Source organism: Tinamus guttatus, unplaced genomic scaffold (assembly GCF_059628265.1).
Source record: "Tinamus guttatus ecotype Peru unplaced genomic scaffold, ASM5962826v1 Tinamus_guttatus_pri_ptg000246l, whole genome shotgun sequence".
NCBI classification, from domain to species: Eukaryota; Metazoa; Chordata; class Aves; order Tinamiformes; family Tinamidae; genus Tinamus; species Tinamus guttatus.
In genome coordinates, this window is record NW_028288780.1 from 8,888,624 (window position 1) to 9,003,271 (window position 114,648).

A 114,648-nucleotide genomic window follows, 5' to 3' on the forward strand; every position below is an offset into this window, starting at 1 on the left:
GACAAATCTTTGGGGATTGAAATTACTGTGAGCGTCCGGGCCCCCTCCCCTTCCTGCAATTACGTCTTCCTGAAATGCATCCTGTGCAGGGGTGAGGATCAGCAAGAGGCAACGCTCCCAGGCAGAGCAGGGGAAACCCAGACGGTGTCTGCCTTGGAGTCGAGGTCGCTCTTGCAGCCTGTAAACCCTATAGTCTTGTAGTCTGTACTCAATAGTTTTAAAAAATGCATCAAGTTAAGCACCTCTTCATACAGCTGTGAGGTGTAAATGACAGAAATGCAAGACTCCATTTTCCTTCCGAACATTGTGCTGTTCTGGAGAAAGCATTGCTGAGGGTTGCAGAGCTTGTTTGGTCTTCGTGGCCTGGTGGGTTAGTGACCCTGTCCTTGCTGTGCCAGGACGGGGTTGGTGGCACTCGCTCTGAAAACAGTCTTTGAGACCTCTACTCTTTTGTGCTCTCTTCGCAGCCCTGTGGCCCTCGGGCTTTCCAGCCTGTGTTGGCATGTCTGAAACCTTTGTGGGATCTGCTTGAGAAATTGCATCTTCCATTGCAGTCACGACCTTTTACAGTGACTGTCACCCAGTTCAGCTGTGAAACTGCTGACAAAGTTGGGGAAGTGGCTGGAAAGCTCCTGGGTGCAGATGTCAGGGTTTTCATAATGAGCAGAAGAGGATGGGGGAACTCGTGACCAGATGCAAAGAAAGATGACCCTATTTGTACTGACATTAGCATCTAATCTAACACATCTTAAATTTAGCTTTACTACAACAAAATACTCTATCTTTAAAAAAAAAAACTTTAAGAGAAACCTTGAAATCTAGCTTTATTTCAGTGTCATGGGGGAAAAGAGAGAAAATGTTGCATGTAAAGTACAGGAAGGGGTTGCATACTGCTCTGAAATTTCTTCTGGGAATGTAAGGAGACTTCTCAGGCATTTTTTTATGCTCTGTGGCAAGGCTTGGCTGAGAAATATGAGAATAAAATGAGGAGAGAAAAGATTTTTGGGTAGTACTGATCTGAGCCTGGTTAGGAGGTATGGCATTGGCGCAAAGGCTTTTTTATCCTGTCATTGTCACCCAGCACCTTCTTTAACAGCAGCGAAGAAATGACACATGAAAATTCTTAGAAATGTTTGCTAATTATTGTTATTTTTGGAAATGGCAAACTCTGGGAACCAGTAGGTGACAGCAGCAGATGAGGCTCTTCCCTCGTCGCGGTTGCTCGGCTGTGGTGCCGCTCGGCGAGGAGCGAGTCCTGCAGTGCATCTTTTCGGTTTGGCAGACTTCCCGCCCAAGGTCAGCGTTCCCATTACCCTGGTAGCGTAACAGCATCGGGCTTTAAGTGTAGGAGCCGCACAAAGTTATGAGTGATCGCTGATTTTTGAATGCTGCAATACTTAAGTATTCAGCTTGAGGCCGTTTATTAAAGGAGCCTCGTTACCACAGAGCAAGTGCCAAGTGCTGTAAAAATTCTGTGCCCATTTAATGTAGCTCATATTGGGCATAGATAATCACTACTGAGGCTTGAAACCTTTGGCATATGGTGCATCTGGGAGCCCTGAGCCATGGGCAGAGGAATCCCCCTTTCCTTTCCTTTTCCAAAAGGCCCTTTCTTGACACTCAGGTCCAATTGCTGCTATTTCTTGAGCAGTGTGCAGAGCCCAGCACTATGCGGGCAGCTAACTAATGCAAAGTGCTCTACTGTCTAGTGCTTCACTGTTCTCTCTGCCCGAGGCTTTGCAGCCTTTTTTTTTTTTTTTTCTTAAAATCTTTAAACAATGGATTGTCTGTTTTCAAGGCTTTAGTGGGTTTGAAATAGCAGTTACCCTTAGGCATTTGGCTCAAGATTACAGCAGTAAGTACATTCATCAGAGCCCCCAGCCCTTCCAAAAGCCCAGCAGTCATAAGGTTACCTTTACTGGGTTTTTCTACTTCTAAGTCCAGTGAAGTGAATCAACTTAACAGTTCAAGATGGTCCAGGTTCCTTTTGACCATCCACACAGGTCTGTGAAAAAAGGGAATATGTGGGGAGGACTGCGGGCGCCTGCGTCGGGGACCCTTGTTCTCCCTCTGGCATTGGCTTCTACCCCAAAACCGCATCTGGATTTTTCAGGGGAAAGCTAACTTTGCTTTTTTTCTAAAGCCCAGTGCTTCTGAAAATGTCATATTGCTTTAACATTTTCCAACTGGAATGTAATTTTAATGAATATTGACATTTCTGAGCTTCGTGTGCCAGCTGCTATTTTTCTGGAAGATGGTGCTGGGGCTACGAGGCCCCATCCCAGAGATCACAGACCAGGTGCCACCAGTTGCGGATCTGACGTGGCAATTTGTGTAAGAGCGTTTCTTGATTGCTTTATTTAAACAGGGAACATAATGTTTTTCCTCTGTTACTATGAGAGCTAAAGTAGTTTACAGATATTAGATGTTTTAGTGCACTGCTTGGGAGAAGGATGTCAGCTGTCAGCAGGAGACCCAAAAGCCAGTCCTAATAAAAAGCTACATTTTCTAATGCGGTTTGTTTCTGTACAGAAGAGCTGTTTATCCCGTGGCTTTGCATGCTCTGTGCTTCTGCACTGGGAGTGAGTTTCCTCCGAAGCGCCACTGTATTGGGGAAGATCATTGCCCCGGGATATCCGTGCTGCCGCGGATCCGAGCTCCTGCGGAGACTTCCACCTCGAGCAGGTTGAAGGGACTGGCAGCAAGCGCCGCATCCTGCCCTCCGAGCCGCTCTGATCAAACCCCATCGTGCTGCTCGCCACCATTAAATAGCACGTGCTGGTTTGCCTCGGGTTTCATCTAAAGACCCTCCCAACACATGGGCGCAGATTGGAAAAGCAGGAATTCTGTCCTCTGTGAAAGGGTTTTGTACTCTGCTCCCTCTCTTCTTTTCTTTTTCCTTTGCTTCCGAACAGAAAGCAAAGATAAGCATTTCCTAAAGCACTGTGTGTGTTCTCAAAGCATGCGATATGCAGGACTTTTGCCTGCAAAACTTTGGGCTTACTTTTCAGCAAGAGATGCAAGTATTTGCAGTATTTATTGTTAGACTGGAGGTGGAATTTATAGGTAGCCTCAGCACTGTGTCACAATTGTTTTAATCAGAAGATGGTGACAGCATTGAGGGTATTTTGGGCTGGTGCTTACCATGATGGCATTTTCTACTGTGGTTTTACCCTTTGCTCCTCACCGCAATGAGTGTTGGCACCGTTCGTTTTGGCAAGCAGGTTTGTGCCTGCCACAGAGAATCGTGGCATCAAGGCTGGAGCTTTTCTCACTGATGCGGATGGGCGGGATATGGAAATGAATATGAATTGTGATGAAAATAGGTATCAATTATTTTGGGTTTTTTATGGCTATCAAGAAGAATATAAGTGTATATGCATATATATATATAAAATATGTGGCTGTTGATACTGCATCACAGCCAGAGTACTTTTTTTTTTTTTTTCCCCATCCCATGAAAGTTCATTCAGACATTCGATGCCAAGGGAAAAAACATAGCTTTTGCAGGGTTAAGATGTTGTGGAGCCTAATGCTTAGAAACTCTGAAGATCCCAGCCAGTATGAGCCTACCCGAGCCTGGGAGCGAGCTGGGCTTTCCCATGAATTGCACATCTCTGCTCTCTGGGTATGGTCAGCGCTGGAGCTGTCACCGGGGCTGCGCTGCTCCTGCAGTTTGTGCTCTGCAGCCTTCATATGGCAGGAGAGAAGGCAGATTCCATCTCCACTTGCATTTATTTTAAGTGCTGTAAAGAAGAAAGCATGCTAAAGGTTTGGTTTGTTTGTTTGTTTGTTTGTTTTTTTGCATCTGCTGATGTTTGAGTTTTTGGAACCCCGCAATGGGATCTAAGCAAGAATTTTGTATATATTCTCATTGAGAACATGCAGTGTTACGTGCAAATTAACTTGAAGCCTTGAAACATTTAACACTTAGAAGCTCAGCTTGCCGTGTTTGCTAGGATACTTTTTTCCCTGGCTTTGGGGAATGGGTTGCAAAACTTCATACCTTGAGTTACTTCCTGCATTTTGTCCGTTGGTCTTCGCTGTGTGACAGTAGCATTAGTTTGTTGTCTTAAATGTTAGCTAAGTTTTGCTAGAATACAAGGAGGAAAAAACAGAAGAGTTAATTGCTTTTAAGAAAAGAGGAAATGGGAAGGTTGAGGGTGGGATGTCCTGTGACATTAATGGTGAAACAACTTAATATATAATTAAAGAGTCAGTAATTCCCTCTTTCCTTTGGCAGCCTTCTCTCCAGAGGAGATATTTTCTTTTTCCTTCTCAAGCCAGCTTCTTTTCCCTGCTGCTTTTAGGGAAGAACGGCAGGAAAAAGACACAGTGGCACAGACATTACAGAAAGAGTGAGGAAACAGGCAGGATACTGATAGCAGAGCAGCAGATCCCGCAGATCACAGGATAAACCATGGTCAAACCCCTCCCGTAATCCATGTGCTGCGCATCCACACAGCCCAGAACTTTGATCGCTTCCAGTTTGTCTCACGTGTGAGGAAGGCTGCATCTCTAGAGCGTTTTCTGAAATAATAGCTGTCATGGCTAAGTCTTTGGCAAAGCAAGGCACTGAGCAATTTTGAATAAAGTATTTTAGTTTCAGGACGGAGTCTATAGCTTGGAGAGGTTTGATTCTCTCACAGCAGCGTGTTACCACCGGATCTTTTCAGTCATAATACCTGTTCAGGTTCCTTTTTTATTACAAAGAAAAGGGAGCAATTAGTCTCTATTGCTGTTTTCTGCATCAAGAATATCAGAATATCTTTTGTTTTTGGAGGATGGCTGCTGGGCTTGTAGGGTTTAAAACTGAGGGCTCCTGGTAGACTTGCTGTGTTCTCCATAGACCGGGGTGTCTGTTGTTGCAGTAGCCTATACGTGTTAATGCTGCGGATGTGGCTCGGCCGTCGTGCGCGCTGGGATTTCAGTTTTAATCAGTCCTGAACAAAGATCATCTGTGCAAACAGCAGTTCACTGGGGACTATAATTAAAGCAGACTATTTCTTTCCATATTGCCTAATGCAAATCCAGGTCTTGGTACTGAAGAGATCAGTGAGTTTATCTACTCAGTTGACCACTCATTCTGTGCTAAAAACAAACCAACTGTGTTTCACCCCTGTTTTGCTGCAAAGCTGCTGTCTTCTAAAATTGCCATTGGCAACCTGCATGCGAAGTTGGGGCTATGTGCCTTTCTCGTAATGTAAAAATTCACTGCAGAGGGGCAAAGGAAAGGCTGGGTGAGATGGCTGTGGGACGTGGCTTCGGATGTGCTGCAGCACAGAGCTGGGATGGGAGACAACGCAGATTTTGCTAGTGAATAAAAATAAAAATAAAAAGGAAGTGAGTCATGTTCCACTGCATCAGTTAGCAACACTGAAAGGGAAAAATGGTGGATACATGGTTTCCATGTTAAAGAAAGAACACAATGGTTAGGAAAAGGTTCAGGCTTAGAAGAGAGAAACCATACCAAGAGGAAAAATCGAAGTGAACAAGTGCTCTTTGAATGGCTTTAAAGGGAACTTGAGATGTTGGGTTCTAGTTGAGCTCTTCACTGGGGGCCAGTGTTAAATTCAACCATTTTAAATCTCTGGTAGTTCATCTGTACTAGGAGTTGGGTTTTTTTTTTTTTGGATCAAATGGGAGAATTATATTTGCTTGAGGCTTTTTGGTAGAGTGGTCGGCCTTTTATCTCATCTAAATAACGTGCATCAGTGGAAGGTTCCTGCCGTGTCTACTTCTCACCCTTTGGCTTCCTAATTAACAAGTAACTGTTTTCATTTATTTTCCAGTCTCAGAAATATTAAAAACAGGTGAGTTGAGTAGAATGCAGATTAGTCTTTGTGATAGTTAAATTGAATCCCTCAGCAACAGGAGAGAAATAGGAAAGTAGTAGCTTATGCCCAAGGTAGGTCTTTGTCCTATCTTCATGTCAGTGGGTTTCCACTGTTTTCCATAGGACCTATCAAACTGGTGTTTCCCGGGTAGATGTCTCTTTGGACTGCCAGGCTGACCTAGTGGCTTTACGGCAGTATTTGCACCTCTGCTACTGAAGAGAGCAAATGAGAGAGTGGGACCTTCATTTGCAGCGTGTTATGACAAGGAGAAGCTCAACAACTGCTCATATTTAACGTCTCAATGTTAGACAAGCATGTCAAAACCCATAAAAATAGCAACTGCTTCACTTGTCTTCAAGCATATGACAAATCTGAATGTCTTTGGCTCATCCACGTTGAGCGTGCTTGGTCATACCCTCTCCCTGAGGTGTCAGAAAGCAAAATGTTGTCACTGGTTTTTGGTTACTCGGCATTGCATGAGCTTCTGTCATTTCAGAAATAGTGCTGATATCATCAGGCATATCGGAGACATCCTGTTGATCACCCAGAATGGATCCCTCCAAGGTGCTGTTCCTGGGCTGTGCTCCTGGAGCTGCGAGGGCTGCCGGGGGCTGCTCCAGCCCTGCTCCTTGCCCAGCACAGAGCAGTGCTGGGGGTGCCCCGAGCACCGCGAAGCAGCAGAACCGCTCCCGGGTGCCGATGTCGCTGCACCGCCAGTAACATTCCTACAGATTACAGTATGTCCAAGACTTGCAATCATTGCAGAGTTATTTTTATTTATGAAATAGTTTCCCTGTAAAGGAGTTATTGACAGTTCCTCATTTTGAGGAGTGATTCAGGAGCACGTGGCTTGCCATTGGCAGAAGGGGAGGCTGTCAGTGATATTGGAAAGTAACAAATTCAGTTCTGCAAAAAGGAAATATATTTCAGTCAGTGCACAATTAGTTTGTGGAATTCATTGCTACAGTGCATCACTGGTGCTAAAATTTATTGGAGTTCAGACGTAATATTTCTGTGTTATGAGAGTAGTAATTGTCATATAGACAAATCCTGGAAATGAAAAATAAAAACCTTCTAAAGCCTTTTGGATAGGACAGACACCTTCCTTGATCTTAAGGTAATCTTGAAGTGTAGGGACTAAGAAGGACTACTTATTTCCTGAGGATTTTTCTGCAAATTTGTCCTCAAGGCAGTCTGCTGCTGCTGTTGGAAATATTTGAGACTAGGCAAGGTAGACATTAGGTAGGATACTGATGTATATGGGTTTCAGGCTAAATTCAGAATGATATTTTTGTGCTTTAAATAGTTTATAATTCTTACCAGACCATAAAACAGCTATGAAGGTGCCATTCAAAACAAGGTGTTATTTTCAGGTGATCACACTGAGGATAAAACATTAGGTAGAAACATATTCTGTAATTTAGGCAGGGTACTTGAAATAAATACAAGTTTTTGCTGAGATTGAGGAGTAATGGAGAATTTTTTTGAGGTTATCTTCAAGTGCATCTAGTTGTACTCCTACATGCCAGAGCCACGTACAAATAACATCTTCAACCTCCAAACCATATTCCGTTTAAACCCAGTGTTATCTCATCTGGGACTGATGTGTGTGAGATGTTCTGTTTGTCTCAACCTTTGTCCTCGCTCGGAACCCGGAGCGGCCGCCGCAGTTGTCAGTGCTCAGCCCTGGCTCCGGGCGCAGGGAGCTGCCTGGGTCCTGCTGGCCGGGTCGGGGCAGGTTGAGCGGCGCTGATGGGGCTGCCCTGGGCGCCTGTTGCTGTTGCCTTGTCCCTGGCACCTCTAGGAAGGCCTTGTGGTGGCCGGTCCTGCTCTGTCACGCCTGCAGTTTGGGGCTAGCCCGGTACGACACAGCCCTGGCTCAGGCTTTGTGTGCGTGCTACTGGTGGGTTATGGTCACAAATGCAAAAGTAATCGTTATTTCTCTCCTCCCAAGTGATGAGGCTTCTTTGCTTGGTGTCCAAAAAGACAAAAAGATAATCTTTAGATCTTATTTTCCTTTGTTAGTCCCAGCGTTTTTTTTATTTTGTTTTGTTTTTAAATCATGTCTTTGGTGCATTTGGAATTTGCATTTCATGAGCAAAAAGACAAGTCAACAAACCTGCTTGCTTGCAGGTTAAAATACTGCAGTCTATTAAGTCTGTTGGCTAGCCAGCCAAACATAAAATGCCAATAAATTAATTAGTGATGTCAGTGTGCCACTATTTAATGTTTTCTTTTGGTTATGTGAAAACTGAGGAAGACTTGTCCGCAATAACGTGCGTTGGAAAGAAACGGAGCATCACAACCTTGGCGTTGGCACGTTTGGCTTCTGCGTTTGCCTTTTCACCTGCACGTTAGAGCTCCTCTGGGCTGAGCTCCGGGCTCTCTCCTATTGCAGTGTGAGAGGTACCGACCGCTGCGAGAGGTGTCGCTGACCCGGTTGCTGTCGGGCTTGTAAATAGCAGTGGGAAAAGCGGGGCAGGCTCCTCGCTCGGCTGCCGGGCCGGAGCTGCGCTGCGCTGGGAGCTGCCAGGATCCCAGGGCTACCGGAGCCGGGGTTGCCCTGGACTGGCTCCGTGCCCTTGCCCTGCAGAGCAGGGAACGGGGAAGCGCACAAGGAGGAATTTAGCACAGCTTAGACTAACACTAAACATGGTGCCTTCTGTTTTTTTCGTTTTTTTTTCTCATTAAGAACTTTGCTTGCTATACATTAATTAGGTAAAATTTCCTGCTATCTCCTTGGTTTGTGTCATCTCAGTCTCCATGATATGATGTGAACCATGTAAGATAAAGATTTTCCTTATGTGCTGTTGGGAGAAAAATGAGAGGAGAAAAGCCTTCTCATCTCCATTCCTGACAGAATGCATTCAGAAGCCAAAGGCAATTTTACATAGCATTTGTTTATTAAGAATGATTATTTATTTTGTATTGTGCTGCAGTGAAATTAATGCTGCTAAAGAGTGCATTTTTTGTGTGGATATGTAACATTCTTATAACTATCCTATTCTAGCATATGGCTGTTGTGCGCAGGATTCTATTGCCATTTATGTGTTCCTCTTCCTCCATTTTCCTTCATATCCTGTTCTTTGTCCTCAAAAATGAAATTAAAATTTTAGCTTTGGTCACAGATTCTGTTTTTGGTGTCTTGGAGAATAAATTTGTATTCAGAATTGTTCTCATCCAACCTGCAGCATTAGCTGCTCTCCTGTGATTCCTTGTGTGCTGGGGAGGTATTGATACTGGCCACGCATTAGTGCGTGTGTGGCTGGAAAGGATGAGTACAAGTGAGAGGCAGAAGTTGGCATTTTCTTTCTGATTTTTAAGACAGAAACTAAATATAGTGAGTGTTAAGCAGATGGGTATGCTGTCGCATAATAAATATTTGAAGAAAATTAAATTATATCCTGCCTGTTTGCTGACGACAGTCTCAGCCCCCATAGTAACAGCAGTGGTAATAATAGGACCAAGGGTTCGCAGTGCACTTATTTTCTCGTCTTCGAAGCGAGGTGCCCCAGGAAGGTCGAGCAAGGAGCCTTTTGTGAGGGAAGGGGCAAGAGACCCGTGAAGGGTCACCCAGCGCGGCAGCCCCCTGCCCCTCTGCTTTCTGAGAACACCTCTCCTTCTCAAACCACGCGGGCTTGGAAACGCTTATTGGAGCACTTCCTTCAGACTATAGTCTGATGGCTTTTTTATTTTCCTTTTTTTAGTTCCAACCTAATTGTTTATAAATGGTAATTTGCCAAGAGTAGAAGATAAAAACAGCCGCCCATCGCTGGCCAGTGTACTTGAGCACCAGGCTTGCTATGAAAAACCGATGTCAAAGGCCCTCCTGGGAGTTCTGCTGCGAGGAGAAGGCTAAGGGATGCCAGAGAAATCATGAAGGCTCAGCTGATATGAGGGATTTTATTTGTATAGCTGGTCTTCATCTAGTTGTATTAATGGAGAGCAAGCCCTTATTTTAGATAAAGAGGATGGATTCTGTATTCAATCAATGTTAGTTTTCTCCTCTTTCTCTTTCTGGCATGAGCCAGAAAGTCCTGTTGGCACAAAGCTGTTCACGTACATTAGCTTATCTTTACTGGGAGGACTCCTTTATTTTCTTCTGTAAATCATTTGGTACTGCTGTGTGTGAGAGATGCAGAAGGAGTAGAGCTGTAACGGCACTCGAGGGTGAGCAGGGTGGAGAGCAGATCGGGCGCGCAGCAGCAGCAGGGCCCATGGTGCACCCTCTTTTTGCAGGGCTCTGCAGATGCGGTGGAGCTTATGAATTGCCTCAGTTAGCCCTTTCTGGCCAATTTTTACTGATATTTTGTTGCCTTCTGACTGGAAGTACTTGTATCGCCAATAAAAATGGAGTTGGCTGTAAACACATGGCACATGGTGGGAGTAGTTTACTTGCTTTATTACAGTAGAAAGCATAATCTGTAACGTGACTGGCATATTTCTTGTTTGGGGGTGAGAGAACAAGACCTGGGGTTTTTCAGTACCTCTGTACAAATTTGTCATATGCCTCAGCTTAAAGATATGTGAGGAGCAACCTGATCTCTTACATGCATGGTTGGTGCTTCTGCTAACCTGAAGTGGTTAGAAACCTGTCATTCATATAAAATGGACAAAAAATGTCCCAAAAGTACCTGGTTACATACTTACGCTTTTTGCCTCCATGCACAACTTTGTTCTTTTGTTTGCTTGTTGCAGGTTGGATTTTGCTGTAATCCTGTATTAGGCTTTTTACTAAACTGTGTCGGTGTAACGTTCATGTTCTTTTCCGATGCTTTCGTCTCTACGGAGGCTTCCTGTTCTTTGAAATGAATCCACAGCAGTTCTTCTCCCGTCGTCTGTAACCTTCCCTAATGTGTAGCCTTGTGTGTGTCTTTGATCAAACGCTTTCTTGCCTTTGCCCCCCCTTTCAGTGCGCGGTCGTCTTTGGTTTCCGTGCGCTGCGTTGCTCTGCGCTAAGCACATAACCACCGTGTTGCCTAAAGGAGGGCTAAACATCTCGACATCTTGCTTTTTAACATCCCACTAGTGTCTTATAATGGATTTGTTTGGACTCTGGAGGGATGTCGTTTTCTAACCTAGTTTCTGGTTCACTTCTTCTCTTTTCCATCATTTCCTACGGTGTTTCTGATTTTCTTCATGAAAATATATGCTCACTTTTGATGCTTTATTCAAGACGCAAGGGTCTATGCTGGTTTGATGCTGGTTTCTTCAGTTAATCCTGTTTCTTAAGCTTTGTCGACATGTAGAAGCGCTGTACTTTAACTCGAGGTGTGATTATTAGCAGTTGTTATGATCTGTTCTAGTAGCATTCACCGGCGTGGGCCGGCGGCGGTGCCGGTGCCGCGGGGGAGCGAGCGCCCGGTGCGGGCACCGCGTGTCACTGGTGTCACCGCTGGCTGGTGGCCGCGGGGAAGGGCGAGCGGGGGCGGCCTGGGGTTTATTTGCTGCGGCTGGAGGCAGACAGTCTGCATTAGCTCCCTTGCTCTGCTGTTCGTGTGAACTTGGGCAGTTTGTTTGCATTGATGCCTCACTTCTGTTTTGGTCAAATCAGGATTATAGATCCCTTCTAACAGCTGTCTGTTCTCCCTGTCTCGTTTGAAAAGTATGTGGGATCTGGACTGTCTTTTATTAGACATACAAAAGCACACAAATACATCTGTTTACATAATCATTGTTTCTGTATGTGTTTGGCTAGATACATAATATATGGCAATCCAAATTGTGGCTAAAGTGTCTTGGTGTGTGCTGGAATGTAAATAGTGACGAGCGTATAGCTGAAACAAAAATGCTATGATGCTTTCTCAGTGATTTGGTCACAAACACAGCTTCGTGTTCTAACTGAAGGTGGTATTTTTGGGGTCTGGGCACAACTGCTGCCCGGCAGCTTTGAGAACTCATAGGTAGATGCATTAAATTATATGAGAAAAAAATCCCTCTGTCATTTCTTTCATGCTTTATTTCTTAATATTATAAAAGCCAGTCATCTTTTTTGGCCTTTGAGCCATAAAATGCACATATGAGAAGAAACAAAAGGAGATAAAAATGCCATGTCCAATCACAAGAGTGTTCTATGTATCACTGATATTCTGTTTCCAGTAATACCTGATGACCAGATGTTTTGGAGGAAGTGATAAAATCCACATAGTGGACAATTATGTAATTGTGAGTGACAGCTTCAAAAGCAGTTAAGAGATCCCACACATCCCACTGAATGCAGTGGAAGCAATGGGATCAGACAAGAATGGCGTTTATCCTTCGAAAAGCAGAAAACAATCTCCTTTGTGTTTATAGTAACTAAAGATGACTTTTATTTTATATGTATACTAGTTCTTACTAAAACATTGCTCTGAAAATGGATTTAATGAATTGCATGCTTATATTTCACAATATTGCATTGCTCTTCTCCCCTGTATTTTCCTCTCTGCTTCATGTATAAAAGAGAGAAATTAAAAGTCGAGTGGTTGTCACTTAAAGTAGGCAACTTGCTTCGGCAAGTAGCAGGCTCGTGGCGAAGCAGCAGGGCTCGGAGTGGATCACAAGCTGAACATGAGTCAACAATGTGAACAATTCCTGTGAAGGATCCCGGCCCGTGACGCACGCGGGGAACTCTTTCCCGCTGCTGCGTGCTGGAAAGATGTCAGCTGGAACGCGGCCGCCTGCGTGCCGGGCTCTGGGAAGGAGGAGACCAGCGGGAGAGGTCGGCAGAAAGCACCGGCAACGTGAATAGATACGTGACCTGCTAGGGAGGAACCACAGCCAGGGTCATTCCGTCTGGAGAGCATTTAAATAAATCAATGTATGTAAAAATATATATAACGATACATATAATTATATACTTAGTGTGCTGTAAAAAGAAAAAGAATAATCTGTCCTCCATGTTAATGCAGCGTAAGACTAAAAGTAAAGGGCTTAAAATAATTTTTAATTGTAAAAGATTAAAGTAATGCAGAAATGGCATTAGGGCAAACTTTGGAATAGCAGGAGTAGTTAGGTGGTAGGCTGGATTTCCGAGGATGCTGATGGAAGCTCTGTCATGGAAGATTTTAGCAAAGATAACAGCAAGCATGTCAGGAATGCCTTAGGTGTCATTGATGCTATCTGAAGAAAGTGCCTTCCGAGCCTGTTCTCCGTGATTGCAAGGCTACTGAGCTTACTGTGTGGAGCTTCTCTCCACTTTATGCATGTGCTTTGCCCTGATAATTTTCATCACATTTCCATGAGCATTTTTCTTTCTGCTCTATGCTGTTTCAGTCAAGGTCGACAGAAAGAATTCAGGGTGAAAGTATAATGGTAATATATATAATGTCAGTTTTATTTTGTCCTAACTGTCTTATTGACTTTTTAATCACTGTTTAATACTACTAATCCAGTGGCACTGACACACGACATATATTCTTACAGAGTTGCCGCAGGGAATGTGTAGCTCATAATTAAAGACCTCTTTCTGTTTCTTGTTTCCTTGTCGTTTTCTTTGTTGCTCTGGCCCTAATCTGTCCAAGGCCTGTCTCTGGTACAGTCTCTTAGGGTAATCCACCATCTCCTGTATACTTAATCGACCTCACTTAAAGTTGTATGCAGTTGACTTTTTTCACCGTTTGCTTTCTCTTGCAAATATTTAATAACAGCCTGAAAGAAGATAGATGCTAATCTTTGAGAGCTCCACAAATACCCTTCTTCCACGCTCAGAACTGATTGGAGTTCCTGCTTTGTTTCTTTTTGCCGGTTTCCTACTTGTGACAGAACTTTGTCCTTCCCAGTGGCTTGAGTAGCCCTTTGTGAAGGGTTTCACCAAAGCTTTTGGCAAAGTTCAAATAAACAATGCATTCTTGTGTTCCTTTAGCCCCTGGTTATTTTTAATCCTTGAAAGAATTTAGCTCCTTAGCAGATCTACCTTGTGTTCAATTCATCTTGTCCCCTTAGCTATGCAGAGATCTTCAGTGTGCATGTGCTCAAGATGATTCTCCTTCCTTCTGCTCCCGAGAAGACTCGGAGTTTTTGCAGCCTTTCCAGTTCACAGGAATTCGGGTTTACTTTCCTATGCTGAGGTAGTACTTGCAACTGCAAAACCAGTATCTACTGGTTGTTTTTCAGTGGCATAAATTCTCCTGCATTCCCACTCTTCTTTTGTCCCTGCGTAGCATTGTACATGGTACTGTGTGCATCTTTGAATTAAAACAAAAAAAGTTGGCTCCCCACAGTATATGCTGTGATGGAGCAGAAGTGTCCTGACAAAGTGAATGTGCAGCTGGGTGAGATGTGGGAGGGAGATAAATATTTTCTTTTGATGGTGCTGTTGTCAGCTTCACAGTGTATCATGCTTAGCTTAAGCTGTGTCAGGTTGTCTGTTGTGATCTTGTCCTTTTACATTAGGTAATTTAGGCTGAGAGGAGGAAATTTGTAACAGAAAGTTAGAGCTGTGAACCCATTCACAGCAGTGCACAACATTTTTTAGCCGTGTGGGGACCTTGTGTCAATGTATCTTGCTGAGAAATGTTGTGTATTTCTTATCATGTTTATTACACCTGGGTTTTTTTTTAAGTAAACAAATAAGAGATGCTGAGTGGTGGTGGTGAGTGAAATGTAGATGAGGACACTGCAACACAGAGGAACTAGGGATACTAGAAACAGGAGGAGAGTGTCAGAACTGGGTGCTTCTGTCTTGCAGGGAGGCCATGGAGAGGATGCAGACTAGCACAGTCAGGAGAGAGGTTGACGTGGAGTTCGTGTGTGTGTCAGGTTGAGAGTGAAGCTGGAAAAGCACTAGGACTGACAGGGAGCCCTGGGGGTGGCTGTGCAGCAGATTAATGGGTTTGCAGATGCATCCTGGCAGCAAGAAACAAATTAATATGACTTTCGGCTATCCACATGATAGGGAAGTTCCTTCTTAAACAACTGTGAGAGTCAGCTTGCCAAGCGTGCAGGCCCCAACATCTCGTTTCCAGAGAGATGTAACCACCTGAAGAGCTGAGGGGCGAATGAGGGATGAGTGCAGCCCGGCGGGGCCGCTGGGCAAACGTCCCGGCCTTGGCGGCGCGGCGGCCCCAGGCCTGGCTGGGAGAGGCGAGGGCAGCCGGCGAGCGCCGAGAGGAGCGCTTGGGAGAGGGAGGCTATCGAATTCAGTGAGGTACAAAGGGGCATAGCTAGAAGCCCGGGAACGAGACTGCGAAATACTTTAAAGTATGGGATAGCCTGCCCAGCAGAAGGGACAGAAGAAAAATCGGTATAAACTGGTAGAAAGGTTCAGGAAATAGTCTTACATCAAAGAGCCAGCTTCCAGATGAAAATGATGGAAGAATTTAATAAGTCTCTGTCACCCTTTTAATTTATGTTTGCTTTTGAGGTATTAAGGCAGGTTGGCAGCCTCTCCTCACTCCTTAATTTTGCCTCCCTCGTGCTTCCTGCTGCTGTGAACCTGCCTGGTTGCAAACAGGTCAGGATGGTTAAGTGCAGTTGGGTAGCAGAAGTAGAGAGGAAGGGGGAGAGTGTTTAGATGCTAATCCTAGACTCTTTCTTTAGAAGATATATTTAAAAGAGGAGCATTAAGGTGAACTGTGTAAATAGGTGCAAGGGGAAGAGATGGGGAAAGAGGCTTTGGGGTGGCTTTTGGGAGCGCAGCGTGGCTCCATACTGCCCGGAAGCTGTAGCAGCAAATCCGGGGAGCGGGGCTGATGCCGAGAGGCTCTGGTGGCAGCTGTTTTATTTCTGTTCGGACTTGGGCAGAGGCAGGTGCGGGAGCTGCGAGGCTGAGCGGCTGTGCGAGGCCGCGCCACGGTGCAAACCCGCGTCTAGGGCAGGGGGGCTGGTCTGTCCGGCTCGCGCCGTGGCGGGAAGGGTGAAGCGTGTTCCGCTCCCCTGCTAGTGCCCGCTGCGTCTTCTGTGGTGCCTGTGAGGTGTGGGAGGGAGGAAGCACCGCACGGAGCCGCTGCCGGAGTCCCCGGCTTGTGAAGGGAAGCGCAGGCCGTGCTTGGCACTGTTGTTGGCTCAAAGGCAGCCCTGAGATTGATTTGGGGAGATTATGCAAAGAATTTGGGAAATGTGCGAGTTGTGGGGGCGGATTCCTTTGTAAAACATGCAAACCGAACCTCACTTTTCAGACTGCACAAAGAGAAAGAGAACTTATGTTTCTTAACATACACAGCACTTCTATGCGTGTTCTCTATGTGAAAACTCTACAAGGGTTTAAACTTCTGCCTGAGCTCCAGTATAGAGGACTTAAAAATATTAGTTGTTGGGCTCTTGACAGGGCACAGTAGTGTGTGTGCTGTCTTGTTGAATAGTTCATGTTTAGAATAAAAGTGCTCGTGTGCTCAATCTGGGTGCAATGATCTCCATACATGAAATAAAGTCCCCTTTGATCTTTTTTTTTTCCTGTCTTTCTAATCCAGACCCATTTTATTCTTCTTTTTTCCCTCCTCCCCCAGCTGCAGGGAGCGACTGTGGGCCAGGCACCGTTGGCTTTCGCTCTGCGTCTTGGCTGCCGAACAAAGGTGCCGCTGAAAAGGTAAGTGCTTAACTTCCATCCTCTTTGATGTAGATTTACATTCCCAGGGACTGATAAATTTAGACCTGCCATAACTGTCACAGCAAACCGTATCCAGGTTTGAAATGGGGAGATTGTAATTTATCAGCTCATAAAATTGTGAGAGTCGGCATCAAAGCACAGTTAAGTTTCTGGCTTAGCGTAGGTGGCATTGCGCTCCACAGCACGGCGGCCCAAGGCACCCGAAAGGTTAAGTGTGTTTCACTCCTTGAGCACAGGAGCAGGGATCTGAATTTAGGGCAATGGAAATCTCAGAGACCCGGAAAATCAACAGTAATAAAGATATGGTATTTACCCAGCGACCACCAATGGAGGGGATGGCTGAGAGGACTGCTTGACTGCACGTTTCCAAAACACTTGTGGGGGTTTCTTTAAAAATCAGATGTGTGACACATCAGGTATCTTCTGAAAGTAGCAGAGGTACCTGGGCGTTAGCTGAAAGAAAAAGAAAACATGTTTTTGTCAACTGGATGAGGCTGTCTGTGGGACTGGGGGCAGAGGGGTAAATTTAACCCCGTTGCTGTGCTGCACGAAGGTGCTGTTGGTGCTTGAGTGAGGAGTCCTTAGAAGCTTTCCCTTTGGTCTGGGAAGTTCTGTGTGCCAGACCAAAGTGCCTGTGCGTTGGGGGGTGTCATCTTGCAAGTGTTTCTGACTTGTCTTGAGAGGTTTGAAGCAGCAGAGCATTAGCACAGAAGAGAACGTTTAAAGACATCACAGTCCTTTATGGTTGTGAAATAGAGTTTGTGTTTTGTCTGCATGCAAACAAAACTTTGTGTTTAAGGGAGTGCTCGTGCCTTAGGGAAGGGCAGATGAAAGTAAATATGTGATACCATAAAGTTGTTATTGCTTTGTGTTTCGTATGACTGCATTAAGTATCGCAAATCGGGATGTCAAGCATCAGGTTTGTTAGGAGCATCTGTAAAATCTTTATGTCCTCAGATGTTCTGTGTATATTGGTCTTTTGCAGAGAGTCTGTTTTATACATGTTCTGTATTTAAAAATATTCATGCTTTCTACCTGTGCCTGTAAAAATACTACATTAGAGTCATTAGCTTAATATTTTAGGGTCTGGAGAGAGTCACAGATTAAAATGTTCTAGAAACTCCCAAGTAGGAGTTCAATAGGCTTTTTTATACACTGTAAAATATTTAAAATAAATATCTTGACTTTATAAGGAAAAATATCTTTAAATCATCCAGATTAGAAGCAAATATTGTATATTCTGTTAGAAGGTTGGACTCCTGTTCCCACTTAATGAAACACATACTTCTAGTCTCTCAGGACGTTGAAACAGTTGAATTTAAATCATATCTGCTACAGTTACTGTTTGCTTATTTTTTCCTGTAGTAAGGATTTTAATAGAAATACCACCATACTATACTGTTTCAGAGGATTGTGATTTTTTTCTATAATATTTTTAATATGTTTTTAAATTATCTAAAATAACAGTTTAAATATTGTTTTGTAAGAAGCTGTGAAACACTTCTAGGGGAGTTACAGGTATTCATTAAAAAGAAAGAGGTCAGAAGAGTACACTGTAATTAAAAATTCTTACTACAGTTTGGCTTTCTTGTTTGTTGTTTTTGAATATACTTGTAAAAATTAAAATGCTTTCACCACACTGTTTGCCTCTGATCTGATCTGCAACCTCTTCATCTCCAGTTTGTGAATTTCTGTCAAAAGTCCATATTGATGTGCAGGTGTTATATCCCAACTGTTTTAGAGTTTATAGGAGTATTTTGCTGAATTTAGTGTAAACAGTGTTATATTTTTTTTAAACTTTTGTCATTTCAGATGTATCTTACAAGCTTCATGGTATCCTTTTGCAATCATTCAAGGCAAGCACAAGATATAGAAAGATTCCCTTACTGTTTTCCTGCGTAGATAGCTATGTCTAGTAGAGCAAGATCTTCCATTGTTTTGTGCTGCTTGTGCTTTACAACTTCTACCAAAAAAAGCCTTCCTGACTAGGAACACGTAAGGATACTAAAATAAATAGTATACTGGATGTGGATGCAACTCATAACTGTGCCCTTGACTGATACTTGTCACAGCAATATGAATTGAGTTAGTTTCTGGTTGTGCTTGGCATGTTTCCCCTGCCAAAGCAATCATGAGGAATATAATGTACAGAAGGATTTGCAAGCAAGCAAGAAGTTAGCTTAATAGTCTGCCAGAGGTGGCAGGTAGATGTAGGGATATGGCCTGGAAGAAGTCATAGTTATGAGGCTTTAATTTTATTAAATAATCATGAAGAATAATTCTTTGTGCCTGGGGGATTGTAGAGAAGAATAATTTCCAATAAAGTCTACTTGAGCTATTCCCATGGTTCACTAGAGGCTGAGCATCTTTGGTCTTTTTACCCTGAGCAGTCAAGTCATACGAGACTCAGTGGTACAGCAGGATTGGTGGCATCATTGCTTTTTTTATTTTTTTAATTATTTATTTTTCCTCCTCTCCACTGAAACTTGCTATTGCAGACAAGACCCTAAAAGCAAGCAAACCTCATATTGAAAAGAGTCTGCGGAGTTAACGACTATATCTGTGTTTCTGTGGTTGTCTTCTACAAGGTATGGATTAAGAAATATAGTTTTGTTTTATAGCTATTTTAAATGTTTGTGTATGCATAATTACATGTGTGTGTATGTATACACACTCAGGTGCAGTGCAAAGGTTCAGACCTCTCTTTCAGAAACGATGTGTTTGAACACAAAGTGCCTTCCTGCTGAGGAGCTTTAGGGACACGGCGTTGAAGCGCCAGCAGCTTCCTGAAGCAGGCTCTTCCTGTGCAGGGATTTCTTCAGGCAGACTCATCTTCCTCTCCCATAAGCAGCAGCATCCTTGTGATTCCTTTCAGATTTGCTGGCTTTTGTGGAATGGAGTAGAAGGGGGTGGATGCTGCCTTGAATTTGGTGCCTCTCCAAGGCTGGTAGGATTGTTCCCAGCTGTCAGTGACTCACAGTAGCCGAGCTGCTGTCTCAGAGTTCGTGTTAGTGGAATTTGCTGTTCAGTTTCCCTTGAATTGTCTGGCGGAGGTGGAATTTCCCATGAACTAGGAAAGGCAGGAGAAATTCCGCAAAGTAGAAGGTTTGAATGTGCGTTGTGTCTGAAAAATTGCTGAGGAGTGCAGCCTTTCCTCATGTGCGAGTAGCCTCTTGCCAACAGTCGTGAAGAATTGGACTTACCAGCATTTATTTTCTGTTCTCTGTGAATTCTTACATTGTTCTTACAACTCTGAACAGTTTCCAGAAGTGCAAAAAACTGTGATAAATGTGTGTCATGCGACTGTTGTCATGTCCTTCCATGCATGGCAAACTTCATCAGGGTTTAGAGGTTCTAGCTAGTCAGTGGGTAGTTACTTATGCCAAAGAAAAGGGTCACAAGTGTCATCAATGCAATTTATGTACAGAATTCGTGCATTTACTGAACAGTAGCTTAAATCTTGCCCTATCTTCTTGGCTACTTGCTCACTTTTTTCTAAGGCAGGCTGTTTTACCGCTTGTGTTTAAGTGAAGGGGCATTTGAAGTAGCTGGGATATACTGTGAGTGATGAGGACCCGTGTCCAAAGTTAAATTTGATTGCTGCTGTTCCGCTGGCGTGCGGCTCTCCCTGAGAGCCTGCTGGGCTCTGATGGAGTGTAAGTGTTGGCTCTTGAGCAGCACAGAATCAGCAGGATGCTTTGGATATCATTTATTTTCTTTCAAGAACACTGTGCGACTGAGAATCACTGTCATTTGCCAAAAGAAATAAAACCTTTGAAGAATATCTGCCTTATTGGTGCTGTGTTTTAGAGTATCAGAATGTCTGGAGCAAATTGAGTCCGTTGCAGGGATGGAGCTGGTACCTCACTAGCCCACAGCATGACTGGATTCTACTGCCTACAGGAGCTTGTTCCCTCCTTTCTCTCTGTGGTTTGTACCCGTGAGCTTTGTGTATGCGTATGAAAAAGTTTCTTCTGGTTTCGAATGCCATGTGAAAACATGGAAGGCAAATAAAATAGCAAGTTTTCTATCCTATACTGCTGCTTTTCTATATTGCTATTAATCTATTTGCACAAAATTCAAGAACCTGAAATGAGAAAATAGCATTTAGTTCACAAATCAGATAAGCAAAGAGGGAAGAGGTAATGGATACAATTTTATTTTCTGGTTATACTGAGCAAGAACTACCTGAAAAGACTAAATGTGTATCTGTTTCAGATCCTAGGTACATTTTTTTCTTTAGACAGGGCTACACCACTGAAAGATGAGTAATGAACCCATGCTTCTCTCTAGTCTTGTTTTTGATTCCTGTATATGCACTTTTATTTGCAAGACCCAGAAATCTCTTATGCTTCCTTTGACTGAATCGCAGATCATGAAACTCCTCTCTTCCCAGACAAGTGCAGGATTGGCATGTTGGTAATTGCTAATGAAACTGCTAGGTTCTCTGGTACTAGTCATTGTCCCACAGAGGTCAGAGAGATGCTTGGTTTCATCAACCTTTAATGTCTATTGGTCAGCTTGTGCAACCAAGAAAGTGATGTAAAATATTTTTGGTTAAATGTGCAAATATTGTGTTAGATGATGAACTGTAGGTGTACGAATGACCCGAACAAGTCCGTGTTTCTGAGCTTTTGCTTGCTTTATGCACCAAGCTTCAGGGACTCTGTTCAGGGACTTCGTCTATCCTGCCCTAAATACTTCTGTTGAGACAGGACAGTGATAACGTTAACCTTGTCTCCATTTGTCCAGTTCTTCCTTCCATAAATTTGACTAGTTTAGTGTTTTGTTTTTTTTCTAAGGTCCTTCCTGTTAAGAGGATCATTGAAAGCTGTATCCAAGTAGTGAAGCTGACAGTCATCAGTCTCAAGGCTATAGGGAATGGCATTTGTAGCGACGTAATGACCTTTCTGGGGCTTTTTCGTGCGTTGATATGATTTACTCAGAGTCTGGTAAATCTACTTTCACTTTGCGATATATCCACAATCACAAGAAAATGCTTCCCCTTGAAATGGTCCTTCTGCCGTGTGTTATTTTTGAGGGGAGGCTGCTGAGGAGGAGAAGAGATTGCCATGGTGAAAGCTGAAGACTTATGAATGCATTGAAAAAAAAAAAAGACTAAATGTTGAAAGTTATGTGGTCCAAAGGCAGTAAACTGTGATGCTTTAAACCATGGTGTGTAGTTTTATTCAGAAATAAATTAGCCTTAATTTGCTGTTCTGTGTATTTTCTGAATGTCTCCTATATAAAGGAGTTTTGCTGTGATCTCCCCAGCTTATCTGAATAGCACAATGAATCCAGTGGAAGTCATCTTGTAAATGCAGGTGTTTATAACACATGTTACTCAGGTTTTTCCTCACATGGGTGCTGTGACACAGATGCTGGTGGCTCTTTGGAGACCTGGAGCTGCCAGTGTAACTAGCGTTGGCCTGAGCAGAGCAGCCTGGTGTAACCGGGGCCTCGCGCTTGTGCTGCCTTGCACCATGATCTTGCCTGGACTGCAAAATGCAGGTCTGCAGTCCCTTTGAAGGCAGTAAAATAAAGCAGTAGAAACAGATGGATACCTGCACAAGTGAGAAGCAGCACAGTAAAATATGATTTTAAGTTTGGAAGTTTGAAACTGTTTTTGAAAAATGTAACAAATAAGAAATAACATATCCTGGAAACAGTGAATCCCTTTAGCATAGTTAAATTAAAAACTCTTTTTTTCTACATTTCTTTATCTCTGCAAGAACAAAGAGGTTTTCAACAGAGCTGAGCAGAAGCAAATGTAAGCCACTAACTGCGGTGCTTTTTATTACGTCCAAATTTCTCTGTGGAGCTCAGTGTCACGCTGTGTCTGTTGCTAATGCTGAGGTATAAATGGGAATCAGTGGGACCAGGTATTTATGATTGATGGAAAGAAAAAAGGAGAAAGAGGCTATAAATTTGTGCAGTACAATGTGAATTGCATTCAAATTTCCACAAAGTCTGGAATTTCTTTTAAAGAAAAGCTCTTTAAAAAGGTGAGGTTTCTTCTTTCAAACTGTGCAATATCTGAGCACAATGACCTCCTGCTCTGTATCAGTATCTTTCATACTAACACTAAATTTCCTGATATTGGGAGCTAAAGTCATCATTAACTACCAGGGAAACTGTATTGAAATTTACCCTGTGTATCTGGAAGATAGATGGGGCTGAAAGCAGGCTCCCACAGAAGGCTGCTGTTAATTCCTGGCCTACTTTTCCTCTCAGTCCTGTAACATATAATTTCTTTTGTTCTTCCTTACCAAGTTGATAATGCAGAGTACAAATCCCTCAGTCATTTTCTCCTTGCAGTTCCCTTCTAAATTTCTCCAGTGTGACTCCTGCAGCCTAATAGGGGAAATCTCTGCCAAAGCATGTAATCTTGTATTTTAGAAATGGAGAATCAAAAGTGTGTGTGTCAGAGGACAGAAGGAGTATCTCCATCGTAGAGTACCTGAGCTCCTGCCAAGATGTTCTGTCCTGCGGCAGAAAGAAAAAATTCTGATAAATTTTCAACTTCTCGTATAATATCCAGTAAAAAAAAATCACTTTCAGGTGCAGAGTCCTGCAGAGGGTTTCCTCCCGCGAGCCGCAGGCAGCGGATGGGCCGGAGCATCGGCCACGGCTGAAGGCCGCAGGCAGCGATGTGCCTGTCTGCCCCTCTGAAATCCCACCTGGAGCTTTCCACTTGCCCTCGTTCTTGTTAAGGAGGATGCATTTGACTCTGTAGATAACAAATAGACCTCATTTTAAGCCCCGCACCCAGCTGCATCACAGTCTCTGTTCTTTTGTAGCACTCTGAGGTCCTCACTGGCATTTTAGCTGTTCCTTCCCGTTTTCTCTTGAGCCAACATGTTCCACCTTCCTCTCACTTTCTCTATCTTAACCTCAGCAATGGAGTTTGAGGTCTGAAAGTGGCTCACTATCTGAGCTGGTATCAGCAAGGAACAGCACTACCATGCAGAGGGTTCATCCCAGTGCTGTAGTTAGGGAAGAGAAAGAGAGAGTAATGGGGTGATGAAAGGCAAAACATTCGGTGAAATGAGTTTCTAAAGCAGCACACAAAGAATGTGTGTGGCGAGGAGGGAGTTGTCTGAAAAATCTGTGTTTGTTCCCTGGAGGTTCCCGGCGCGGTAATTGAGTCAGCATGTCAAAGTGAAGGATGCGGCGAGCTCTGGAGTGGGGGAGAGCTGCCCCTGCTGCACACGGAGGGCTGGAGGAGCCTGCACGGACAACGATAATAAGCACCCTGCCTTTGCTTCGCTGACGCCGCAGCGCTCTAGCTGTCCAGCCAAGCTCTGGTTGATGTTTTCCTAAGATTTTTTTTTTTAAGTCATTGTTTGCTCAGGAAGCTTAAGAATAATTGCCTCTGATTTGGCTTCTGATGTAGAAATGAAAGAAGATGCTGAGCAGAAAGAAGGGAAGATCACTAAACGTATTGTGATATAGGCAGTGCAACCTGTAATGGCCTTCCTTAATTTAACAGTTTTTAAATGTCCAAAAAAAAAAACAAAGACGTTTTCTCTACCTCTTGCAGTATTACCTCGTATTGGTGTAATGTTTTGGGGACATCTGGGATATGCTGTCGTAGTTCTCTGTAGTGCCTGTGTTTATGCGTTTGAAGTGCCAAAGGGGTGATTTAAAGGCTTTGCTCTGGCAGATCGTTGCGGCTTTCGGCTGTGTGACTCGATGCGTGATGCTGCTCTGGCAGCTCTCTCCTTGGCCTCGGCTGGCTGCGGCGGTGCCCTTGGAATCTGTGCGAGCTGAAAAGCCTTTAAACCCACTGTTTCCATGCTAACGGGCTAATTTTGTCTTGATTGGGTTTTTTTTTTGTGCAGAGTCTTTACCTTTGGTGCTTTCGTATTTTATAAATCGTGCCTAGTGACATATTTGATGCTCTGATTGTTTCCATAGTGACAGCAATGGCAGAAACCTGCAAAGGAAGGTGACAGGACTCTATTTGCAAGATTAACTGTTTTACAGAGGATTGGCTTGAGCGGGTGGGAATATAGTAGGTTTTTTCCAAGCAGTCGCAGAATATTTGGGAGAGAAAAGGTGTCACAGAAGAAAGCATCTGATATTTTTGACATTTGCTTGTGTGGGGAGGCGATGAGCGCAAGGTCAGCCTGGAAAATACGAGACTTTCAGCAACATGTCTCCTTTACTGCTGCTTCGAAAGATTGTGAAGTTTTGAAGTTGACGTGCCTGTGAAACAATACACATAACATACCTTTTGTTTTGTAATTCCCTTTCCCAGTTCATAATCTAAGCGCAGGAAGCTTTTTAGCATTAGAAATCAGACACCTACAAAAGCCATTAGTGGGAGCTTTGACTTCTCTAATTTTTTTCCCTGGTAAAATCAGCTATCTGGTTTTGTTTTCTGGGAACCAAGGCTTTATCCCTGTTGACTACCCGTCACTTTACCTGCATTTGTCATTGAGATACCTTGTGCAAATGCAAGCGTTTGATCCAAATCCTCTCCGCAACAGAGCGGGATGGTTAGAGCGTTTTCACTGAAGTGTTTGGTACCGTCTGAAACGCAGTTTTGCTCCCTGCTGCAGTTACTGCAGAGCTGAAGGGCTGCAGCCAGATTCGGGTCCGTGCCCGGGCAGGGCCAAGGCTGCCCCATCCGGCCGTGGGGGACACGAAGCCAAGGCACAGGTGCCACGCTCCAATTTAACACGTTGCTAAATCACATCTCTCATGCCTCCTAGCCAAAATATGGCATCACACTGCAAGCAGAATTCATGTTACAACTTATTACGCTGGGGAGGAGGAGCGGCCAGCTGGGAACTTAGGCTGCCTTGCAAGTTGCTGAAGTTTATCCGTTCGATGCCTGAGGCCTCTAGGTCGCCTCTGTATCGGAGCCTCAGCTGCTGCTTCCATTACTTGGATATCTTGGGAGTGGGGCTGAGAGAAAAAAAAATGTAATTTGTGCTTCTTCCTTATGTTGCTACCTTGATGTCTTAGGAATCGTGGTGAGGGCAATTTGTTGGTCAGAAAAAGTTTGATTGAGTTTTCTCCTTTGCGCACTGGAGAGGAAGCTCCAGTGTTGTTACCAGCTGGAATCGCATATAAAACCAGAAAGCAGCACAGAGAAGGTGGGAGCAGCTAGTTTTAGCAGAAAGGTGGAAGCCTATTGTGCCACTTGCTCAAAATTCTTCTTGTTTGCAGAATGATGCAGAAATAAATGGAACAGTTTCTTTAGAGAGAAGTTGGTTAAGCTGGGTGAGGTGGTAGAGGAAAATAAGAAGAGCAGTTTAAGAGGTTTCCACCACTTCCCCCCACCCCAAAATGGCTGTTGCTTTTGCATCGTTTACAGGAGTACAGACCTTGCCTTAAGTACTGTCTTGTGTCCTGGGCTGTGTTGGGAATCGCTTATATGTCACTTTGCTATGAAATTTAGACATAAAAAGATAATTACATATGCTTCCTTTGTGTGACTCCTGTATTAACTTGTTTATCTTGCAAGACAAAATCATTTCTTACATCGAGCAACCTTAACTTGGCTGATCTCTCTTGAAATCAAGTGATGCTTTTTGGTTTTTTTGTTTGTTTTGTTTTTTGTTTTTGTTTCTTTTGCACTGTTGTTGTTAATAGAAGTTATTGTTGTTAATAGAAGCTGTTTACCGTGGAGATTCGGACATGGTTTTATTCATTTCTTGAAGCAATGCTTTTTCTTAAATCATGGAAAAACATCTGCACAGAAAAAAAAAATATTTTACATCTGTTGCTGCTGGTTCCACTTACAGGCAGCTGTCTGGTTTATGCTCAGTGAAAACAACAAATTGTGGCCGCCTTGTAAACTTTTTCCATTTAGAGGAATGTGTGTATTTACTTGTGTGGAAATTGAAATTTTGCTTGTGCAGTAAAGGTATGAGTTCAAAATGTATCAAGCCTCAGTATTTCGCTAAAAGCTTTTCCTTCCCTGGAGTTGAACTGACAGCTTTCACCTCCTCGTGTGACATTGATATTTAGTGCTCCTGTAAGTGTCCTGGCTTGGTGTGTGGTCGTACAGGCAGCATTAGCTAAACCTCATGTTAGGATTCTTGTAGTCATCTCCTCCCCATTTCTTGTGAACAGTATGATGCTGAGTATTTTTTTTCTAAAGTAATGGAAAGATTATCTAATGAGTGATATCAAATATGAGCTCCTAATTTATGAAAAGTTTTTAAAACAGTTTGACTAATTAAAAAGAAAATTATTTACCCAAAGTGATTCAAAATTTCAATCCTGTAAGGTTCAGACAAGCCCTTCTGGAAGAGCTGGTAAACAGTATTAAACACATTAGTGGCTTTTTTGCTTTGTTTTAGGGAAGAGATTTTCATTAAACACTGTTTTGTTGAATTTTATGGCACACTTTAGAGTAGCAAGTTACGTATTTAGTATCATTTGGCTTGTTATTGGCAGAATATGCCTTGATGGAACTGCATACATGCAGTTCATCCCTCCCTTTTGGGATGGGATGTGTAAAGAGGGAAGTGGCTGCCAGTTTAATGGCACAGTGTGTTCCTCTGTTGAGGATATAGATGTTGTGTAACCAGGGCAAGCCAGCGTGCGCGCTCTGGCCACGTTCGTTCTTCCTCGAAATGACTTCTGTTGAAAAGAGCCCAGAGATATTTGAGCCATGTTTGTCAGGACTAAATCAAGATGCTTTGGATTTCCAGAAGCCTGGAAACTTCTCAATTTTTTGAGATGTAGATTTCTTGGATTCTTCTTTTTGTGCTTTCTAATGATGTTTTTAATGCATGCTTTGAAAGAACCACGTGCAGTCATTTTTATTCTTTTGTTCTCTGAATCTCTGTAGTCAAGTATCTATCTTTTTTGCTTGTTCTTTCTCACTTCTGCATTTCAACCAGTAAAATCTGGGTTGTATTTCATAGTGCTTATGGTGATAGCAGGCAAATGTGTTATTTAATCCCAGAAGTACAAAAAATAAAATAAAAACAAACAAAACCCCACAGAATTGGACTTCTAGTGTTAGACATGCTGAAGCTTACAAAAGTTTCCTTTTTGGCCCCTGCTGTTCTTTGGGTGGAGATTCCCAAACTTGTGAATCTTACTGACTTGGTAAATGTCATTTTTCCTTCTGTACTGGCATGTGTTCTGCGACTTGTTCTGGTTTATACAAAATACGAGGGCACTTAGGACCAGCATGTATGAGCCAGTGACCCCCGTGGCTATGGGCGACGGCTGCTCCGCCGGTGCCTCCGCCGTGCTGGCACTGAGCTACCTTTTCTCCTGCTGTGTTGATTTATTGCACTGTGTCACCCTCTGTGAGTGCCTTGGACACGGCATACCTGATCAACGGAGCTCTTCCTTGTCCTCAAGCCCCTGAGCAGGAGGGGATTTGATTTCCACTGTTTTAACATGTCAGGTGAGTCAGTCTGGGGCTAGGATATTTCCCCAGTGTATTAAAACATCTCTCAAGACTTCTCTTGAGTGCTCTAAATTCTGTGTCAACCTCTATGTTGGTGGGGTGGGTGGGTACTTAGCTCAAAAGTAGGCACAAGTTTTTGTATGTTTTTTTTTTGTATGTTTGACTGCCAATCTCCCAGTTTCACCGGGACTGCGGGGAATAGTTGCAGTAAAATATTCTGCTGCTGAATCATAGTACTGCTAGAGCGTAGTCACTTCATTTGGTTAATTTTCTTGGCAGGCATGACAAGGTTTTCAGAGTGGATTTTTAATTGAGAGAGAAAAGAAAGGCCGGGGGGGCGGATTTAGCCGCGGCAACCGCGGTCCCGTTTGCTTGCCGAGCAGGTGCAGCGCCGCTCGCCGTGAGGCGCCGCGGTCAGCGCTGTCCCACCAGGGCACGTCGCCATCGGGGCCCGTCTCCGACAGCCGCCGCCAGCGGAGCTGGGAGCTGCTGGGACGTGGGGAGCGCGCGGAGGCCCGCGGAGGCGATCAGCAGCGGCCAGCCCAAGGCTCCTGCTGCGCTCGGGCTTTCGTAGCCGTGCGGCAGGCCCGCGGGGTGGGCAGCCCTTCGAGCGCTGGCTCCGCTCTGCGGCTTGTTCCGCTTTGGGGAGCTGCGTGAGACCCAGCTCCGTGTGGGCGCGCACCTCCCCTCGCCCCAGCACCTCCCCGCGGGGCGCCTTTGTGGTGCCGGCCTTAGCCTATTCAGCGCACATTCCTTCCCAAACGCAGCTGTCTCGGGGTGAGACATCGCCGTTCCGCTCCCGCTGGCTGTAGGAAGCAGCGCAGTGGGCCGATAGGGCTGGCATGGCTCCATGCTCTCGGAATGCTTTCTGGCATATTGCTGGATATCGGAACTGTTGGTAGTATCGTCCCCTTGCCTGAAGCGTGCTGCTGGAAAGGATTTGGGAGAGCTCTCCTACTCCGTTGGTGTAGCTCTTGGATCCCAGCGCGACAATTGGATGATATTAGTAGGTGGCAAGTCTTTGAAGTACATTAGAATCAACTTCAGAGAGAAAGAAAATCCCTTCCTTTAAGCTACAGATAAACAATAATGCTTTCAAACCTTCAAGAGGATCAAGGTGAAACTCAGGGAACGGCAAGTACAGAGAAGATGATCCTGTTTTGTGATGAGAAGTGGCAAAAATATCTCCTTTCGTTTTTTGTGCTGCCATAACAAAGCAAAATAACAAAGTACTGAGATTTTTTTTTCTATTTAAAAAAGGTTTTTATTTTAAATAGACTCATCTTAATGCACATGTTTGAATATATTTTAAAATAAGGATGGAAACATCTCCTTAGAATTCTGAAGTAGCTTCAAGAGTAAGGGAAAACAATTGAATCCATCTGATGGTGTGGATATATTTCACAGCATTTATTTGCTTATTTAGTTTTGTAGGAGAGTGACATCTTTTGGGTGCTCTTTGTCACTCCCAATTCAGCTGTCTGGCTATGACTGGGAGAGGGAGAATTGGACAATCTCATTTCATTGTTCCAAGATCCCGAGTCTTGGAAGACAAGGCAGAAAACTGAACATATTTTCTTGGAATTGGTGAGAATTTTGAGCATTCGGCTTTCAGATTCTTGTATAAGTTTTTATTTACTAGTCATGTCGTCAGAACGTCTGTGGCATGCTAATAAATGTCCTTGGCTGCTGGGCCTCAGAGTTTTATCCACCAACCATTTCAAAGGTGTACAAAATCACAGAAGGTGCTTTTGCAGCAGATAACACATGAGTTGGGATGTCATGACTGGCAAATAAAAACTTAGATAAGAATCTGAGAGCTAAATGTTGGATATTCAAATAGGAACAATGAAGAAAAAGGAAAATCTGTAGTTAAAATGAGAAATAATCTTTTAAATATGCTTGTGACACATGCAGACTATTGGGAGAACTGCAAACAGCTCTGCAGGTCACCTTTAAGAACGAGCTCCCTGGATGGCCAGGGCCATGGAGAAGCTCATGGCAACAGCCTGTCCCATACAGACAAATATGAGATAAAAAGGAGAACAACCGAGGGCTTGAAAGGTGGTGCACTTGGATGGGGAGGGAGGTTGAAATGTGTCCCTCAGGAAAGACTCACTGCAAAGGACTCGAGAAGAAGCAAGATGCAGTGGCTGTGGCGGGGCCTTGCAGCGCTTTTCACCCTCTGTTTGGATGTCTTGGTAAGTGCTTGAGCTCCAGGTGCCTTCAGGAGCTGCGTGGGGCCGACTCGAGCACGAACATGCGTGAATCCCAATGTAAGTTCCCTATTGTGCATGTCCTGGTGGTGACAGCTCAAGTTATGAATGTAAAATAGCATTAACAAAAATGTTTAGAAGATGGCCAGGCCTGAAACGTTAATAGGTGTTGAAGTACCCGGGGCTCCCCTGAGCCTGGCAAAGGTGCTGCCGAGTTTTCAGTAGCTGCTTCTGTGCTTCATCTCAGTGCTGCCCAGAGGAGAGGCCGCAGCCCGTACCTGTCCGCAGTGCCTTGGTGCAGCAGAGGTGGCACGGGGCCGGCCGAGGGGGCTCCCGCCGATCCTCTGCCGCCGACGCGGGTCAGGGCCGGCCGCAGGCGGAGTCGGCACAGAGGCGTCCGGGGAACGGCTGCGTCCTTTCCCTTTAATGCAGTGCTGTTTACCGAGAGGCGGTTTCCCATAATCTGCAGCTTTCCCGGTTTCCCTGTGTTTGGGAGGCATTTGTCTTTCCTCTTTTCCTCTCGGGAGGACTCGCAGAATAGGGGTTTTCCCGCCCTCGTCACCACACTGCTTGCAGAAAGGGCCCCTCGTCACGAGTGCGAAGCAGCTGGACTCACAGCCTGTGCGAGCAGGGAAGGGGCTTTGCCCTCTTCTACAAGCAACTTTCAAAGCAAAGAGCAGTTGCAAAGTTTACAGCTCTGCCTGCATCCTCAGCATCCCCTTTCCAGGGTTTGCCCTCTCCCTCTCTCTTTTTCCATCCTCCTTCCATCTCTTGTTACCATGGAGAATGAAATGCCAGTCCCATTCAAGTTGTCGGCTGAATAGGTTTTGAGGTTGATGGATGGTGAGAATCTCTTATCCCTCCTTCTCCAAATACCGCCCCTGCCTGGTTCTTGACATTTCACTTGCCGGAGACTGGCAGTCAGAGCGAGGCGCCTGAAAAGGAGGCTGGCAGTGTCCTGCTGCGATGCTCTTTCAGTTCCCTGGATGAAATCAGCAGCCGTGAGAAGGTCTTTGGGGCTTTGCAGAGCCTCGTCCTCACGCTGGCGAGGCAGGAATGCTCACTTGGGTGCGTGCGCTGCTTCCCCGCGGAAGGGGATCCGTGCACAGCCCTGCTCACCGCTGCGTTTCCAGGGGTGGCGTAGCCCTGCGCCGAGAGGGGAAGGTAAGGGCCGAGCGGGTGCCCTCCGTGATCTCGGCCAAGGCCTTTCTCCTGTACATGCTGCTTTTAGGCTTCATCTTAGTGCCACATCACATGGAAAATGGAATTTGTTGCAGGGGTCTGGCTTGCCAGGTTTCCTCACTGCAGTGCTGAAGGGAGCAGGGAAGTCTGTTTTCAGTGTGACTGTAGCAGTCCCAATTAGCACTGGTTACTTATTGCGGCGTTACTGGCATGGTGTCAAATAGGCTTCTGAATAAGGTATCTTTTAATAACAGATTTGTGGAGCTGAGGATCTCACTGAACAGGCCCAAGATCGAAATGTGATGCTGGGGGAATGCCTGCAAGAGAAGTACAAAGCAGAAAGAACAAACTGTAAAAATCATTATAAAATTGTACAGAAAATACTTATTTTGTTGTGGTGTAGTGCTGTTGATGCAGGATAACCATAAATTTGCAAGGAATCGGGAGAATTTTCAGTTAATGCTGAAAGGCCTAAGCTTGTCTTTTGCACTGTAGGGGCTGTTTTGATTGATGACCGCTGTCCTAGGGCTCAGAAGATGCCTGTACCTGGTATTGCTTTCGAGGTGTGAAGCTTACTGCTGGAAGTAAGGGCTAGTGAAGTTTATGGCTTTGGAGCTTAAGTTCAGATTTTTTCCAATTAGAACATTCCATAAACATGTATTTGTAGGGAGAGAAAAATATTTTGGGAGTTTCTTTGCTAATGCCCTTATACCATGCCCTTATACCACTGCTTCAGCTACTTGCTGTTTTCACAGAATTCCTGCTTTTTTTTTTCTGATTTTTGTCAGCTAAATATTAGACAGCCACATGGTTCATAAATTTTTTTCAAAAGGAAATTCATTTTTTATGTATCATCATTTATAGATTACAGATGTTGTTTCTTTCTTTTTTTTCCTTTTCCTCCTCCGTGGGGGAAAAAGGAAGTCAGCAGTTTCTCCAGTCTCATGAACCGAAGCTGCAGGTTGCCCCCTTTTGCCGTGCTGTGGTTGGGAGCGGCGCTCCTAGAAGCGCTCCGGCAGGAGCAGGCAGGCGTGGGAATGGCACTGGCGGTGCTTCTGCAGGTGGTGTTCCGATTTGTTTAAGGTCACATGTGGAAATCTGTTTCGGGTGCTTTGGAACAGCTGTGTTTTGCTTGAGGAGTGATTGCAGAGTCTTTCTTCCAGTACATCTTTGCAAAACATTGGACTGAAATATTTCCACTCTGAGATATTAATAGCCTTCTATTTGTTCCTGAACTTATGAAATAAATGCATCTTTCCATGCTGCCACCAGCGGCTTTTGCATGTGTCTTAACCTCTTAAGAATTCAGTTTTCATTGATGCTGCATGTCCTGTTAGTTGTTGACTTCTTGTCTCCCTGCTGGAGCTTTCCTGCTGGGAGGCTGCCGAGTGCCAGCCATGGCCACATCTGATACAATCACAGTTCAGCCCTGCGCTGCTAGCAGGGAAGTCTGCAACTAGTGCATCAGAATGGGGTGTGTGTGTATAAATGCGTGTAAAATATTTATATTAGACATATATGAGGATAGCATCCTGGTTCTTTAGTTGTAAAGGTCGTACCATTTCTGTATCGAAATCTCCGTGGAGATTCCCTAAGGGGATGCACACATTGTGGGTCCCTTATTACTTGGGATTTTTAGTGATACGACATAGTACGTAAGACGTGAAGTTTTGCTTTTTTTTTTTTTGGTTTGAAACCGTTTGACTCTGGAAATGGGGAAATAAAAAAAAAAAAAGTTTTCAAAAATAGTCAGAGCAGCTTCTTTTCACACTAACTGTATCACCCATGTCAGATGAATTGAGAGAAAGTGCCGTGGTAAAGAAGAAAGGGAGATGTCCGTTGGGACACAGAAGGATACCGTAGTTTGGGATTAGCTTCCTAATAGCCGCTCGGCTTCGCGTTCCCCATCCCTAAGGGATGGGGCCAGGGTGAGCATCTGTCTTGACGTGGGGATTTCAAGGTTGCTGAAGCAGCATCAGCATCAAGGCCTGGGCTGTGCAGCTCCTCTATTATCCTGCTCTTCTGTTGATTTGGGTGTTGCCCTCCGTATGGAAAGGAAAACACTCCTACCTACTTGTGAGTTTGCAGAATGAAATCCCCAGTCCTTCTCCCTCATCCTGGGAGGTTTGTGGTGCTAATTTCAGAGACCTTCAAGAGTTTTGTCAGGTATTGCTGACAGGTTTTAACTCCTGAAAAAAAAAGATCTTCCAGGTTTCAACACGGATAGATTTAGACTGAATTTGTTCACTGAAATACTTCCTTGTTTTCCTCTCTACCAAGACTGACCTTTTCTATTTTCCTTTTCCCTGTTGAGAATTGGGACTTTTTTTTTCCCCTTTTAGTAGTAATATTAGTATAGGCTGCACACTTCTGGCAGCTTCTCAGCTTCCCTCCATCTGCTCTTTGGTTTAATTATTAATGGAAAAAAAATTAATGCCCATCTCACTTTAGATTCAGAGCTCCTCTGCAGACTGTCACCTAGGCTTCTTGTGGGTTCCCAGATCTGTCCGAACATACTGTGGTTAGTGCTGTTAATCTCCAAGGAAGGCTTTTTTCTCTGTCATACCCAGAAATACCTCATGATTTCAGAAGCTGGCACTAGGCTGGTGGCTGCTCTAAGCCAGGGGTCCTACCTGCTGCATGTTGTTCTTTTGCAGTGCTTCTCTGCTGTTCTGTAGGTTGACTCCTGCTGACACGAATGACTAGTTTACTACTGCTTAGATGTTTCTAAAGCGTAAAAATGCCACAAACATGATAGAAATCCTGGAGAGTTGCCTTTAGGCCTAAGTTTTGATTAAGTAGTCTGGTTCTCATATTCTCTTTGTATGAATGACAGATGGTGATTAATTCTGTAAAATCCAAAACACTGTAGAGGTCAACTTATCCTGTATATTATATAAAATACAAATGTTAGAAACCAAATGTAAGCACCCAACTTTGTTCAACTATTTGTTTGAACCTAAGCTTTCCGAATCTCTGTTCTTTCTGAAAAGAGTCTTAAAGACATGAGTCTTAATATGCCAGATTTGAATCCAGCAAAATGAAAGAAAACCAAACCAACAGTAGTGCTTTCTTCCACTGGAGTCGGCCAGCGCTTCCCTATCTGTGAATCTGTTCAACTCTTTCACGGTGCCTTCTGCAGTAAAGCATCGTGGATCCTGAGGGGTTTGTAACGTAGCACTGGGAACCTTGGATATGGGCAGTGCTTCACACTCGCCTCTGCAGCATCTCTGAGTCTAGGAATTAGTGTCTCACACATGTTTGCGCACAAAAAGTTGCAGTATGAGGAACACCAGCAGATGATGAGACTCTATCCAGCAGCCAGGGAGGCTGAAGACCATGTTACTGACATGCCTGCTGTGCTTGACAGGAACAGAGTAATTCTGCATTACAGAATTCTGCATTAAACCCTTGTAACCAATTGCCAGTTAACTCTTTAATATGTTTAAATAGCATCCCAATTAACACTTGAGCTAGTTTGAACAAAAGTAAAATAAATTTGTCAAATGTATTATTCTGCCTTTCTTGGTATCTGTCAAATAATATATTTGACAAATAGTACTCAATCACTTAGAGGACTTGAGAATTTTGTAGAAAAATATTGATCAAATGATTCATTATGCTAACACGAGAATTTTCTGGATAATTTGACTGCACTTCATATAGCTATTCTTTTTATTTCCCTGGTTTGTTTTCTTCTATTTCCCTTTCAGTCCATTTGTCTCGAAGGAAAGTTAGAGTATGCACCCTTTATTTTCAGTATCTTCCCAGGATTATCTGGGACTTGTATCTGTCTCCCCCTTTCCTTCTACCACTTACCTCTCCCTGATGTCTGTTGGCTTTTCCCTTCAATCTTTCCCTGCTGTGCTTGTCTTTTGCTGCCATCATCTTTTCCTGTTCCTTTCTCATCCAAGCAGTAGCCCAAAAACGAGCTGCCCAGTCACCTCTGCCCAAACCTGTGCTCAGAATTGTCCTCCCCTGCCCCGAAGCCTCCTGGCTGCTGTTCACGTGTAGGGGCTGGAGGAAGATGCGGCTCTGAACTTCCTTGGCTTGGCTCGATGTGTGTGTTTCATTTCACCTCCTGCTCAGTGAATAGTGTCTGTGTGTCTGTGCAGCGCTTTCCCAGGCAGGGTACCCCGGACCTGACCTCATTTGCTTCGGTCCCGCGCCTGCTGCCGCCTCGTCGCTGTGCCGGAGCCGCGAGGAAGGACGAGGTTTTGTCCAGGCCCCGGCAGCGCGCGGGGAACGACTGAGAGCTGAGCAGGAGCCTGGAGCTGCCTGACCGCGGATTCGGGAAAATGGCTCTCCACTGACTTGTACTTTGCAAGTTATCTTTATAACCTTAGCATCCGGGAAATTAATTTTATTTTAGCTTTTCCTACCTGTCCTGGACTCTCTGCAAAGAAGGAGCATTATACTCTCCGGCTGCTCATACTCTTATCTCAAGTGTCATTTACCAGAATCTCTCTATCCTTTGCATACTGTAAAATATAAACTGAATTACAGGTATATAATAAAATCAAGGCACTGAGTGTGTGAGCAGTGAGAGGCCGTATCTATAGTTAGAATATTAAAAATTATGATTTAATGTGTCTAAGCACTTGCCTAGAGTATTGAGAACTGTGGTTGTGAAAGAACAATTTCCAACCGAGACAGCAGCGTTTCTGTGCTAGGTCGGTGCTGCAGGAGCTCATGCACCGCACCTGGCAGAGCTGCTGCCCTAAAACCCTGGGGCTGCTAGTCCCGAGACCCAGACGTGCTCTGTCGCTGCTCCTCGGGATGTTACTGACCTGTGAATGCTTGTGAGTGAGTGCAAAAAGTGCTCAAGTCTGGGTTATTGGCTTGGCAATCTCAGGTGCTCCACGTTTGCTTTTGTATGTAAGCCCTGTCACGGTTGCTTCGTTGCATCTGACGTTTCATACTTAAAATTGCCATGGGGGTGTCTGAGACGTTTTCTGCATGAATTTTTGTGCCAGACCTCATGCATATAGTATTGGTGTGTGCATTGTCTGTGGATGTAGAGCACAGGATTCTCAGACTGGAGGCTGTTTATCAATTTATTTTACATTATGCATAGCAACTGAAGTTGCTGCAGGCTTGCCATAACCCAAATCTAGAACACAAAATCAAAATGAGAAACTGCAAAACAAAATACAGCACAGGAAGCCTGACAAGAAGTGGAATTAATCTCTTTAACGTAATTAGCTTTCCCTTTAGCCTTGTATTCCCAAGTAGGTGTTTGATGTCAACCTACCATGAAGGCTAGGAGCAGCGGGACAGAGTCAAATTTGGGTGCAACTTGAGGGATGCTCCTTGTAATCACATAGAGCTGTGCAGTGTATGCCTCAAGGGCAGCTGCTGGCTAGCTCAGATTTGTCACTGTGAAATCCTCTCCTTTAGTCTCGTTCCAGAGCTGTAGCAGTCGATACCAAGACCTCCCCCTGCTTTGCTCCCCCTCTCCAATCCATTTATCATTTCTTGGCTCTATATTGCTCTCTTTCAGCTGCAATACTTGGTTTTTATTCCATGCGAAGAAGGATAAGAGAGTAGTGAAAGGGGTGTTTGAAAGCAGAATTTGCTTCTATTTTAAATAAAGCTTAACCTTTCTTGGTAGCAGAGGGACACTGCAATAGAGGCAGGGAAGCTAACTAGAGAGAGCTTTTGAAAATATTGCTTGTGTTTTGCTCAGGTTCAGGGTTTTCACTCCTAAAATGAAATCGAAGTTTGTTAGCATTTTGCAGTTAAAAAGTCTAGAAGGAAGTAACCAGTAACTCCAGGAGAACAGTGATTCTTTAGCTTTAAGATATCACCGGCCCTTAGATAACGTACACACGCAATGTTCATAGTGACTGATGGTTGATTAACTGCATGTCCAAACCCAGAATTTTCTCAAAAAACAGGTAGCTTCAGGAGGGCATGATCTAATGAGACGTTCTATCTGTAGCCAGCCTCTGTCTCCTGCCTTCACCTTTAGACTGTGCAATGAAGACGGTGCTTTGTGAAAGGTGATCTCAGCCCATGCATCTCCTGGCAAGGTCAGCGCTGCCTTCACCTGCCCCAGCGGTGGCATTTCTGCCTTGCTTCCTTCTGCAGCCGGGCAGCTTGCAGGGTAAGCTGCATCAGCTCATAAATCTGAGTGACTGATCATTACTTTTGGGTGTACTAGGTCTTACTTGGATCAGTGTGCTGTGAACAGCCAAGGGTACAGGAGCATATTTTTTGGTGGTAGCTGTTAATTCTGACTTACGCTGGTTGTGAAATTGTACCCTGATGCTCTCAGCGCATGTCTGTAATGCACTTTTTTGTCTAGTTCCTTCTACGACAGGTGTCTCCGTGCAGTTCAATAACTGTCCCTGCAAGCTGTGAACATCTTCTTGCGCTGGGGGGTCGGGCCCGGCTGGGCGTCAGGCACAGCAACGATGCTGTCTCCTGGCCAAGCCAGCGCAGGCAGACACGCACGTCAGTCCCATGCTCTTTCATGCAAAGCTCTATCCTCGGACCTTGAATTTATTTTTGCAGCTCTGCATTACGCCCCCGCAGGCACTGTGCGATGTTGATTGCAAACACTCAAACCCTGCTCCCCTGCCTCATCCCCCTTGCTCCAGAGCAGCGTCAGCGCCCAGAAGCTGCTTTTGTGCAGCGCAGAGCGGAGGCGTGAACGGCCTGGCCGGAGGTGCCCGCCCCAGCCCCTGCGTGAGGGCCGGCACGGAGCTGGTGGGAGCTGCCACCACGGACTGACTTGGAGGTGGTTCCTTTTTGAAAATCCTTATCTTGGCAGATGTTACTCAGAGAGAGCGGGGATCTTTTATTACCTTCACCTTAACGAGTTCTTTCTTTACTTACGGAGGGAGTGTTTCATGTACCAAAGGAGGTGGTTTCTAGTCCCATCTTTGCATTTCCATATTTTATCTAGTAGTTGTTTAGAGTGTATGGATTTGTTATGCTGGATCATGGATATAAATAGATGCCAGTGGCAGGAGGCCTTATCAGCTGTGAGCAGCTGCATCTGCCTGTTCGTTTTAAGTCCAGGCACCTAAAGTGCTGATGAACAGCAAAGCTTGGTTTTCTAACAGGTAATATAAATGAAATTCCCTGGAATTTGTTGAAAGCTGTTGCCTCTACGTTCAATGTGAACTAGCATTAGCCTTTTTGGGGAGGTACGTGTCACCTACTTCACTGGAGTTCAGAATTATGGTTCAGGTGATCTGTAATGCTTTGCATTTTTGCAATATCTGTATGGGCAATCTTGCTTAACTAAGTAGGTATATTATTTGTCTGCGTCAGCATATAGAATCAAATGTGGCTTCCTTCCAAATGTCATCTTTATACTCTTGGCAGTAGTGGTTCTTGGGGAAGGCTTAGGGATGGTGGAAGAGAAGAGAAGAATCCTTTCTAAGGAGAGGATTTCAGATCCTGTATGGGGACTGTTGCAGATGACCTTCAGAATCAAAATAAGTTAATTTTTGACCTCTGAACTAGTTTGTAGGTGCCAAAATTGGCCTTTCTGCCACTTAATTGTTACAGCTGACACTTTATTTTCCACGGTCAGATTATTCAGATTGCAAGTTACTCACGCAGGCACCTTGGGCTCAGACTGGAAGCAGTGCATGCGGTTTTGCACGGCTCAGACCCGAGCCGATAGACGCAGCAGCTTTCTTCAGAGCTGCCGTTGGCAGCCCTGTGTCGTGCGCCCAGAACAGGGTCCCTGGAAGCCCAGCTTGGAGGCTTTCCCGAGCCCGCCAGCATCTGCAGCTGGGAGGCTTGGGCAGGAGCTCTGCTTCTGCAAAACGTGGAGCTGCTGATTGCAATTTTCCAGCAGAGATAAGTGGGTCGGCAGTAACAGGTTATAGCACTATCCCTTCTGCTTTCAGAGATTAGTGGGCTGGGGCTTTCTGCGGGGCTAGCCCCGTCCTGGCTCTGTAGTCCAGCTCAGTCCTCCGTCGCTTTTCCTGTTATCTGGGCGCTGCCATCCCCGCTCTACTGGCTAATGGAGAGCTGACTTAATTTGTGAGTGCTTGATTGAGGGCCGTATCAAGCGGTGTCTGACCAAGCTAAGAATAAAGTGATTAGTTCAGATGTTTTCTCCTGAGACACTCCTTATTCACAGCATTTATGGAAAAGATTGAGAGGGTAGATAATCTTGTACTAGGCTCAGCTGCAAAATTCATCTACCCTTGAATAATGGTTTTCTTCTCAAAAGCAAACTCTTCTGGTTGGAGGCAGCTCTTCTGTCTGTACAAGTGTATTCCTGTAGTATGAACAGCAAAGGGACATTTTTTATTTCCCATTTCTAGGGAAGTCTGTAGGACTGTGTGGTTTGCAGGTACTAGGTAGTTGGACAACAGAGGTATTTTGTGGAAAATACAAACGAATTGTATGCCAGCTAAAAAGCGTAAGGATTTTTTTTCACCTCGTGTCTTGTGATAAGCTGTTGTGGAGGAGCAGAAGGAGGCACAAAAGGAGGCACGTGTACCTGGAAGCAGGACTCACCTGTGGGGTAGCCTCCCTGGGGGAGCAATGCCAATATTTGCTGTGATGACTTCTGAGGGGTAGGAGAGTATTGCTGTGTCCTTGGGCTGTGGTAGTTGAGAGGGAAGAAATTAAACGTGTTTGCTAGTTGTAAAATCTGATGTCTTTTTACCAAGGATTTTTTGTTTTTTTTTTCGACAGTCAGATTTATTATGCCAGGTTCTAAAAGGTAGCATGTCCCCCGTCTTGTGCAAAACACATCTTGGTCACTTTGGAGAAGAGCTCACTGTTCACTGGTTTTCTTCGTTCAGTTGGCATCGTCTTCCCAGTCCTAGATCCAACTTTTCTAACATCACAATAATGCCTAACGGAGCGAGCAGCGGTAGATGATGGAGGCTCTTTTCCTCTAACCTTGTGATCAGAGGCTCGTCGACGTGACAATAATTCTTATTATCACAAAGTCAAAGAAGGAAAGCAAATTAATGTCCCCCCCCAAAAAAAAAAAAAAATCTTTGTGCCTAGCTCCTAGTTTCTTTTTAATGCTTTTCTTTTTTTTGTAACTTTGGGTAGTTTTTAGTCGTGCTGTTGCTTGTGTTACTGGCTGGCAGAACGGGGAAGGGCCGGTGCCGTCCCCTGGGGCTCTCGCAGGTGGGCAGCTGTGTCCTGGAGTCAGGGAACTGGGAGCAGAGCCAGTTTGCTTTCATTTCCTGAATGAAATCTGCAGTGCTTCAGGTACTGAATCACAAGTGGATCAGACACCACTATCAGCACATGTTTCCAATCTGGAGTATTTTGGTGCCTTACGCAGTCAGATATATGTATTTATACAGTCTTCTTCCTTCTCCTCAGGTTCCTGGTGTTCTTAACTGAATTTGCATCTGGTACAAGAGAGGTCTTTTTCAGACTGCACTTACGTGTTTTGAGGTAAGAAGGAAATTGATATAAATGATATTTTTGGCCTCTGGGTAGCATGATAGGCAAGGATGGCAGGAGAAAAATCCTGTTTCCTGAGGTCTTGGTTTGAAATGTTGGTGAAAGGTATAAAAAGAAGAGATCTTTTGTGACTGAGTAATCTATTTCTGTATTATTAGACTTTAATGCTCTTTGCTTCCTCAATCTTGCTACTTATGAAATGCCATAAAGTACAAGTTATTGGGTAAAGCTGAGTAGTGATGAATTTTCAGACTTTTATGCCTTTATTCTGCTTCACATGATTTTTTTTCTCGGTATTTATTTTCTCAACCTGTTGTTGGCTTGGGGCTAGTCAGTGCTGGAAGGCAATGTTGTCTTGTTAACGCTGCGTCTCCTGAGACAGACGTGGTAGCGCTCGCTGTGTTTCAGCTACCGCGAGCTTAAACAGGACAGGAGTATCTGTGTTCAAGTTCGAAGTTTTATGTTAAGCACTGCGACATCTGGGCTTTGGTGCTCCACCATCTCCAGAGGAGTCGTGGATGCCTCTGAGCTCCAGTGTGCTCCGGCTTGCAAGGAGCAAAGGGAAGTTGGGAGTCCCCAGAGCCTTAGCTTGGGCCAGGTGGGCACAGGCGGCTGAAGGGATGGAATCACAGCTTTAGGAAACGGGTAGGGAATGGATATTCCCCTCCTGAGCGGGTTTGGGGGAGTCTCCACCTCGACCTCCCCACAGAATTGCTGTGCTGAGAGGGGAGGTAGGTTTCCCCTTCACTATCTCCTTTGTTTCTGTAGTTCTTCCTTTTTGTTCATAATTGTTCTTCAAAGAAATAACACAATCCGCCTCCCTGACAAATTTTCATAATTTTAATAAAACAAAAAGGAAGTGCCCAGGAGCCTCATTCATCACCTTTTGTCTCCAGACTTGATCTGACATCTGAGACTAGAGAGAAACTTTGGCAAGTGCAATGATTTCCCGTGTGGGGGTAATAAGAGAGAAAAAAAACTGTCATTTGAAAACAGCAGGAGCTGCATTAGCAAATATAAATTAAACAGATGGCTAAGATACTGCAGCTGTCGCTTAGAAGCTCGAGGAAGATCTTTAGCTTAGAGCTGCAGGAGGCCATTTGAAAAGGGAAGATGCAAACAACAGCAAGGCAAACTTCAGCACGACCAAGGAGACAATAAAGGCAGTCAAGTGATGAGATGAAATTCACCAGCACGGATTTTTTTTTTCTTCACATCTTCAAATCTTTGGACTCCCAATGAATTCAGAACAGCTATTATAAGATCACGTTACAGATTTCCATACAGTGGGGTTGTCTGCTGGCCTGGAGGTCCCGTTCCTGCTTTCTCTGAAAGATGCCATCCCTGACCCATGCGTGGGAGCGAGGGGAGCAGCGTGTCTGCTCTCATCCACTGGCATCTCCTACTGTTGCTTGAACAGTCTACAGCTGCTTCCAGGAAGACTTCTTAGGGATTTCTGTGGAGGACATACCTTCATTTAAAATGTCTTGCATTTTCAGTCCTAGGTAACATTTCCAGACCCATTTTCTGCTCAAAAGTGGGTTTGGGGTTTTTTTTCCCCCTTTATGTGAGGAGTAATAAAAAATATAACCAAGTATATTGTTTTTAGCATCTGAGGGTAAACTGGAGTTTCAGTGGTGCTTTTTGGAGACCAAAAAGAAATTTATGCTCAAAACAGTATATCTATAATATATTTTCTTCAGTGAGAGCTAGTGAGTTGTCTTAGATACCTTGTGCGTAAGCAGACTGATATGCTGCCTGGGTATATGTTTGAAGATGTGAATTGTGAGATAGGTGCTGCGTTTGAAGCCTGTGCTTCACATTCAAAGCACTAGTGCGCGCAAATTCCTAGACTTGCTGATTGATTTCTGTTTCAGAGTTTTGCCTTTTTCTATTTGTTTTTCTTTACACTGCAGGTTTTCTTTTTGCGTGCCTGCAGTTGACTTGTTAAATGCTATTTAAAATGCAAGAAATTCTGTATTTTGGTAATACTGCAGCCCAGCTTCAGCCCTCCCGCCCGTGCAGGGCTGCCTGCGCTGGCACGATGAGCAGGGGTGACTTCTCGTAATTTCATGGTGCCTTTCTCCTATGCTGGCAGTTCCATGCTCCAGCGTAGGCCAGAGCAGCTGATAGCACCACGTAACTGTCACTTCTGCCCTGCAAATTGCATTTCTGCCTTGCAGAAGCATTGGAGCAGTAATGTAACTTCGTAAAGCTAAGAGGAAGAAAGCCCCAACCAGCGTCTATGCCTTTGCTCCCAAGGAAAAATGGAAGAAAGCAAGTAGGCCTTGAAGTGTACTTGAACCTGAGAATGATAAATGTGGGATAACTTCGGCAGTGACGGAGGGACATTCCAGAGTAGGTGACCTTCCCCAGGAAGCCTGGCCACCTCCTCCTCCTCCTCCGCACGCGGGGTCTGAGGCCCCTGCTCCCAGTGCTCGAGCCAACGCTCAGGGCCTGCTCGGGAAGGGGGCGGTGGAGGCAGGGCACGCAGCGAGGCCGCGGGATGCAGCCCGCGCGTCCGCGGCACGGCTGTCTGGGAAGGAATTGAGGGAGGAACAGAGGCGAAAAAGAAGGTGTTAATTAATTGAGAGGGGACAAAGAGGAAGAAAAGAAAAAAGAAAAGAAGTGACTGAAACAGGAATAAATACAGGGTAGTATAGCCTGGCCAAAGCTTGTTTTTTCCTGCTGAGTAGCCAAAAGGCCAGAAGGAGCTTTTCCATCTAGACATGTCTAGTGGCCGTGTTCCGTCCTCGCTCTTCACGCGGACGTTCCGGTGAGGCCGGTGGCAGCACGGCTGTGGGGGACGGTGCGTGGCTCATAAGCTACATACACACAGCAAACTGGTTGTACGCAGGTCTGTAGCAGAGATATAGTGCATATAGTGGCATAAATTTGCACATGGTATAATGTGTTAATACCTAATTCATTGATTAGGAGCTGCTGCTTACATACAGAATGCATGCTAGTGGGAAAAGGAAACCCGATCCAGCCCTGTTTAATGCTGTCACGAAAAGAAAGTGCTTCTTAACTGGCTGCAAGAATGCTTAGCCTTTTAGTGCTTCAGTATTGGTCTGTGGCTTAGCTAATGTGGAAAATATTTCATGTATTTTAGCCCTCATTTGAACCCTGTTCTTTTAACCCTAGCCCAGCATTGACAAGTCTGTTTTAGGCCGGTGCCACTCTTCGTGCTGTATGGAGTGGCTCGCAGTGATTAAGCAGAGGTTGCTGACAATGTAGAAGGATTATAAATTAGTACATGGCTTTTTTTTGCGTATTGTTTGAGATGTCACAGGAATCATTTTTAGCTGTAACAAAACAGTGTATAGCATAGTGCTGACACGCGGGCTCTGGAATCTGCAGCCATACTTTGGTAAATATTACCTTACTGATTGATTTAGTTAGTCTTTCCAATTTGCCTCATAACAGAGAAGATGTGGTTTCATGGTTATTTCACTTCAAAACAGATTAACTTTACCTTTCAGCCGAAAGCAACAGAATAGGTGTGCTTGAATTGTGGTAATGAAACCTCCTTTCATGTGGAAAACGTACTGTGAATCTTGCTAAATGACTTATTTCCCTATCTCTGGCAACTTCTGTCTTTGGATTTTGACCTGTAGTCCAGATTCAAGCGTGCCTGACCTGAATCAGTTTGTGGAAAAGTGTTCGGCTAATTTGTGACCTGCCACAAGTTTGAAATATGGTTCTGTCGTAGGACTTGCATTGCATTTCATAGGTTTGGTGCTGTGAGTGTTAGAAAACTCTGTGATACAATAGGTGGTACGGAGAGACTCCCTTCTAAACAAAATACAGATCTCTCTTTGAAGAAAAGCTTTCCAGAGGTCTGAGGCAGATGCTCTTCCTTTCCCTCTGTAAACAAGCCCTTAGCTGGTAAGATTTGGAGCAGAATTCTAGAAGAATGCAGAAAACTGAAGGGCAAAACACAGACGCTCTGTTGCTGGTACCTGCAGACGGCCTTGGGAAGCGCAGAATCAGGCTAAACGCGTCCAGAGAAAAGGCAAATAGTCCTCTGGGAACCTGATGTGATGGCACCGCTACACCTTTGTTAGGAGATAAATAGCAACAGGGTACCTGATATTTTAAAAATTTGAGTGAGAAAATTGGAAGTTTCAATAGAAAATAGTAGTACAGGTAAAAAATTACTCTTCCTCTTTCTATCACATGAAATGGTTTCTTGTACCATAGTCCATGTTCTTTACAGTAGTATCCATCATATCTAATGCCATTAACACTGTGCCCTTTTCTGTTTGGGAGAATATGCTTGACCAAGGCTTTATTTGAGTTCTTGTTGTTCCTTTACAAAACAAGGAGTAAAAGAAACAACAAAAAAAATCTTTAAAAAATAAAAAAGTAAAATATCCTTGCTGCTAACATAATCTCTCTTTTCAGAGGACCCTTACTTCAGGCTAATTCACATAAATAAATGAATGCAGAAACTCGGTATTGTGGAAGCAGTAAATGTATGGCTTTCATCTGCAGCCTCCAGAATACGTAGGCCTGCGCTCCCCTTCCAGGCTGGGTTTTGTTAGGATTCTGCAGAAAGCTCCCTCCGTCGACATGCAATGCCCATATGCTAGATGCAGTTAGACACCACCAAAAATGTGCTCCTGCCAGCAGAGCTTTTCTTTTACCGGCAACTGGTACTAGCTGTTCTGGCAAAAGAACTTTTCTCCCCTGTGGAAACCACATCTCTGCTGGGCAGATTTGCTAATATAGCTATTTTAGCAAAGCCTTTCTACTGTAGAAAAGACCTTATTGATAATACTGTGAGGTTCCCACAGCAGATGAAAGGCGCGATACAAAGGGCTTTACAAACATGAACTAAGCTTCACAACACCCTTGTAAAATAAGTAATTCTTCCAGCTTGCCAGTGGCTACTTTCTTTTAATATGAGACATTTTGTGGAGATGAGAGAGAAGAGTGGAAGATTGAGAGTTGGCGGAATGGGTAGTTAAACTAATTCCTGAGGTGCTGAAATTCCCTGACATCTCCATCTTATGTCTAAAATGTCCTGTCAAAATCAGTATTAGAGCATCACATAGTTGCTGGATTCATCTGATTTTTGGTAGCAGGAGGAACTCTATAATGTTTCCTCGTTGGCACTTGGTAACCATTTTTTCCTGACAGTCCTGAAGCCTGTGTTTTGTACATGATGTTCTCTTTACAGCTGCTTTTAACCAGTGTCCTCTGACGTGGTTGTGTTAGACTCCTGCATCAGCTCTTGTAGTTTATGCAGTTCAGGATTATGAATAGGTTACACAGTTCAGGGACCTCGAAAGGAATGGAGAAAAGCAAAACTATGGATTTAGGTACAAAAAAATATTTTAAAGTCACTCAAAAGCTAGAACAGTCTGATATTGAGGTTGCCTCTTGGTCTTAGTTCAGCCATTGCTGTGTGTTAATTATCATGCAGGTTTTAATGATAAGTTTATATTCTGTTTAGTCCCCTACATCCATTAGGAAATAAGGAACCTACAACCTGGCAGGATACAGGTTAATTTTCCCCTTTACCATTCCCCAGCATCACTTTGGAATATAGTCAGCAAACTCTTGGTTCCCTCTTAAGCTCTGCGTCCAGGACTCTGGACCAGGAATTTCAGCAAGCTCGGCAATTCCTCGTCCCAGCTCAAGGCCTTCAGGGGTGGTAACTGTTCTCGCCAGCAAGACCCCTTTTCTCACGGAGTGCACAGAGGGCTGGACTTGCTTTTGAAAAGCTGACCCAGATCCAGTGGAATCTGGGAAGTGATGAAGACATCTGGGCTGCCCGTGCCTGTCCCAGCCCCTCTCGCTCGCCAGAGGCAGTTCCAGTGACTGCTCTGCAACCTGCTCGAGCCGCCGAGAGCGCCTGGGTCTATTAGCAGGATTTTTGTGCTCTGTTTCCACAGCAACAGCACACACTTTCTTTCCCCCTCTCTCAAGGCGGCTGTTGCTTTGAGAATTGCTCTGTGGAATAAGCTTGGCCTTCTTGTCCCCTATCGAGATTTCAGCTTGCAGAGGTCAACAGTGAGAGGAGTAGGATGGGAGAGTGTGACTCCTGGTAGAGGCAATGTGATTATGAAGTGACAGTGGAAGAAACTAGTCCTATTTAGTTGCATTTTTGAGTGTTAAAAAATGTTGTGTTGAAAATCTTTGCTCTTCCAAAGCTGTGTCTGCAAGTGAATGGCCTGGGACTGGTGTTAGCAACTATCTTCTTAGCTCTTTGCACGTGCTCTCGTAATCATGTAGGACCCAGGTCCTTTTTTGTGCATGTGTTCATGCACAGTGTGAAACCAGATGTACATTTTTTATTCTTCTGCTCATAGACAACTCTGTGTGTGTTGAACATCACTTTACACAACTTAATCTTCTGTCACAACATTCACCCTGGTATTGTAGGAAGGGAAATGTTTTATATTTCGTTGCTTCACTGAAATAAATAGATGTGTGCCTATACAGCTGTGTTAAGCCATGACACCACTTGTGGATAGCAAGGCACTCGTCTCCGCACTGAAGTACATGCAGCAGTCTTAATATGCTACCTGGAGGACTAAGAAGCTTTCAATTATTACAGCATTGCAATAGATCAGTAACTTGCCCTTTTTAGAGATGGGTGAGAATAAAAACATATGGTTTGATGTTGATATCTTGCCTGGGATGGCCTTTTATGGTGCATAGCTAAAAAGGTGTCTCCTTAAGCGGATCCTTAGTGCAAGGCTGACTTGCAACTATTTGATTTTGCTTCTTCCCTAGTCTCCTGGCCTTAAAAACCAAACTGCTATGTCTTCCTGCAAAGCAAATCATTTGCAGTACTGAGCTCTGTGATGCCTTTTATATTCTTTCCTGCTCTTTCCTTTCTTAGGAACCTACAGCTTTATGTTGAAGCTAGGGAACTTGGAAGTAAATGCTTTTAACAGATTCGCTGTGTTGTGGAATAATGTAAAATGCTGGTTTTTTCATTTGGATAAGTCAATTACTAATACTGGTTTCTGAAATCTCCCTTTCTTTACGAGTCAATAGCTAAAGCAGCGTCTGTGACTGGGTTACACCTTTGCAGGAGAAGCTTCTGCTTGGTGACAGTGTGTGATAGCTCTGACCATCAGTGTTCCCGTTTCTGGTAGTTTTGAGCTGGATGCTCGCAGTACTACATTTCTCTCTAACTGAACAATAAAGCAGGCAAAACTAGTGGCTAATGAATGAAATCACATAGCCTGGTTGTCAGGGAAAGGCATAACATCTACTGCCCTCTCGAATTGCAAAGTACAGGAATTTACTGATCCTTACCTGTAAAAAATGTAAAAAGCTGATCAGGGTCAAGCAACCAAGTCAGAAATGTCATGTGTGCCCAAAAGGTGGAAATTAATAAAGATATCTTTTATAAATTTCTAATTTTAGAAGTACAACCAGATGTGTTTGTATTAGAGATTTCATATTTTGTTTCCTTACTTCAAAAGTGAAGAGCGTTCCAATAGTAAAGCTCGCTAAGGTTGAAAATAAAATCAATGATTTTAAGTCTTGCATCACTTGAGTTCAACTCATTCTGGTTGTAACTCGACTTTTTGACTATACATTGAAGAAACTATAACTTCCAGTTTACTTGAGAACTTGTTTACTGAAAGACCAGAATATAAAATTCCATGTCTGTTTAACATTCAGTAATTCAACCATTAAGCTACTTGACAGAAGTTAAAATTTATGTTAATATTGCCTTGATTAAACAGCACTCATTATCACTCGCTGTGATTTGGCCAAATCAGTTTTCTAGCAGATGTCTCAATAAGGGAGCCGCCATCCTACTACGGCATGTCCAAATTAAGCTAAGCATATTGCATTAATGTTCTGCACTTACACAGCATCTTTCGTTTCAAAGCACTTCATTAGGTAATATAATGGCCAAAGCAAATTTATACCTCAAAGAGCTACAGGGCAATTTAGAACTTTAACATATGTCCTGTATCACAGTTTTTAGTGTTTAGTACAGAAGAGTCATTTAGTGGTTTCTTCCATGGAGCTGTTTCTGTAGCTTGCAGAAGGAGGTTGGAGCTAGCCCTCCCTAGGCCAGAACAGATGCCTCTCCAGACAATAAATATTTCAAACCACAGCTTTAAACCACTTTTATATAATGCTTTCCAGCCAGTCTTGGAGTCTTTGGTGTTCTTCCAAACCCTTTCTCTTTCATTTTCCTTTAAAATTGTTTTATTACCACTGAAAAACATGTGCTTTCCCATCTTCTACTTAAATCATTCCTTGGTGCCTATTTGGAGCATCACTCTAAATTCCCTTTATGCAGGCTTTGCCGAAGTAACTCAAAACTCAAGGAGATTTTTTTTTCCCTCCTGGTGTGTAGTGATAGCCTCATACCTATGGGATAAAACAGTCCTCCTTAAATCCTCACTATTTGTTTTCATGTATTAGGGGACTTCTGTTTGTGTATTCAGGGAAAGCTGGTGCAAGTCATAAGTTTGTGTATGAAAATATAAGGATTTTCTGTGTTCAGTTTTTTTGCTTGGAAACGGTTGCTTTTCAGGCTTTTCTAGCATTCAGAAATTCTGTTAAAATTGTGATGTGGTTCAACACAGGTATCTGATACATGACACCAAACAAGTCACTACCTTATCTTTCTGTTTAAAATTTGAACTAATCAAGTTTTGCATTTACTTAATGGTTAAGTTTATTGATCCTGTTTTATGGAGAGTGTAACCAAGAGCAGACATAGAAGGCAATTTGCCCAAGATCCTGGTATTTCCTGTAACTCTGGTTGCATTTTCCTGATTTGATTTGGAATGATTCAATTAAGAACTATATGTGATTTCATAGATGTGATGTATCAAGTTTGTGGCTCATGTGATAACATTGAGGCTCACCATTTCCCTCTGTTGCGTGCACCTGGCTGGATTTTCTTGTAACCACAAATTATTCCATTGCCAAATATTCCCAAACTTAACATGATGTGGGCCATCTAGTAAGGTTAATGTCCATGTTACGTTTCAGGGTGAATAGTTCAGCTGGATTGCAGCCATCCTTGAGAAAAAATACAGGATTTTTTCCAAAAAAAAAAAAAAGTATTTCTTGTGTTTGTTAACTCTTTATGCAATTCAGTGGCAGCTACAGGGGTTTAACTTCTAAGAAGCGTGCCATGTTCCCATGCCGAAGGTGCAAGGAGTGACCGAGGGCAGCAGCGTGGCGGGTGGCTTGTCCTCACGACTGTCCCTGCGTGTGTCAGCCCCCGTGTCCCTGTGGGCCACCAGTGGAGCTGCTGGTGGGGAGGGGCGAGATGTGAGAGCTCCCTGGTTTGATTTAGTGCCGATGCTGCAGTGTTTGAAGGAAATTTAAGATCAGCAAGTGAGAAGGGGTGAGAGAGCCAGCAAAGGTTTTTTTGAGCCATTGATGGTGTTTGTAGTGGAGTCCTCTTGTATTATTCATGGCCTTGGAGCTTTCAGGCAAGCGGAGTACTCTGCACGGAAAGTGTGATACCAGCAGGTGAAAGGAGATTAACCCTGCAGTGATATATGGCAGTAGTCATTTGTATGGTGTGTTAAGGGGAGAGAGGGGCATGTCTAAAAGAGGGAAAAGGGCAGATTTCAACCTGAGCTGGTCTCAGAAGGTTCTCAGGCGCTTGCAGGGAAGCCCAGAGATGCTCAAACCTGTGTGCAGGTCTGGGGGTCCCTCCCTGTGTCAGGCCTCTTGCCCGCGTCTGTGTTCTGAGTTGCAAAAGGGGTTAAGTTTTGCGCTGCAGGGTGAGCTAGCGCTCCAAAGATTTACAGGTGCTGCTCTGGAAAGCCTTGCAGTACAACGCTTTGCCATGATAAGAATGACTGTAGTAGCTAAGACTTCCCAATGGTTTGCAGATCAGGTACCAGAAATCCGTCCTCCCAGGAGGAATCTGGAGGTCTGTCAGGTCTGTGACATGTTTAGCTCTCCTTATATAAACTTTTTATCTTTGGGGTTTTTCTCTCCAATTCTCTTTCGTTCTTCCTGTCCCTTCTCCTGTTTCTAATTTATTCCATGGTCATGTTAGAGTAGGACTGTGTGCCTGAGGGGGCTCTTAGGAAGGATTCAGAAACAGGAGGCTTTTAACACAGTGGATCTATTTCAGTAATTGATGCGGGATATTGGTATTGGAGTGGTCTCTTATACCCAGCTTTTCCTCCCTATCTATCTCCCAGTTCCTCTGAGATTTCCCGGTGAGTATCCAGAATGTAAAAGGGATTAGTGCACTGGTGGAGGAGAGCGTCACTCAGCAGCTGCGTTACCTTAGGAAAGGAGCAGAGAAAGTGGCCATAAGAAGATGCTGTTTCCTGGCACGTAAGCTGAAGGATGCCTGATCTTCGAGGTACCGTATTTACCTTCTGTAGGGAGGACTAAATTCTATTACCCTAGAGGCAGAAAAGAGAACTGATGATGCAAAATTGCTGTGGACTGGTTAGCTTGTGAACATAAAACACAGACCTTTAAACTCAGACTTTTTCTTTCCTGCTTCAGAAAGTCATGTTGAGAAATAATATGTTTAAAAGCAATTTATTACTTAGAACCTGAAGCTGTTTGGCTTTTAAGTGCAGGAGAATCCTGCAAAAGTCACCCTAGAAAACAGCGGGGCCGTAGGGGCAAGGGGCAAGCCCGTGGCTTCAAACAGAAGCTGCGTGCGCGGCCTCCGCTGCCGCCAGCGAGAGGGAGGAGAGCTGAGAAACAAAAGCAGCGGCCCAAGGAGGAGCGAGCGGGGAGACACCCCCGCTCCCTGCCCCGAGGAGCGTGGCGGGAAGGTCCCGCTCGGGGGAGCACGGCCGGGAGTCACGGGGAGGCCGCGCAGGCCGCGCGTTTCGCGCAGCGCCCGCGCGAGGCCTCCCCGCCACGGCGGCGGCTCACGGTTCTGACCGGGCTTTGGAGTCGGAGCGGGGGAGTTAAGGTAGAGGTCAGGGTGTTGTAACTGTTGGCTGGACGTCGATAACAATGTTGTGTACTTAGGCATGTTTTTAAGCTATTTGACAATCCGGAAAATTTAGGGGTATTTTTTTTTTATTTGAAAATTTAATAACTGTGGCAGTTTTATGTGGTAGAAATTAATAGAAATTGAAGAAGGCCTAATACAATGGAATCTCTTTTTATGCATCCATAATGTTTTTCTTCATGGACCAATTAAACATGTGAAATGAAACTCCTGGGCCTGAGTTTTGCTTCCAACATACACAGAGAAGTCTGTACTTGCATTTAGAAATTTTGAACCGTGGTTATGAGGCATTTCAAAGCAAGGAAATCCCAGGCAGCGAGGAAATGACTCTCTCCAGTGTACAGATACAATGGCTGTGCCTGGGAAACTGGTATGGAGCAGCACTTTATGCCACAGCCCCTGCGGGCCCTGGCAGCAGTGAAACAGAGGAGATTTTAAAGAGTATCGGTGTAGACAAGCCCAACGCTGCTTTCATGGGAGGAACTGGTCCAGCAGATTTTATCTTCTGTTTAGGTTTGCGGCTCCCTGCTTGTGTCACACCTCCTCACTATCCTCTTTCCTTTTAACTTCCAGACCTGCTTTCTCCTGTAGCTGAGGCTCCCCTTCCTTATCTGTGCTTTGAGAGGGTGTGTGAGAGCAAAGCACTGCAAAAGCCCATGGCAAGCACGTTGCCTGACTTGTCAGGAATGTTTTGGAGCTCTTGGGAAGGCGATTGCTTGAGGTGCAGCCTGCTTCATACCAGCAGAAATTGAACTGGTGTGGGGGGGCAGTAGGGTTGAAAGAGCAATTGCAGTGCAGCTGAAATGGAAGAAGAAATACCCTGTTGGACAGAAAGGTATCTACATAATTAATAGGGAAAACTGCTTTCATATATACATAATTTTGTGTATATTCCAGTGGGGATGCCAGACTGTGATTATATACCACCTTTGATAGCTAAGTCCTTTCTGCATCAGTCTTTTCCTTCACATGAGAAAAAAAGTCTCCAGTGTACAATCCTTTGCTTTAGATATTTAAGGGTTTTGCGGACCAGTGGTAAAATCTGTGAGGGCTAAATCCCTGGTGAGCACAGTGGTCATCAAGAAGGCAGCAGAAACAGGTTCCTAGCAGAAACCTTAATTCTGAGGGAAAAGGATGATAAGTTACCTCTCTCCACCACTCTCAGTAACTTCTATTTTGGGTCCCTCTGGAGAAAGAAAGCTGTACTTTCTATTTTTGAACATACTACATGTGTTTATGTACGTATTCACACCTCTCAGCAACTCAAGCAGCTATTTCTTGACTCAAAGAGTCCAGACCTTCTCTGGTACTAGTATCCAAACTGGCAATTTTCAAGGTATCTCAGGTATGTCTGTCCTTACCCTTCAGTTACAGCAGAAATATTAAGGTATGTGAGGCACTCAGGACTGAGGCAGTTAGGAGAAAATTATGGCTTCTAGATTGGTATTACTTTTCTTAGGAGAGAATCTCAAGGAAGATCATAAAAGATTTATATTGGTAAGGCTGTCTGAGACGCCTTTCATAATCTATCACTTTTTAATGCCTGGTGTTAGAGGATCCAGAGGGCTATGCAGGAACTGATTGCTGCTGAAGTTTTGCTGATTATTTTCCAGCTTTGTTTAAATATTTAATATCTTAATAGTGGTAATGGAGAGATCCCAGAATATAAATCTAAAACAAGTCTCGTCTTGTAACCCCCTTTGCTGCTCAGGTTTATTCTGCATTCAGAGGTGGTTTCTTTCCTGCGGAGCGGGACGGACACAGCATCCTGCTGGCACTTGCACATCGTGCTCCTTCGCCCTGTTGGGGACAAGCTTAACATGAGTTATGCTGTAGCTGTTGTTACCTCTTGTGTTAGCTCTCCTGAGTATTTCTGGTGTCTCCTTGCTGTTCAGCATCTTAAGTACTAAACTCAAAATCACATTTTTGCGCTCATGTACTGAGACTACTGTTCAGGTCTGAAAACTTGTTGTCTAATTATAATTTCTATGTTGCGGGGAGGGTATTTGTTTTCACACCTTTCCTAGCCTGCGAAGGTGAGGGGAAGGTCTTTTACCTTGGCCCTTTTCCTGCATTCACTGCTGTGTGATCCTCCCAGCCGCATCCGTTCTCGCAGTGCCTGCTTGCCCCAAACCAGCGCGTGCCAGGGACCTGTTCTCGGTGGCCCAGGGGCTCTTTATAGCTCAGGCCTTTCACTAGAGACCCCAGCTATTTGCTCGTGTGAGAAACAAGATTTTCCTGCTGTTAGACGTATTTTGGAGTTGTGAATCTGAAGCTACTTTTCCCCGTGTTTAAGTGTGATCTCATTATCAATACAGCTTACAGGAAGGAAAGTTTTTTTTTTTTTTTTTTTTTTTTTTTTTTTTTTTTTATCACCACCCTTCACTCAAGCCCATATGTCTGGACTATATCTATTTTTTCCCCCCTACATTTTGTTTCTAACAGGAAAAACACATGTGTAGGTCCTGCTTCTCATGTCTCGATAATGCTGCATTGCTGCTGCTGTTGGAAAGCTGCTGCCAAGATCACTTTCTTGACCCGTGGTTTTGACCATACTTTCCATTTCTTTATATCCCACTGCTCTTCCTTGTCAAAACCAAGTAATATTATACTGTATAGCACTGTAAAGCTTATCCCTGCCCCCTGTGGATAAGCAATTCAAATTCAGTGTGGATATGTAAATTCTTTTTCTCAGGTCCATGATAACAGACTTCATCCCTCACTTCATAAATTATCCAAGCATCATCTGCATGTTTTCCTGCCATTTTGCCTCTCTTATTTAGTAATGTGTCTCTAGAAATATTTGCAATACCTACCAAAATACAATTCAGAAAAAGTTAGACCTCTGTTGTTTGACTACTGTTGTCTCACCTTCTGCCGCAGCTTTTTCTATATGTCTTTGTGTTGTCTCACTTCATATGCTTACATTATGAGCTCCTTTTTGCACTCTGTTTGTGTGGCCCGCTTGTTAACACACTTCCTCACTACTAGGACTAGTAGGTACAGTGATATAAATTGCAAACTTTTCCTGCAAGAGAAACTACTGCTATTATGTCTTCCCCTTTGCCAGTAAAGGATCAGAGATTCAGTGTCCTGTTGTTGCTGAGGGTAGCTGCTGCTGTTCAAGAACAAAATCTGTGGTAATTTTGTTACAATTCTTAGATATCTATTGCTCCTCTGCAGGAGCAGAAAAATACTGTGCCCTGAAACAGGAGAGTTCCTGTTTTTTGTGATATTTCTTATTATTCATTTAAATGTGCTTGTTATAGATATAAATGTTTCAAGCTCTTGGCTCTCTGACATCCAGTGTTATGTTGTCATGGTAAGTGCTACTGGATGTAGTTGTTGCCACAGTTTCATTGTGTATTCCCTCGCTGTTATGTTAGGAGACCAAATTAATAGTTCTTAATCTGCCTCCTCTGTCCTCTTGACTGTTTTAGGTTTAAGAGCTACATGTAAGTCTGTCTCCTCTCTGATTGAAAACAAAAAGTCAAACCTTGGATGAGTTTCTTTATGTCAAGTTTTTCCTTTATCATTTTCAATGACTTCAATATTGCTCTGTTATTTTAGGATAAAGTGGTGAGAACTGAACAGTGTTTCACAGTGGAGAGCATATATTAATGCTTCTTGCACTATTTACCTTTACATTCCTTGAACGTCTTAATATAACTTATTTGCATTTTGCTGCATTTTTGACTGTCACTTCTTATTAACCACGTTGCATACCTTTGTGAAGGTGCCTGTTTTTTTTCCCCCTTAAAAAAAAAAAAAAATATTACATGACCCTGTTGAAAATAGTGTGCCTGATGATAGTTTTCACTGTTTCTTATTTCACATCTAATAACATTGAACTGAATGTGCCAAAATGTTTCTTAGTTGGATTCTTCTGCAGGGGATTCGTGTGCATGAATCTGCTGCGTTTGTATTGCCAGGGCATTCAGGAGCGCTGATGTCGGGCCGGGCGCCGCGGTTTGGGGCGCTCTGCGAGCGCGGGGTGCTGCACTAAAGCAACCCACCGTTTAGATTCATTTGCAAGCTAGGAAAGCCAGGCTTCATAACACAGAAGTCAGTGTGCCACCATTTGGGCTCCTTTATAATCCAGTGTTTGCTTTTCCAAATCTTTAAAATCTTTTCCTATTGTTGCGTTTGGTTAGTTCAAATAGAGTTACTTGCTGTTCGACACTGTTAGGATTTTATCGGGTTTTATTGACAGCTTGTTTTGCGTCAGTGATCTGTGCCGTTTTTTCCTGAATCTTTTTCGTCTGTATTTTATACCATTTCTATAATTTGAAATTTGTTTCCCTACAGATTGGATTATGTTTTCCTCTTAATGGAAAATGTTCTTAGTAGATTCCTTTGCATATAACAAATCTTCTCCTACCTCATTAATGTAATGTAGCCTGGTTTACAACCCACTGTAATCATAACCGAGTGGCTTTTGTCATTCTGCGATGCCTCCGTTTCCTTGTAAGGCTGCTCTCTCCCCATGTGGCAGGGTAACTTTCTCTCTGCACCGTTCTGCACCTTCCATGTCCCTCATAGCCCCGAACGCAGATTTCTGCACATCGGCTTCCAGGAGTTGTTGCCCTCTGCTCTTAACTTGGGCGTTGCAAGCTTGGGCCAACAAACCAAAGGGACTTTTCTTTTCAGTTGTGCGGGGGCTGGGGAAGGGGCTGCCTGCTTTAGGAGCACTCCCGTCGCCGCGCACGGGCTTTCCTGTGAGTGGACGGGAGGGAAGTTGGCCCAGAGCAGCGTGGGGACAAGGCCGACGCGGGCAGGGAGCTGGCAGCTCCCTCCACCAGCCTCCCAGCGTGGTCGGCCTCCAAGTTTCCTTGACCTTGCGTTTCCTGCTGGAAGGAGCCCTCCCTCCCCTCTCAAGTGTGCCGCGAGGTCACTAATGAGCCAAGTTCATGAATAGCTGCTCAGTCCCCTCCTCCCGCCGCCCCCGCTGCTGCCCTGGGAATGTGCTGCCCACGCAGTGACCAGGGAGGAATTTGGAGGCATTTGCAAGACAATGTTGTAGCAAGGGCTCCACTCCGGTGCTTTATTCTGCTGTCTTCAAAACCCATTACGTGTTTCCTTTTGATTTGCATGAATAAGCACTGAGCCTAAAAAGGGGAAAACACATTTGCAAATGTGTGAAGTCACATAACTGTAAGAAATTGCTTTAATTGCATATGGTGTGTAGGGTTCCCAGAAGCCTGTTAGGCATTTCTGTGTCCAACAAGTAGCCTTTGCTCTTTGCTCGCTGCTGCTTACCAGGCTGCCTATCTTCCCAAAATAATCCTCACCTGAATTCCGAGTTGCCCAGCTGACATACCCTGACTGGGGTCCTTCTTGACCTTCAAATGCTCACTGTCCACTTGCAGATAGTAAAAAAGTAGACACAGTAGATTTTCTTCCTAGGAATTTTGTTTCCTAGGAATAATATATTCTTAAGTAATATATTTTAAATCTGGTTTATGAAGTTGTTAGGCTGAAGAGTTATAGTTCAATGCCGAGTTGCCTCACCAGCAAATACAGCCTTATTGAGCCAGCCAGCACAGCAGATGTCACCTCTGCCACCCTCCTCAGGCAGCCGCGGCTCCTGGGTGCTCGGACACTGTTCCTGGGTGCTTTCCTGTAGTTGCTGTTTTCCCTGGCAAGTGCCATGGTCCTTCTATATTATTTGGGAGGAGTGGGAAGGGGTGCTGTCAAAGCACTTAAGCATTTTTTATCTTTGGATGAAAAAAGCTCCAAAATCATAAGGTATTATTATGCTATTTTTATTACTGAGTATATAATATTTCTCATTCCTCTTTCTTGCTGTCCGTACTTTACTTGCTGGTGTTTGTTTCAATCTAGAATGTGAATGTGCTTTTAAATTCTGCAGCTTTTCTAAGAGTTTTGGAATTTAGCAAATTCAGCAATTTCAAAACTTTGCAACAAACAAGAGTGGTCTGAGGTTTTGTGGAAGATGAGAAAAGGTCTTAGTTCAAGTTGAAAATGAGGGAGCAAAGATTCAAAGAAAGCTTTTCTGCTTTCTGTTGGTGGGATAAGCCATTCAGTGCTGCTGGGATTAAACATGGATATGATACTGACAATGAAACTTTTTCTTCCTCTGGAAAGAAATGATTTCAGGCGGCTCAGAATCAATCTGGAGGGCCCAGACAACCGTTCACATCATGATGGCCTCTCAGTGCTTATCCACCCCCCTTAGCTTTCTTGGAAGAGCTCCAGCAAAGACAGCCAAGCTGATCCTGCGTGCGTGGAAATGACCTTATGCGGCCCCTCCCAGAACTGGAAAACTGATAGTGCTCATTTATTCCGTTGCTTGTAACTCTGCGTATGTGAAAAACAGAGATAGTTGTTCTTCCTTCCTGAAACTTTCTCTCTAGAAGTTGCTGTGCTCTCAGGACATGATGGCCATACTAATGAATTCATCAATCACAATAATCTGATTAAATTCGTAGGGGAGAGGGAGCCAACAGATGATACAAAGAGATTATTTTAAGATATATGAGCTATCTAATTAGTAACTGACTCACTCAACATTTAAGTGGAAGTGTTGCACGAGAGATTTATTGATAACCCACATAGTAGATTATGTTGTATGTTTTTTTCCAGCTCATAGGAAGGTTCATGTACAGTTGTAGGAACCTGTTAAATAAAACAGTGGCAAAGTACTGCATGTAAGAAATACCATATATATATATATATGTATATATAGCTTTTATTTATTATTACGTGCATAGATATGTGTACATACATTTGCTTAGGAATGGGATATATTATGGACAGTACTGAGGGCAGAGATTAGTATGGATTTCCAGTCTCGTGTCGGGCATTTTAGGCCAAGACCTGATGAAAGTGTCTCCAGGCGTCTAGGGATCTGAGACTTGAGTAGGAAGAGAGTTGCTTCGTATCCCTGAGGTTTCAGGGGTCAATACCCTGGAGGCTGGAGATAATGGCAAGGAAGCTTTCTGTCGGGGAGCATATGTTTTTGTGAAGATTACACTGTGTATAGATTAGGACTTTGGGGAGGGAGGGAACAGAAAGATGTGCTTGGAATATAGGACCATCTGCCAGTACCTTGGCATAGTCATTTCATTAATGAGACACTTATTAGCTTGAGTCCAGCTGAGATAGACCAGAAAGGCACCCGAAAGGAACCCAGATACAATTTAAAACAGAGGAGACACGGCTCTGATAACCTGTGAAATCTGATTTTAAATAAACTATTCTTGTTCTTCTTGGCCAGAAGGTATCAGTCTTGTCATTGTTGAAAAATGCTTTCCTTAATTCTGCAATGTAGTGTGGGACATCCTAGTGTGGGGAAAAAACATGTAACTCAGTTTGAGCTGGAGTTGACAAGAAGGTGCTAGAAGAAAGGAAAAGCTGCCATTTTTATCGGGAAGCTGTTTTTGCATCAAATCACTGCCTGCTCCCTTTGGTGCCCGTTCGAAGATGCCCCACATTTAATATTTTGTCTTATTTGTGCTGATGAAGGATGGCTCCTGGACAAGGGAACTGTGCTGAGCCCTGCCCGAGGCCCGGCCACGCAGCCTGCGGGGAGCCTTGCCCGCTCTGCCGCACACGGAACGTCAGGGGCTTCGGAGCAGACCCAGAAAAGCGCCCCGGTTCCCTTTGGAGAGAAAGCACCTGCAGGCAGGAATCTAGGCATCTAAACTCCTGCTGCTGCTGCTGACTGGGTCAGTGAATATCCACAGCTGTGCTCTGTTGCTCAGTCTCCCTGTCCGGTAAGTCAGAAAAATGATACTTGCTGTTAGTGAGAGCTTTGCTATTGATCTGTGGACATAAGACTTAAATGCTATTTTATCTGATCAACTCCTAGTTTTCTTTGGCATTTGACTCAGACTTGAGTCTGGGTGCGGGTGAGATGGCAGAATCTTTGCTTGGACAAAATCATGGTTGGAAGCGTCAGGAGGTTGGAGTGCTGCTGTTTGGGAAGTGATCTCCCGTCTGTCTCCTGTTATATTGTCGTTCAGGTTGGACTGGTATTTAAGCTGAAGGGAGACGACAAGCAAAGAAAGTGTTTCCCATGAAGACTCCTATAATTTGCAACTGCCTAAATCCCCGGGAGCATGAATTTCAGGGCATGGTGCAAGGCCTGTGCATTTTGCCAGGCTCGTTTATGAAGATAGTCTGACAGATGGGACTGGGTGAAGACATTTTCTATTTGTGCTGTGAGGATAGAAAAGGCAGTTTCCCCTAACATATTTGCTGATTTACGGCATAACTCAGATATGTTGCTGAATTTGTCTCTTGGAAATCTGTTGAAACAAAAGGAACACGGATTTGAAAGAAATGGATAGAAAAATAGCGTTTAGAGGTGTCAACACACCTACACAGAATGAGCCTTAACTGGAAGGAGCTTAGTTAGTCACTTTACAGATTCTGTTTTTATATTTGGGGTGGGGGGGAGAAGATTAGTGAGATGATAATCTGTGTTATTACAGAGGTAAGAATGAATTTTTGCTTGGTTCCCAGAGGAAAAAGTTTTTTTTTTAGCATCATAAAACAAATCTTTGCTGTAATTTGTGTGTAATGCATTGGCAGTTCCATGCCAAAAAAAATCATTATAATACTGTACACCGTGGTGTTTATACAGTTAAGTAGATGTGCACTTAGCTGTAAAGCAGAGATGTCAGTGCTGACTCCGAGCCTGTTGAGTTCCATGGCAGTGTGTCCGCACGCGTTGGACCAGATTCCCGTGCTGACAGGTAAACCTCGCGCACGGCTCCAGCCAAAGGTTCTTCTGCTGCCTATTGTTTTTCATCTGCCTTAAAACAGAAGGTATTTGATCAAAAGTCAATGGGGAAAAAATTGTCTTACACACTGGTTCCTGCTGTGTTTCATCTACTGAAACGCTGTTGGATAGCATCCCATGGTGATAATATTCAACTGCTCTGTCATGCGCTTTTTAAATTGGCAGTTCCTGTGTTTCCTCTCTCAGGTAGCAGGAGGGTCTTGCTGGGCCCACAAGGGCACTATAGGTGAGGGCTTTGGCTCGCGCTGTGTGTCTAAAAGGCTTTGCACCCAGAGAAGCCGTGAGGAAGCCTGCAGCTGGGTGGACACCCTCTCCCAAACACCAGCGTGGCCCCCGTGCTCAGGTGACGCGGGGAGAGCTGCGCCTGCACCGGGGCCGAGGGGAGTGGAAGGGGGAGGCCAGCCACCGAGGTCAGAGCTTTACATGGCAACACATGGAATTTAATCACTGATGGATTTGGCTCAAACCACTGCAGGGTGGAATGAAAAGGGGGAGGCGAGAGCAGGAAGGCAGCAGAGAGCTTTTAGCTTGAGATCTGAAGAGAAAATAAGAAGGGAAGCGGAAATTTTCCGTTTTTTTTGAGTGCAAAGCTCCCTTTCTCGTTCCCATGAGCGATGCCGCTGCGGAGCCCCGCGCAGCGCTGCCCTCGCTGCAGCCGCTGGCTGCCGGCAGCGCGCGGGGCCGCTCGGGGTCAGGGACTCGCAGGCAGCGCCGGGCCGAGCCGCTTGCCCGGTGCTCGCCCAGGCAGGCCCTGAGCACCGACGCCGCGCGCCCGTCCCAGTGCCGGGGAGCACCTAGGGGCTCTTTTGGTCAGCTAATCTCCAAGCGTTTGTGGTGGTCCTTGAGCTCGGCTTGGCTGATTGTGTGCACCTTTCTGAGATGCCATTCTTCCTGGCAAGTCAACCATGGTCAAGTGGTTGACTTCTAAAGACCCAGTAAAAGGATACGGGCAAGTCCTTGCACCTGTAGCGTTAAAAGGGGTGACGTTCCCTTCCTGCCCACGCTTTGTTCTTGCACTGTTCTCTCAGACAGCTGCAATCTCCCAAGTGCTGTTTCAGGGAACGTAAGGGAACAAAGAATAGCTGGTTCATGCAAAGAGCTTTTCTAAGCAGTAATAGACAACGGGATCGGGTGGCTACAGCACTTTCATTCTGTTAAAAATGGATTGTGTGCCAGTTGCTTTACCTCTGTGGCCGCGGAAGTTTGGAGGAAGAAGGGAGCCTGGGAGGCAGAGCTGAAATACTTCACAGAAATGTGCTTCCGAGCACAGCCATACGGAGGCGAAGGCTCGGGTACATGTTTCCAATCGATTACATGAAAGGTTTGGCGCACTTTTGGAGGATTGGAGCACTTTTCTAGCCAAGCGCGGTGGCAGCGAGGAGCCCCCCGGGAGCAGGGAACAGGCTGTTCAGCATTTGCTCCTCACCAGCCGACGGCACCTGCAGCATTTGCCATCAGCGCCTGGTGCAGAGGCATTTTGGAAAGCAGCGAGGCAGCAGCAGAGCTTGAGGAAGCCGTGGGGGCAGAGCACACACACCGTCCTGCCTGCCCGTGTGGGAGAGATCCTGAAGATAGGTGTTGTGTCGGAGTGCGCCTGAGCACGCGGAGGTTGGGTAAGAAGTTTTCATGTCTTCTCTCTCCTTCCCCCTCTGGAAGCAGGAGTTGGTTTTAGCTGTTTTTGTTTCCACTTATGCACATTTCCATCCTCTCACCTATTCCAAAAGGCAGATGCGGATGCAGCAGGTCGGCTAACAAGTTTCATCCCCTTGCAATTTGGCTGCAAGATACCATATTTATTCTGCTGACAGATTTGGAATTTGGTGAGCTTTGCCCTTTTGCATCCAGGAAGAAAGCCCATATCTGTAGTTTTGATGGGGTTTGCTGGATGGAATATCTTTTTTCATTATGCATTATTTCTGTACAGCTCGTTCTGCTGTGGCCACTTACTGGGCATCTTGGAAGTTATTACTGTGGCTCTGAAGCTGCAGACCAGAAAGGCTGTTTAAAGAGCACACTTGAGCTGAATTATAGGCACAACTCCATTTTCTTCACTGCAGCATCCCTCTATACTTGTATCAAACTTGTGTTTTATACCTTTTATTTGAGTAGAGATTATTTGCCTTATTGGATCCTTACTTTTTATGAAAATGAACATTTTTTAATTTTAATTAGCCCCTTAGTGGCAGGAGGAGATCGTAACTTGGGAATTGTCATTTTTTAACGTTGTAGACTTCATTGTGGGGTTAAGTGAGGAGATGTTTATAACTTATCAGCTTCTTTCTCAGATACTGGAAGAATCTCCCCTAATGTAGAGTGTAGTTCACATTATGATAAAAGACAGAGATAAAAGAAAGCATAAGGAGCACGAAGGGACAACAGCATCCAGATCAAATATTGACAATCGTAAATGAAAAATGTAGAGATGGAATTACATGGACTTAAGGTCAGCAAGCCCCTGACTTTATTTGCTATATTTAAAGGAGGGATAAAATAAGAGAAATAAATTACCCTCCTTTTGAATTTCTCCACGATGGCTGGCAACTTCAGTGTAGATTCAGTATCATATAGTTTTCTGTTGGCATTAAATTCTTTCCCATGAAAATCTGGCTCTTAGGTGTTTTCAGGCTGGCTGTCTGGAAACCTAACATTTCCCTGTCTTTCATCAACCTGATAATTTGTTTGCTCATTTTGTAAACATACCTTTTCTTAAGATAACAGCGGCTTTTAAGATGGTGCAGGAGAGATGAGGATTTGCTTTTTCGGCGTGACTCGTTACATGCTGAGATGAGGGAAAGGCCAGCCCCAGCCGTTAGCTCTTTGGGATGATGTGAACAGCGAAGCGTGCGGGAAGGGGCAGCGTGAGCAGCCGCGCGCAGAGCCCTGTGAACGCTCAGCCCCGGGCGGGAGCCTCCACGGCAGCGCTCGGCTCCTTCCGGCGGGAGCGCGGCCTGGCCCTGTGGCAGGATCTGCAGCTCTGTCAAGCATCATCGCGAACACACGGATCCTGATTTTGCCTTCCCCAGCGCCAAGGAGGAGAGGTCTTTATCAGGGGAAGCTCATCAGCTGAGGAAGAGCAGTAACAGAGAATACGGAAAGATCTTTTCTTAATATTTTTACTGCAAAGTCATTTCCCTTTTCTTCAACTTTCTTGTCGTGTCACAAAATTGACGTGGTTTTAGTTGCTAGGCTGCAACATTGAGAAGACAGTTGTAACTCATTCCTTTTTCCCCATTGGCCTTGTTGGCAAGTGGTTTGCTTTGTTTTTGCTTATTGGGAGGCACGCGCTGCTAAGACCCAAAGCAGTGCATTGGCTGAATGAGGAGCGTATGAAGCTGTTGGCTTTACGTTATCTGACCGATACTGCTCTTTCTTGGTACCTTTTGGTTAGAAAAGTTCCTTTAGTGTCTTACACTGAAGGCTCCCCTTCATACAAGAGAGTTGGAAATAGGCTATGAGATCATTTTGAGAACTTTGGAAATAATCTTGCCTTTCTCTTATAAGAAATACACAGTCACTTAACAGCTTTGCTGGATCTTGCAAAGCATTTCCCTTCTCAAACCAGTTCTGCTGGATGCACATAAATGAGCCATAGAGGAGCTGTATGTGTTAAGATAATCTACTTTGATGGCAGATGTCCCTGATTAACTATTTCAAGCACATCCTTGCTGCCTAGTTTCCTTCTCTCTCGCTTCCTTGGAGATCATGCCAGGGAATGCAGTTTTCTCCGTGGTGCTGCTTTCTTGAGCATTTGCAATTCCCAACAATGACTTTTTCTGGTAATTGCTCCTTGATTTCACTGTTTCTCACATAACTCCCATCCCATTCTCCTCCTCTCAGGTATGTTTTCCCCTTTTTTTTCCTGTTTGGTTTTCCTATTCCTTTCTGCCCCTACCCACCGCGTTTCACACCTGTCTTTGGTGTGTGGGGTCTTTGCAACTCTAAGCCGTACAGCTGCACACCTTTTTCAGCAATCTTGGACAGTGTATGGCATCCAGGAAGAAATGCAAACCTCATTTATTTTTCTTCCCATGTTTCTTATTCTCTGCTTTATTCTTTTAGAGAAATTAAGTAAAAATCTCCCCCTGCCACTTGCTAAGCAGGGCTTCCTACTCTCTGTTCATGTCCCTGTAAATCTTTTTATATTTAGATCCCATAGAGTTACTTTCATGTTTTCTCAATGTGTTGCTTTATTGTTATATATTTTCACTTTTTTTTTTTTTTTTTTTTTTTTTTTTTTAAGTTCTTCTTAAACTAAGTGGTTGAGAACGGCCACGTTTCTCTGATGTAATTACTACAAAGACATCTAAAGCAGAATTATTGTCCATCTAGAGCTATTTGGAACATTTGCCCAGACTGAGGATTAAATCTTTGTGGGAAAATAGTTCTACTTATGTTTGGGCTCCCATACAGATACCGTTCTTTTGACTAAGTGGATCATGTTATATTTGATTAGTACAAATATTAAGGTTTCAGATCTTAGAAAAATAAAGCACCCTTCTGGTTTTCTAGGTGTTGGTGGTGAGGGGGACCACACACACATCCTCTCCCGTGTGTCACGGGCACTCCAGGCAGCATCTGTTACACTCAGGTCTGGCCTTTCTTCCAGAGTAGTAAATGAAACTTCAGTTTGGCTGCTGTTTTGAGAAATAAAGTTGTCAGGAATACAAATGTCAGCCCTTATCAGGGCTGCTCGGGCACACCCGACCAAGAGCAGCCGGGCCGGGTTCCTGCTCCTGCAGCAGCTTTCTCGTCCCACAGCTCTGGCTATACCAGGTGCAAACACGGCAAAAGCTACGATGCTCCTAGAGCCACTGACATCTTTTCAAATCACTTAATTGTGTATGAGGCCAAGTTTATTCCATTAGTAAATTCCATTAGTTTTGATGCCTAGAGATGAAGTATGTTGTTCCCTTCTCTGCTGAAGCATTGGGAAGGAGCTGTTGATAACAGGGGGACATGCACTTTGTGCTAGGGGCTTTCCAAACCCCCAAATCTGGTTGCTGCTCACAGACAACACAGACGTATGAATATGTATGGGGGAGGGAAATGGAAATTTGCTCTGTGCGATTTTTGCTGCTCGACTCGGTTTTCTGTGGAAATGCGGCAGTGTCATCGCTTTGTGTCGGTTTAAACGCCCCTTTAGAATAAGGTGTTTGAAAATAATAAACCTTACAGTGAAATCAGATCTGACCAATTTCAGTCATATACTAGTACTGCAAAATCCGTAGTTTGGGTAAAATCACTGCTTCCTTATCTATTATTGCACTCGGTTTAAATATCTTGCCAGCCCATTCAACTAGTGTTGAATTTTGCAACCGGTGTTGAATTTTTTCTACTTCTCTCAGTTGTGATGTGCTGTAGTGGAAAACTGGGGGACTGCGAAGGACCGGAGTAATTTTTCCTCATGGATGCAACTTTTTCTGAGCTTCTCTAAGTGTGAGGAAGGTGCATTTTTTAGAAGCTGAAGGAAAACTGTTTTGTAGCCTGCGTTTCTCTCTGCATGTGTAAGACGGCTGCTGTGCCCTGCCTGCTGCTCGTCTGAGTGCAGGGCCTTGCACTGGCACCTGCTTAGGTTAGATTGGTGCTTTTAAGGGTTTTTTTTTCTCATGTCTGTTGTGTTCTGCAGAATAAAAACAGCGAGAGCAGAGTGATACTCCATTGTAGGATGAATTCCCATCTTGGAAGTAGTGGGTGCCCAAAGGTGCAAGGTGCTTTGTAGTGAAATGTCAGGGGCAGCCTGCCCCCGTGGGCAACCTGGGTTAAATCCCGTTAATTGGAAGTTGTATGCAGTGCTGTAGTACAAACGTTAATAATAAACTGCCTGATTTGATTGTGTTACTCAGTGAGTTTCACCAGATAGTTTTGGTTCTGTGAAAAATATTTATTTGTTTATTTTTACAGTGACAACAAACATTCACCCCTTTGTGATTTAGCTGCAGTTATTTTGCTGTCTCATCTGGCTGTTTTGGGGTTTGCTCTGATGAGTTCAGATTTGTAGAGGCCAGAGACACAGGCTTTTTCTTTCTGCCTTCTTAAAACTGCTTTGTGAAGTTACATAATGATTTTGAATCTAAATAGAGCAAGAAGGTTTGTGTATAGAGGAAGGCTGAGAAAGAGTCGATGTATTTTTCTAAACTAGTGCTTGTCTGCTGCAACCATCGTTCTGGTATTCCTGGGAAAAAGAGAAGCTTGGCTCTTAGAGAAAATGGGCAGTTTAAGTGGGAAGGGACCGCTCTATAACACGGGGTCGTATTTACTGACAGCACAAGCGTGTGCCTTGCCTGTTCGCTCACGGGCTGCGGAAGTGTTAAAGATTACTGGTGAACTCTGAGGTCGGCGTTTTGCCGAAGCCGCACGGTGCCCGCGTAGCCGGCCGGGAGCTTCCCAGCCTGCCGAACCACGGGAACGGCCAAACCCGCCCCGCGTCGCAGGGTGCTGCCTCCTGGGATCGCCAGCCAGGTAGGGTGGAGGAATGGGGTAGCTCCCTCCTTGCTGCTGCGTTTCTGTTTCGCAGGATTCTTAATGGCCCCAGCTCTTTTATGTGCTTTGGCAAGAGCTGCACAGACTTTGTCACACAACTGGCGTTTTATTGAAGTGACTAAGCTGTGGCCAAGACTAAAGGAGCAGCATCGTGTAGTTTGCTTTGTTGGCCCTTTCAAAGGCAGCAATATTAATGAGGAGCGGCGAGAAATCCCACGAGGGCTCTGCCTGCTTGCTCAGTTCCCAGCTCGTGCCGTGGTTGCTCGTGCTGTCGCCTTGCTCTTTCCTTCGTGGTTTACCTCTAAATCCAGGTTCCTGGTTTTCTCGGGCACTTGTCATTGCTCGTCTCGCCCCACTCCTTCTCGCTCTTGCACAATCCCGCCTGCTGAAGTGCGCTCCTACGTCAGCGTGGCGCGAGTGCCAGCAGGGCTGTTGTCACGGCCCCGCTGTCCCCGTGCCACGGTTAGTGCCGTGTAATCATTACCTTGGTCTGGAGAGCGAAGGTGCTCCTGCTAAGTAAATGTTTACAAACACTGATGGAGGCTAACTTTAGGGACGGGAGAGAGAAGCACTGTTTAAAGCCTTGTTTCTCTTTTATTTATTTTAAAACAGAGCGCTGTGCCTAGGAGAGAAGCAGCCGATGAGTATTTTTCCTTCCCCCAGTTGTGATCAGAGGTAAGTGCCGAATCTTTTGACTTTCCATGGGCTTACGTCTCCAGGTTTGGGGAGGGAAAACCTCACTTAATGCCTTTTAAATGGTCTTGCGTCAAAATAAGAGGCGAAGAGTCGGGTGGAAGGAGGGAGCTGGATTTGTTTGGGGTGATGTGAAGCTGCCCTCCTCCGTCCTGGCCAAGGGTGCTTTGCAGGGGAAGCAGTTCCACGCTGCTTGTCTGCAGACACACAGACCTCAGTGTGAAGTGGCAGCAAGTTAATTTGGATCAGAAACAAATTTCTGATGCAACTCCTGGGTGAGATAGGGAAGAGTGTTTGCTTATTGCTAAATATTATTTCATTTAAATAGATTTACTACTTGCATAACTTGCGGGCAGTATTCAGGGCAATGTTGTTCAGTATCCATTAAGTGACTTTGAAAAGGAATGGGAAGGAAGTAGGCTAAAAGGCTTTTAGTTTCAGATTTTACTTTTCACAGAGTCTCTGACCCGTGCATAACAGCTGTAAGTTTCCTTTGGGGATGACTATATTTATGTTGCTCCCAGCATACTGGAACTGCATTCATGACTTATGCCCACAGGAAATATCATAAATGTAATTAAAAATAGAAATATTGGATTGGTTTTCTATGTTGAAGGGAGGGAGTCCTACTTTTTTTCCTCGGTTCTCTATGGATGAATAGTGAGGGAAGCAAGTTCTTAGTGTGTATTTGGGTAATGAACTGACTTATATACTCAGCCATAATCTAATGTAGCGGACAAGCACTGGTCCTGCCCAGGTGTCTGATGCAAAACTCAGAGATTTGGGCTTCTGTGACATTTATGGCTTCTAGGTGCTGCAATACTTTGAAAACCCCATTCTTGTGTTAAAGAGTGAAAGCTTTTACAGTGAGTGCTACAGAAGAGGGGTGATGTTGCCGTGTCCTGTCTCAGTGAAAGGTTCCTGCAGTCTTTGCTTGGGAATAGCAGATGACCTGGTCTTGCGTGTGTGTGTGCTGGAGAAGTCGGATCTGAAATACCCTATCACCAGAAGGCCTAGAGCGTTCCCGGTAGGAGAGTATCTCAGCTTGCTTCATATGAGCAGAGCTTTATGGTTTCAGCTATGCTGAAAATCAGAGGCAGGGGTGCACAGGAGAAGCACAGGGCAGTGCATTTCTTCTGCAGGAGGGCTGTCGGCTGCTCATTGCTGAGGGAAATTGCATACAGCTCGGGCTTGATGCTGAAACGCAGGGCGGGAAGGTGGATACGCTGAAACCAAGCTCTACTCCTGCTGCCGCTCTCTGCTTTCTCTCGATTCAGAGCTGAACCCCAACCCTAATTCTCCTGGGAAGTCATAGACCAGTGCTGCCGTTGGTCGGAGAGAGGATTTTTTCCAGCACAGGACGCTGCAGCCCCTGTTTTCCTTAGGCAGCCCTTTTCCAGCCCCGCTCGCACTGCAGCTGTTTTCTCTTTCACTCAACCCTAGCCATGATTTCTTCTGGAAATGTATAGACAAGGACCTCGGGCACTTGTCAGATAAAAGAATTTCAGAGGGTCAGAAAAGAAGTAGGACCTATGTAGTGTGTCCCTTCTTTCACGGGTCACTCTTTCAGTGAGATACAAATAGTAAATCTTGTCTCCTGTAACCTTTTTGGTGTCAACTGTACAGCTGCAATCTACAGAGACTAGTAAAGGAGCAAAAATAACTTGAAACACTACAAAGATTTTTGTACTAGTAATGAAGTATTATGGGAAACAGAGCGGTGATAGAAACCAGGAATATTTTTTGCAAACTCAAAAGTAGAAACAGAAAAAAATTATACAAAAATCTGAAATGGATTAGAATGGTCATAACGACCAAATCAGCATCCTGTTCAGATTGAATAGTTGTGTTATTCCATAGCTACTTTGTGTGGAAAAAGTATATTTATATTAAATGAGGAAATGAAGATACCATTAGTGGTATGTATTATATATTCTACTAATGTCCATGTATACTTGGACATCTCTCTCTATCAAAGCTAAACAGAAAATGGAGAATTATTTCAGGTATGGCCACAATAAACCTGATATGCAGCTAATCTCCTGCCACTGCACCTTTGGATTCATTGACACAAAGCCCAGGGAATAGGGGTAGAAAACAGAAATGCAGAAATGGTAGGCAAAATTACAGAGTTGACAGGAAAAAAAAAGTGGTATAAAAACAAAAGTTCTCTTAATCATTGTATATAATTACTCAAGTACAGAAGAAAAAAAAAACTTAAAAAGAGCCCATGACGTAGAATATATAGGCAAGTAGACCATGTAAAACCCATTTGATTTTACATGAAAGTAACGGTTTTGGAAACTGTAAATTGGCTTCACTAATTTAACAATGGACTTTGGCCTTTCTTTGGGCTTACCCATGATTAATTCAGTCATTGTTTTAGCAAAACTTTCATTTTTGTTGATAGTCTTTCAATGTCTCTTACAATAAGAGACCTATGTGAAGAATATTCCACAGTTAAATTACTAACGAAAGGGAGAGACAGTTCTAAGAATTTTTTATATAAGCTTTTATTTGCCTGTGCTAACATGATCTTGCAGTTCTATTCAGTCATAGCTGAAACAGAGGGACAAATTATTCCTCTTCTCTTCCATTATACTTTATCTTTTTCTCAGGTCCTACCTGTGTCTATTGCTTTGTCCTGCCAGTTGGATCCGTTAAACACTTGTCTGCCAACGTTTCTTTGTTCCTCGTCTCCTTGTCTGGGACAGGGTAGAGCAGCCAGTTCCTCTGGAACTTGTAGGATTGATCCAAGTTTATTAGTGAGCTCCTGTCATGCAGCATTTATGCCACAGAGACGAATTCCAGTTCTCAGACAGAATCTGGCCTTAAACATCTTAATTGGTTTATTGGCCTGAAGTTCAAGAGAACTGGCAAGTTAGGTGAAATTTTGCCAATTGTTATTTGCATAATTTTCAAGGCTCATCTGTTTCTGAGGATGAGCCTGTTGAATATTAAAGATGAATACATAAAAATATGTAAAAGATTATATATAAAGAGAGTTGTCTCAAATGGTAAGCACTTGTCAATATAAGGCACAGAAAAGGTTAGCCTGCATAGCAACATTTACTAATGCTGTTACCCTTTCCTGCACGCTCTCTCTAGCCCCAATTGTGCTTTGAGGATCTTCTAGGAGATGAAATTTGAACACTGTTGAACAAGAAATTAATTACAAAACAGAAGGGCATGACATAGGTCATGCCCTTAGCGTGCCCTAAGTGGAAGGGCACTTTCTGTCCTTTAAATGCATCATCTATTCGTCAATTGAATGGCTTATCTCTGGGCCTTGTCACCCTTCGTGCCATGCATGTAAATGAATATAGCCTTTTGGTGTGTTTAGTACATCAGGACCTTTCTTCTTACTTTAATGTGGAAATATAACTTGTTATCATTAAGTTTTCTACCACAAATGCATATACATATTCCTCCTTTCTTTCACCTTCTTCAGCAAAATGAAACTCAAGTCATGATTCATGTGCTTATATATTACAAAAACAGTATTAGTCTCTCAGGTTATATTTTCTGTGCCTGACATTAAAGTTATTGATGCATTAAAGGGCTAAGGCGTGGGCGAAACTGCCAAGACCTGTCCTAAAACCATGCTTAAATGCTTGGAAATCAACTTAGGTTGTGATTATGGAGAACTGGGAAGGCTTCCCAGAAAGCACCTGTCCGTTCCTTAGTCAGAAGAGATGAATCTTGTTTCCAATTGCATTTAAATCCATCCCTGCAGCCCTGATGCCCCAGCTGCAAGGACCAGCTGTCCCTACAGGAAGGTGAGTTGGGGACAACCCCAGCACAGGCGATGTCTTCTCTGATGGACACTGTCCCATGTGGCCTGGTCAGTGCTGGTAGCAAGGTCTGTGGAGCCCCAAGCAGGGCAAGTGGTGAAACAGGCCTGGGGCCATCCAGAGAGTTGGTCACAAGGAGCTGGGGCTAGAGGCAGGGCTGGAGATGAAGCTACAGCATCCACATGGAGAGTCATTTTGGGAGCCACAGTCCAAGGTCCGCTCGGGAGGCAGGGCTGAGCAGGAGGCATCCCTGGAGGGATGACCGAAGGCTGGGGGCTGAGTTGAAATGGGGCTCCTGGGCCCTAGGATGGTGGAGGCCCCAAGCGGAGCCTGGTCAGGGCCATAAAGGCTGCTGGTGACCTTGGGGCCCTGCCACCTGCAGTCACTTAACGAGACAGATGAAAGAGGGGAGAGGCTGCCTGCTCTGAACCCCGATACCCCTCGAGTTCTGGTGCAATGACACGTGCCCGTAACATAGCCTCTCTGGTTCTCTGAACAGGAGGAAAAGAGTTTCCCATCATATGAATCTCTTAGAAAGCCCAGAAATTGTTGTTGTCGTCTCAAAAAGACACTATTCCAAACAACATGGATGGTGTCTCGCTTGTCAACTGATCTGAGAGACAGAGGTATATTTTTAGGAGTACAAACCTTTAATATTTTTTTCCCTTAATCCCATAGGCAGCTACATCTAAACCTCCTAAGATCCAGTCTGTTGTCTGTTTCAGTGGCAGGTCAAAAAAGCTAATGTGACATATTTGTCTTTGACTTGAATTTCAGGTAGGGTAGATTTCACTGTTGGCAAGATTCAGACCAGCTAGAAATCTAAATCTGCTGCAAAGAAAATGTGCTTTTTAGATTCAACAGGTTGTACCTTGGACTGCCTGAAGGCCACTTCTTTCCCCTGCCCTCAATTGTGGCTGCATTTGTGTGGCTTGTTAGGGGAGATTTATACTGGGAAGCTGTTCCTGTGTTAGCAAGCAAATATTGAAGGATGTTGGGATAAATGCTTGTTTCAATCCTCAGTCTTTCCTATGGCTCCTGAAGAGGATGAGCTTTTTTTTCCTCTTCCCTCAGTGACCCCCAGAAAAGTCAGTTTGTACCCAAATATTTTTTTCCAGAAAACTAAGGTAATCTAGATTCCTACTACCAGTACTAAGTGGAGGAAGGATAGAAGAGGCTGAAAAGAATTCTGTTTTTTGGGATGCTTAGTAGGTGTTAAAGAGTCCCTCAATAGGGACCTGCAGAGGAAGGCGAGGTGGGAGATGGTCCTTCAGTGTTGCCAGAGACATAAATCCTTGGGGGCAGATCTGAAAAGGGGACAAATGAAACAACTTCAGGGGGAATGTAGGAAGAGGTGATGTCTTTCACATATCACCTTTTATATCAGTTTTAAGATCAAACTGATGTCTAAAAATTTAGCATTTATCATATAGGCAGAGATGCAGGTATGAAAACTGGCCTTCATCTTTATCTGTGAGCATAAAAGAGGTGCGAAAGGGGTCTTCTCTTTCCTAGTGTTTTTCAAAATAAATTTGTGTGCAAATACGTTTGGTGTTTGCTGTCCCCAGAGAGCGTTGCAAAATCTGTGGTGCTGGCTGCCGCGTGTCCTGTTCGTTGTCTCTGCCCGCACCGTGGTGTAAAGTGAAGCGAATCAATGAAACGGGGGAAAAATTGGGGGAAGGGCTCGGTGCACAGAGGAGCCTTGTGTGCAATGGAGGCTAAAGAGCTGGGTGAGAAATTCTTGTCTGGCACGTTGCTGTAAATTGTGCTAGATTTGTTACGTGTTTCTGTCTGGAGGTTGCGGATCGCTCGGGGACGGCGCTATCAGCGCGGCTCTGCCGCGGAGCTTTGCGCAGCGGGAGCCGGGCCTGACCGAGAGGATATTTCCAAGAATGTAAACTGAACAGACGGGCGCCTTGCTCTGCGTTGCTTGTTCAAGAACCATTTAGGCCTGTTCATGTCACAGATGCAACCAATGTTAATACGGTCTTAAAGCTGAGGAATTTTGAAAATTGTACAACAAAAAAGCTTATGTCTGGCCATCTGGCACGGCACAGTGTGGCGTGGCCTGGCCTGGCACAGTGTGGCATTAAAAATCTCTCTTATTCATTTGAAGCCACTTTCGAGGTTCAAGTGAATACTTTGCAGTATAGCTCAATAAATGTCAGAGACGTCTCGGGGAGGATTAGCAGGTTTCTGTGGGGTAGGAAGTTAGGACTCCAGTAGATTTACTTGGACAGACAGGATTTTGCTCCCTTTTTATTTAACTTTTCAAGATTGGATTATCCAAAAACTAAGGCCATTTACTTGAAACATTATTTACCTTGCTGCTCATGTACCCTTTTAAGCTACTGAAATAGAGCCTATCGAGAGGATTGCGGCTAAGCAACATCTTAGGAATTATGCCATTACACAGTGTGACTCTAGTGAACCAGAGAAAATATTGCAAAGACTCGTATGATTTTTGTACCAACTACAACTCTTAATTTAAGTATAGAATAGTCCCTTTGCTTTCTCATAATAGTAGTTTCTGTTTTTCAGCTGGCTTTTGCAGAGACTCTAAAGCAGGTTGTAAGTATTAGAAACAGAGGAAACAAAGATACAGGCTGGTCCAGAAATGCCATAATGTGAACATGATTTCAAGGTAGTGCCAGAAGAGAGACTTCTGTTTCAATCGTGATAAACCATTTTGTGTTTGCTCTAATTTTCTTGGACATTACCCTAATGAAAGTTATTTTCAGAGCCTATTTTAATTCATGGATCTGCAAAAATTTTCCAAAAAGATGTTGATAGCTGTACAGTGAATTAAACCTACTGATGATTGGCTTGATTTTCCTGGTGAGCTTTCATCAGAGCCCTTAGAAGCAGCCTGCTGATCCTGGTGGAAAACCACTTCTGTAAAACTGTGTAGTTCCAGGGCTGCACCTTGGCTCGCTCTGCAGTGCTGAAAGTGCGTTGATCACTGAGCACAAACATCCCGTAACGGTGTCAGAAGGGCCCCTCTAGCGCACACAGCCTGCAAAGGGGTCGTTGCAGAGACTTCACGGTGCTCCAGATCTTCACGACAGAAGGGCTCGTGTGCTCGTTGGCAGCGACCTGCAGGATTTCCCCCTTTATTTCCAGTGCTCTGTGGGTGCAGCGCTGGAGCTGCGTAGGTAGGACTAGCTGTTTGGGAAGATACCATTGAGATCTCACTGCACCTACCCGCGGCTGTGCAAGCCTCTCAGTGACACTTACCTGGCAGGAAGCTTCTCTCATAAATATATATATGTCTTTTTTTTCTGAGGGGAGAAGTGGAGGTTAGGGTGGTTTGGGCAGGGAGGATGGGGGAGAAGAGTCCTAGCTTTGGAGAGAGATACTGAAGTTTGGACTTTAGGCAGTGAGCAAAAGTTAATCGTTTCCCTATATGTGGAGCAACAGTAATTCCGTCTGTGTTCTCCAGCTGAGCACATTTGAAAAGACTATCAGCAAGTGTCCAGTAATCCTCAATCCTCTGTAAAACTTCGGAGATTGGAGGAAAATGTGCTTTGTGTCTGATGAAAACTGGTCAAGAAAACCTCAGTTACTCTAAAAATTAGTCCTAACTTCCTGTGAGTCAAGATTTTCTGTTTTCTTTGTGATTAGTGGAGTATTGAGAGATTTCTAAAATCTGTGTTTTGCAGCTTGAATGGAAATTATTTGTTTACTGGCATAGATGGCCACCAGAAGCTAAAAATTTAAATAGTTTTAGGTTAAGTGTAAACAAAAAAATCTTGTCACCATCATCCCTCTGCAGTGGACAGAGTAGGGAGGCTTGGAGCCTTGCAGAGCTGCCTTGTAGCCTGACACGTCGGGTTTTTTTAAGAGGAGGCACAACTATTTTGTCTATCAGATGTGGATCCCACAGTTTTAGGAGGCGCTCTGTTCAACTTCCTTGTTTGTATTTTTTGAGGTAGAGTGATGGATGCAGCACTGATTCTTTGCATGTAATCCCTATCTGCAAATCATCTTTTATTCACCATTTAGCAAAAAATACCTTCATGTATATGTATTTTTCTTTCTGAAAGACTTCAGTGCTCTTTTCAGTTTTAATATTAAAGACATGAATACTCTGTTATGTTCCTGAAATGTATTTTCCAGGATGAAACAACACTGAGCAAATCTTTGTCCATTACAGGACATGAAGAATACATAGCAACAGATCCATTGTGGGTTGGGTTTATTGTTAATTTAGTAGGGGAATGATCTGAGCATAATAAACAATTTAAACCGTTTTCTCCCTTAGCTTCATTGTTCGCATCCTGTCAGCCATGAGGCAAAAAAAAGAACGATTTTTAAAGACAGACAGGAGATTTACTGCAGCTCCCTGGTCAGTTTGACTGAGAGATGCTAGGCATACTGCAAAAGCAGGTTAAAAATATATATATAGGTAACCCCAGGAGTCTAATAATTGGCTCTTGTTTCCGTTTTTCTTTTTAGCTTGTTAGTGTCAGGAGAGTATTTTTAAAAGGTGCTTTCTTTGCCTTACAGTAGAGGCAGCAGCTAAATGAATCAGAGCCAGGCCTCTTGCAAAGCTTTCTAATATCCTGTGACATTCTGTTGCGTTCGGTTTTCAACATCTTGTTGCAGAAGTGTTTGCCGTGCGCTGTCAGCTCCTGTTAAAACAACTCCCGTAGAAATGTGTGCCAGTGTGTCATCCCGCCTGCAAACCCGCTGCTGCCGGGCGCGGGCTGCGGGGGACGCAGCGCGGAGCGCGGCCGCTGGCCCCGCGCTGCCTCCGCTTCCCAGCGCCGTTCTGCGCAGAGGAGCCTCTCGTACCCGTGTTTCAGGGCTTCAAGCAGGGCTCTGCTGCCCCACCACCAGCCACGTGTAGATGGGCACTGGACACACTCTCCGATTTGGGTATTTGGTGTTCTGGCATGGTCGTGTACTATTTTTGCAGCATAAGAAAGTGGGTTTTTTGTGCCCACGTGCAGACTAATGCCTGTTCCAGGACTGCAGCGGCAGCGCCTCGGTGTGTGTACTTAGCTTTTGCTTTGGCTTGGCTCTTTCTCCTGGTAATGAGATCAGTTCCCAGAGCGAAACTGAGCCGCAGCAGGGCAAGAGAAGCAATTCACTGCTGCTGCATACATTTGCCGAGGGTAGTTTCTCTCATCTTGTCAGCTCCGTGTCTGAAGGCAACCACAAACCTGTGACAGCCTCCAAAGCCTCGGTCGGGGTGCCCGGGGGCGGCAGGCGCCGTCCGCGCGGGTCCTTCCTCCCCTCTCCCGCTGCCTCCCCTTCCGTCGCGCTGCCCCCCCTCCCTCTACCTTGTGGATGTGGTTTCTGAGCTGTGCCTCTCCCTGGCGCTACCTCTGCTTTCCCTCTGGATCCTCTTTTCTCCGAACAAAAGGAGACCTTGTTGCCCGCGGTGCAGCACCTGCCCGTGCTGTCACCGGAGGCAGGGGGAGCGGGGGGCTCGGCATCCCGGAGCTGCTTCCGTCGCTCGCTGGAGATGAGATGCCTTTGAAGCGCTGCCAGATGCCGCTGTGCGCGGCGCGAAGGGAGCTGCCGCCGTGAGGAGAGGCGGCGAGGGCACGGAGCGAAGCCGCGCGCCCGCCCTGCAGGAGCGCCGCGAACCTGCCGCGCGCCGGCGTTCCCTGAACGCTGCTCCCTGCCTTCCTCTGCACGCTGGTACCCTCACTTTTCTCCCTGGGATTTGCGAGAGCAACATGGAAGTGTTTCAGACAGGAGCTGCAGGACAAGACGGTCGCTGGGAAGAGCAGGGCTGTGCTTGTGGGCCATCCATGCGGGACCGCGCGTTGCCCACCGCCCACCTGTAGCTGCAGTGTGTTAGCTCGACACGGCTTGCTGTGCTCAGCAGTGATGTCTGCTTTTTGGTGTGAATTTATTTACATTTTTCTATTTGTCTGCACTTAAAATTCCAGCATCCTTATGGTTCACAAAATGATGTGAGAGATTTTGGTGACACCGAGGGAAGCGACGGCAGCCCCTGCTGCCTGTAACGGTTCAGCCACCTACCAGCTGTGCAGCCCAGCTGCCCTTTGCAGGGTTGGCCAGCTCACCTCATACATGATTTTTGTGAAGAGCTTTTCTATTCTTCCTTGCTTTCCCTTTGGCTCCATACATTTCCTTGGGCTGTTGACTGTCAGAGCTGTCAGACCGGACCCCTTTTGGGAGAGTACTTCACTGGAAGACATGGCTTTTAAAGGTAGGAAATCTGAATCTGCGTGTTTATCTGTGCTGTTCCTTACCTGAATGCTACCCTTCAGTAAGTACAAGAAAACATCATTTTTTGTGCGCTGGTGTTTGACTGTTTAACAAGTCATCGTCTGCAAGGACGGCAGGTTTGAGTGGCGGCTGCAGGGGCTCTCCGCAGCGATCGCGTTAGGCAGCGCTAAGGGGACTTCGCAGGGCTCGTGCCTAGCACTGAGGTGCCTGCTGCCTTCCTCGCTCATTGCACTCTACCATAGTTCCCTCTCCTCCTCCTCCTCCTCCCTCTGCTCTCCCTTTCCCTTCCCGATAGGATGTCTCTGCATTTGGCCTTACTGCTAGGTTGAATTCAGGTTCTAAATGCGCCGGTGGAAAGAGGAAATCTGTCCCTGAGGAGCGGGAGGCTCCCAAACGTGCTTGAGCAGTGCAAGGCAGCTGGTTATAAACGCACGCCTGCTCCCAGGCTGCTGCTCACGCGGCACTATAAATAGGTGCTGCCCTGACCCTCCCCAGTCAGTCACTGCGTTTCTCGGGTATCTGATCATTTGGATCATGAACAGATATCGGCACTATTGGTAACTGATGAAATCATTGCAAAGATTAGAATTGTTACGTATGGAAAATTAAAAAAAAAAAAAAATAGACCATGTCTTTTCTGTTCCCTGAGTAGTAATGATTCTGATGGTTTCTCATATAGCAATCTAAATTCTCATTTTCGTAAGAACAAAGCTAGTTGTGTTAATATTTAAAGTCTTGAAAGCTTTGAAATAGATTTTTTAAAGCAATCCTTTCTTTTTTTTTTTTCTTCACCACAAACTAGTAAAAGAGCCTTTGGGTGGCAGTGGGATTGGGATTTCAGTTCTGAGGTTTTTTTGAAAACAAATTTCATTTGGAACTTTTTTTTTGGTCAGTAAGAAATTTCCTGATCCTCCATCTGCGATGCAGCTGCCGTTCTCCTGGTACCTTAAACACATTTTGGGGCCTTAAAAATATGCTTTGATTAATTAGTCAAGTTATGCAGATAGTTCTGATGCTTCCGCAATATGGCAAGGATTGCAGTTGTAAAAGGCAAGAGCTTGGCGCAGAGCACAGATCAGGAACTTCTCACAGGGCCTCTTCTCTTAAGAGGCTTGGCTTTTTGCTCCTATTTTCTGTTGTTTTTAAGCAGTCAGATGGATATGCTGCTTTGTAAATAACTGTGTAAATGTAACTCCTGCTGACTACCACCTTCCCTCTCTGATGTGGCTGTGTGGAACAAGAGACATGATTCTCAATTCCCTCCTCTGTCCTTCACTCCTCAGCTTCAGCTCTTAAAGGACGGCGAAGGGTGCTGTTCTCTGTTAAGTGATGTGTTACATTTTGGGTTATTTAAAATTGCAAGGAATTTCTTTCCTCTTCACAGTACTGTTAAGACCTGTCCCTAAATTCAAGAATCTCAAAGCAGTAACGTGGAAGTACATGTTGCCAGGGGAGTTTAACTTGACACACAGGGCTTAAATAACACATCAAAGGTGATATGCTGGTAACTCCAGGACTCATGGGTCTTTCTTCACCGTTGTAATCTTCACTCAAGCTGTTATATGGCTTTGAATATTTGAAATAAATGACTATAAAAATACAAATAATCTTTCACTGAAAATGTCCTCCATTGTTTTAAACCATCCAGAAACGATGCGTCAGCCCTGTTGCCTTCCCCGCCTTCCCAGCAGCGTGCCGAACGCAGGGCCTGCGTGGGGCTCGTGCCGTTAGCGCCGCTGCGGTCCCTCGCGCTGAGGCACCGCGTCGTGCGCTCAGCAGAGGGTCGTGGCTCGCCAGAGGCGTTTCGTGAACGCGTGCGGCCGTCGGCCCGAAGCCCGGTGCGGGTACCGGTGTGCGACACGCACGGCTCTGCGGTCACGTTTCTTCCCGCACAGCCGTCCCCTGCTCGCGAGGCCCCACGTGTCACCTGTGACTACCCCGTGCTTGTCCTCGGTGGGGGCTGTTTGCTGGTGGTGCTTCCTCACAGTCACCCCCTGCAGCTGAAGCTCTCCAGTCTGTTTGAAAACTGGGATCCTCATCTTAGTCTCTTGAGCAGACTCTTAAATAAGGGTCAATAGGCTTGTTTCAAGAGAGGCAATTGGTAGTGCTCATGTATAAAAAATGTTGTTGGGTTGCTAGAAAAGACGAGGAGGAAGCAGTTGCAAAGGAAAGTCTGCAAACTGAGCTTACTTACACGCATCAGGATGAGCCCAGGCATGAAGCAAATGGAGAACTCGGAGCTCTTCATTATCTAATACTCCCTTAGGGCAATAACAAACTCGCTATAGAGCCAGCACAGCTCTAAAGCACGAGGGCTGGCAGGGAGCGAGCACGCTTTGTTCTCAGAATACCACCGCTACGGGAATGTCTCGCTATGTGTTGAAGCCATCTTTAATACAAAATATTCCTCTAAGGTTTCTGTTTCTGTTGCTTACTGCTTTGGAAGTTGCTTTAAATCCAGTGCAGTGCCTTTTTCCAAACGGAAGGTTGTAAAGTTAGGTGTCGTGCAATGAAGGAATCCCAGGCATGCTTTTTCACATCTCTCTCATATGAACTGAGACTGTGTCTCCTATTTCCCTTTCAGACCCGGAAAAAAAAAAAAAAAACAGAGAAGCCAGCCTGTCTTTTTGCTTTAGTTTTCTGTGGCTTCCAGCCACTTTCTGGTACTTGGTGGCTACTGCATGTTGTGTGCTTCATTTCAAAGTAGGTCATCATTTTTACACTGCAAATTCAAGTGCAGAATGTGTTTTTTTTCCAATGCCAAATGTTTATCCCAGGAGCGAAAAGGAGAGCAGATAGGAGAGACCTGCAGTGTCCCCCACTGTTTTAACTGTTCTGTTTTGGATTTCCCCAGGGAACAGGATGGGGCTATGCAAGGTGAGGAGCCTCTTCTCACATGGTAGGGTAGTTAGGGTTCAGTGTGTGAGTATTAAATTGGTTGAATGGCATCAGCCTATTTAGGATCCTGAAGGAAAGCATCTTCTCTCTGGAGGAGAAAAAAAAAAGGTAGAGGATCTGCTCTTGTTTGTATTCTTAGTGTTTGCAAAGTCCAAAGTGATTCTTCTTATAGGCAGTTTGATCTAGAATAAATGCGCTCTTCTTCCTGCTTCACAATAAATTAAATGCCATTGCCAGTAGTTTAACCTCTGAGGTGGCCCTGGTTGAATGAGCACAGTTCCAGTGTTTGATACAAATAGAGGCAGTAAAGGAAGAAATAAAGAAAGAAAGAAATGTAGGAGAGCTTGGCAAATACAGTGGAGAAGAATTCTCCCCATTTTCATGGAATGTCCTCTATGCTGTGGGCAAACAAAAGCCAAGTTACAATCTCTCTTTTTTTTGTGCTAGAGGATCTGTCCCATATCTTGTTTTCTGGCAAGTTCACAGCAGAGCAGTAAGCAATGGCAGTCTCCCCTTTATCACTGTTTTGAAGTTCGTGCTCTACATAGGTAATGTTTGAGTGACAACTCATTCTAATACAGTCCTGAGCATCCAAAAGTGCTGGGCATAGTTGCTCTGTGTGACATTATTTGCTTTTTGCAGGTGGGATTCGGGAAACATCTAAGCGCATCAGGTTAAAGTTGGACCAAGGAGCAAAGGGGAAGCTGAAGATTTTAGTATTCCATCCTGTCTTGTCTCCTCAGCTGTGATAATGCTGCTCTTCCTTTTCTCCCTTCTCTAACTCTTTCAGGAGAAAGAGAAGCCAAAATCTGCCCTGAAGTTCCTCTGGGAACCTCTACTTCCAGATGTTGCTTTCCTGAAACAGGAGATCTCGCTTCCAGCTCCACTGCGGAGTCTCCCTCTCCATATATGCGGGAAAACCTGTCCCTGGATGAGAGAATGAAAGGGGCTCCTCAGTGTACGTGCGCAGGCAGCAGTTAGGAAGCAGCCCCCCACTCTCCTCCCGGGAGGAGCTCACGGAGAGGAGCATATGGCTTCCTGACCCCTTCTCACGCCTCCTGGCACCGCCTGGATAGAGTCATCAGCTCCTGCTGCCAAAGGGCTGCCCCTCGGAGCCGGGGCGGCGGGGGTTGGAAATGAGAGCTGCAGCGGGAGGCTTCCCGGAGCGGGAATTACCGATGCATTTGTCAAATTGACAGCCCAGGGTGGCCGAGGAGGAGGGGGACGTGCACATCTGTTCTCGTGCCACCAGGGATGCTGGCGAACGTGCGTGCTCGCCCGAGGAGGAGCTACAGGCCGCAATGGGGGCAAAAATAGGCATAAAAGCACTGGGTGAGATTACTACAATGCAGGTATCCAGATGCCAGCAGGTTTTCTTGAATGAAGACCTTCCTTAACTCTTCCCATCACAGGTATTTTGCAAGCTGCTAATGCCTTGGAGGAATGGGGTATAGACCCTATGAGGACAATGAAAGCTTTTCAGATTAGCACAAAAACACAGGCCGGGTTTTGTAATGAAGACTGAGTTTTACAGCTCAAGCAGAGGCTTCATTTCTACGCTGTGTGTGAAAACAGCAAATGCCTTCCAAAAAGCTGTAGTGCTTACATTCCAGCTACCAAATTAATTATGTGAGAATTATAAGTAGACCAAATAATTAGTGTTTAAATTAGTTTGTGCATTTGATTTTAAAATCAGTGTTTAAAACTTTTGAAGATGTTTAGCATTGGGCGTATTTTTAGTAACATAATTATAGGTTCTTCAAAGTTGCTGTCTAGCTCGTAATGATTTAATTCTTGTGTTTTGGCTGCACTGAAGAAGATGAGATTGAGAGTTTGGCCATACAAACTACCTTTACTCTCCCCATTGCAGCCATGTTGAGCAGAAAACAAAGAAAAGATCTGTCTGAAAGTATAGCATTAGTCTCCTCTGGGGATAGTAAAAAACATTATTTATTTATCGTGTTGCTGCAAAGTCCAGTGTGAATGCCTGAGATGTGATCGTTTGTCTCCCATCCTTACTGTGCACAGGATTTCAGTATTAAGTGATCTGAGAACTACAAACTGTCTATTGCGTTACTGTTTGCACATTTGGACTTTAGATTTCAACATTAATCATGAAATTTAATCGTCTATAACATTTTATTGTGAGTATTCTGTAAGTTATCTGATCTATGTTCTCCACCACTGCACTCGTCTAATACTACCTCTCGTGGGGGGAAATGGCCTGCAATTGCCCTGCCCTGCAGTCTTACCTGCTGCAGTAACGTAGTGAAGGCAGCTTTCCTGCCAAGTCTCTGCATGCCCTTCCCTCACGTGCCTCCCTCTGGACGAGGACACCGGTGAGTGCAGCTGGACAGTCTGTACGAGCCGCTCTTCCGTCAGTATTAAATATATAAGCTCTAAGCGTGCTCGTGTGCTGCTGCTGGGAACTCATCTTTGAAGATGAGATGTTAAGCCTTTTACTTCCTGCTTCTTTTGATTACTAAGTAACTCGTGGGTTTTTTAAAGGCAGGCGGGCTAGATGGAAAGTCTAGGGCAAATTTGGTCTTTAGGCACCATGTTTCAACCTCCTTAAGCAATGCGAGCTGTCATTTTCTCCTACTCCCCTCTGACTCCCTGTGCACTACTCCCTTCATCTCCTCCTACTACTCTCAGCTTTGCATTTGGTTTCATGCTGCCTCCTGTTCCTGGAACAATCTCCAAGTCTCTGCTGCCACATTCACCCTCCTTTCTCTCCTCTTGCGAACCTGTTTCTCCCAGCAATCATTTCTAAGTTGTTTACTTGACTAATTATCTGTCTGTGCACTTGCTTTCATGTATTTGTTGTTTTGGATCGTGTTTCTTATGTGAGATGGTGCATATTGCAGTGTAAGGAGTGTATTGCCAGGGTTTTGTTGAGCACTGTTTGCATTAGTTCTTTGTACAATGATTAGTAATAAATTCTGCCCACTGTTTTGAGTGCAGAATTTATCATTAAGTTCACTGTTTTCTGCATGCTATTAAAGAGTCTTTTTATTTTATCTTAAGGTAATTGCTGGACTGTGAAAATCAGTGTCTGTACAGCAAGGCCCATAAGGTAGCTTGTCAGTATAGGTGTTTTAGTCAATTTGGATGGTGTAGTGGTGGCAAACAAATCTGGTACTTGGTAATGTTGCTATCATTGCACAGCACAACTACTGTTTTTTAGCATAGACCAGCTCTTGGTGGCATGTGTGGGGATGTATGTGCTTACCATTTATGAAGCTCCTTGGTGCCTGTGTTTGTGGAATAGGTCTTACCATGCAAACACTTGCAGAAAAGCACAGGGAGATAACTGCTCTGCTGCCCACAACCCATGTTTGGCACCTTAAAATTTCAGCACCCAGATCCTTTTGTCTTCAGTCGCAGCCTCTGAATGCTCGAGCTTTCCTGACCAAGAAAACTTCAGTATTAACAGAGCGCTGATCCGATTGCAAGTAAGGCTGCTTTTGTTCCTGGTTTGCCTGTTCTGTTAATTAGGAGGTTAATGAGGTCCTGGGCTTATCCTTGCCTGTGTGAAGGAATATTTAAAAGATGCAACTTTGTAGTAGAAAAGAAAATCTACTTGTAATCAGTTGACTAATTAAAAATGCAAGAATGTAGCACCCACTTTAGCAATTAAGGCTATAAAATGGGAAGAAAGTGAAGAACTAGTGATTTGCAATCACAATGACAGATCTAAATGAATTGATAGATTTGAGAGGTGCGTGTTTTGAAAGAAGTTGTGTGTGTTCTTGTTGGTTGTCTCAATGGCACGGTCTTGGTGAGGGGAACAGAAGGTCGGATGTTGGGATTCCTGTTTAAAAATGGCAGTGAACATGGCACAGTGCAAGCTGTGGTGTGGAAGTAAGCATAAGTTGGCCTGTGCTGCTCTGATTTTTGTAACAATTACAAACACAGATGGCTTGAGAAAAAATTAAAGAATTCCACCCACATTAAGACGGGGAAAGCTAACAATAGCTACAGCTCCGTGCCTCCGTGTTCCCCTCGCAGACTCCTTCCTGCTGTCTCTTACACATCCCTGCGTGCATGGGAAGCTCTGACTAGCGTGTGAAGCTGCTGCGGGGTCTGCCGGGGCCACATGCACCCTGGCTGTCCTGGTCTGCCTCGTCTGGGGCCTCCTCCTCCTCTCCCGCGTTTGGGCTGAGGGCAGGCGGCCTCAGGTCTTTTGAGCAGGCGACCTAAGCTGAAGGCAGACAGGCAGGGAGCTGCCATGCACAGCCCGGGAACGTGGTCTTCTACAAGCCCAGCAAATTCAGACCATGTGAATCTTAGGCTCGAATACATGGTAACAGGTAAGCACAAACTTCCCTGCCGTTTTATGCCTTGGTAGAGCATCCTCAGAGCTTTCTTGCGATCTCAGCTTGGACAAGCTTTCAGTGTAACGCTGTGGAATCTGTTGTAGTTGGTTCCTATTGTCATATATGTTTGTAGATAAAATGGATGGAAAAAAAATTAGCTACTGTGGCTTATAGCTGCTATGGTGCATACTGGGCAGCTAAGCATATGAAATCGGCTTCTTGCTGACTGAGGTGAAACGTTCAAATCATAACCCAAAGGAAGAGTGGTTGGGCTGCTCTCATACTTATTACCTATGACAGGTATAGTTTCATATCTTACATTTCTGTATTAAGACACGTCAACTCCCACACTAAGTTGTTCTTGTTTTTTGCTGCAGTTTGACTTTATTTTCCTACTTCATTAAGTTACTTTTGAGGAGGCAGTAGAGAAGACATTTTGCTTTCTGCAACAAAATCACTTATCTGAATTGTGATAGCTGGGTGCATGAAGGAATGGAGATTAGATCCTTGTTCATATCTAATGCGGAAGGAACTGCTTTTATTTCCTGTTGCCATAGCTGAGGTGAAGATGTTTTGCCATGATAGAACATACTTGTTGATTGCTGGTGTAGGCAGGAGGCTGAAGATGGTGTGTTCCCACAATCCGGGGTGACCTAAGTGTTCCCTTATCACCTGGGCGGGACCAGAGAGCATCTTGGAGGCTCCCTGGGTGGCAGGCTCCAAACCTGCCCTAACGTTGATTCTCCATCCCACGGCTCCTAGGGGCTGCAGATGGGCATCAGCCTCTCCTGTGTAGTTACCCGGTTTGGGTAAAGGCTTCAGGTCTGAGTGTGCATAGGTGTGAGCGTCAGGGGAGACAGAACACTGAAGGAAATATGATTCCAGAATAAATCCACGAAGATTTTGCGGAGGGTGTTGGGAGCAGGAGCGGTACAGAGGCCCGCGGAGCGCAGCGCGGTGGCCTCCGGAGCCCTCCCTGTGCCACGTACAGGCCTGCTTTCCTGCTCGCCCTGCAGTGCAGGCGGCTGGCAAGCGCGTGGGGTTCTCATCGCGCAGGTAGCATCAGCAGCTGCTGAAGAGGAGTTTTGTTTTGTCTAACATTTCTTCAGTTGTGTCTTTAGGCACACTGAAGAGCAAGAGAACAACTGTTCTCTCTTCCTAAACCTGTCCTCTGCCAAGACAGTGAAACAGGTAGGGGCTTGTGGTGCTGACGTTCGATTTGAGGGCATATGTCAGTGCAAAAGTTTGGAATCCCCTTTCTTTAGAAGATTTGTGAAGTTGATTTGAATGTCCTTAAGCAGTGACTGCGGTATGACAGAGGGGAGGCAGGGACTGGAATCTTTTATCAGAAGGGCCTTTCTGTTGGCTGGAGGAAAGGCTTGGCTTCACGTTGGTAGCAGGCGGTGGGGGGGCCTTGCCCCTGGCATTTGCAGGGGAAGGGATAAACCTGTTGTTTCTTTTTTGTACTCTGAGGGAATAAAAAAAGATGGATTTACTGCAAACCAGGTTGTTGGTGGAAGGGGTATGCTTTACTTGATATATGCCAGCAGCACAAACCTTGTGGAGTCACGGGGCTCCGGCGCAGGCCCCTCGGAGTGGGCCTGGGCCGTGTGTGCCTTAGCAATGCCCCCTGCTTCCTAATGCTGGCAAGAGCATAAATTGGAGCCTGTGACTGCATCTCCTTTTGCTGTGCTGAGAGGAGTGACGCAGAGCTGTTGGGCCTGGGTTGCAGTTTGTTGCTCTTGCAGGAGGAGGTGTGAGGCCACACGCCTGGCCGGGCCGGGGGACGTCGCTGCTGCTGCGTCCTGCAGCTCCTTGCCTCCCATTGAGGCTCCCACGGCTGGACCCTGCCGGCCAGCTGGCAGCTTTCCTGCTTCCCACCAATCTGTACCGGAAAAAGCCCGTCCCTGCACGGGGACTTGCCTGAACAGAGCATGGAGCTGGCGGGAGTCTGCAGGGGCTGCTGTCGGGGCAGGGGAGGCACCTTTAGTTTTTGTTGCCTCTTTTGGGATTTTTCTGGCAGTGGGTGCTAGGTGAAACATGTGCCTGGAGTGCCAGAATGGGCTTGGATGGCAATTATATTGCAATGGAGCTGTAAGTCCCACAGTATTTTTTTTTCATTGTTATTATTTTTAATCCAGGGTGCAGAATATAACCAACATTGGCTCTTTCGTGCGCTTACTGCCTCCTTTGTATGTAAGTGATGTAAGTGTGCTCCGCTGCCAGCGCTCACCAGATTTTCACATTCCCGAGCACAGAGCTGCACCTGGAGGCCTGGCACATTCCGACCAGCTCCTCTCCATGAAGCAGACAAATGAGGAATTTTGTGTCATGATGACACCATTCAAATGGAATGGGTTGGAAAATCAATCAGATTCCTTTCCTGATTACTGTGTAACTCAATTACTGCCAGCCCTCTGGGGCCCAAAGCTACAACAGTTGCACAGAAGTGTAGAAGAAAGAGCTCTGAACTAGAGCTGTCATGTGCAATGACGGGGTGGGTCCTGCCACTGTGCATTCCAGAAAGTTGTGTTGTATTATGCATAGTAAAAGGACTGGAGGGAATGTGCCCACGGTGCTGTTTTTTAGGAGGGAAAGACCTGCTGTGGCTCAGCTGAAAGAGAGGATGTGTGACAAAAAATCTTGATAATGGTGTCAAGTGACATCCATTATCTTCTATATCACTGGCCACAAACATAACATCAGCTTTCTCTATATATGTATATGTATGCACACATACAAGTATATATAAGTACACGCACACACATGTTCTGGTCATTTTAGACAAGTGCTTTTCTTAAGTATTTGTAATGATTCCAGTATTTGTAATGATTCCCTGCAATAATTTCCAAGCTTTGTTGATTTCTGCCTATCAGACACTAAAACCACACCGTTCTGATTATTATCTTGCTTTGCTATCACATAATTTGCCATGTGGTTTTCGCAGCTGATAATTCACAGAACGGTTTATGTTTCGCATTAGCACCACATATCACCAGGAAGCAGAAGCTCTGAGTTCTATAAAGCACGTGCGGAGAGCTGGTGGTTTGTGAGGGAGCGGAGCTGAGACCCGCGTGCTCCCCGGGCAGGACGGGTCCTTGCACCGGTGTCACCAGTGTGATGCTTGTGCCCTCTGACTGTCACCTCCTGCAATTCGCACTCAGGTAATCCTGGCAAATTTACAGGGAAGGAGTTTGGAATTTACCTCTAAATTTAAGTTTTTAAAGTGCTAGTTTCCTCAAACAGGGAGCCAGGTATTTTTCTTTAGGAGGGAGCAATTTTCACTGTGATTGTGTTTGTTTGTTGGTGGTGGTGGTGGGTTTTTTTTCCCAGCACAGATCGTTTTAGGATTTGCATTTTGGCTATGAGTGGTTTCTGACAGCTCTCTCACCTTTTAATATAAACTTCGGTTGGTGTTTTTGTTGTGATACCTTTTTTTTTTTTTTTTTTTTTTTTTCAACCAGCTGATGTGGTTCCCAAAGGGCTTAATGCATGGTGTGCCAGCTGGCATGCCCTCTGGCTGTGAAGCCTTGTTAAAGAGATGGGAGCTGACAGATTCTTGAGCAGCAATCTGATACAGGCCTTTTTTTTATTTGTTTTCTTGAGCTCGCCCATGTAACAAATGGGGGCTTGTTTGGGAAGTTCGCTTGGGGGCTGAATGGAGTCATTGTTATCCAAACACAGCCCTGATTCACTTGTCCAGCGAAGGGGATTCCTCTGCTCTTGCCCCTCAGCTGGGCGCTGCAGGTGTGGCAGCCCCGCTTAAACTCCCATTTCACTCCCATTCTGCACAATGATCCAGTTGTCCTGAGATTTTCGTCTTTAAAATGATAACCAGGAGATTGTAGCTACAGTTCAAAATAGACACTGACTTTCAACAGTGGAAATGCAGTTGAGAGGTGGGTGAGTGTAAGCAGGGAAGAGAAGCGTTTTCTAGGGTGATGTTTTGGGGATGGAGTGCTGCAAAAGCAATGCCGTACTTTGTGAAGGCTCCTCCTGGTGCAGTGTGCTTTGTGGTTTTTTTGCTGCTGCAATGGCAGCTAGATTACAGACTCTTCCAAGGAAACACTTGTTTGGAAATCTTTACAGGCAGCCCATGGGCTCCTGAACTTTTAAGTCCTTCTTGACATTATTTTCTCCTGTGAGAACCACTGTGAGACATTTAAAGATAGTGGACATTTCAGAATAATCTGATTATTCTATTTTAGCCAATGGGATTTTTTAAAGAAGTATATATTAGGGAAGACGTTGACTTGCAATTTTCAACCTTCTCGGTTAAGATTGAGTATGAGGAATCTGAGTGTAGTATTTCATATGAATTGGTTACATAGTGGTCGCATGAAGACAGCTTCTCATTGCAACTGGTGTGTACTGAGCTGTGTTTGTTGTGTGTCCTGCAAGGAACTCACCTCCTGCTAAAGATACAGCATTTACTAGGTGATTCTGCCCAGCCTCTATCATTCCACCTGGCCTGTGGCTCCATTCTCTGCAGGTCAGGGTAACTTTGGAGCTCCAGTGCCAGGCTGGAGGCTGGTAGCATCAGGGCCCTCCTTGTAGGGTGAAGGCAATGGGAAAGGCCTGGTGTGTGTGTGGGAAGGTGGTTCTGCTTGCTTTTGAATGGTGCCATGTGTTTTTTGGATACTAAGCTGGTACAAAGACGGTGCACTGGCAGCCTGCATTGATGTGAACTGGATTTATGAACCATGTCCTGCAGTCAGTCCAAACAATCAGTCTTTCAAAGCCATTTGTCACTCAGTAACAGAAAAGAGGAAAAGTCTATTTGAATTCATTTTTACATCCTCCCAGGGTTAGTTCTGCCCCTTTCTTGTGTGCTTTTTCCAATAAACGGTTAATAGTATGTAGAGACAAAATTGGAAGATCATCAGTCATCTGTATTGAAGACAACATAGCATCTGGTCACACTGGCTGAGCTAAATTCCCAAACATCATCTTTCAGTAGAAAGGGGCACTTGGGGATGGAGAGCGACAGGATCCAGCTGAGTCTGGAGAAGAGAGTTTTTGCAGTCCTGTTTCTTCTGGAGCCTTCCAGTATGACCTTAAGTCGGGCTTCCTGTGTCTCAGTTTCTCCTGTGGAAAATTAATGGTGTAATGTACTTTACATTTATGCTCTACAGCTATTCTGAGGACCTCATCAGGGCTAAGGTTTCATTGTGCACCATGCACGCCAGCCCCTGCCCCGCTGAGCTTATAGCTTAGAAGTTATTTAGGTAATACTTAATGATCCCGCTTGTGTAAAAAGCATTCTGACTCTATTCTGTCCGTCAGCACAAAGCTAGTGATACGGTATCTGTTCATATAAAGCCAGCTTTCTTTTTGTCTGTGCTTCACGCTTTACCAAGAGCTTGGAAAAGAGCCTGGTGGGAATATTTAGAGCTTGACTTCTGGCCTCATCTGTGAAATGATCTTTTCCCTGACTCAGAGGGATTTTTTTCTGTTTAGTAATACACATTACAAAATAAGCATCTGTCTCAAACAAGCAGTTTCCTTTCTGGTGTAGATAGTTGTTAAAACCCTGACTTACTATATACAAATCTAATGTCTGTTTTACCCCTATGATTCAAATAGGTCTTCTAATATTATTTCTGTATCAGGATGATTGTGACAGAAAGCCTGAAAAGGAGGGAGGAATGGAGAAAGGATGATGGCCTGTGTGTTTTGGTAGTACTGCTTCTTGGTTTTGTTGCTCGTGTGCCTCTTGGCATTATAGCTATGCTAGCTGAGTAGGGGGGTATAAGGGCTGTTGGTGATGGAGAACCTGTCTGCAGGAGCATGGGGGTATGAGTGAGAAAGATTGAAATAAGTATTTTTTAAAAAAAAAAGCTTTTTTTTATGTAAAAACTTCTTTTAGAAAGCTTATTGTGAGCATGACGGACTTGGTGAGCAACATCTGGCATTAAGGGTGTCTTCGCAAGAGCTTCAGATCTGCCTCTGCAGGGAAGGACAGCAGATGCTTCCTAAAAATGTGCCTACATCCCAAGTAATGCCCACCTGGAAGCTGTTTGTGTGTTTACAGTAGATAGTCACATTTCTGGTAGGGAGAGAAAACTCCATAGTGATTTGATTTTATTTTGAAAGTAAGGGCAATTTAGTCACTTTGCCTGGTGTTTACATTTAGAGGCTTGGTGTGTGTTGGCTTTGCTGAGCATTTTATCCTGGAAAAATAACAACATATGGTAAAAGAGTCTGCTGACATGAACGCGAAGCAGGAGGTAACAGAGCTTCGCAACAAGAGGTGCTTTCACGTGCCTGAGACGAGCCCAAATTCGCTTTGTGCTGCTAGTGGTTTAACACGGGCTGTGTGCTCTTCAGTGGCGTAGGAGGAAAGCCGAGGAAAGAGGCGCTTCCTCTGGTGCTGCCGCTGAATCCGGTGGCAGGGATCTGTCTTAGGGCAGCCTGTGTCCCTTGCTGCGGATTCCTAAGGGAGGTACGTCCCCAAGACGGGTGTTTTGAGAGCCCTGGATGAACACGGGATCCTTCCCACCTCACAGGACAAGTGAGGTGGGAATCACAGGGCACAGGAGCTGTGAGGCTCAGGGCATCCCAAGGGCCCAGGAAGTCACTGGCAAGGAAATCATCAAGTGAACACGATGTCTATCTCCTGCTCCTGTTAATTGTAAACTATAAGCAGGAATAAAAGTGCTCTATATCTTGTGTTTGGTGGCATAAAGAGAAGTGGGGGAAGGCCACACACAGCAGCTCTATGTATCCACTGTAGCACGTGCAGATCCTGCCCAAGGCGAGTGCCGAGTCCCTGACCTTTCTTGTGGAGGCCGTTGAAGTTGTTCTGCAGCTCTGCCAAGCTCCTGTGCACACAGTGCATGTCACATCCCAGGGACCAGGTCTGCCTGCTGATCCCACCATCTCAAACCTGTCAAATACCCTGAATCCATACCAAGAATTGACTTTTTTCTTTTTAAATTGCAGGATGCCAAGAGAAGGTGCCATCATGTGAAGGGGAAGCAGCTCGCTGAGAAGCAGGTCGCCGGGGAAGGCCGAGCTGAAAGCTGATTTGCTCTTGGAGCCGAGAAACCCCGTCCTCCCAAAGACTTGGCCGAGCCAGAGGAGAGGAACAGAAGGCAGCGCGCAGAAGAGCAATGGGAAGTGAGGGCCATGGTTACTTGAGATAAATGGCAGATCCCTGGGAGTCTAGCCCTGCAGCCGTTCGCTTTCGCTTGGCCCCTCTGCGCCGCTGCCGCCGCTTTCTTGCAGGCTGCTGCTGGGGGCTGCCGCGGTGGCGCCGCCGGAGGCTTCCAGGGCGGCGCGTGAGGCGAGCGTGACGCGGGGGTGGGCAGCCCGCCTCACCATGATTCAGCTGTGGAAAGTGGTGCGGCACGTGCGACAGCTGGAGCTCCACAGGCTGATCCTGCTGCTCATTGCCTTCAGCCTCGTCTCCATGTGCATCCTGGCCTACTACGTCACGAACAGCCCCAAAATCAAGGAGCCACCACCCCTGCCCTTCAGCGACTGCAGCAGCCAGCACCGCGTCTTGATCCCACCTCAAGCCAGCTGGAGGCTTACGAAGTCCGTGGACACGTCGCGCACGGAGCCTGTGGTGCTAGTCTTTGTGGAAAGCATTTACTCCCAGCTGGGGCAGGAGATCGTGGCCATCCTGGAATCGAGCCGCTTCAAATACAGGACAGAAATCGCCCCTGGCAAGGGGGATATGCCCACCCTGACGGACAAAGACAGGGGCCGCTACGCTCTTATTATCTATGAGAATGTCCTTAAGTATGTGAACCTAGACGCCTGGAACCGAGAGCTGCTGGACAAGTACTGCGTAGAGTACGGAGTGGGGATCATAGGCTTTTTCAAAGCCAACGAGAACAGCCTGCTCAGTGCGCAGCTCAAGGGTTTCCCCCTTTTCCTCCATTCCAACCTAGGCCTGCGGGACTATCACATCAATCCCAGTGCTCCCCTGCTCTACGTCACCCGGGCGAACGAGGTGGAGCAGGGGCCCCTGCCCGGGGACGACTGGACTGTGTTCCAGTCAAACCACAGCACATATGAGCCGGTGCTGTTGGCCAGCACGAAGTCCTCGGAGTCCATTCCCCACCTGGCTACCCACAAAGCGCTGCATGCCACGGTGGTGCAGGACCTGGGTCTGCATGATGGGATCCAACGGGTTCTTTTTGGCAATAACCTCAGTTTTTGGCTGCACAAACTCATTTTCGTGGATGCCATTGCCTACCTGACTGGCAAGCGCCTCTGTCTCACGCTTGATCGCTATATCCTCGTCGACATCGATGATATATTTGTGGGCAAAGAGGGCACTCGCATGAAGGTGTCTGATGTAGAGGTAAAGTCTTCAGTATAACCAGGCCCCAGACAAAATACCTGTGTGTGTGGTATGCCAGGAATGTCAAGGCTGAATTTAATTTATGTGAAACAATCGATTGCTGTGTTCTCTTAAACACAGCAAATCAGCCTTTAAGGATGGTGAGACAAAGTATGTGATGCTCGCAAGAGCTTTTCAGGTTTAGAAGGAGCATTTTGTGTCCTGGGACATGTGGCTGCCCCTCAGTTTAAGAAGAGGATGCCTATGGTGGTCTGTCCCCTCTCAATACAGGGAATAAGCATGTGCAGATTTTCTTTTGTAAACCTATATGTACCCACAAACTGCCTTTCAAAGGGGAAAGGCAGGTTGTGACATAAAAGCGCAGCCCAATCCATGCTGTAGCCTACATTTTAGCTGTCTTGTAGTTTTTCGGGACATAAATTGGGAATAAGAAGGATTTTCCTTTGCCTTTTATTACACTGCCCTCATCTTTCCATCTCCTTCACCAATACTCGCCATCCCTGTGCAAGGAACACATCAAAATTCACTGGGGAGGTATGCTGAGAACCACTTCTGTGGCCTCAGGACTGGAGAAAAAGAGATGCCATCTTTGCCCATTGCTTTCCTTGGCAATTCCTTGGTAGGACAAAGATATGGGAGAGACCAGGCACAAAAAGAGAGATTTTGTGGAGGAGAGGAAAGAGGAAGAAACACAGAGAAGGACAGTAAGAAACTAAAAGCCCCTTCTAATTGCTTGGAAATATGTGATAAAGTATTCTTCTTCCCGGTCTGTGATGTTTATATGGTGCCTGGTTAAGGCGAGGGTTTGCTTTTATACCTCTCCTGGCAGATGTGGCTTATAGCCCTTATGGTGGGTGCGTTGCCCCTTTGTCCAGGCCTGCCGAGGTCACTCCAGGGGTGTGAGGCTCCAGCATTTATTTCTCCTGGGATAGATTTCCATTTAGCACTTGCTCTCAGATCTTCTCCTGGATCAAGTTCCCTGGGTACCTGCCATTAAGCGTGTGGCAGCAGGTGTCTTAGCATGTTTCCAAAACAGCTTCAAGATGAAGCCAAGGGCACAGAACATTTGGGGTGGAATTATAAAGCAAACTAATGCTCTGTGTGCTTACCTCCTCACCTGCCCTGGGCCTCATCCTTTACTGGTTCCTACAGGCACTCTCCACCTCAGTAGGAGCCTTCACACCTTCTCTACGTCCTCCCACATCCCTGCCAGGCACATTTCCCAGCTCACCTTTTTTTTTTTTTTCTCTAGTCTTTGGGGTTTTAAATTCTGCTTTTGCTCCCATGTTCAACTTGGGGAAGAGGAAGCTCTTTTAACCTGCTTTGATCTAATTTTATCTCCTCGATTCATTCGGAGCTGCATACCTGAAGCAACACTAATTGCATGTCATTATCTTTCTTTTTATTCATTATTACTATTTTCACTCATTATTATTATTCTTTGCTCAGTTCTTTAATAACTCCTTACAATCATATTTGGCCATAATTTTTTTGCTTGCAAGCAGGTACAAAAAAAAATGAACAGTTGTGCATAATATTTATTTAAAGAAGATGCTAAAACTTTCCTCCTTTCAGTGCAATATCCCTGTGTTTTGAGATGCTGAAATGCTCCAAAAGCTGTTTTTGAAGGGTCATAGCTGTCTTATCTTGGTTCTAAGCAGACCTTGGTTCTGCTTGTCCAGGCTGGCAGAGATTCCCACCTCGGTGGTGTTTGTGATGAAGGCAGGAGATGGTTTGCGGAGCTCGTGGGGACCCAGGCTGCTTTAGCAATGTTAAAAACAACCACAGACAAGATAATTCCAAAAGACATTTTGTTTGGGTTTTAACGAGGTGAAATGGAGGAATAATCTGTGATCAGTAAGCAGAGAATCTCAGGCAAAGCAGATAAAACCCAGATTTATCCATTTAAAAGAAGCTCTCTGATTGCAGAACCATGAAAGGTTAATGAATTTTTATTTTTTAAAAGCGAGAAATAACTACGTGGATTTGTTGATAGCCTCTCACTGTGGGGAGGGAGGGAGATTTAATAGCGATAAAACGACTGGCATTTTCTTTGGCCTTTTATATGAAAGCTCGGTTTCAGGACCGTTATCTCAACACACAGCTCCTTATCTTAAAGCTTAGATTACAGTGGTCGGGGTAGAGGTTTGAAGATTGGATGTTGCATGGAGGTGTAAAATTGACTCTGCTGTCCCAGTGAGGCTGCTTCTCATATGCAGGTCCACATTCAAAGAGCTTCCCAGATGAAATGACTAGTAAAAGCAAATGCTGAACATAATTTCATCAGTGCGTGTCCAGGGTGGGCATCCTGTGTGAGAGGAGGAACATTTTTGTTTGTGATGCTCAGAGGAGGGCTGAACGGCTTTCTCCTTGGAAAAGAAAATAAAGGAACCATCTATACTTTAAGGATAGCCCTTGAGTTTCTGTTTCTGCTAACGGGCTGGAGTAGGAACTTGCAGCTCTCAATTGAAGTAAAGCAGTTGGAACTTTCACAAATAAATAGTTTTTCCCCTATAAAGTTCACCGGGAATTTGGGCGACACGTAGTTGCCAAAACAAAATCTTGAAATCCTAATCCCCAGAATTTTCTAGCCCTCCATGGGCCTTGACCAACAAGGAAGAGCTCTTTCAAATGCAGAAATATCTGGCTTTTCTCATCCTTCCTGGTTATCTTTAACTGTGAGGAATAGAGATGAAGTTGACAAGTTTTTGCCTCTTTGTTGGTAGTCTTTAAAAAGGTCACAAATATGGAGCAATCATTAGAGAATTTGAAAGCAAGATTGTGGTGATCAAGGACCGTCTTTTTGTTTCGGGTTATTCTTGGTGAAAGCGATCAGCCAGCTTGTGCCTTTCTGAATCGTAGAGGATTCCTGAAACGGGAATATTTAGAGGTTTCTGATTCCCCAATTCTGGCATTACAGGGGATATGGAAATGCCAGCCTCATGAATACTTTCTGTGTTGACAGCACTATTCTGAGCTATGCCAGTGCTGCAGTACTGAGAGAAAACTGTGGAAAATCCTCTGGAAATGTGCTGCCCAGTTTCCTGGGGGCCATCCTGTGAAGACGGTGTTTGCTGCAGCAAGTTCCTAGTATGCTTTGCATGAGTATTTGAGAAAATACTGTCAGAATGCTCTGCTTTCTTTTTCTATCACCTTTTTGCCTTCATCTGTCCATGTGCTGTTTTCCTGAATTAGCAGTATACCTCGCTCCCAAACATCTAACTTTAAACCTTGTTTTTTCACCTTCTTTTGTGTCTTTTTTAGAGAGATGTGGGACAAGGGAGGCAATATTCAGGGTTTGCCTGAAATAGCTAAGATCACTGCAAGCACCCTGGGGAGCTAAGCATTTTGTAACTAGAAAAGCAAAGTTGCATGGAGTATGGTTGAGCCCTTCATGACTGTGGCGCCAAGGGTGCCAGGTTATCTCAATGTCTCAGTGACATCAGGAGTTTGTGCTGACCGCTGATTAAATCTTTGTAGATTTACCAGTAAGAATATATTAAGTTTTTTAAATGTGCTGCAACAAATGGCATGATTTTATTTTTTTTTCCTTAATGTTTGCTTAAACTTAAATATTTACGATCCTTTTGGGATTTTTAAAAAGCCTTTTTTTAAAGTGATGGGCCCTAAGTATGAGACTGTAGAGTTGGGGTTGAGATGTTTTCCAGCAGTGTCCCAAGGCCTGTCCTTTGGGCTGCCCTGTGGCTGCCCAGTTGATCACTGGGAGCCTCTGACAGTTGAGGTCGGGTTTGCAGAGGGTGTTTTCCGATTGATCACCACGGATGTGAGGCAGCTCCGGCCTTGGCACGGCCTGGGAGCGCTGGCTGCGCCTTTTGGGGCTCCCCGGAGACCTCCTGCTCCTTGAGGTGAGCCCTGCTGAGCTGCAAGAAGGAGCTCAGCCCCAGGAAAGGGGCTTTTTGTGGCTAGCTTGGATAAATCCTGGGTTTTGGAATGGAAACCGATTAAGAAATGCCAAACAAATCCTTAAAGGGATGAGGGAAGGGGAGTTTTTGCTGAGAGTGAAAACTTTGTGTGTTTAGAGATAGGGAAATAGATAAAATACTAGTCCTGTGTGCAGTACCATGTGAGCAACTGAATTTCTTAAATACGGATCTGGAGATCTGTTTGCATATCTGGCTATTATAGCCTAATGGATATCCTGCTCCACATTTCTTGATTGCCTTTCATTTAAGAGTCCCAGAGCACATTATGGATATAAATGATATGCCACTTGAGTTCACCTGGAAGATATTATTAGTACTGTCATATTTGCCCTAGTTTATAAAAGAAAAACTGAGTATGAGGTATCAGGGTTGGGAATGGAGGCAAGTGCCATCTTCCTGCCGCATTCCCACATCTATCTTGCTTCATTTTACTAAACATACGTCTTTGAACCAGTACACTAGGGAGAAGTGAGTGCATCATTTGTTGAAACAGATTGCCAAATATTTTATTTGGCACCTTTTTATCTTGTGCAGGGCAAAGACATTTGCTCAGACCTTTGCTGTGATGCTCTATGGATGTGACTGAGGAAAGGACCCAGCATTCGCACAGGGACAGCAGCCCATCACTAGAAATAAACCTGCCAGGGAAGCAGTGGGACAAGCGCTCCCCAGCCTCGGGATTCCTGCGGTCCCGTGGGGCCTCCCGGCTCCCTCCCGGCCCCCGCGGAGCTGTTGGGGATTTAGCATCGACAGATGTGTCGTCATGGCAACCCGAGCCGGGCTCCTGGTCTCCTGGCAGAGGAAGGCTAAGGCTTCTGCCACCCTCTCCCTCGGCCTTCCCGCTGAGCCTGAGGAGCCGCATGCGCCTTTCTGGGCACCAGAGAGGAGTGCAGAGGACGGGGCGGCTCTGGAGGCAGGGAAGGCAAGTGGCCCTCCCCTGGCTGTGTCACCAGAGGATGCTCCATAGGCGCAAGTCTTGGTGCACAGTCCCTGGTGCGGGATGAGTCTCTGCATCCTGAGGCTGACAGAGGGACGTGAGGGGAACTTACCCTCCCACTGCCAGTGTGAGACCAAGGGCAGCAAAGGAGGCTCCCGCTGTCAGGGCTGCTCAGACAAAGCTCCTTTGAAACGTTACGGATGGTGGTGGATTGGGCAGGGTACCCTCCAGCAGAAGGCGACGGAGCTGGTCCCTGCGCTGCAGCGGGGCCTGCGCTCGCCCACGGAGCGGGACGCGGATGAAGCAAGTGTGAGCGGGGGGAAGGCAGCGCTGCTGGGCCCCCGTGCGCAAGGGCGGCTGGTGCGGGGCTGCCCGCGCATCTCCTCTGTGCTGAGTGAAAAGTCTGTGTTTTCTGCGTTTCTGTGTGGCAACTTGCCTGTGCATTAACATTTAGCCCAAGTCTGCTATGGAGAGGTCGTCACCTCCCTATTGGCACAGCCACTGAGCCTCTGCGTTTTTAGAAAAGCTATTAAAATGTAAATAACTGCCGGGGCCGGGACCATCTCTGTCACCTGCCAACAGCCCTCCTGCCAGGTCCCCATTTGATTAAGAAGTGCTCCCAAAGGAAGCTGCAGCAGTGACACTTTCCCAAGGTACGCAGTTAGTACAGAGTGTGCATTTCAGAGCGTCTCTTTTTATGGTTTTCCAGCTGTCTTGCTTGTCTGTGACACACTCAGGCTCTTCGATTATTTTTCTGTGTGTGTCAAGGCTGTCTGCTGTCTCATTCCATATGCTGCTGGGCACTGGGCAGGCTCTTTCCTTTAGCTATAGTAATTACTTTGGACATTCAGAACAGGCAGCAGTGAACAAGAGAGCCTGTAGGAGATGTCATGGCTGCGAATGTCGGCTCCCCCAGGTTTTCTTTGCAGAATCCAAGAAACCTCCTACCTACCAGGGGCACGATTGCTTGCATGGGTAGCTCTGCAAATCTTCCTTTCCTCTCTAAATGAAAGTCCCCTCCCTTTGGATCACTTCGTTCCCGTTCGTGATATTACTGAATTCTCTTCCTCTGACTATGCTCCACATCCAACCCCACCCTACAGGGTGCTTTTCAGCAATCTGTAGGGTCAGAGAAAGGGGAGAAGTTCAACAGCAAGGTCCTAGCCAGCCCAGGGTGGGATGATGTTGAGTCTAGGAAGACTAAGGGACTTAACTGCCTGGAGGATAAACTGACTGCCTTACTGCCTTGGTACAGACCGTCTGGGTCCTTTACAGTGGGTTGGAGAGCATGAATGAGGAACAACACGTGGTTGTGGTCATAAAATGACAGCTTTCAGCAGCATGTCGTACAAAGGCTCTGTATGTGCAGCTATTGTGCAGCTGTCCAGCTTCACTCCACATGCTGCAGTGCCCTATCTCAACCCTTGTGGTATCTCCTCCAGAACGGAACTGGGCACCAGGAGAGCACGGAGAGACCTTAGAGAACTACTGAACGTGAACATTTCTCTTTTCCTTTCTTTCAAACAGGCTTTACTGAGCACCCAGAATAAGCTGAGAACATTAGTCCCAAATTTCACCTTCAACCTGGGCTTCTCAGGGAAATTCTACCACACAGGTAAGTCACGAGCATCTTCTTCCGTGCCGGTGCCTGCGTGTGGCCCGCAACGTTGCAGGAACCACACGAGGCCCTGGCAACACATGGGGCACTTTGCTGTGGGGGTCTTGACAGATCTGATGCATTTCGTGCAACAGCTGCAGCCTTTGGTAGCTCTCTGTGTGTACTCTCCCTGCATGTGCCTGTGTCATATGATAGAGAGATCTCGATGCTCCGTAGGAACTGCCCAGCATTGCAGGGGATTGACCACTGCTTTGAAACATTGAACATCTCTTCTGCCTTTCCTGCTCTTTGTAGGTACAGATGAGGAAGATGAAGGGGATGACATGCTGCTCAAGCACAGGAAGGAGTTCTGGTGGTTCCCTCACATGTGGAGTCACATGCAGCCTCATCTTTTCCACAATGTCACTGTGCTGGCAGAGCAGATGAAGCTCAATAAGCAGTTTGCTGTGGTAAGGAACATCACTGCCTTGTTTCCTCTGCTCTACGTTCTTCCTCTGGAATAGCTGTTTGAACGCAAGTATTAGTCTGGCAGCTCAGCTGCATTTAAGAAAACCAGCTCAGGAAGTTTAGCTTGGTGCGTGGCTGCAGCTGCCTGGGCGAGCAGTGTGACCGCGTGCCTGCCCCCGACGGGAGGCGCTTCCTGGCACCTGCACGGCCCCGGGCAGCCTCCAGCACATTCCAGGGTGCAAATCCCAGGACTCTTGTTTGCTGAGGTGTGAACTCGCCGTAGCGTTGCCATCCAAATCCAATTAACTTATAAACTCTGGCTGCAAGGGACTATTTCCTGCTCTGTGCTCATTCACGGCGGTTTTGTAAGGAAATAACCTGGTCCGTAGTATAAAATGCTCTGTACGCTAACAGGCATGCCTCTGGCCTCCCAAAACAATTCTGGAGGGAGTCAATTATGTAGGAAGTCCAGGGGAAATTCGCTGGGTTTTGGCAGAGGAGGAGGAAACCTTGAACATCCTGCGCTGCCGGGGCAACGTCTCACTGAGGCGTACAGGACAGAGTTGAATATCGTGCACATGTGCCTCTGAAAACAAGTGTCCTTCTCATCCCTGTGTTGGTTCTGTTGATGGCAATCGTCCTGGCAGTGGCAGGCGCTGTTCCTTGCTCCCATGACAGGTTAGGAATACTTCTGAATTCAGAGCACAATTGCAATGTCATAGAAACAATTTAGGCTCCCTCTTTTCCTGCTTAAATAACACTGCAGTCTATTGCAAAGAGAGACAAAGCACAGAACACAATTATACTTATTTAACATAAACCAGGCAAACGGTGGGAAGGAAAAGGCTGTTGTTTCATTTAGGGGCTCTGGTTTTGTTGTACACCACCAGGGCAGAGCTGTCATTATTCATGCTGTTACCAGAACCACACACTGGAATTAAAAACCATGAAATTCAGATATTTCCTGTCATTTTAAGATAGCTCCAGGCTATCCAGGCTGATACAGCCTGGCTATCCAAGCTGATATCTCAGCATCAACAGCCTCATGCTTCCTGGCTACTTTTCTTTGAATTTCTGTCTTCAAGACAGATCCCAGCTCTTGTCTTTCTTTCCTTCTGTATCAATTAAGGAAATTTTGCTTTCCTCCTCTAGTGACTCCAATCTGGTCATTGTGGGTGTGAGAGCTGTCACTTACAGCACTGATTAGTTGCCTGTAGGACCCAAGGAGCTTGACCTCCAGCTTGTGTATTAATCCAATCTGTGACACCTGCCAGCTACGGGACTGAACAGCAGCTGGTACGAAGTGCTGAGTGTTATGGGGGATGCAGGGTCACCCTTTCTATCTCTGTAGATGCAGTAGGCAAGAAGTACAAGCAGTATTTCAGGTTTCCCAGTCCAGTGAGATTTCATGCTATTCTGTCCTGTTGCTCCAATTTTGGAGGCTCTTGATAAATCAGATCCTCATTAAAGATAACAGTTAGATAAATATTGAATGATCAAGCTGCATATTCTGCTTCTAGGAGCATGGGATTCCCACAGACTTGGGCTATGCTGTAGCCCCCCATCATTCTGGGGTGTATCCTGTCCACACACAGCTCTACGAGGCTTGGAAATCCGTGTGGAGCATCCAGGTAACGAGCACAGAGGAATATCCACACCTGCGGCCGGCTCGGTACCGCCGTGGATTCATCCACAACGGAATCATGGTGAGCGCAGCCGGCTGGCAGGGCCCCAGGGCGTGGGGAGGGCGAGGGCTTCCTGACCAAGGCCCTTAATAACCTGCGTCAGAGACGTTCATCTCGGCACCACCGGTGTTTCTAAAGTAAGTCATTCAGTCAAACAGAGAGAAAGGACTTGGCTAAAGACAGTTTCTGTGCTTCAAACAGTCAGTGCAGTGCAGAGTTGACAGATTGCACTGCTGTAGAATTGGCACAAGGATGCTAATAAAGTCAGTATATCCTGAGATATGCTGAGATGGAGAGCATTGCTTCTCTATCCTCACTTCTTGAGCTTGAGGGCTTTTCCTGAAGAGGACATTTAGGAGTTGGCCAAATGTCTGTCTCTGCCTGATTTCAGGTGGGGTAGGTCAGCACTGAAAGGAGATAGAGGAACAAAAGCAAGTACAACAGGGCTAAACTGAGTTCCCGTTGACTTGTTTGCACTGTTGCTTAGAGCAGGGTGAGTAAATAACTGAAGGGAATGTCCAGAATCCTTTGAACCTATGTTACTTATATCCCTTATTCTCTTTATATTGATCCATCCTGCTTTGACACATCAGATTTGTGCAGTGATTGCCTCTTACTAACTTTGCTTTTCTCTGGTACTGCCAGGTTTTGCCTCGACAGACCTGTGGTCTTTTTACTCACACCATCTTCTACAATGAATATCCTGGAGGCTCAAAGGAGCTGGACAAAAGCATTCGTGGTGGTGAACTCTTCCTGACAGTGCTCCTGAACCCAGTAAGCTCATCTTTGAGGGGAGTCAGTGGGTGGGTGTCTCAGCTTCGGTGTGTGATGCGGGAAAGGGCTGGATACCTATGGGAGACTCAGTGGTAAAACCCCAGTACAGGAAGTTTTCATAGTATGGGTATCTCCGGCGTGAAACTAAAGAGATCTGGAAATGAGGGCCAAGAAAATACTGGCTACTTAGGGCTGCTTCACCTTACACCCTGCCAAGAAAGTGTCGGTGACAAGAGCGTGACTGCTCAGGCAGCAACGAGCTGGGGGACGTGCTGAGCGTGGCCCACCACGGAGTGGGAGCTAGCTGGGCTGCTGCATCTCTGTGCTAAGAAGTGAGATATTCCTTGTCTCCGTCTGTACCACGCACATCTGCTTGCTGCAGGCTTGTCCCCACGCTTACTGCTGAGTTTTGTTCAGAATAATTGCTTTTTCTGGGCTTTTATCGCAGGGTGCTTTCCCCTTTCTCCCGATATGGATGCACTTGAAACAATTTCTGTGTGTTTTTTTTCTGTGATATATCTGTCACCCTAAGGCATTTAGGGAAGATCTGTGTCTGACACAGCTGTTTCTTTTTCCCTTTTAACACTTCACAGCTCCATCAAACTTCCAGACAAATGCAGTGTCTTCAAAACCCTGCAGCCCCTTCCCTGTTCCCAGCTGCTGATGGCAAATCGCATGGGTTTCCTGCTTTTCACTGAAGCTGGGAGGACGAGCCAGGTGGCAAGAAACAAACAAAAAAATCTCTAATTTAAAAAAAAATCCTAAGAGGATAGAATTAGGAGATGATGTTTTGTGTCCCACCCTGACTCCAGCTCTCGCTGCCTGCACAGAACATGCCTTAGCTGTCCTCAAACACGCTTGGTGGTAGCAGCAGGGGCAGCTGCTTCTCATTTTGGTTGATCCCATGCACAGTATCTTGTTCAGTCCCCCCACCTGAATTTGTTTCTTTTTAGAGATAATTTGGCACATATTGTCATCCCTTTCTCTGCACAGACATTGCTACCCTGCCAGATTTAGCCAGCAATTTTTAAAACATCTACCTCATAAACACTGCTAAAGATAATGGTGTTTGTTTTGTTCTGTTCGCGTAGCTTCAGAATTCCTGTCATCTTATTTCTGCGTTTTCCCTGGTGTTTAGTGTCTCTAATGCTGGAAGTGCGATACAGATAAAGCCCTTGCAGCACGTTTTGGGTGCAGCATGCACTCAGGTTGTAATTACAACCAGGCCCCCTGTTTCTGAAGGTTGACCTGTACTGCCTTCGGGTTCGGTGTATGTCTTCTCCCTGGGCATGTGAGTTGCAAGAGATATGAGTCCATCGCAGCCCTACCTACTAGGTGTGGGGGTTTGTACTTTCAATTCTGGAGGTTGCTATTTAGCTACCGTTGCCAGAGACAGAACTGTTGTTGTTACACACAAGCCAACCCACCTGGGTAATAAAGCTCTGCAGGAAATGGAAAGCTGTTCTTTGCGTTATGTATCGAGGGATAAACTGCTTTCTTCTCTCAACAACAGACTTGTGCTTTTCCGTGTTTTGGTTCCTGTGCCTAAGGTGATTTTCACCTGGTCCTACTTCATAATAGTCAAGAGAACTATGAAATTTAACAGCTCTAGTTTTCTCTTGGAAAGTCAGTTGCCAAAATATAATCTGGGTATCATTGCCGCTCTGGAAGGCTGTGCCAAGGAACTTGCAGAGTTTAACGGGTAGAGCTACCCATAAAATGTTGCTGATGTTCGTGCAGTGGTTATGCAGCAGGCAGTGATCTGTGATCCAAGGCGTTTGGGAAGGCTGCTGTGGTGGGACAGGCTCACGTGTCAGCACTGGCTCTTTGTGGTGACTTTCAGAAGGGTTTGGGGCTCTCTGCTGCTTCCAGTGTCCCTCGCTGTGCTCCGGTGGCAGTGGAGATGCTCTCCCGTGCGCCCAGCGCCCCCGCTCCTCCTCCTCGCTCCGGCTCGCGCGGCAGCCCGGGCCCCGGCTGGTGAAGCCGTCTCCCAGGCTTGCTGGAAAGCTGGCCAGCCCCGCAGTGGTCTGTGGCAGGCGCTTCCAGCCGCTTCTGCTGCCTCCAGCTCCCTCGGAGCGCACGCACAGAGGCAGGATTCGCCGCCGGCGTGCGCAGCGCGTGCCCGCGGCTGTGCAAACAGCCGATGTTTGCTGTCCTGCCCGGTGGAAAGGCTTGTGTCAGCAACGGAGCAGCTGCTGCTGCGCAGCGCTCAGGCTGCCCCGTGCCCTAGCAGCGCTTCCCGCAAGCAAAGGGAGCGAGGGTGGCGGTTCCTTACAAACGCTTCTGCTCGTACCACGCGCTAGACACGTTACTGCTGTGCCCACAGCTACTTCTTACATATTGCAGGGACTCTCTTGCCCTCCCGCTTTCTGCGTTTCAGGCTCTCTGCCTTTTCTGCTCCTGAGTTCAGACCTGAGTGCCAACAAGTGACTTCATCCCAGGTCCATCTGCCTCCTGCTCCTCGCTCTCGCCTTCTCCAGGCCTCCATTGCTGCCCTCTGCCAGCAAAGCGGCTTGTGGCCTCCTGGCCCCCTGGCACCGGAGGGTTCAGCCCTGCAGGAGCAGGGGCCACTGGGCCTCCTGCCCGCTCAGGACCAGCAGGCACCAGGGAGCAGGGAGTGCCAAGTCGTCCACGTAACCATCTCTCTGTCGGCCTTTGCACTGTGCTCCTGCCTTGCTCGCATCTAGCCTTGCTGTGGCTTGGGGGCTGCAGAGAGCTGTTGTGCTGCAGCCAGCGGGAGGCCCAAATCCCCCCGGATCCCTCGGAGCCGCACGCTGAGCTCGAGCTGGGGACGCTCTTTGGCAGGGAGGAGGCGGCTGAATCTGCTTGAGAGAGGAGATGGCTGGGCAAGGCACAGATCACCTCAACTGCGATCACCTCAGTGCGGCCGGAGGGCAGGGACCTCCACGGGCACCTGCTGGCGCTCGGCCTTGGGGCCTGTGCCCTCGGCAGGAAGCGTGTCGGGGCTGCGCGCGCCGCGGGTCCCAGCAGGGCTGCAGCAGCAGCCAGCGGCGTCTCCTCCCGCGCGGGGCCTGGCGCCCTGGCCCTGACCCACCGCGCTCAGTTCTCCGGAGACGCTTCTTTGTGCTTGAAAGTGTGAATTGGCTGTTGTTCCTTTACATTTGGGGTATCGGTTACAAACTGAAATGAAACGTGGATTCCCCTCGACACCAGCTGTGAGCCTAGAAATAGCTCCTCTGAAACCTGTCCCTGGCGAGAGCCATGCCATGTGGCCCTGCACTGTGGCCTGGGCTCATACACATGTGTCCAGGGCAGCAAGGGGAGGTGTCACCTCCTCATGAGAGGAGCTTGAAAAAAGACAGTCTGAAATGAGACATGAGCAGCCTCTTGCTGACAGTGGGGTCAGGCCAGGAGGACTCAGTATTACCCAAATTATCCGTATCTCATGTTCTCATTTGCAGATCAGCATCTTCATGACCCACCTGTCCAACTACGGGAACGACCGCCTGGGGCTGTACACTTTCGAGAGCCTCGTCAAGTTTGTGCAGTGCTGGACCAACCTTCGCCTGCAAACGCTGCCCCCTGTCCAGCTCGCCAAAAAGTACTTTGAGATCTTTCCCCAGGAGAAGAATCCCCTGTGGCAGGTGAGGAGGCTGTTTTAACCCCTGGTTGTGGTTTCCCATGTTTAAGTCTGGAGAGACTGCTGATCCAGAGCACACAGATCCAGTGTGACACATAAGGCCTTTAGGTTTAACCTTTGTGGCTTGAGGCTGCAAGTGCCAAATCACAGGGTGGGAGGAATGGGGAGAGGGGCCAGTAGGCTTAGGGACAGCGATTGGTCTCTGAGGGACCTTGGCATGGTTTGCAGGCACTTGGATGATTGAAGGCTGATGTGAAATGTTAAGTGTGTGAGGAAGGACCCTCTTTGGTGCTGGAGAAGCTTACAGGCTTGTTAATATGATTAATCTTAAAGTAATTTCACACCACAGAATTCATGTTCATTAAATAAAAACATGCTTATTTCATTTCGTCCCCGTGCAGAGTGCTCTGCATGGTAATGAGCAGATGAAATTAACTGGAGGTGATAGAGTTGTCTGCGTGCCAGGAGTTCACAGATGCTGAGCTGTGCTGGTGGCCCAGCCCAGCACGGCTGCACGGGGCAGGGCCTGAGCTCGGTGCTTTCAGAGGAATTTTGCCTCTCTGTCACTTCTGAGCTTTTTCAAATGTTCCCGTGTGTTTTTATCTAAGCCTCCTTGATGCCTGGCAAAGGAGCAGTGCGTTTGTGAAGTGTTCTTCATATGCTAATAGTGCCTTCCCTAGAGGACTGGCCTTCCAGCTTCTCCTTCTATTCCCATTAGCTCCTGCAGTAATACTTAATCCCATCACTTGTGCTGCAGAATCCATGTGATGATAAGAGGCACAAGGATATCTGGTCCAAAGAGAAAACCTGTGATCGGCTCCCCAAGTTCCTCGTCGTGGGACCTCAGAAAACTGGTAACGTGAATGCTTTATCTAAAGACAGTTTGCAGCTTCCATCTCATTTCCTTGGAAAAGGGAGCTGGAAAGGCCTGTGTGGTAGACCTGGGTGGCTGCTCTTTGTGCAAGCTGCCAGATGACCACAGAGGATGTTTCAGAAAGCCTGAGAACAAATCCGAGATTTGTTCTACCAGAAATCTGGCTAACTCATCAGTCCTCTGCGCCTTAGCACGCTGCTTGGATCAGTCCTGGTTTGCAGGGAACAACCACCCGACCTGCTGAGCTGTGTTTTGGCTCTTCCACACGAGCTCAGGGAAGCAGCCACCTTTCTTAGCTTGTCATGGGGCACGAGCTGCCAGCAGGACAATCCCGCCCTTGGCAGAGGTAACGATGCAGCCCCCTGGTGCTTTCCTGGTGGCAGATCTGTGTCCCCACCACCTGCCCCGTGTCCCTGGCAGTGGGAGGTCTATGTTGTATCTGCTCTGACCTCTGTCAACACCTGTGCCATCGTGCCTGCCAGCTACAAGGCTCCCCAGAAATACTGTCCCGGGGAGTCACTCAGCTTGAAGAGAGCAAAATCTCTTCAGCCGCAGCCAGGTCTTCAAGCCTTGGCTGCCTCTGCAGTGCAGTGGGAAAGCAGCTGCCGGCCACGCAGAGATGGATCCTGGCTGGGGAGCCGGCTCGTCCCAGCCGGGCCGCTGCGGCGCCGCGGGCAGCTGAGCACGGCCTGGCCCTCGCAGCAGCGCACGGAGAAAACCCTCTGCTCCTGCCGGCCCCTCTCTGCGCCCACGGGCGCCCCGCGCTGAGCAGAACCGCCCGGCCCCTCTGCTGAGGGGAGCCAGCCGCAAGGAGCGTGGCCGCGGGGGCTGCTGGCCGGGCCTGCCGTCCAGCCACGCGCTGCGTGACCCAGCTCCTGTTCCCTGCTCCTCCTGCAGGCACGACGGCGGTGCACTTCTTCCTGACCATGCATCCCGCTGTCACCAGTAACTTTCCAAGTCCATCCACCTTTGAGGAGATCCAGTTTTTTAACGGACCCAACTATCATAAAGGAATTGATTGGTAAGAATCCTGGCTCTTCTATGCTAAGTTGCACTGTGTTGTCTTCTCCGGAGCCTCTCTGTATGTGCACTGCCCACCTCAACCGCCTTGGGTGCTGTGGGTTCTCTGACCAGTTGCTGCACTGCTGTTATTCAGTGCATGCTCTCTGCTTTCCTGCTAGTCCTTTGACTTAGGCCCAAGACCAGGACTGGTAGTTTCTGATCTTAGTGACTGCTGGCCTGAAGACTTCTAGGCCTCATTTTTCCAAACTTAAGAAATGAAAAGAATCTTTGTGAATCCACTGCAGTCGTGAGATTTCCTCTCCTTTGACATACAAAACAGGCAATAGTGTGCTCTGAAAATAAAAACGGGCACTTGATCCTGGTCAGCACCTGGTCTTCTGTTTTTAAAGGTATTTTTGCAAACCTGGAGTTTGCAACTAGTCCCCTCTTAGCCTTGTACTGCCACTACCTCAGGACTTGAGAGTGCACTCAGGAAAATACTTCCTTATCCCTTTTATTCCTTCCTACTTTGTCTCCTGTGCTCCCAACTCCTTTCCAAGCCAACCTGTGCAGCAGCTTTGCCCGGGTTTGCTCCCTCCTCGCGTTGCTGGGGAGTTGTGGCTGTTTGTGGTGCTCAGCGGCGCTGCCGCGGAGGCACGAGGGCTGCTTGTGCTCTGTCCTGTTTCCCTCTCGGGCCGTGCTGCTCACCAGCCTCCCATCCATTTGGCAGGTACATGGAATTCTTCCCCATCCCCTCCAATGCCAGCACAGACTTCATGTTTGAGAAGAGTGCCAATTACTTTGACACAGAGGTGGTACCGAAACGTGGTGCAGCCCTGCTTCCTCGAGCCAAGATCATTACTGTTCTGATCAACCCGGCGGACCGAGCCTACTCGTGGTACCAGGTGAGCTCCCTGCGCTGGAAGGGCCGTGGACACATCCTGGTCGGGCGAAGCAGAAGGCGGCTGCGATCCATTTCCAGAGGGAGACCGGGGCTGCCCTCAGGTGGGGTTACCACAGAAGACATGAGTAGACCTTTGTGCTACGAGCCAGGGGGCTGCACGAAGATGTGCGTGCTGGCATGGGGAAGGTGTAACTCTGTGTTCCTGCTCCCTAATTTGCCGTATGTTTTTCAGCACCAGCGGGCTCACAATGACCCTGTGGCGCTCAACTACAGCTTCTACCAGGTGATCTCTGCAAAACCCCAGGCCCCTCAGGAACTGCGCAACCTGCAAAGCCGCTGCCTGCTCCCGGGCTGGTACTCGGCTCATCTGGAGCGCTGGCTAGCCTACTATCCCCCCGGGCAGGTAGGGTGAAACAGGGCAATGATGCCTGGACATTGCTGGCTTTGGATGGGCTCATGCAAAAGCCATGGGCCCAGGGACTGAACACTGCAGTCTGGCTTGAGGTTGAGATGACAGAATAGGGACTGGCCCCTTGGAGCCCCCCGCCCCAATTGCAAGGCGAGGAAAACTCTCACTCTTTCTCGCATTCTGTTTCCACTTCACCTTTTGTCTCATCTTTTGGAATGAGAACCTCCACTCGCTTCCCGCTAGTATAAGTCGATGGCAAGGGCTCAGGCTTGCAAACCTCAGTTTTGTATTTTCTTGCATTTGTACAAAATCTCATTTGGGATTCAGAATCTGCCAAATGCGCAATAAAAGTACTTGTGTGCAAGAGGAGACTGTGCTCTCCCAGACAGCCCGTGCTCTTGAGCAGCTCAGGAGGAGCCGTGTTGGCATTCCCGCCCTCGCACCTCGGCAGCTGCAACCCTGCGGTCCTCGTCAGGCCCCGTGGGCGCTCAGCTACTTGCTGTGGTTTCATTGCTTTAAAGTCAAACTTCTGTAGTCTGCCACTTGCTAGTTGCCATGCTGAGAAGCCTTTAGCCCTCTGGTGAGTGGAAATTTCACTGCAGATATGTCAGGATTCTGTGTTTTGTTTGTATGTTTGAAAAGGTCAATTGATATACATTATAGATCTTTTCAGTTTCCAGATTCGCAAAAAATTTATAAACTATCTAATGTGTTGTGAGCCAGGAAATATTTTTTCAAGTTCCTTTCTGCTAAGTCTGTAATGCAGCAGATCTTTACACTTACTTATATTTAGTCAGTTATTCTCTGCAGAAGCAGCAGCCTCACATGACAGATCTACTAAGACTAAAAGACAAAAGGGAAAACGAAGTACAGATTTACACCCCTGGTTACCATCAGACTTAGGGCTAGTGCAAAACAGCTTTTTTGTCAGGGAATATTTAGCAGAAAGAACAACTAACTGTTGCTCTATCACCAGGAAAAGTAGTGGCAGGAAGGATCTCTTCCAAGACACTGTGATGTGTAGTCAGAAGCTGTTGAATTAATCCTGCCCTTGTGTGTGTGAGACTGAGAATTATGAATTTAACTGATCAAAAATAGAGGGAAACAAAACATTTCCAATTCTGGTGGTACCTTTGTGCTGACACCATCCCCTGCATTGGTACGTGTTGTGGGTCAGGTCCCATCTTCCTCAGACCTCAGTTCATGTGATTGTTTCTGCATTGTGTTCTTTGGAGCAGGTAATCCACTAGCACAAAATACTGCTTATCATGCATAAAACAGGAGAATAATCACACATCTTAGAAAGGCATCTTAGGACAGGTGAAATGTCTAAAGACTATAGTTCATGCTAGTGCTGGGCTTTAGTGGTCAGTTACAAGTCATTTGGCCAAAGACAACCTCATTAAGCAAAGCTTTTTGGGAATCTATGGCCTTGTGGCACGTGTTACCTCATGACAGCTTCGGGGCCAAGTCTGTCCTGGCAGCAGCAGTAGGTGCTACGGGAGCTGTTAGTGCTGAGGCTCGCGGCGCCCTCGGGAGCCAGGCTGCTGCGGGGTCCCTCCGCGTGACACACACAGCGTCCCCGTGCTGAGCTGCCAACGGAGGCTGAGGGGGCCGCTCTCCTTTCAGATCCTCGTGGTGGACGGTCAGGAGCTGAGGCACAACCCTGTCTCCGTGATGGACAGCATCCAGAAGTTCCTGGGTGTCACACCGCTCTTTAACTACACGCAGGCCCTCAGGTAAGGAAGTTATTCACGTGGCTCTGTGCGTGCGTGGACACGGCCAGTAGCTACAGGCTACATGGCAGGGCCAGCATTTGCAGAGGCAGCTTGACAGCAGCCTGCCCTGCAGCGAGTGCTTGGCTGTTGCCAGCCCTGTGTGACCCACTACTAGAGGGTCTAAAGATTGCAAAGAAACTTTATGGTGCTACCAAGCACATGGCTCAAAGGCTATTTCTTACCTCTGGTCACATAACCTGGCAGTTTTTAAACCCTGAGCTGGAAAATAGCTATGGAGTGTTAATTTCTACTGTTGCTCAGTGGGTGTGTGGTTGTACCTACTAAAGATAAGTGCTCTTTTCAGATTTGATGAAGCAAAAGGATTTTGGTGCCAGCTGCTAGATGGAGGGAAGACAAAATGCCTAGGCAAGAGTAAAGGAAGAAAATACCCTGATATGGATGTCTCAGTGAGTACCCATCTCCTATTTGTTGACAGAGAGAGATATAGAAACTAGAGATACAAAGAGCAAACCTGGATTTTCCTGCCATCTGTGTCCTAGATGACCTGTAGAAGAGTGATAAAAAGTGGTAAGGGTAGCATTTTATTTCATGCTAATATTATCTGTCTTTTCCACACAGTCACGGCTGTTCCTAAAGGACTTCTATCGGGAGCACAACATTGAATTATCCAAGCTGATGAACAGGCTTGGACAGCCGCTTCCAACCTGGCTCCGAGAGGAACTGCAGAATTCCAGCTGGAGCTGAGAGGGACTCGCACACCCCCAGTGCCGCTGGGATGTGGTGCTCTACCGTGCGCTACGACGCGTCTCTTGTCAAGCCAAAACAACTGGACCAACGAGCAGAAGCAGAGGACGTACCTGCACGTGGGGCTCTCCTCAAGCTCGGGGAACGGCTGCTGCCTCTGCCCCTGCCCCGGAGCAGGGAGGGCAAGTCCCATGGTGGGTTGCACTGACTCCTGCTCACAGGGAGGACTTGCTTGAAGCAGGAGGAGAGAGCGCATTAACAGTTTATGTTGAAAGTTCTCAGCGTATGAAACCGGCACTAGCTGAAGGGTTAACGTCCTGCTCCTCTGCGTCCACGGAAGAGAATTACGAGCTGAGCCCGCTGCTGAGAGAAGCGCAGCAGCGCGATGGGAGGGGGATGCAGTGCACGCCAGCCTTCCCTACTAGTCTGATGTGGCAGCCGCAGGTGGGAGAAGGCCCCCGGCCTCTGCCCTGTGGTCACTGCATGCGGCGGAGGCTGCACCAGCCCCGGCTCCTGCTTGCAGACCCATGGGGCAGAGCCCCTGTCCCCTCTGCAGCTCCTCAGCACAGCCAAGGGAGCTGAGGCAGAGCCTCTCTGCGCAGCACGGCTGGATCGCGCGTGTTTCTGTGCAGGGATTGCAGCCGTTCCAAATGCCAGAGACTCGAGCAGTAACACTGCCCCTGGGCTGCCTCAGTGCAGCGGCCGCAGGAGGCCAGAGCTCAGGTACTTGTAAGCTAAGGCTGATGCAGGTCAAGCCAGACAGATCAGGTCCTCATGTATAATCAGCTTCAAAAAAAGAAAAAAAAAAAAAAAAAACATTTTTCTCTTTGCAGCAGCTCCAGGGCCCCTAGCAGATAACTAGAATCTGTTTAATGCCCCTGCAAAGGAGAAAGGCAAAAACCAGGTAAAAGTAAGTATCCCTCAGATGTGAAGGGAAGGCTTAGAGCTAGAAGTGGTTTCCTGCATCCCACAGGGGCAGGTACTCCTGCTGCAGCAGCCAGTGTAACTACGCTGAGGTGCTTTACCTCCTCCAGCAGCTGCTGAATAATTAGTCTCAGTGTAATTCCTGCAGCCCACAGGCCTGCGTGTTTCCTCCTGCGGCGCGATGGCTTCTCGAGTCCTGCAGGTCATCGTCCCTGCCCGGCAGAGATGGCTCTTAAACATCACTGCAGTTCCAGAGAGGGGCAGGATCCATCGCAACACGGGTTAGGGCAACTCCCACGACATCCATGGGCTCCTTTTCTCCTATCACGGGAGAGAGGTTGCTTCAAGCAAGCTTTTCCATTGAGCCTTAGGTATTGTGTATTTCTGAACGGTGCATTTACCATTGTATGTAAATGTATATAGTATGCAATATAGTATTTTATTTCATGTGCCCTTGGAAAGGGTAATTTTGTGCAGCCAAAAAAAGAAAAAGGACAGAAATAGAAACCTCTCTCTCACTCCTGTTACAGAGAAGAGCCCAGCGTCCTGCACTGGATTCATGTACAGCATCATTCACATTGAATGATAATGAAGAAATTCTTGGCTCTCGAAACTGAGCACAAGTGTCTGAATAAAGGCTAGAAGTAGTAGTAAGTGGATTCAATAAATGTACTACTTATTTTTCTTCTTTGTGATGGTTTGGAATGATGTCATGGACCTGGGCTGGTAGAGGGGGGTTAAGAAAAACTGAAGAACCTATTCCAGGCCCTACAGCTAAAATTTGGGAAGGCAACAAAGGTGTTTTAACCATACTATGAAGTTGTAACCCTGGCTCCAGAATCCTGTCCCAAGGCTTCGTGCACGTGCAGGCCCACAGCAGCCAGCGCAGCGCACGCAGCCTCGAGGAGGCTGGGCCTGACTGACGTGCACTAAGGACGATGGCTCCGGAGCCCTTCCTAGCTGCTGCAGCCCTGCAATTTCCTTCTCTTGCTCCGTAGTGACAGCACTTTGCTGGGCCCTTCCTGGCCAGGTGGCCTTGGTCAGCAGCCCAGGAGCAATAAGTAACTTGACATTCACCTGGTAATAAATAGTGTTTAACTAGTCACAGTTGTGACAGCCTTATAAAATAGCCTTGCAGCTCTCACCTCACCAAGCATTTCAGAAAAACAGCATTAACAGAGCAGGTATTTTTTTACGTGCTGCCACAGGAGGAGCCTCCCCGGACCGATGCTATGATACTCCATTAAGCACAGAAGCTCCCTTGGTTCTCTTAAGCCATTACAGGTTATCACTTACATAATGACTTGAGGCTTCATTTCAACATGTAGGAAATCTGTGAAGAGTTAGATTCAAAGCCACACCAAGAAAAAGGAAAGAAAACTCAAGGTATTAGCACTAATGCAGTCAGGGCTGGGGCTCACTGCATGCAGGGCTGCTCTGCTGGATATAGTTCTTCAGGTAGGGCTGCACAGGGCAGCTGTGCATTCCCTTTTATCCTGCCTTCAGTTTTCTGCCATGTTAGTTTTTGCTGCTTATGCTAATGGCAGACAAATGAGTTGCTACGGCCAAGTCCAAATGTGTGCTGTCCTCATCTGATTTAGCTCATGAAGAGCCATTTTAAACACGGACACTCCCTCTTACATTACATTGCTGCAGAACAAGCCCTTCAAAGCCAGACATCCCTTTAAAGCTGTGCCAAGGAAATGCCTGCTTCTCAACTTAAAAGAAGCTCTAAAACATCTGAAGACCAACAAGGGACATCTTTTCAGTGCAAGAAGTGGAGTACCAGATACTGAGCATTAGTCATTTACTGTACATTTCTAACTAACCATTACACCTCTTTTGATTCAGGAAATTGCAAATAATGTAACCTTCTTCAGTCACTAGTTAAGAGAGACTTTGTCACGGTAACTAGCTAACATTCAAGTCAAAGAAAACGTCAGGCACAAAACATCTGAGAATTTACATTTGTAATGCATTAAGAATATTTTTTGCCTGGTGCATAGCAAGCATTCGAAAAAGTAGTAAATTAATTGAGCCAGGTATCAGAACTGCCTGCAATTTTAATACAAATT

The 114,648-nt window shown here is 45.9% G+C and overlaps 2 protein-coding genes across 2 annotated transcripts; both read left to right on the forward strand.

Moving 5' to 3' along the window:
* Positions 1-3,191: 3,191 nt before the first annotated feature.
* On the forward strand, positions 3,192-91,640 carry LOC148594446 (uncharacterized). The gene is made up of 5 exons (XM_088526475.1): positions 3,192-3,224; positions 16,226-16,341; positions 40,465-40,539; positions 67,353-67,415; positions 91,600-91,640. The coding sequence occupies exons 1-5, from the start codon at positions 3,192-3,194 to the stop codon at positions 91,625-91,627; spliced, it is 315 nt and encodes a 104-aa protein (XP_088382601.1). The 3' UTR covers positions 91,628-91,640.
* A 45-nt stretch (positions 91,641-91,685) lies between these two features.
* On the forward strand, positions 91,686-111,764 carry NDST2 (N-deacetylase and N-sulfotransferase 2). Its single transcript, XM_010218220.2, has 13 exons — positions 91,686-92,971; positions 99,380-99,467; positions 99,765-99,919; positions 101,438-101,623; positions 102,248-102,376; positions 105,799-105,981; positions 106,735-106,831; positions 107,749-107,872; positions 108,584-108,758; positions 108,990-109,160; positions 110,796-110,905; positions 111,249-111,351; positions 111,524-111,764. The coding sequence occupies exons 1-13, from the start codon at positions 91,979-91,981 to the stop codon at positions 111,647-111,649; spliced, it is 2,640 nt and encodes an 879-aa protein (XP_010216522.2). The 5' UTR covers positions 91,686-91,978; the 3' UTR covers positions 111,650-111,764.
* Positions 111,765-114,648: the final 2,884 nt, after the last annotated feature.

Coding starts and splice junctions, on each gene's coding strand:
- LOC148594446 (XM_088526475.1), top strand. CDS start 3,192: ATGAGTGTTGGCACCGTTCGTTTTGGCAAGCAG. Junction 40,540..67,352: donor CTGCACTTACGTGTTTTGAG/GTAAGAAGGAAA, acceptor ATTTTAAAACAG/AGCGCTGTGCCTAGGAGAGA. Junction 67,416..91,599: donor TCCCCCAGTTGTGATCAGAG/GTAAGTGCCGAA, acceptor TTTAAATTGCAG/GATGCCAAGAGAAGGTGCCA.
- NDST2 (XM_010218220.2), top strand. CDS start 91,979: ATGATTCAGCTGTGGAAAGTGGTGCGGCACGTGCGACAGCTGGAGCTC. Junction 99,920..101,437: donor TCAATAAGCAGTTTGCTGTG/GTAAGGAACATC, acceptor TTCTGCTTCTAG/GAGCATGGGATTCCCACAGA. Junction 109,161..110,795: donor CCTACTATCCCCCCGGGCAG/GTAGGGTGAAAC, acceptor CTCTCCTTTCAG/ATCCTCGTGGTGGACGGTCA.